This window comes from Marmota flaviventris, chromosome 1 (assembly GCF_047511675.1).
Source record: "Marmota flaviventris isolate mMarFla1 chromosome 1, mMarFla1.hap1, whole genome shotgun sequence".
Classification (NCBI taxonomy): Eukaryota; Metazoa; Chordata; class Mammalia; order Rodentia; family Sciuridae; genus Marmota; species Marmota flaviventris.
Genome location: NC_092498.1, coordinates 82,531,659 through 82,672,962, shown reverse-complemented (window position 1 = coordinate 82,672,962; position 141,304 = coordinate 82,531,659). Strand labels below are relative to the sequence as shown.

The 141,304-nt window shown below is 37.0% G+C and overlaps 2 protein-coding genes and 1 long non-coding RNA gene across 3 annotated transcripts; 1 reads left to right on the top strand and 2 right to left on the bottom strand.

The window, feature by feature from the left end:
• Positions 1 to 37,299: 37,299 nt before the first annotated feature.
• Positions 37,300 to 53,746, bottom strand: Nup42 (nucleoporin 42). The gene is made up of 7 exons (XM_027932742.3): positions 53,541 to 53,746; positions 51,361 to 51,589; positions 50,080 to 50,174; positions 43,828 to 43,904; positions 43,057 to 43,143; positions 40,991 to 41,069; positions 37,300 to 39,830 (listed from the first exon to the last, which is right to left on the bottom strand). Exons 1-7 carry the CDS (start codon positions 53,659 to 53,661, stop codon positions 39,253 to 39,255), a joined length of 1,266 nt encoding a protein of 421 aa, XP_027788543.2. The 5' UTR covers positions 53,662 to 53,746; the 3' UTR covers positions 37,300 to 39,252.
• A 10,137-nt stretch (positions 53,747 to 63,883) lies between these two features.
• Klhl7 (kelch like family member 7) lies at positions 63,884 to 120,684 on the bottom strand. The gene is made up of 11 exons (XM_027932744.3): positions 120,329 to 120,684; positions 108,067 to 108,169; positions 107,039 to 107,132; positions 106,686 to 106,810; positions 97,939 to 98,114; positions 95,036 to 95,210; positions 86,478 to 86,620; positions 70,872 to 71,112; positions 69,114 to 69,315; positions 66,459 to 66,556; positions 63,884 to 65,288 (listed from the first exon to the last, which is right to left on the bottom strand). The coding sequence occupies exons 1-11, from the start codon at positions 120,446 to 120,448 to the stop codon at positions 65,005 to 65,007; spliced, it is 1,761 nt and encodes a 586-aa protein (XP_027788545.1). The 5' UTR covers positions 120,449 to 120,684; the 3' UTR covers positions 63,884 to 65,004.
• Positions 120,685 to 120,712: 28 nt separating this feature from the next.
• On the top strand, positions 120,713 to 132,183 carry LOC114090514 (uncharacterized). The gene is made up of 2 exons (XR_003582365.2): positions 120,713 to 121,065; positions 129,885 to 132,183. It is a non-coding gene; the product is annotated as an uncharacterized lncRNA (long non-coding RNA).
• Positions 132,184 to 141,304: the final 9,121 nt, after the last annotated feature.

The following is a 141,304-nucleotide window of genomic DNA, read 5'->3' as shown; positions in this document are numbered from 1 at the left end:
CATGTGAGGTCCTGGGTTTGACCCTCAGCACCACATAAAAAAATAAACAAAATAAAGGTATTGTGTCCAACTACAGCAAAATAAATAAATAAATATTTTAAAAAAGGCTGGTTATGTGGTTTAGTGGTTAAGCACTCCTGAATTCAATGCCTGGTACAAAAAAAAAAAAAAAAAAGAGTATGAATTGACCTAGTTAAACCATGAGTTTAGTTGATAAGACAAAAGTGCCTGGAGAGCATTCCAGGAATGAATAGAAGAATTCCAGGAATGAATAGAAGAAGAAATATTTTTTAAAAGGAATGAAGGGCTGGGGTTGTGGCTCAGCGGTAGAGCATTTGCCTAGCGTATGCGGGGCCCTGGGTTCGATCCTCAGCACCACATAAAAATGAATAAAGATATTGTGTTCAACTAAAAAATAAATATTAAAAAAAAAGGAATGAAATACTCATAACATGCTGCAATGTGGCTAAATCTCAAAAACATTATGCTGGGGGAAAGAAACAAGACACAAAAGTCCCATGCGGTGTGATTTTAAGAAATGTCCAGAATGGGCAAATTCATAGGAATAGAAAGCAGATTGGTGATTTCCAGGGGCTGTAGGGAGGGAGTATAGAAATGGGGAGTGACTGATTAATGGGTTTTATTTTGGAGTGATAAAAATATTTGAGAACTAGATAGAGGTGGTGGTTACCCATCATTATCAGTGTATAAGATGCCACTGAATTGCTCACTTTAAAATGGCTAATATCAACAATAAAAATAAATAAATAAAATGGCTAATATTATAATATGAATTTCACTTTAACCCCAAAAAAATGAACATGAACAATTAATTCAACAATACACCTTGATCAGGTGAGGCAGAGGTGAGGCTAAAAACCAAGGTACAAAGAATAAGGCTCTGGCTTTAGGGAGCCTACAGCCCAGCAGAGGCAGCAGTCAGGTGGAGAAGCACTTGTCCCTGCTCTGATGGAAACATGTCAGGGTGCACAGCCAGGGCTTGGAGGACAGGGCTGTTCCATTTCACCTCTCAAGCACTAATACAAATATAATGTGAGCCACATGTATAAATTAAAATTCCTTGTAGCCACATAAAAAAGGTAAAAGGAAATAGTTAAAATGATCTGAATAGCGTGCTTTGTTTAATACAATATATCTAAAACACCTTGATAGGTAATCAACACACTACATTATTTATGAGATATTTTACAATCTTTTTTTTTCATGAAACACCTTTGAAATCCAGTGTGTGTTGGACAGCACGTATCAATTTATTTGAATTTGTTGCAGAGCTGGGGATCAAACCCAAGGCCTTGTGCATGCTTCGCAGGTACTCTACCCTCAAGCTACACCCGCGGCCCTTAGGGCACTTGTCAATATACAATCTCACATTGCAGGTGTTCAACAGCTGCACGTGCCAGTGGCTACTATACTGGACAGCACAGTTCTGGAGGAACATGAATGACTTCATGAGGGGCTGTGACTTGGGATTCTCTGAGCAGGGGTAGTCTCAGGAGCTTCAGCCCAAGGGAGTGCATATGCCTGCGAGTTGTAAAAGTGACATGGCTTGCCAGTTAGCCACGTGGAGAGTCCAGCCTGATTTGTGAGGAAAGTGAGTATAACAGGGAGGATGTTTTCATGTACATCAGGTACTTTTTCCCCTGACGGATTTCCCAGGAGTGGAGATAAAGAGGAAACATAGAAGTTGAGTTCCCATTACACATAATTGATTTAATGACTACTTCCCACACCCGACTGTCCGTCTCCAGCATTATTTTCAAAGTAGAAATAAATCTTGCAAAACTTGGTTGTAAACCTTTTTGATCTCAACTTAGTCATCAGCGTCTTGCTCAAGATAATGTTTCAGTGTCAATGCAGAATAAAATCTCTCAGAGTAACTGATTTCAGAAGTGCAGGGTATGAACCCATAACTAAAAATTTTTATTTTGTTTTGAAATAATCTCAAACATATGAAGAGATACAAGAATGATACAAGAACTCTCATGTACCCTCCATATTTACGGATCTGAAAATTTGGTCACACTTACATGATATTTAATTTGCACATACCTGTGGTATATACATGTACATATGCACACTTGCCATTATTATGTTTTTTAAATGAACTGTAAGGTGCAGACATCCTACTCATTTACTTAAAAAATATATATATAGCCAATGTACCTTTATTTTATTTATATGTGATGCTGAGAATGGAGCCCAGTGCCTCACAATGCTAGGCAAGCCCTCTACCACTGAGCCACAACCCCAGCCCTCATTTACTTTTATTTTATTTAGTTGATGTTTCCAAGATCAAGTATATTCTCTTAGCATTGGTGCAGTACAATTATCAAAATCGGAAACTTTAATGTCAACAAACCTATTCAAATTTGCCAAGATATTATCATTGCAATCTTTTAAAAAATATGTTTAGTTGTAGATGGACACAATACTTTTAATTAATTAATTAATTAATTAATTTTTATGGTGCTGATGTTTGAATCCTGTGCCTCACATGTGCTAGGCAAGTACTCTATCACTGAGCTGCCACCCCAAGCCCCCAATCATATCTTTTGGAGCACCACCACCCCTATCTAGGATCCTGAATTGCATTTAGTTGTTCTGTCCCTTTTATCTCTTTTGATCTTGAATGTGTTCCTTCAGCCTACTTTATCTTTCATGATATTAGTATTGGCCTGTTTTTTATAGAATGTTCCTCATTTTGGAGTGGCCTTATGCTTAGATTTAGGTACATTTTGGGCCATAATAACACATATGTGCTATTACTTCCTTTTCAGCGCATCACATCTTCCAATAACTTTTAAACAGTTTTTATTCATTAAATTTGATAAGATTTAAACAGAAATATATTCAAACTCTTAGCAAGGCAAGGTATAGAACAGACTACAGAATATTCTTGTTGACTAAAGTGTGCAGGCCTATGTCAATAAGAGAGGGCCATTCCAATTTTTATTTACAAGATGAAGTTTCATAGACATAAAAAGCAGCAAGTTTGTTCTGACTTCAGTATATATGGGAAAATTCTGAAAAAAAGTTTAAGTGATTTCACAGAAAACATTTACATAAATGTAATGCCATATACCTTAGCTCACATACATGACAACATGCTCTCCCTTGTTACAACAGATCAGTTTTTAAAAGAGGTTGCATTTGAGAAGTTTTCTACCTTACCCTCCATCTTCAGCATTTTCTCAGTTCACTATAACTTTCTCATACATTTATTTACCTTCCTTAGAGCAATCATGTAAATCTAAAACTGATAAATCTATATAGCTAAATGGTATATTTTCATTAGTCTTTTACATGGAATGACTGAAAAATGAAATGGGAGTTTTACCCAATACCTTTCAGTAAAGGCTAAATATGGAAATAGAGACCAAAGAAACTGAGTTTGGTAGAATGTGCCCACCTATACCAAATGAAACGAGAAGTTCTATTACAAGACCAGCATTCCGGACCTTGTCCAGCTTCCACCCAAGGACCTGTAGACTGGCTGGAAGCTGACATGAGTCTCTTGCCTCCCTACTTTCCACCCATTCTTCACGGAATGTAAATTCTACTAAAGTGTGTGTGTGTGTGTGTGTGTGTGTGTGTGTATATGTTGTGGGGAGATGAGTACCCTAAAAATTCAACATTTGGCGTGGAGAGTATACCCTATATATTTGAATTTCTGGGAGAAGAATGGATAGGCTAGGATTCATAGCAGTTGTCTAAGCTCAAAGTTTAACAACTTAGATGTGATTTGTTGTTTTGAGCAACTCTTCACCATCTTCTGACATTAGGGAACATGGACAGAGCCAGAACTGTGCACTCGACTAGTCAAGGCAATTCCCTTTGTAAAAACCAGCATTTTGTTTGCTTCATATAAGTCTGTAATTTCTCACCACAGCCCCTAATTGCTCCAGGTTCCTCTGGGAGAGGACTGTGTGAATTGACTCATCTGTGTTCACACCCGGGTCTTAGAGGCAGCTGGGATGATCAGAACAGGACAGGGAAGAGTGTGGGACAGATCCTGCCCATGCCACAAATGGAAATAATTGAGAATCACTGGTATGGAAATGGAACATCCAAAATTTATTTTATTATTTATATTTTTGCAATGCTGGAGATTGAACCCAGGGCCTCATATATGCTAGGCAAATGCTCTCCACTGAGCCATGCTTCCAGTCCCAGTACAACCAAAATTTTAAGGAGTATATAAATACTGTCATATAAAAACTTTATCAAGTGGATATTTGAAGATTTCTAGTTTTAAAACTTATGCTGCCTTCCTTAATGGTCCTTATTTGTGCTTCCTTTGCACATCTGCTGAGCCCAGCATGCAGAGGTTCATAAACAGAACGTGTAACAGAGTATGGAGAATCAAAAGAGCCATCTGTCAGGGCATGCTCATGGGCTCTGACTCATGGGGGCCAGGGTCACATGCTGAGCTTTGGCTCCCGGTCTCCTTGGAACCTGTGTGTTCACATCCCAGCCTTTCTTTTTTTTGTGCTCCGTGTGCACTTTGGCTATAAACCATTACTCTAGTTCTGTTTGATAGCTTGTGTAACCATTGCAAGAGAGCACTCTTGTGATCTTGACAAGTTAGTCATTATAAATTTAAGAGCTTTGCCTATACAAGCCCTGTGGGATGCTATTCAACTTATGGCCTTGCTCCACGTGACTGTCCAGCAGCTAAAGGGGCCTTACTGTAGAACATTAAATTTCATTAGAAAGGACAAGCGGAACTTATAAAGTGATTCAGCTACCTTTTGTGCTTCTTTGGTTTGGAAAGCACCTGAAATTATCTGAAAGTCATTCATTCTCTTTTAAAATGAGGTACTCATCTTAGAGAAGGCTGGAATTAAACTATTGCTTCATTCAACACATAAAAAAAATAGTTCAAATTTCTGGGTTGCTTTCATCAAGGTCAAAAACTAGCCTCTTGGGCTGGGGCTATAGCTCAGTGGTAGAACACTTACCTGGCATGCGTGTGGCACTGGGTTTGATCTTCAGCACCACATAAAAAACAGATAAACAAAAAATAAAGTTTAAATTCTTAAAAAACAAAAACACAACCCAACCTCAGCCTCCCTATTAGTGAGCTCAGGGGGAGAGTTTTCATTACCTATCTCAGACCTATTCTTTTCTTTCTCATTCCCTGATGCTGTAGGAGTTTTGGTGGAGATGAGATCTCTGGTTCTCAAGGGAAGGGGTCCAGGCCCCACTCTAAGGGAGCTTATGATCCACTTCTGATAATGCAATAGAGGGAAGTCTGCTTTGGGGGCAGCTCCACAGATTATTTTCTTCCCCTATAAGGAGAAATGTGCAGTCAGGTGTTGCTTAATGACAGGATACATTCTGAGAAATGTGTCATTAGACAATTGTAATCGTGTGGGAACATCCTAGAGTGCACTTACACAACCTAGATGGCAGAAGTCAATCATTCTATGTGGCCTTTTGATGCAACCAAGAAATGAGGTAAATACAAAATGAAGGAGTCTGCTGCAGGGGTAGTGTAGTGCACTGTTCTCCAGTAAGCTTTTTTTTTTTTTTTTAATAAGTAGCAGGAGTACATTCTAAAATAACAAAAAGCACAGTAAATACATAAATCAGTAGAATAGTCTTTTGTTATCATTATCAATTATTATGTACCATACACAATTCTTTGTGCTATATACTTCTATATAACTGGCAGTGCCATAGGTTTGTTTATACCAGGGTCACCAAAAACATGTGATTAATGTCACAACAGCTTCGACGTCGTTAGGTGATAAGGCTTCATGCATGCTAGATCAACCACTGAGCTCCATCCTCAGCCTAGCTCCATGAAACCTTGTGGGACCACCATTACATATGCAGACTGTCTTTGACCAAAACATCATTATGCCACATGACAGTATACTAGATTAAGTCCATTGCCTGTGTCTCTGCCAATTTCCTGTCTTGGAACATGCCCACATGAGGAAATGATCCAAGCAGGTGGAGCAGCCAACTTGAAACTGTGAGGGCATAGGAAAGAGACACCAACCCAGGGCTCTGGTCTAATATTATTGAGTTGGAATCAAGACCAGTCTTCTTTCTAGCTTTCTTGTCATACCAGAATTCAAAACCCTTTCAAACAGGTGTTCTATTACTTGAAGCAAAAAAGTAGTTCAAAGAATAGAAATATCATTGATTATCTGCAAGGTCCTATGCTAAACAATCAGGGAAATAAAAGATATATTGGATATGTTCCCCACCTCGAGGGGCACATGTCTTGTGCAGGGTTGGGGATTTTTCTCCTGTAAAGAGCCAGATAGTAAATATTTTTGGCTTTGTGGGCCATATGACCTCTGTCATAATGCTCATCTCTGCAGTCGTAGTGAGAAAGCCACCACTGACAATAGTAAATGAATGATCCTGGCTGTGTTCCAATAAAACTTTATTAATGGACACTGAAAGTTATTTTTATATAATGTTCATGGTCACAAATATTTTAATTTGAGTTTTTTCCCCTTCAACTAAGAGATAAAAGCCTTTATTATCTGTATAAAAATATGTGGTGGGCTGGATTTGGCCTACAGCCATAGTTGGCCAAGCCTGACCTGGGCAAATGAGGAGCCTAGAAAGAAACAAAAGAAAACAAAATGACTCCCTGTTATCAGACAGGACAAAACACAAAGTAGGGAAAAGATAGAGTTTAAAGTTTTTTTTTTTTTTTTTCTGTCTGTCTGTGTCCTTGGAAGATAATCTCTCTGCAGTTGAGAAAGTCTGACTCAGAGGAGACAGAGAACTGAAAAACCAGACAGGATGGAAAAGATGGTGAAGAAATTTTATGCTTATGAAATTTTGTTTAAGAACATCTTTCTCCAGGTCACTGAGATATTCCACTAAATTTTCTTTTGTTAAATGTCACTGTTTTAACTCTCATATTTTGATCTTCATTCCATCTAGAATTCACTTTATGTGTAGTATTAGGTGGAGACCCAGTTTTATTTTTATCCACATAGTAGCAAGATTTCTCAATACTATCTTTTGAGAAATTTCTTTTCCTTCTGGTTTTTTTATACACTGGGGTGACCATCTCCTGGGGGAGGGGATAATCAAATGAAAGGATATGCAGCACAGGACATCAGGCAGCAGTTAGGGGAGTCTAGATGTCCTCAGCAGCCCAGATCTTGATACCAGGGGGTGCTTCACATGTCCTTTAGTAACTTAGAGACTCACGTTTGCCTCAACAACAGCCCCTTTACACAAATACTTTAGAAGCAGAATAGTGACCTGGGAGGATATGAAAATAGGAAAGTGAATAAAAGAATAAATAAAATATAAAGGAAAAAGACTTATATGGATTAATGGCAAAAATGTATCCTGAACTGAAGGATAAAATTAATTCAGCTTTCTTTACCTACCTTCATAACCAACAACCACCATAGGAAAAGTTAAAGAGCACCTTGGAAAATGGCTCTGCTTTATATTATGGCCTGAGGGATTCCTGCTCTTTGCTGCTTCCAAGAGAAGGCTTGGTGGTTTAGCATGCCACAGGGTAATGTCCTCTCATGGGAGTGGCAGACCATGTGACAAGGGCAAATGCAGGAGGTTTGCCAGGTACAGGCAGGTATCAGGGAACAGAAGCCTGAGAAAGGCCTGGAGCAGTAGGTGGGGAAAATCTTTGTGACAGGGTTGTGTGAGGTTGAATCAGAGAGAGCTAACTATCATCCACCTGGGACACAAAGGTGGTGACAGTGAGGGTCACTTCCCCACGTTGGGAACATGCTCACAACAACCCTCTGGGGGTAAGAACTTTTAATTGGTTTTACAGATGAGGAAACCAGGGCACAGAGAGTGAGAGTGAAGTAATCTGCTCAATATCACATAGTTAGTTATCACTGGAACTAGGATTTGAACCCCTGCTGTCTGATTCCAGACTTTTCTATTGAACCCTCCTACTGTGCTGAGGGTTTCATTGGGTGTTTGAAGTATCTGGTGAAGCTATGTCACCTGCAGTCTTAACTTACATTCCTAAAAGTTCAAGCAGGAAGAAAGGTTTGGTCTTTTCTGTTAGATATTAAGCATTCAGAACTACTGGAGACCATATATATTTTTGGTTCTAAATCCCCCCCATCTTTTTTTTTTTTTGGCAGTACTGTGCTCCTCTACCACTGAGTAATCCCCTCAGCCCTTAAATCCTTGTTTTAGGGATATTTTTCCTATGATTTTTACTTCTTAGGCAATTAATATATCACTGACTAATTTTAGTCAAAAACAAGGAGCGCCATGTTCTCTGTTAGTAACACTAAATATTCTGCAGACTGTCCCTCTTGGACCTGAATGTTGAGATTTGCAAAAAAAAAAAAAAGAGCCTAAGGGGTCCATTTTGATGAAGGAAAGTTAATAGGTTAACTGGACCTTTTAATCTCTAATTACATTATTTGTACCTTAATCAGTGGAAAGGATTTTGGCACGTCTTTCTGAGCCTTGGAAATAAAAGATTGCACTTTGCACTACTAAACAGATCAAAATACTACCAGTGAGCAGAATAAAATGAGGAGGAAAGAAAACGATTAGAATAACGACAATGAACTGTTTAAAAAGGAAGGTTAAAGATTTTTGCATTTGGGCCTCTCCAATGTTAAATTGATCTTTCAGGCCAACATTTTGGAGTGTGTTCAAACTAAGAAAAAAGAACGACATTCTTCATTAGCTGGCGGTAACAAGAGGCATTTTCAGAGGATTTAATGGCGGGCAGGGACTGCAGTAAGCATGAAAATAACTGAGGGGGTTGAACTCATTGAACTGATTTGTGCTGTTTACTGATGTTCAAAAATAAAAAGACCCCATTGATTCAAGTTCTCTGCCCCTGAATCCTTTCATCAAGTGTGCAAGGAATTGGCATGATACACAAGGCCAAAAAAAGTGACACCATGAAAAAGAGGATCGTAAAGGAAGTGGACTTTTCTGGCAGGAACACACCAGAGCCTGTGAAAGGGAACACTGGTGGTCTGTGGGGCTGGGCCAGGGGCCACAGCTGTCAGATGGGGCCTGAGCGGAACATGTGGCTTCTGCTGAGGGAATGGGGTTTCTGAGAAAGAAGGAAGGTTGGGCCGATGTGGTGGAGGAGGCTCAGAGTGGTGAGAAAGACAGCTGGGGCTGGCACCAGGAGGGCCCACCAGGGCCCGAATGAGTCATTGTACCATGACATGTCAGCCCCTTGGGCCTCAAGCAGACCCCCTGAGGGGAGATTGCTGTTTTTCTGGATCAGTTCTTACTGATGCTATGACACATAGGGCTGCAGGTTAAAGGCTTAACCCGACTTTTATGAGAAGATTATAAAAGTATGCTTTAACAGGCACATCCTGCAGAAAGACAGCAAGCCGAAAGAGAACACCCTCGTCAGTGAGGTAAAGTGAAATTACCACAGAAGAAATGAGGAGGAGGAGAAGGAGGCTTTGAGAGTGGCCTTTCTTTCTCTCCAGACACACACACACACACACACACACACACACCCAAACACACACATCTTATTTTTTAAATATTTTTTAGTTGTCAATGAACCTTTATTTTATTTTTTTATGAGGTGCTGAGAATTGAACTCAGTGCCTCATATGTGCTAGGCAAGTGCTCTGAACCACAATCACAGCCCCAAATCTTAATTTTATTATAAAAACATTATCATGAAATCACTACTAATATTTGGTCATAATTTATTCCTACATTTTTCATCTATTTATTTCTTTGATATTATTTTTTAAGCAAATCCTGGACCCTAAAAAACCCAAATACAAAATTAAAAAAACATATTTTATAACATGTTAACAAATTACATTTTAACAATAATTCCTTAATATCACTTTGTACTTAATCCTCTCTTCACATCTTAGTTCTTATCTCACATTTTCATGATTTAGGAATCTGAGCAACCTCACTGGATCTTCTGCTCTTCACTGGATCTTCTGCTCAGGGTCACATGGGGTGTGATTAAGATGTCAGCTGGGCTGAGTTCCTTTCTAGATCCCAGGGTCATCTTCCAAGCTCCTGCAGTTGTTAGCAAAATTCAGTTTCTTGTGGTTGTAGGACTGACATTCCTCTTTTCTTCCTGGCTAGCTGCTGTTCCAGATCTCTGCTGCTATTTGTAGCCCAGATCTTCAAAAGAATATCCACATTCTGCCTTCACACCCTCTTCCATACTCTTTTGGTTTAGATATGAGGTGTCCCCTCAAAAGCTCATGCATGAAACAATGGAAGAAAGTTTTGAGGTAAAATTTGGGTTATGAGAGTCTTAATCTAACCTGTGCATTATTTTACTTGAATGGATTAACTGGATGGTAACTGTGGGCAGGTAGGGTATGGCTGGAGGACATAGGTTTTTTTGGGGGTGCACCTTTGGGGTTTATATTTTGTCAAGGTTAGTCTCTGCTTCCCGATTGTCAAGTCCTGAGCTGCTTTCCTCCTCCACACACTTCAGAGATAATGCTCTGTCTCACCTCAGGCTCAGAGCAATGGAGCTGGCTATCTGTGCACTGAGATGTCTGAAACTGTGAGCCCACAAATAAACTTCCTCCTTGAAAAGTGTTCTTGTCAGATTTTTTTGGTAATGGTGGCAAAAAACTGCCTAATGCAGTTTCTCTCCCCACCATTCCTTTGGACAGCATTTGTCAAGGTCATTATGCTCCATGATGTCAGAACTCATGGTTCACGCTCAGTTCTCATCTCACCTAACAGCACCATCAGATATCTGCCTTTTCTTAGATTACAGGACCCACAATGTCCTAGTCTCTTCTGTCAGCCTCTTTGTGACTGGAATAGAGATTTCTGCTTTTTCCCATTGTATAAATTACATATTTTATTTATCCATTCATCATTTGATGGACATTTAGATTGCTTCCACTTTGATTATTATGAATAATGCCACATGAACATTTAAGTTTTGATGTGCATAAAAGTATTATAGAGAGACCATAAAGCCTGTCATCAACAGGCATAGATTGACAGGTGGCTGGAGACACTGAAGAGTATGGTAGGCTCAATCTTCGAAGACTACCTGGAGGAGGAAACTTTTGAGCCACTTTTAAAAGACTTGTTTTGAAGAGCAAGCAGAGTGAAGAAGACTGATGGGTAGGAGGTGATAGATAAGAAGGTCTTCTTGGAGGGCTGAGAAAGATCAGACTCCCTTTCAGAAACTTTATTATAGACTGGACTATCAGGAAGACAGAGAAATAGGAACTTATTTTTGCTATTATGTTTTTGTTTTATTTTATTTTATTTTTTGTAGGACTGGGGATCAAACTGTAACACTGAGCTACAATTCTGGCCTCTAGGAACTTATTTTTGATGAGCAGATTTTGTGTCCCATGTGTGATTCTTGCATGAGCCTCATAAGCTCATTAACCTTATTCCAAAATTAAGCTTTCTGTGGAAAGATCTAATGGCCCTAACTCTTCCACTTAGTGCTATGTGAGTGTCAGTTTCCTCCTAAATAAAATGGAGAATAGAATAGTGACCATCTCAGCAGTGTTCATTTGTTTAATAAATCTGCATCTACTCTATGAGATGCCATGGCTCAATTCACACTTGAAAAACAAACAATACTGGGAAAAAAAGGCCCTCCAATACTCTATTCAGGGATGACTCCAGTTCTCTGGAATACCCATTTCTAAAGAAGATATACAAATGGCTTAAAATCACAAGAAAGATGCTTATTGTCATTTGTTATCAGGGAAATGTAGGTTAAAACCACAGTGAGTTACTGAGGTATCACTCCAAGAAAGAAGAACAGAGAGAATGAAAGAGAGTTGGGGGGTGGGGAGAGAAAGAAGAAAAGAAAAAGGAGGAGAAGGAGGAGGAGAGGAGGGGGAAGGGGAGGAAAGAAAGGGGAGGAGAGAAGGGAGAAGAGTAGAAGGATGAGGAGGAGAGGAAGAAGAAGAGAAGAAGAGGAGGAGGAGGGGACAGGGTGGAGGAAGAGGGGGAGAAGGAAGGGGGAAGGGGGGCAGGAGGAGGAGGAGGAGGAGGAGGAGGAGGAGGAGGAGGAGGAGGAGGAAAGAAATAAGGAAGGAAAAGAAAAAGAACAAGTGTTGATGAGGATGTGGGGGCATCAGAACCCAAGCTCTTTACGGGTGGGAATGTAAAATGGTGCAGCCATAGTAAAAAACAGTTTGGATCCCTAAAAAAGTAAAACATTAAATTGTCATATGACCCAGCAATTCCACCCCTATATCCCAAGAATTGAAACAAAATCTTGTACATTAAAGTTCAAAGGAGCACAATTTACAACAAACAAAAGATAGAAATGATTAATGGATAAACAAAATATGACTTATCCATACAGTGGAATATTTTCCATTCCCAAGAAGGAATGAGGTGCTCATATGTGTTACAACACGGAACCTTGAAAACATGCTGAGTGAAAGGTGTAGGCACACATTGTGACATATATTACCTAACTCTGTTGTATGAAACATCCAGAAGATGCAAGTCTATAGGAGAGTCGATGTCTGCTGGATGCCAGCTTGTCCCTTCCCCAGAGTCTCCCTCCAGCCTCTGTCTTCTGTCTCACACAATGGTGCCAGCCCTCATATTCAAGGCTGGTGACTATTGCAGACACTCCTACTCTTTAGGCTGGAGCAGCTTCAATACCAACACACCTCTTTCTTTCTAATATTGGTCACCTCTTGTTATAGTTTAGATATGAGGTGCCCCATGAAAGCTCATGATTAGGTTATGAGAGCTGTAACCTAACCAGTGGATTAATCCATTTGGTGGATTAATAATTTGAAAGGACTACTGTGTTGGGTGATAACTGGAGGCAGGTAGGGTGTGGGTAGAGGAGGTGGGTCCCTGGGGTGTGACTTTGGGGTATATATTTTGTCCTTTTTTAAAATTTATGTGTGTTAATTTTATTTTTTTTAATTGGTTGTTCAAAACATTACAAAGCTCTTGACATATCATATTTCATACATTTGATTCAAGTGGGTTTTGAACTCCCAATTTTACCCCAAATACAGATTGCAGAATCACATCGGTTACACATCCACATTTTTACATAATGCCCTATTAGTAACTGTTGTATTCTGCTACCTTTCCTATCCTCTACTATCTCCCCTCCCCTCCCCTCCCATCTTCTCTCTCTACCCCATCTACTGTAATTCATTTCTCTCCTTGTTTATTTTCCCATTCCCCTCACAACCTCTTATATGTAATTTTGTATAACCATGCGGGTCTCCCTCCATTACCATTCAATTTCCCTTTTCTCTCCCTTTCCCTCCCACCTCATGTATCTGTTTAATGTTAATCTTTTCTTCCTGCTCTTCCTCCCTGCTTTGTTCTTAGTTGCTCTCATTATATCAAAGAAGACATTTGGTATTTGTTTTTTAGGGATTGGCTAGCTTCACTAAGCATAATCTGCTCTAGTGCCATCCATTTCCCTGCAAATTCCATGATTTTGTCATTTTTTAGTGCTGTATAATACTCCATTGTGTATAAATGCCACATTTTTTTATCCATTCATGTATTGAAGGGAATCTGGGTTGGTTCCACAGTCTAGCAATTGTGAATTGTGCTGCTATGAACATTGATGTAGCAGTATCCCTGTAGTATGCTCTTTTAAGGTCTTCAGGGAATAGTCCGAGAAGGGCAATAGCTGGGTCAAATGGTGGTTCCATTCCCAGCTTTCCCAGGAATCTCCATACTGCTTTCCAAATTGGCCGCACCAGTTTGCAGTCCCACCAGCAATGTACAAGAGTACCCTTTTCCCCACATCCTCTCCAGCACTTGTTGTTGTTTGACTTCATAATGGCTGCCAATCTTACTGGAGTGAGATGGTATCTTAGGGTGGTTTTGATTTGCATTTCTCTGACTGCTAGTGATGGTGAGCATTTTTTCATGTACTTGTTGATTGATTGTATGTCCTCCTCTGAGAAGTGTCTGTTCAGGTCTTTGGCCCATTTGTTGATTGGGTTATTTGTTTTCTTATTGTTTAATTTTTTGAGTTCTTTGTATACTCTGGATTTTAGGGCTCTATCTGAAGTGTGAGGAGTAAAAATTTGTTCCCAGGATGTAGGCTCCCTATTTACCTCTCTTATTGTTTCTCTTGCTGAGAAAAAACTATTCAGTTTAAGTAAGTCCCATTTGTTGATTCTTGTTATTAACTTTTGTGCTATGGGTGTCCTATTAAGGAATTTGGAGCCCGACCCCACAATATGTAGATCGGAGCCAACTTTTTCTTCTATCAGACGCAGAGTCTCTGATTTGATATCTAGCTCCTTGATCCACTTTGAGTTAACTTTTGTGCATGGTGAGAGGAGGGGATTCAGTTTCATTTTGTTGCATATGGATTTCCAGTTTTCCCAACACCATTTGTTGAAGATGCTATCCTTCCTCCATTGCATGCTTTTAGCTCCTTTATCAAATATAAGATAGTTGTAGCTTTGTGGATTAGTCTCTGTGTCCTCTATTCTGTACCATTGGTCCACCCGCCTGTTTTGGTACCAGTACCATGCTGTTTTTGTTACTATTGCTCTGTAATATAGTTTTAAATCCGGTATCGCTATACCACCTGATTCACACTTCCTGCTTAGAATTGCTTTTGCTATTCTGGGTCTTTTATTTTTCCATATGAATTTCATGATTGCTTTATCTATTTCTACAAGAAATGCCATTGGGATTTTGATTGGCATTGCATTAAACCTATAGAGAACTTTTGGTAATATCACCATTTTGATGATGTTAGTTCTGCCTATCCATGAACAGGGTATATTTTTCCATCTTCTAAAATCTTCTTCTACTTCTCTTTTTAGGGTTTTGTAGTTTTCATTGTATAAATCCTTCACCTCTTTTGTTAGGTTTGATTCCCAAGTATTTTATTTTTTTTGAGGATATTGTGAATGGAGTGTTTTTCCTCATTTCCGTTTCAGAAGTTTTGTCGCTGATATACAGAAATGCCTTTGATTTATGCGTCTTGATTTTATATCCTGCCACTTTGCTGAATTCATTTATTAGTACTAGTAGTTTTTTTGTAGACCCTTTTGGGTCTTCTAGGTATAGAATCATGTCATCTGCAAATAGTGATAATTTAAGTTCTTCCTTTCCTATTTTTATGCCTTTAATTTCTTTCGTCTGTCTAATTGCTCTGGCCAGTGTTTCGAGAACTATATTGAATAGAAGTGGTGATAGAGGGCATCCCTGTCTTGTTCCAGATTTTAGGGGGAATGCCTTCAATTTTTCTCCATTGAGAATGATGCTAGCCTGAGGCTTAGCATAGATAGCTTTTACAATGTCGAGGTAAGTTCCTGTTATCCCTAGTTTTTCTAATGTTTTGAACATAAAGGGATGCTGTACTTTGTCGAATGCTTTTTCTGCGTCTATTGAGATGATCATATGGTTCTTATCTTAAGTCTATTGATGTGGTGAATAACATTTATTGATTTCCATATATTGAACCATCCTTGCATCCCAGGGATGAATCCTACTTGATCATGGTACACAATTTTTTGATGTGCCTTTGTATCCGATTCGCCAGAATTTTATTGAGGATTTTTGCATCTAGGTTCATCAGAGATATTGGTCTGTAGTTTTCTTTCTTTGAGGTGTCTTTGTCTGGTTTCGGAATCAGGGTGATGTTGGCCTCATAGAATGAATTTGGCAGAGCTCCCTCTTTTTCTATTTCCTGAAATAGCTTGAAAAGTATTGGTATCAATTCTTCCTTAAAGGTTTTGTAAAACTCTGCTGTATACCCATCCGGTCCTGGGCTTTTCTTGGTTGGAAGTCTTTTGATTGCTTCTTCTATTTCATCTATTGATATTGGTCTGTTTAAGTTGTGAGTATCCTCCTGACTCAGTCTGGGCAAATCATATGACTTAAGGAATTTATCGATGTCTTCACTATCTTCTATTTCATTGGAATATAGGTTTTCAAAATAATTTCTAATTGTCTTCTGTATTTCTGTAGCGTCTGTTGTGATATTGCCTTTTTCATCCCGTATGTTAGTAATTTGAGTTCTCTCTCTTCTTCTCTTCGTTAGCATGGCTAAGGGTTTGTCGATCTTATTTATTTTTTCAAAGAACCAACTTTTAGTTTTGTTAATTTTTTCAATAGTTTCTTTTGTTTCAATTTCGTTGATTTCCGCTCTGATTTTAATTATTTCTTGCCTTCTGCTACATTTGCTGTTGTTTTGCTCTTCCTTTTCTAGGGCTTTGAGATGAAGTGTGAGCTCATTTATTTGTTGGTTTTTCCTTTTTTTGAGGAATGACCTCCAGGCGATGAATTTCCCTCTTAAAACTGCTTTCATTGTGTCCCATAGATTCCGATATGTTGTGTCTGTATTTTCATTTATCTCTAAGAATTTTTTTATTTCCTCCTTTATGTCTTCTGTAACCCATTGATCATTCAGTAACATATTGTTCATTTTCCATGTGATGTAGGATTTTCCCTTCCTTCTTTTATCATTGATTTCCAGTTTCATTCCATTATGATCAGATAAAATGCATGGGATTATCTCCACCCCTGTATATTTACTGAGGGTTGCCCTATGGCATAATATATGGTCTATTTTTGAGAAGGATCCATGTGCTGCTGAGAAAAAAGTATATCCACTTGATGATGGTTGATATATTCTATATATGTCAGTTAAGTCTAGGTTGTTGATTGTGATATTGAGTTCTATAGTTTCTTTATTCAACTTTTGTTTGGAGGATCTGTCAAATGGTGAGAGAGGTGGGTTGAAGTCACCCATAATTATTGTGTTGTGGTCTATTTGATTCTTGAACTTGAGGAGAATTTGTTTTATGAACGTCGCAGCACCATTATTTGGTGCATAAATATTGATAATTGTTATGTCTTGTTGGTGAATGGTTCCTTTTAACAGTATATAATGTCCTTCCTTATCCCTTTTGATTAACTTAGTCTTGAAGTCGATTTTATTCGATATGAGGATGGCCACCCCTGCTTGCTTACAAGGACCGTGTGCGTGGTATATTTTTTCCCAACCTTTCACCTTCAGCCTGTGTATGTCTTTTCCAATCAGATGTGTCTCCTGGAGGCAGCATATTGTTGGATTTGTTTTTTTAATCCATGTTACCAGCCTATGTCGCTTTATTGGAGAGTTTAAGCCATTAACGTTTAGAGTTACTATTGATATATGGTTTGTACTTCCAGCCATGTTTGATTATTTATCTTCTTTTTTTTTTAATTTAATTTAGTTTGTTTCTCCATGGTTAGCTTTCCCCCGCCCTCTGTTTTTATAGAGGCACTTCCCACTGATGGTTTTGGTTATTGTTTTTCATTTCTTCCTCGTGTAGTGTTTTGCTCAAGATGCTTTGCAATGCTGGTTTTCTGGCTGCAAATTCTTTTAGCTTTTGTTTATCATGAAAGATTTTTATTTCGTTGTCGTACCTGAAGCTTAATTTTGCTGGATACAGAATTCTTGGTTGGCATCCATTGTCTTTCAGTGTTTGAAATACGTTGTTCCAGGATCTTCTCGCTTTCAGCGTCTGTGATGAAAAATCCGTTGTTAACCTTATTGGTTTACCCCTGAATGTAATCTGCCTCCTTTCTCTTGTAGCTTTTAATATTTTCTCTTTGTTCTGTATATTGGATATCTTCATAACAATGTGTCTTGGCGTTGGTCTACTGTGATTTTGTGTGCTTGGTGTCCTGTATGCATCTACAATTTGTATATCCGTTTCCTTTTTTATTTCTGGAAAGTTTTCTGTAATTATTTCATTCAGCAGGCTACTCATTCCCTTGGTTTGAATCTCTGTACCTTCTTCTATCCCGATGACTCGTAGGTTTGGTTTTTTTATGTTATCCCATATCTCTTGGATGTTTCTCTCGTGATTTTTAACCAGCCTTTCTGAGTTGGCTAGGCTCTTTTCAAGGTGATATATTTTGTCTTCATTATCTGACATTCTGGCTTCTACTTGCTCCACTCTGTTAGTGATACTCTCAATTGAGTTTTTAATTTGGTTTATCGTTTCCTTCATTTCTAGAATTATTGTTTGATTTTTTTTATAATCTCTATCTCCTGATAAAGATGCTTAACTTCTTCTTTTATCTGTTTATGTAATTCATTTTCAAAGTGTTCTTTCACTGTTTGGATTTGCTGTCTCGTATCCTCTTTAAGGTTCCATTCCATCTGTCTAAGGTATTCCTTGAGTTCTTTATATGACCATTTTTCTGCTGACTCTAGGTCCTCCTGAATATTTAGGCTGTCCTTCATTGTTTGTACTCCGTTTCTTCCTTGCTTTTTTATGCTGCTCATGTTACTTCTTGTTCTGTTTGCTGAGTTACTGTTTACTCTTATAAATTGATGCTTGGGAGGAAAGATATTAGAAGGGAATGGAAGAAGTCACTAAAGAGAATGAGAGTAGGCAGGTAGAATTCAAGGAAGGGGGAATAAGAAAATTGAAAAGAAATGAAAAGACAAAAGAAACAAAAACAAAACACACACAAAAAAGTTAGAAAATACAGAAAGAAAGAAAAGAAAAAAAAATTTTTTTACAAAAATAATAATGATAATAAAAATAATGAAAATTAAAATTAAAAAAATAATAATAAAATAAAAAAATTAAAAACATTAAAAAAAGTTAAAGAACAACAACAACAAAAAAAATTGAAAATGAAAGAAAAAAAAGAAAAAAAGAAAAAAAAATGATAATAATAATAATAATAAATGCCGTTATAGAGTTCGATTAATTTCTCTTCCAGTAGGTGGAGCTGTGCCCACTGGGTCAAGCTTCTCCTCTCAATAGGTGGGAACCTATCATTGTGCAGCAGCTCTTCCTCACAGACTGGGTGGGTCTCCAATCCTGAGTGCCTAGGGCCTTCTCTTGTGTTTCCTCAAGCCAGGCCACGCTCACCTGTGACGCTCACCTCAATACTGGCTACACGCCAGGTCTGCTGCTCCTGGGAGCCCTGTCACGCTGGTTTCAATGCAGTTATCTCCTCCTCCTGTGACGTCAGTTCTCTGCCAAGGTGGTATCCCATGCAAATGGTGACCGTTCGTTCCCTTTGCCGGGTGACCAATGCAACGGGTGGGTCCTGACTGTCTCTCCCAATCCCCGTTTCAATCCTGTGGCCACTGCCTATGAAGCGCGGTTGGTTTTTACCTCTGAAAGTTCATAAGGGCCAACCAGTTATTTCAGCGGGATCGTTAGTGCTGAGTCACGAGAAGCAGGCGAACCGGAGCTTGAATGCAGCCGATCCGGGCTTGGTGTGTGTGTTCTGAGGGGCCCAGACTGTACACCCCAGATCCACGTCAGCTCAGCATTGCCTAGTGATCCTGAACAAACAGCATTTATACAATTTACAGCTCCCTATGCCCGCGCAGTTGAAGAGGTCAGAGACTTGATCTCTCCCCGCCCGCTGCCTTGTTAGATCTCCTCAATGATATTCATGTTGCCCTTACAGCTTCCTGGCATAAGCAAGTTCTTGGGATTATACAAACTGCTGCTTCTGTTTCCAGTCCAGATTTCTAGAAATTAAACCCTGCCGCCGTCGCCTCTTCCCCGGGGCCACGCTCAGGGGCGCCGCGCTCGTCCGCGGCCGTAGCTGCGCCGCCGCCCGGTGCCCGGCCCCCGGGGCCCAAGCGGCTGCCGCCATGGCTCTCAGGCCCCCCTCCTCTAGAGCACAGGTCCCCTCGCAGGGGGATACAGAACGACCCCAGAGCAGGCTCTGCCCGAAAGTGCAGCGGCGAACAGGCGACCCAGGCGCTCAAGGCCGCGGTCCAGCCTTCGGAGGACAGGGCTCTGCTCGCAGCCCAGCTCCAACCTCTAGGTGCGGCTGCCGGACAATGTAGACAGAGCCATCAAGACAGCAAGCAGAGAGCAAATGGCGGCTCCTGTGGAGTGGATTTTCGGCACAGAAACCGCAGCCCAGCCAACAATCCCAATCCACAAACTCTCCCTGTATAAAAAATATTCAAGAAAAAAAAAAAAAAGGGCGGGGCTCACTGAGCTTTCTTTGCCTAGGGTACTTACAATCCACTGCTGATTACACATTCAGCTTCTCTGCCCGGAGCGAAGTGAAAGAGGAAGCAGATGGGAGCAAAGCGCCCGTGGCTCTGTATATTTTGTCCTTGTTGAGCAGAGATCTCTCTGCTTCCAGGTGCCATGTCCTCAGTTGCTTTCCTCTGCTACACACTCCCACCATGATGATCTGCCTCATCCCAGGTCCTATAGAGTTGGCCACCTATAGATTAAGGCCTCTGAAATTATGAGCCCCCAAGTAAATGATTCATCCTCTCATTGTTCTTGTCAGGTGTTTTTGTCACAGCAAGTGAAGAAGCTGCTCTCAGCTGCATTACACTATCTTCTTCTGATTTTTCCACCATGTATTCTTAATGTGACAGCAAGAAGAATCATTTTGAGACCAACACAATAGCAACAAAACAAAACAAAACCTCAAAAGATCATGGCCCTGCTCAAACCCTTCTAAAGACTTTCCATTTAACTCAGAGTAAAAAATCTTGCCATGGCCTGTGCTGTGGCCCCTGTGGCCTCTCTGACCTCATCCCACACCACTTTCCCCAGCCCACCATGCTCACTATGCTGTGGCTCAAACCCACAGGTACCCTTGGACCTCACGGCCTGTGCATTGGCTGTTCCCCCAGGTATTGGCTTGGCTTCCTCCCTTGCCTCTTTTTTATTTTATGTAGGGTTCCCTTCTCAGTGGGACTACTTGGCCACCCTATTTATAATAACTATATCCCTGTTACAGTATAATCTATTTTCTTTTGTATTTTTTACATAGTACTCATCATTTTCCTATATACAGTATAATTTAAAATTTTTCATTTAAGAAAAAATTTCTCCTACAAGTAATATGTAAACTCCTAAGAGTAGAATTTTAGTCTGTTTTGTTCTTGACTGTATTCCAAGTCTCAAGATCGGTGTTTGATCTAGTTAGTATGCATTCAATAAATATGCATTTAATGAATGAAGAATTCAAAATTTTCTTTGGTGGTTCCTGCTCAAGATGTTCCTGACCCAAAGGCCTTGTGACTTCTAGCTAGTGGTGCAGAGCTGGGTCTACTGTCTAGCTCAGGCAGTTCTTCTGGATCTGGTATGGTAGAACAGCATCTAAGGGCACAGGATTCTCCCATCATCACCCTCCTGTCACTCAGAGACCTGCTTACCTCCTCTGTTTTTTGAACAATGAACCCTGAATTTGCACTTTACGCTGAGCCCCACAAATTACAGAGCCAGTCCTGAGCTCACCTCCAGCTCAGCCTCTTAAATTACATGGTCCTCTGGAACAACTGCATTTCTCTGAACTCACAGATGCTAGAGAGTCTGCAGAGCTTGCTGAGAGACAGTGTCTATGGAGCAGTGGATAACAGAGTGGAGACTATCCAGAATTTGCCCACAAATTAAGATAATCAGCTGAAATGTGTTCCCAAAAGGCATAGTCTTGGTTCCCTGTAGAATTGATTGGTGATGCTCACTCTTGAACCCCCATGTCTGCTAAAGGATAATGAATGAAATAGCTGTACTGAGGCACATCCCAGGGAAAGCATTCAGGGCTCTGTTGAAGGTATGTGTACAAGAGAAGCTTCTCTCTAATCTCAGCATGTGGGATTGTTAGCCTTCTGTAAGCAATTGGTTAGTTGTGTTCTCTTTTTTATAAGAAAATGTTAGGGACGCTGTGAGATACATAATTCATTATTGCTTTCATTATCTTGTTGCTAATAAGCTGAGAGCAAACTCTGTCACACCACCAGAAAAGGGAGCCTTTATAGTTCGTATCTGGGGTACACTACTCACTCTTAGTTCCACTGTATCTTTCCTGTTCTCATTTTCCTTTTGCCCCTATTTCCTTATCTACTAGTCTAAATATCTTATCTTATTGAATGCATTTTTAAATTATCTCTTATATTCTTTTTGAAAAAAAAATTTGAATCACTAAGTGACAATGATTGAATCAAATCCTCCAAGATTAAGCACACTCTTTCCATAAAATTCCCAGAAAACAAAAAGATGGCTCAGGATCTATTCACTTAAGCAGTATTACTGACTACCGGATTCTGGCACAAGAGTAACTAGGGCAGTCCCATGGAGTCATGGGATTTCCTCTGTAGGGGCCTGAGCCTTGTGTTGAAATGCCTCCAGCCAGCAAACCCTGTGACATTAAGTCAGCTGCACAGGACTCTGGAGCTGCACAGGACGCTACTATACCTTTCCTCAAAAGCAAAACAAATCAAAATCATAGAAACAGATATGCCAATAATCTTTTCTGATACTCAAATGCAGCACAATTAATCCAGCAGGCAAGTTCTGCCTCAGTGCTCCAGGAAACAGGGGAGAACAAAAAGCCAGTCACTATGTTAGCTTGCTATGCCTATGGCAGAGGAGTTGAATAGAGCAGGAAAAAGGATGGATGAGGACCAGGGCATCACATTATTTAACTCTGATGAAGAACCACAGTGTTTCAAGCACAATGAGAAAGAGCAAAGTTGTCTCCACTTCAGCCACTCTTGAGCCACCTCGTAGTTTTGTCATATTTGGGTACCATTTATCATATTTTTTACTTAATATTTGTTTTTGCATACATTAGCTATCCTTTATCTAAGCAACAGTACCCATAAAATCAGGAATTTGGTAAGTTGTTAGGTATGCTTTTACTTTTTCTTTTCTTTTTCTTTTGGTACTGGTAATTGAACCCAGGGGTGCTTAACCACTGAACCACATCCCCACCCCTTTTTAAATTTTTTATTTTGAGACAGGGTCTTGCTAAATAGCTGAGATTGGCCTGTAATTTGTGATCCTCCTGCTTTAGCCTCCTGAGTTGCTGGGATAACAGGCCTGCACCTCTATGCCTGGCTTAGTTATGCTTTCTCTAATCTTTAATAAAATACACATTTAACTATTAATATAAAACCTTGAAAAGTAATCTCCAGCATTGCAAGTGGTGAATGAGCTATACTCTAGAACATGCCAAAGGAGAAACTTGATCTTGGGCCTCATAATGTGCTCAGAAAGGTGTTGGCTAGGGCTATGGCTGTGGCTCAAGCAGTAGCTCACTTGCCTGGCATGTGCAGGGCACTGGATTCGATCTTCAACACCAGATAAAAATAAAATAAAGATATTGTGTCCGTCTAAGACTAAAAAATAAATATTTTTTTTAAAAAGGTGTTGGCTATAGTGGAATTTGGAAGAGTAGAGAAACCACTTTTTAAAAAGTATATATATAGAGAGAGCTGGGGTTGTTGCTTAGTGGTAGAGCTCTTGCCTAGCACATGTGAGGCACTGGGTTTGATCTCAGCACCACATAAAAAAATAAACAAATAAAATAATTTTTAAAAGTATATATGTATTACATATATACATACACACACACATATATATACATATACACACGCTATTATAGAATGATATATCATTGAATACTATAAATGTAATTGACTAAAAAAAATCAAATTAGCAAACATTTTTATATTGATCCCACCTTAAGTAATAATAGCAGCCCAGTGTTTTTTGCTTCTGCATTAGTAATTTAATTAAAATTTTTGTTTCGAGTGACTTTTTTTTTTTTTGTGTTCTTCTGTTCTAAATCTCATAACTAAATAGAAATTAGGCAACTATGATGAGATAAATAAAGTACTATTTCAAAGGACAAAGGATAGCTGATATATGTAGAGTTAGAAAAATTGTTTTGGAAAATCACGTAATTACAAGGTCACGCTTATAACTTCAATACCATTCCTGTTTCTGATCATAGTTTTCTGTTGATAAAACAGACATTAGCTGGGTGTGGTGGTGCCTACCTATAATCCCAGGAGGACTTCAAGTTTGAGATCAGCCTCAGCAATTTAGTAAGACTCTGTCTCAAAATTAAAATTAAAAGGGCTGGGGAGGTTTAGCTCAGTAGTAAATTGCCCCTTGATTCAATCCTGGTACCTTAAAAAGAAAAAGAAAAAAGAATACCCCAAAACTTAACCTTCAAAACAAATGTTTACTAATACCAACAGTGCAGTATTTGTAAGTCTTTAGAAACAATGCTGACAGCAATATTATGCTATTTTATGAATAGTACTTATTCATTCAGCCTACCAAGTTCCAGTAAAATAAAGTTTTGTTTGGGCTGGGATTGTGGCTCAGCAGTAGAGTGCTCATCTAGCACATGCAAGGCCCTGGGTTATATCCTCAGCACCACATAAAATTAAATAAATAAAATAAAGGTATTGTGTCCAACTACTTGTAAAATATAAAATTTTTTTTTAAAAAGAAATTTTTGTTTATAAACTGTCATCAAATGTTGCAGCCTGAAGGAAACAGTATTGCAAAGTAGGCTGGAAGTTTCATTAGGAACCCTATGCAATTGAGGATACTAATGGAGAGGGGTGGGAATCTTTCAAAGGGAGAAGGTGGAGGAAGAAAACTTCCAATGCAGGAGTTAGAAAATGGGGTTGGTAGCATTGTACAACTGGTGATAGGAAGGCAAAACATAAAAAAATTAAAAAAAAATCTGCAAGATCAAGAAAAAAAGACTATTATGGTTTGTAGTTCAGTTTCAGAGTACTAGTTGAGCATGAATGAGGCCCTGGATTTGATCCCCAGTACTGAGGAAAGAGAGAAAGAGAAGAAAGGAAGGAAGGAAGGAAGGAAGGAAGGATCCATTTTATTAAAAACAAAACAAAGTATAATTGGGCATTAACTGGAGACCTATATGATCTTACAGCTCAACTCTAGGGCTTCAAAAAATGAAGCTAGCCCAGAGAGGTTTGTAAGATGATGATGATGATGGTGGTGGTGGTGTTGGTGGTGGTAGTTTACTCTGGTGTCAGCAACAGAAAGGATGCTCAACATATTTCTGTCAGATGCTGCATTAGTCCAGCTAGAAGTTCAACTTCATGGATTCAGGGTGATGGCTACACATCACAATACAGGATAAGGGCACTATAGGACCGGGAAGACTGTTCATCACAAAGCCATGGAGCTAACACAGAGGCTGAGAAGCCAAGCATGGGTTGGGGGACTGGATCTCAGCCCTGTGGTAATGGAGTTGGAAGGTTGTAGCAGTAGATTTCTTTTAGTTTGGGTTGTAGCCCTTAGACAATGGTGAAAGAAGAAAGGAAATTAGAAATTTCAAGTTTTTTCCCCCAATTTTTGTGAATTGTTAGGGTGGAACAGAGGTTATGATGGTGGAACAGAGGTGATTATGGTTTGGTTATGAAGTATTCCTCATGTGTTGAAGACTTGGTCCCAGTGTACCATTGTTTGGAGGTGAGGCTCTTGGGAGGTGACTGGATCATGAGGGCTCTAACCTTATCACTGGATTAAACCATTGAGAGATTCATAGCCGAATGGATTACTGGGAGGTAGTGGAAACTTTAGGTAGTGCCCTGGAGGGTATGTCTTGTCCCTGTCCTCTCTCTCTCTCTCTTTTCTTCCCCACACAATGCCCTCTTTGCCATGATGTTCTGCCTCATCAAGGGCCTGCAGCAATGCAGCCAGTTGACCATGGACTGAAACCTTGATCCCAAATACATCTTTCTTCTTCTAAGTTCTTTTTCCAGGTATTTTGCCACAGCAACACAAAGCTGACTGACATAAAGGCTAAGAGGTAGAATTAATTTGGAGAGAGAGACCTCCACTCCAGGTAACAAAAAGAGATTAGAAGGCAACTAAGACTTGCATAGAAGTTTGAAAAAAAATTTCCCTAATTTAGAGGATGCTTCAAGGAGCCCCTCTGTTAACAACTGGATTATATTTAGTGAACTGAAGACAGTGAAGAGAAAATCTAAACATTACAGCCTCCAGGGTTCCCTTCCCCTCCTCTTCCTCATAGTGGTCACAGGAACCTAACAATGTGACATGTTGGCGTGATGGAAACTTCCTTAAAAACACAAAAAGCACAACTCAGCAGTCATGTGCTTAAGGAGGTTGGTGAAGAAATAACTGTGTGTACATGTGTGTGTGGTCTAAAAAGGATATCCTGATGCTATTTGTGTTAGTAAACTTCTGGAAAAAACCCAAGATCTATCAATAAAGGAGAGGTTAAATAAATTATGACATGTTCATACAGTGGGATACTATGCAGCTGTTAAAAAAGATGGAGGTAGATCTTTGTATGGGATTTGGTCAGGATATCACAAGAGTGTCCACACATTCCAGGGATGGGGGTTTCACTGAGGGAAAGTATGGAAAGGACTGGGGAAAGGAAGGTCAGGGAAGCTGCAGCTGATGGTCTCAGTCTGAAGGACCAAACTGAACAGTTTCTCCAAGTTGCTTTGAACCTCACATCTCCTACCTGTCTGGGGCAACTGCCTCCCAAGGAAAATGGCCTCTCCTTTTCCTTTTCTTCCTCCTTGTGGATATGAGCAAATATCTCTCATAAGCAAACTTGGAACCTTACAGAGAAGGGGATTCTGGGGAATGTAGGTGTGGATTCTCACCTGTGTGACCCAGGAAGACTACAAGTGGGAAAGCTCTGGTAAAACTAACTATAGACAGGACAGTATGACCTGTGCATGCTGAGAGGAGAAGGGCACCCCTCAAGCCAAACAGTGATTACCTCTGGGGGAAGAAAAAGAGGACACGAGGGAGCACAATCACTTCTTTTCAGTGTTATTTTTAATTGACATGTCATTGTACATTTTTATGGGTACAATGTGATGTTTTGATATATTTATATATTGTTGAATGGATAAGTCTATCCATTCACTCTTGGTGGGAGGCTAAAGTCCCCTCTGACTCTTCCCTCTTCCTCAGCTCCATGGCAGTGTCACCCTTTCAAGTCTTCATCCAGTTGAACACTGCCATTTTTTTCTTCCTGCTTGTCCTGTGGCTGCACAGGAGTCTGGGTCCTTACTCCACTCATTTTGTGGTACCATTGCATTGTGACATCCTCGCTTCTCTCCTCCAATCTACCCTGCACACTTCTGCCAAGATTTAAGAAACCACTCTCGCTTCAAGACCTCACCCCGGGTCCCCACTGCTAATGCAACTGAGAACAAAGCTTCATGTTGGGTGTGGCTAACACCCACTTCACTGCCTCAGTTCCCTGTGTGTACAGGCAGCCCACTACAAACTGGTTGCTACCACCCTACCTCCAAACATGCCCTGTGCTTTCCTGCCTTCACATCTTGGCTCACGCCAGCTTCTTTGCAAAGAAAACTCTCTCCATTTCTCTTTTAGTAAAATCCTTCTTACTGAACACCTGGCTCAAAGCTCACAAAGCCTTCTCTGCTGCATGCCAGGCTCCAGTGATCTGTTAGCTTCAAACAGTTCAAGAGCTTATTGTCTGGGACATTCCTTTTGATCCTTAATAACAAGCTCTGTGATTTCCCTCTGCACTCTCAACTGAATAGCACATTCTTTGAAAGTAGGGGCATGTTTTGTGGTTCTCACTTCTTGCAGACAGTCTTGGTTCATGGATGAAGTCGTTTCTTAGCCTTCTCTGAAAAAGGACATTAATTTCTTTTGTTTCCTGTATTCAAGGTGGTCTTGAGGTGGACAACTCAGACTTGTAAGAGCCAGGAAGCCCAGGCTTTGGAGCAGTGTGATCACATTTCTTAAAAAAGCTATATTGAGATATACTTCACATACTCAGTAATTCACCCTCTTGAAGTGTCCTGTAGAGTGGTGTTTATCATGTTAGAGTTGTGCAACTATCACATGAGCATTTGCTTTTTAAATGTGTGTTTATATTATTTAAATTTATTATCAAAAGCCTACATTATTAAATAAATATGATGAAGCCAGATATATTCAAACTTTGTGATTTTGTTAGAATTATCAAAATAGGATTACCTGAAAAAAATATAGGTCATTCAATTAAATGTGAGTTTCAGATAAATGATGAATACCTTCTCTAGTGTAACTGTGTCTCAAATATTGTATGAGACTTATACTAAAAATCATTCATTGCTTATCTGAGATTCACATTTAATGTGTCCTGTTTTTGTTTTTTGCTTAATCTGGCAATTAAATATTAAGCGTGAAATGGGGAGGGTAAAAAAAAGAGTATTTGGATTTGATCAAGTGCACCCTTGAAACCCATTAATATGTATAATTAATATGTGCTGATAAAAAGATTTCCCCAAAAAGCAAAACTGTTAAGCATACACTGACCATATGACGTAGCCATTCCACTTTTAAGAGTTTACTGGAGAGAAATATCCACACTAAACCTGTACACAAATGTTTACAGCAGTTTTTCTGATAGTCAGTAGTTAAAAAGTAGAAAAGCTTGCCTGTCAACAAGTTAATGGATGAACAAACTGTGATATTCGAACATAAGAATATTACTCATGAATAAAAACGAAGAAACTATTGACTTATTTAATAATGTAATAACACACATAAATCTCAAATATATTATGGTAACTGAAAGAAACCAGATAGAAAATATGAACTTCTAAACAAGCAACGTTGATTTATAGTGGCACAAAGCAGATCAGCTTTGACCAGAAGTGGGGATTGTTTGCAATGAGACAAGACAGAACTTTCTGAAGTGATGAAAAAAGTTCTATGTCTTGAGTACTGTGGTGTTTAAACAGGTATATATAGTTATCAAAAATTATTGAATCCCACTGAGTATGGTAGTGCACATCTGTAAATCCAAGGGTTTGGGAGGTTGAGGCAGGAGGATCGTGGGTTCAAAGCCAGCCTTAGCAATTTGGCTAGGCCCTAAGCAACTCAGGGAAACCCTGTCTCTAAAAAATATATATAACAAAGGGCTGAGAATGTGGCTCAGTGGTTAAGCATCCCTTGGTTCAATCTCCAGTGCCAGTATATATATATATTTAATTCCACTGAAAACACATGTATTTTATTGCATGTAAATTATACCTTGACAATAGGAATTCAAAAACAAAATCACATTTTGCTCAAATAGTAGTGAATAAATTCTGGTCAATATGTGGTTGGTAGTGGATTTGAACATTAGCAGTGTTATTTAATTTAATAAAATAAAGATGTGTTTCTTCTTCCATCTTTCAGATTCAGTCATATTTGTCCAAAGCTGACGGTTTTATAGCCTGGACCTTACTAAATCTACTTGACTGATGATTATCCCTAACAACAAAGGAACAATCTCTTTGTTCAATGAGGAATCTCCCCTCATTCAATAAATTATTAATTATCCTCTCTGGGTTGGGCTTTATGCCTGGATGTGGTCAGACTTACTGGTAATTCATGGGAATGCAGTAGGGGGGCTGATTGCTGAGCATTGTGGGGAGGGGATGAGACAGACATTAAATAAATGGCTACACAAGTAAATATGTAAATTGTCATGAGCATGAAAGATACAATGTTTCATCAGAAGACTAGAATGGCTCTCTTCCTCCTGTTCTCTAAAGAGAATTCTCTTTGGTCACTTAGCTCTGCCTTGGCAGACCATGCCTTACCAAACCCTTACCTTCTGGGGTGGTTGCAACTGACAGCTGCTGTTGTTTATCCTTCTCTTCCTAATAGAACCATATTTTCCTTTGGGGCAGCCAAGCCCACAGCTTAGGGGATGCCTTTCCCATTTGCTACCCAACCTTCTTTGTAGCTTGATATAGTGCTGTCAGTTCTACCAGACAAGAGGTATGGAGAAGTGGCTTTTAGCAAGGCAGTTTCAAGGAGCTGAATGGGCTGAGAAGTGTTCCCTTTTTACCATTGTGCTCTTTCTCCCTCTGGCTGGAAAGTGAATATTAAAAAGACTCTGGTTCTTCAGTAGCCATCTTGAATTATAAGGTATCCTTAAGGATCAATGTCATGTGCAAAGATGGCTGATCAGAAGGTAGAGAGAGCCTGGGTCTCTCTGATGGCCATCATTTCAGTTTTGGACCACTCACCTGTGGACTTTGTGAATGGGGGAAGGAAAGGAGCTTTGTTCCTTGAATTTCTGTTATTTTGGTTTTCATATATAAGCAGCCAAACCTAACTGGTGCAGAAGGTTCAAGTCTGCCTGTTTGGTTGGTCTTATAATGTAAGCTGAAGTTCTAAATGGTGGCGGACAGGTGAAATGAGAGAAGCCAGAAGATATATACTAGAAACAGAGAGCTGCTAATGAAAGAGGAAAGAGACTGGGCATGGTGGTACATGCCTATAATCCTAGTCACTGGGGAGGCTGAGGTAGGAGAATTGCAAGGTCAAGTCCAGCCTGAACAACTTAGCAAGACCCTGTCTCAAAATAAAAATTGAAAAAAGGGATGGGATATAGCTCAGTGGTAAAGTTCCTTGGGTTCAAAAAAAAAGTGGGAGGGGGGGAGGAAGATCAGGCACAAGTCAGGTGTGAGGCAGGCATCAAGGGATGGGTTAGGAGAGGGATATTTGGTGGGGACTTGCAGGGAGGTCTGGATAGCTTTAAGGTGTAAGAAATACTGAAAATAAGAAAAATGGGGCAAGAAGACTTTTAAAAAGTGCTGTTCTCCCCCAGAGTCCCCTGTTGGAGTTCTATAGCAAACAGGACTAAACTTACCCTGTAGCCATAACCTCAGCCATGCCCTAGGACTGGCACAGGATTAGTCAGCATTGTGGTGGCGTTTTCCAAAGTCACATCCTATTATGAAAAGCCAGCAAGACCCCAGCTGCGGCTTCCATGCTTAGGAGCACTTGGCGGGTAGTCAGAGTAAGGACAAGAGGAGAAAGAGGGTCCCAGGGGGCACCCAAAGAGTTTGAGGAGAGCAGGAATTTTTGTAAAAAGCTGGTTTCTTTTTCACTTAGGTGCAAGTTTGTAAAACAGAAAGTCTCTACACAAAGATTTGTACACAAATATCTGTAGCAGCCTTATTAATAATGTCAAAACCTGAAAAGAACCTAATATCCATCTGCAGATAAATAGTTAAACAATTAACTCATAAAACAGCCCACTATACATAAGGATATGAATGACTTTCAAAACAACTATTCCCAGTGAAAGGAGCCAGGCAAAAAGACACACTGCATGATTTGTCCTATATAAAACTCTAGAACATGTCATCTAATCTCTAGTGACAGAAAGTAAACCAGTGGTTGTCCAGGACTGGAGGGAGAGATCCTTGGCCACAGAGGTCCTGAGGACATGTTGGGGGGATGGAAATACCCTGTATCTCAAGTTTGTACATCAAGACTTGGCATACTTCACACACTGTGATTTACTGTATATAAATTATATTTTAGCATAATTTAAAGAACAGAATAAATACATGGGAGGAAATTAATTTATAAATAAGCACTGTACGTGGAGAATGTAGATAAGGGTTAGGAAAAGAAACTATTATTTCTAAAGAACCCAATGGAATTGAGTTCCATTTATTCTGAACAGGTGAAAATAATTGAGAAGCCATTGAACTAAGACTCCAGTTATCTCAAAGCCTCACTAATTCTGCCCAGAAATCTGCCTAAGAAGCAAAGCCCTGTTTCTTCCTGTAGCTAAGAATGGAGTGTATTTGCTGACCTCCATTCCATATAAACCTGACCTTTTCACTAAAAATGTTCTGGAGCATTTAGAAGAGGTATGGAGCACATGTGTGACAATGGTGGCCTAATCCAGTTGATCTGAACTCCAGTAAGGATGAAACAGCCTACCTTGCCTTCTTACCAGCCTTCTTGTTCTCATGTGAAAAGTAGAAAGCCAGGAGTGTTTCAAGGAGGTTCTATTAGGCATAGTTCTTGGGTGTTAAAAACTGAATCCACCTCTTGCCAGTAAAGTAAAAAAGAACATGTTAGAAGATGTCATACCACTCTACCAACTTTGGACACTGGATAAACAGCCGGCACCACTGGGGTGGGCATGGCTGGGTCTGCTGTGTGACAAACTGGAGTAAGTCAATGACTTTGTAAGAGTAATAACACAGGTATCCAAAAATGTGATGCAACAAGAATTTCCTTGCACAGAATAAGGCAACATTAGGCTGCCACTTAGCATGCTGCATACCCCAGTGTGTGATTATAACCCCTGGATTACACAGCAAGGTAGCCTTGAGAGAGATACTTAAGTGCTCATATGGTTTTCTCCCCTCCCTCCCTCCACCAAAATAATATAAAGAGCAGTGATCTTCAAGTTCTGAACATCTCTGGCCTGAAATATTTCTTTCTTAGGGCTCCTGGGCTTCCAAGCTTTTACTGTGAGTGAACAAGCTTTACAAGCTTTTACAGTGAGTGAACAGGGTTCCCCCGTTGCCTCATGGATTCCTTGCAGAATCCATGAGGCAATGGGGGAACCCTGTTCACTCACTGGTGTCCTCTTTCCTGCTTGCTTTCTGATTTGGAAGTAAAATCAAGTGAAAGTAATGAAGCCAAGTACAAGTCTCCATTCTTGCCAGCTTTCAAACCTGGATCAGCCTGTGCTCCCAGCCTCACTTATTCACCCTTGTCAAAGTGAATTCTGCAGCCTGCCTTCATTGTTGCTTCAAGAGCTTCCAATTCAGCCTTTTGCCATTGTATGTCGGTCACGTGCCTGTACTCCATCTGCAAGGGAGGTTGGGGAAAAAATATTTTTAGTTGTAGATGGACATAATACCTTTATTTTATTTAGTTTTATGTGCTGCTGGTGATCAAACCCAGGGCCTCACACATGCTAGGCAAGCACTCTACTACTAAGCTACAACCCAGGCCCCCAAAATTCTAGTTTGCATGTGGTAGATACTCAGATGGAATGGATGTTCAAAAGTACTGGGTGCATAAAAAGAATGGCAGCTGTTCACTAGAGAGATCTCAGTAGATTACTGCTATTTTTGTCAGGTCTCTCTCACCTTTTCCATTCTGGGACTGGATATGGCAATAGTCCTATTCTGGGACTAGATAACCTTTTCCCACTACAAGGGTTAGGCTGGTCACCTGGATTTGCCAATCAGACTCACTTTGGCCACAGTGAAGGACATATGGGAAGGACATATGACCCAAGCTGGTCCAGGTGGCAGCATCTCTGGGACTTTTGTTGGATCTGTTCTATTTTCTCTGGAATTGCTGTCTGTAAAAATGAGACATGGAAAAAGAAAGACATGAACTTTTAGTGCTCATATTTGCCACCACTAGCCTGCTGAAGAAGAAAGACAACCCAGTGATGAGAGAAAAAGAGGAGGGAAGCAGGGAGGGAGAGAGGGAGGAAAGGAGGGAGGGGGGAAGGAGAGAAGGAGAGAGAGAGGGAGAGAGAGAGAGAACTGTATATATTTTATAACCAAATGTTTGAGGCTGGGTATTGCATAAAGTGCTCAAGTTTTGGAGGTTGAAAGTTCAAGATCAGGTGTTTTAACCTCTGGTGAAGGCTCCTCTGGTTGTGGAGAATATGGCAAAGCAGAAAGGGAAATGGTACCTGAAGAAGGGTAAGACCACATGGTGAGACAGGAAATCAGAGAGACTCAGGGCAGACTTACCCTTTTTAACAGCCAGCTCTCAAAGGAACTGACAAGGTCTCCCGAGAATTATATTAATTTCTTCTTAAGATAAGCCCCCATGATCTAATTACCTTGCACTAGGAGCCCACATTTTAAAGCTTCCATCATCTCAACATAGGCACACTGGAGAACAAGCTGCCATCACATAAATCTCTGGGGGACATACTCAAACCATAACCAAAACAAAACATGCTGTATCCAGTTTTGCCAAAGTATACATCAACCCTGAATTTTAATTATGTGACCCATATACCAATAGATAAGTAAACATCACCCACCTCCATCTTTTCTGTGATCAAGCCAGTTGAGTTGGACTCCTTCACTTGTAACAGAGTCCTAATATATTGGGTGTACTTGGCTGCTTCTATGGTTTGGATCTGGAATGTCTCTGAAAAGCTCATGTGTTAAAGGCTTGGTCCCCAGTACAGCCACATCCAGAGGTAGGGCTTTTGGGAAATGATTGGACCATGAGGCTTTTAACCTCATCAGTGGATTAATCTATTTGATTAATTAATAATCTGAAAGAACTACTGGGAGGTGTTAGAAACTGTAAGCACGGCATGGTTGGAGGAAGTAGGTCACTGGAGTCATGCTGTTGGGGACTGTATCTTGTCTCTGGCCTTTCCTCTGTTTCTCCATATTTGCTGGCTGCCATGAGCTGAGAAACTTTACCACTCCCTACCACTTTGGTATTCTGCCTCGCCTCAGGCCCAGAGCAATTGAGCTGATGAACCATGCACTGAAACCTCTGAAATCATAAGGCAAGATAAACCTTTCCTCCTCTACATTATTCTTGTCAGATATTTTGGTTATAGCAATGAACTGACAAACATAGCTGTGTAGAAGACTGTTAAGAGATTGAGATACACAAAGATCAATAAATGTAGGCTGGCATGTAAATGATAGTAAGATATGTGTTATTCTTCTATTGGCTCATCCTTAATTTTTTCTCTCTTTTTAATAGAACCTGGATTTTTTAAGAGACTCTTATTCCACTCTCAGCCCTTCAGGCAGGGCTCTGCAGCCCAAGCCAACCACAGCATCATATTCCCCTAGATACATGATTAATCCACGATGGGCCTCTAGTCCTAATCACAGCCAGTAAGAGGAAGTGGGAATTTCACTGGGAACCCAGAGAAAGAGATTGACTGACTCTGAGTAGATGAAGTAACTGGAGCTGCCACAGGGATATTGTCAGCTTGAAAAGGGATTCTGAAGAGGGCTTGCTGGCATTAAGACCTTAGCAAGAATGGTTCCCATGGGATGAGGGGTGGGAGACAAATTGAAACAGGCTGACAGAGGTATGACTAGGTGGGGGAGGAGAGTGATCAAGCAAAACCAACATATAGTGTGGCCATTAAAGGAAGCAGGGAGCAAGGGTGGTCCAGGCTTTGGAAAATGAGTACAAGAGCATTTGTTTCTTCCTAGCAAGGAGATGCTATAGCCTATGTGAACCCTTGTGGGAGACTTCATGGAGACCAGGGGATGCAGGAAGAGATGGAATACTGTGAGGTAAATCTCTCAAATCTAACAAATATGGAGGGCTGGCTTGGATTGCAGATGACAGTGGCCAGTGTCCCCATTGGTAACATCTATTTTCTCTGTGAAAAAGGAGGTAGGGCCTTTCTAGAGAGAGAAGACAGTGGAAAGGTATGGGATAGCTATAGTGGGGCAGAGGCTGAGCCCATGGGAGGAGCTTGTGGAGTGCTTGGCAGTGCTTCTGAGACTCAGGTCCTGACCTCAGCTTCCTCCAGAGCATTTTACTCCACATGTGTGCTGGCCTAGGAGACAGCCCCCCAGGGCTGTAGCTGGCCAGGCAAGTGCTTGAAAGAAGAGGGGAAAGAGGAATCACAATTAAGATTTCAAAAGAGTAGTTGTAGTGATGGACCACAGAGACTAAAATCAACAAAAAAGTGAAAGGTGAGACAGTGGCTGAAACATTTGGGCATAGTTCCCTCTTCTCTCATTCAGTTTTCTTTTCCCTGTTACAGCTTTTACCCATTTTGTTCTCAAGTTTGGCTTGTTAGAACCTGTTTTCAGTTAGAAAACTGTGTTGTCTTTTAGAGTTACCTCTATCCACTGTTGTGTTTTCTGCCAATAATTTTTCCCCCTTTGAGGAGATTCATCTCTGTGGCAATGACAGATTTGTATGTTCAATACCATTAAACATTACAAAAACTGGCCTGGTGATGTTTTCCAAGCAAAGTCCTGCCTATGTAACTCTCTCTGGTTTTGATGAAAAAAGTGCTCACTATCCAAAGCAATATCCATGTGGTGCTGGTCCAGGGGACTGAAAGGGACTAATGGAAACATTGCTGATCAATCTCTATAGATCTTATTGATACATATACATATATATATATATATATATATATATATATATATATATATTTTTTTTTTTTTTTCAATTACAATAAACCCATTGCCACCTGCTCTCCTTTGAGGACCTACACTATAGGGAGGATGGGAACAATTTAACAAAATATACTAAAACTTAAAATATTCATACTTTTCAACTCAGCATTTTCACTTATAAAACATTCTCACAATAGTAAAAAGATATATGTTCTAGGATGTCCTATTGTAGCATTGTTGGCCCATAACTAGGAATATGGCTAAATTAATTAATGGACATACAATGGAATACTGTGAGGTAAATCTCTCCATGCTGACCGGGAAAATTCTTCAAGATATTGTCAAGATGCAAAATAATATGTTGATAATTATTGCATATAAACACTGGAAAATGTACACCAAAAGGTTAGAGACAATGTGAATTGAGAAGGTAGACTGTAATTTTCATTTAATGCATTTCTATGATTTGAATTCTCTATAAAGTATTATTTTGATCAATGATGAAATTATGGAGCATCTCTCTAAGCACTTTACATTCATTTTTTTTTTTCATTTAATCTTCATATAATCACTGGGCGGTAGATATTAACTTGCCCAATTTCACCCAGCTAATAAAAATTTCTTAAGAAAATTAAAGAGTTTTCAAACTCTTCACCAGCTTATCTTACCTCTATTTAGCTCAATTCCTGGCTGGGGATGTAGCTCAGTGGTAGAGTGCTTGCTTAGCATGTATGAGGTTCTGACTTCCATTCCCAGCACCTTCTGGCTATTTCTCCTTTCCAATATGGTTTTACTTCTCTATCAAAGCTACTAAAATTCATTTCCTCTGTGAAGTTACTACAAGCTGATGGCCCCTCATGACTCCATTAACAACACATCTTGGCACTTTGAAGTACTCCTTTAGATCCCTTTATACATGTTGCTTGAATCTGTACATTTTTTTTTTTTTTGGTTCATCTTCATCTTTGGTGATGAGCTCCTGGAGGAACTTGACCCTTTTGAGACTTCTCATAGGTGCTTAGCAGGACTGAATCCTTAGCATAGTACTTAAGATTTGATGGGTCCTTAATAATTATGAGTAATAATCCAATAAATCAAACATATGCCTGTAATCCCAGCAACTCAGGAGAGGAAGTAGGAGGAGCTCAAGTTTGAAGGCAGCCCCAGAAACTCAGTGAAGCCCTAAGCAAACTAATGAGACTGTGTCAAAATTAAAAAAAAGTGTTGGGGGTATGACTCAGTGGTAAAGCACCCCTGGGTTAAATTGCCAGTACCAATAATAAAGCAAACCATCTGTCTCTTACATAAGACATATGTTGATCTACTGAATTATGTAAAATGTCTCAGTTGAGCAGATTCTGAAATATTAGATAAATCAAGTAAGGATTTTTTTTTTTTTTTGTGGTGGAGGGGAGATGTGAGTCATAGGAGAAACAAATGGTTTCAAATAGGTTTCCAAATGGAAAAAGCTCAAATGTGACAAAGGCATCACCAGCAAAATTACCCTACTCTTCTGCTTCAATGTTGTGGGAAGTGAATGCCATTTAAGTGATCAATGACCAAGGAAACAAGGCTAGATTTCCAGTTGCTTGAGGACATGTGGCTGATAACAGCCTCAAGGTCACACTTATCTTCCTTGTCTGGTGTACTGAAACAAATACAAACCCTTACACAGTTCATCAGATATAATTTTCATTTTGTTCACAAATACTCGAATATGTACTCTAAAATTTCACTGGCTATACTCAAATGTTCTCCAGAGCAGTTTTGCATCTGGGCTTCAGTATTTGAACAAGGTTTATCAGGGTGGCATGTTTAATCCAACAGACTTCAACACAGCCAATGCACAGTGATCACTTTAGGAATCAGAAAGCTACTTAATACACAATTTAGGGTGAAAAAAGGCATTCTTTTGTGTTTTCTAAAATCTTTGAACATTTAAGGACCTATTTCAGGCATATGGAAAAGTACAGGAAATAACAATTGTAACTATGTATTTGTCATCCACTGTTAAATTTTACCATAGTTATATAAAGCTTTGATTTAAGTCACATTTTTAAAACATCACACATAAAGCTTCCTGTCTATACCACTCGGATCCCATTCATTTTCTTACTCTAACCAAGGTAAATACTATTTTGAATTTGGAGCCTATTATCCCCATGTTTCTATTCCTATGTTGTATCCATAACCAATATAACTTGCAATTTTAAATACTACATCACACATATAATTCTCATCTGCCTCATTTTGGTTGTTTATACTTGTCACGAGCTGTGCAGATGCAGCCCACCATCATACCAGTTTATCTGCTATTCTGTGAAGGGACTTCTTGTTGCTTTCATTTCATTTGCTGCTATAAACAATATTATGTACATTTTTATACATGTCCTTGTTTATGTACACAAACTTCTCATACATCCATGTGCATACAAATCACTTCATGAGTCTTTTCAAAAGTGCAGTTTCTGATTCATTGAGTTTGGGGTGAGACCTGGCTTTTTGCATATATGTATTAATTTCCCAGGTGGTGTTGATGCTGCTAGTCCTAGGACCACACTTTGAGGAGGAAGGTCTTGCATAGGAGTGGAACTGCTAAGCTGTAGAGGTTGTGTACCTTCAACATTATTAGATGCTGCCAGACTGCTCTTTTTTAAGTATTTGCAACAATCTACACTTCCATCAATAGCATAAATTTCTACAATATTACACCTTCACCAATATTTGTTATTGTCAGATTTTCATTTTTATCAGGTGGATGAACATGATGTGGCATTTCATTATTTTAATTTGCCCTTCCTGAGTATTAAAGAAGTTTTGGACCTTTTGAGTTTCTTCTGTAATAATTTAATATTTGAAGGGAAAGAAAAAGTCATTATTTTTCTCATACTTTAAAGCATTCTTAAAAAGATTCCCTCACTTTTTGAAGATTTTCAATTATCCCTTTGTTAAAGGAGATAAAAGTGGAAAGGCAAAATTGAAAGAATGGGGCTTGGAGTAAAGAAAGCAGCCACGTCAATCCAGCTGGAACATCCTAGTCTTTTTTCTGAACTCTTTTCTCTTACCCCACTGAGGGTAAGAGAAAAGGAATTGGAAGCCTAGGGAGGGATGAACAGATAAGAGGTCTAGCCTAGCACGAACAGGCCCTGGGTTTGATCCCCAGGAGCGCACGCATGCGCGCACGCACGCACACACAACTTTAAAGGGTAAGAGACAGTAAAGTGAGATAGAATGAGAAGATTATTCAGTACAATATTTTTTTCAGTTCATAATCATGCCCCCACCACTGGCCAAATTCCCTTGTTTGTTGTGTATTTACTTATTTACAGTTTTGGATATGTTTCACTTAGGCTTAAGGAAAAAATGTCAAACTTTACAATCCCTAAAGTATTATTGAAGCTTACATTCCTCAAAAATGTGTGTGTCTCTGTGTGTGTATGTATGCTTTTATGTGAACCACTCAAGACAAGTTCAAAAGCCATTATAAGGCTGGGATTATGGCACAGTGGAAAGTGCTTGCTTAGTACACACAGGCCCCAGGTTCAAATCCAGCACTGCAAAAACAGAAACAAAAACCTCTTATTTAAAAGCTGCTCTTTTCTGTATTTAAAATTGCCCTTTTAAATATTTAGAAGCTCCACAGGTGGTGGCTTTAATGGAATTTTTCCCAGGATAAATTTCTTAGACTGAAATTGTTCTAGTTCTTCTACTGTTAATTGATCCTTGGGTGTGAATAACACATTATCTGTGGTGATGATGACATTTGAGAATGGGACAGAGGTGGATATGTTGCTATCTCCAACGATGTCATTAGATGGCTTGGAAAAGGCAGTGTAAGAATGTGAGCTGGGACTACCAAAACCAGCCATAGAACTGGTGTTTCCAAAGGCTGAGGCCACTGGAGCTCCAACAGGGCCCGCTGCCAAGGAAGCTGGAAATCCTGAAAATCCAGGTGATCCAAAACTGGAAGCTGAAGGACTTTTAAATGAAAATGAAACAGCAGATGTAATTTCAGGCTTCCCAAATCCAAAAGTTGGAGTGGAAGTAGAGGTGGCTGAACTGGCAGAGGGTACAGCTCCAAATGTTAGAGGACTCCCGAACACTGAAGGGCTTCCAGAAGAGGCAGTGACAAATCCAGGGGTTGTTTTAAAACTAAAATTCTGAGCATTATCACTGTTGCTATTATTCACTGGAAAACCTACCAAAAACAGAAAAAGAAAAAAGTGAAAATGAGAGGTTAGGACCAATGCACTGAACCCTATTTTCCCGATATTTTTGCTACTGTGATTTACCTTCACCCTAGAGAAATCTCAGGGACCAGGCAGTGGCCTTTCCACTTTTGGTGTGCCACCCTGTCTTACCTGAATTGTCACTTGACAGCTATGCAGTGACAAAAATGTTCTCAAAGGTACTGCTACCATAGATATGTATTCCTGTGAAACTCTTGAGAAACATTCCTAAAATGAACTAAAGCCTAAGCTGTAGTGTCTTTTCAAAGAACATGCCCATTCTGGCCTCTTTCACAAATGCTTGATGAGCCAAGATCTCTGAGGCTCCATCATGGTAGGTGGCAGAATTGGCAAGGGTGATTTATTTATTTAAAAAAACTTCCAGTTTTTATTTTATAAACAATTACTTAAGAAAAATATTCAACCAAACTTTTAGAAATTAGGATGTATTAATAAAATAATCAACTTAAAGTAGCCCTTTTATTTAGGGCCAAAGTGGCCAATAGTTGAAATTCAAAGAGCAGAATCGCCCAATTGATTTTGTTACCTATATTCGATGGCACAGAAATGTAAGTCATACAACTTTCATTGATAACCACCCTACCATCCAGAGTGGAGTTTAAATACTTGCTTGTCAGGTCAGTATTCAGACTTAAAAATCAGTAATATTTTGAAATATATCTACAATTAATCTGAAGAGAACACTTTAAAAACAATTCTCATAGGGAAAAAAAACTTAAAATAATTTCATGGCACATTAGACTGCTTAAAGAAACAGCAAAGATGAAAAATAATGCACAAGAATTATAGTCCCTTGTTTACAGAAACCACCCAAATAAAATATTTTCCCTAATTATCCTTGCTTCTTATAATTTATTAGCAGAGATGACTTGCAAGAAGCAGAATGCACCAACTTTTGGTTCCAGCTTAAGAATGCATAACTGTGAATACAAAGGAAAATACAATTATGATCAAATATTCTGGAATGTGAAAAAACCAAAATCTCTCTTTGAAGTTTTCCTCTATCTGGCAAGGGTGATTTAAAATGATAATTCAGGCTTTTTCATTTGAAACCTACAAAATTCTACTTTTCTGATTGAGTGAAGTCCAGCATTACTTCATCACTTACCTGGTGATCCAAATGTTCCTGCTGGCCTACTTCCAAATCCAAATGTAGGTGCTGCTTGATTTACTCCATCATCAGAGAGCTTAAAAAGAGTATGCAAACATAAAGTGCTTGATGAATAATTCTCAATTACCTTTTCTATACACTTAACAGTCAAATTAAATTTCTGAAATGTATATTTAAAAGTGTGAAGTTAAATGTTTAACATGTAAAATGCCCATAAAGGGATGTTCAAAAGGGTAAGATGTAATATTATATAAAGTATACTATAAACTAAAAATACAAATATGCATAGAAAAAAAGTACATTAATAAATCAATAATAGGGGCTGAGAATTTAGCTAAATGGCTGAGCATTTGCCTACGAAGTGCAAGGCTCTGGGTTCAATTTCCAGCACACTCAAAACAACAACAACAAAACCCCAAAAAGTTAAGTGACTGTCTCTGGCTGAGAAATTATGATTTAAAAAATTGTATGCTTTTAAATTACTTTCTAGATATCAGCAATGAGCACATATGCCAATCAGAAAATAATGTTTAATAATACATTTTACTCTCTATAAGATTGGATTCTACATTTATCAAGAAATATAGATGTAGATACAAAGAACCTTTAGAGGATATTCAGTCTACTCTATTGCTTGAACTGAATCCACAATTATCTTATTAAAAGATTACCACTAAAATCCACTGAACATTTCCTATTCCCTAAAAATATTTTATGCTCTTTCAACTCCACTGACATCTTTTTTCCCTTTTCTCTTCTCTTTTTCTTTTGTAGAACTGGGGATTAAAATCACAGTTGCTCTACTACTGAGCTACATCCCCAGGTCTTTCTAAAATTTTATTTTCAGACAGGGTCTCAGTAAGTTGCCCAGGCTGGCCTTGAACATGCATTCTTCCTGTCTTAGCCCCCTGAGTTGCTAGGATTACAGGTGTGTGCCACCATGCACAGTTCTAACTGCTAAATAATAATTTCTTAATTTCCTTTTCAAGAAACTTTTCAGACTCCTTCCAAGATGTTCCTAATCAAAGTAAGCAAATATAATTTCTCTCATTTGGAAGCCTCAATAGCATTTTTAAAAATTTAACTTTATTGAGGTCTAATTTACATAAAATAAAATGTACTCATTTTATGTAAATATTTCCATGAGTTCTGACAATCTTATAACCGCTACTATAATCAAAATTCAGAACATTACTGTTACCCCTAAAAGTCCCCTTTTTCCCTTCTCAGTCAACCCCTTCCTAACTCCTGGTTCCAGACAACCACTCATCTGCTTGTCACTATAGAAGAGATGTGTCTTTTTATTTCATAAAAACAAATACTACAGTATGTACTTTTTTGGTCTCTACTACTCATGAGAAAAAGAAGTGATAAACTATTAGGCCAGTTGAGGATGGATTGTAACCAAATCAACTATGAAGGAGCCCTAGGAAGTTAGCAAAGAAAGGGAAACTCCCTACCCTGAGAGAAGTTCTGCAGTTCCTTGGACTGAAGTATCTTTTCTCCATCACTTCTCATCAACAGTGATGGTGGTTCATTCTCACAGACAGAATACTTATTAGAAGTCCCACTAAAATTCAAATGTCACTATAACTGAAAGGTCCAAGAAATTAGCTTGCAACTAAGAGTCCAGTCAGGACCATATACCTTTGGAGAAAAGTGGGTATATATGTTCTAAAGGCCTTTCTGCCTACAAGGAACCTATCTATGATCAAGGTCCTTTAGTCCCAGAAGTATACATTAGTCTGAATATGCATTTATATCATTTCCAATGTAATTTCTTTTAAAACAGATAACCTTAAATACTTAAATTTATGTAATATTTCCCAATTTTCAAAACTAATACTATCAAAAACTACCTAAAATTAGTTTTTTTTAAAAAAAGCATAATTATCCCTGCTTTTCTGAGAAACATAAAAAAAACAATTCTAGCACCCTGACTCTAAATATCATCTTAAGAATGTGTATCATAATTCTTGACATTTTGTTTTGCCTTCCAAATCCAAAGTGAAATATCCTCTACAAAAAAGTGATTTAAGATATTTCTCTAAAGAAATACTCACCAAAGCTACTTTAGTTGAGGAAGTTAGACTTTTCAGTTCATTTATCCTATTACTCCACTGACTTACTAACTGTTGGATGGAATTTAGCTGAGGAGAGAAGACAGAAACATAGTAACTCAAGTGTTTAAATCAATTTCTTCAATAACAACTTCACAAAAGTTTTATGGTGCCTAACTTACAAAATCTGCATTGACTTGCTCCTATTTGCCAAAGATATTCAAACTCTAGTTGCCCCTCCCTGATCTCCAACTCCTTGTGTTACTTGATTAATCACAAGTACCTGGTAACTCAGAGTTAGTTATATTTGGAGATGAGGTGAATAAATGTACTAGATGAAATGCATGATCATAATTGTCAACAATAGAAAAACATACCATTTTCCTTGAGGTTCCCAACTCAGTCTATTCTATTGACCCAACTTAATAGATGGCTTCTTAACTTTGTTCTTCTAACATTCACCATGGTATCTACACCTAACAGATGCTCAACCAATGTATTGTCAATTGATGAAAAGGTCTGATTTCTGAGAATGAATGCTGGGTGACTTATAATAAAAATCATAATATTCTTAATTACTGTATTCAAATATACTATTATCATTTTAGATAACCAACCAATTTCAAAGAAAAAAATTTAGGACGGGGGGAAAAAAGGCTTTCTTATAAAAAACTGGTCTCCATAACTTTGCCAAAACACAAGCCACTACAGACACTGAAAACAGTAATTGACACCAATTTATTATTGAGGTAGATGAATAGGAAACAGACTTACATAACTCTGTAAGTTATTGCTGGTTAAGAAGTTATGGTATTCAAGCCTCAACTCCTCTGGTGAAATGTCTGTAAAACCTGAAGTGAGGAATCAATTTGAATATTTAAAATAAATATCAATAATTTTAATAGTAAAGCTAGAGGTACTAGACAAGAAAATGTTAAAAGTCAATTATCAGAAAATTTTCATAATCATAAGGAAAAGAATTCAGTTTATGTTCTATTTAATGTTTAATAAAGTATAAAATTAGAATATAGTTACTTGACCTTTTGAGTGGAGAGAAATTTTCTAAATATGAATGGAAAGAAAACAAAGATCTGACTATATATACATTCAAACTTTAGTCTAAAAAAATTTTGTTAGTCTACAATAAATAAAACTAAAAGGCAAATGGTAAATAAGAAAACGATATTGTAACATATATGACAGGAGAAGAGCTAACATCCTTAATGTGTAAGTTGATCTTATAAATCAATAAGAAAAGTTAATATGGGCAAAGAAAGAACAAGTAACTCACAAAAAATTCAAATAGCCAGTAAATAAATAGTTAAATTTTAAACTACATGTTAAACTAGAGATAAAATAGTTACTTATAGAACTGGCAAAAATTAAAAATAGAAGATATTTACTGTTATTTAGGATGTGAATATTCTCCCAAAATGCTGTTAAGGGAATTAAAATGGAACAACTTTTCTGGGGGTAAAATTCTCAATAATCATCACAAGCCTTAATAATGTTCACAACCTCTGACATGTAATACAAATATCTAGGATTTAACTTCAGGAAATAGTTTTATATGTAAACAAAAATGTATGTATAAGGATGTTCATTCCAGTGTTTCTAGTAGTAGAGACAAAACAAAAACATAGAATACTTAAGCTCAGGGAGGGGCACTTGTCTAGCATCTAGCATGTGCAAGAGTCTGGGTTCAAAACACAGAAGAAAAAAAAAAAAGTATAGTACAAGACTAGATAATTATGATCCTAAATCACACACATGAAATATATATTTGCATATGTATATGTTTTGAAGAAAATATACTAAAATGTTTCAGTTGTTACCTTTTGTGACATCAGATGATTTTATTTACATATTTTTGTACTTCCCAAGTTTTCTACACCAATAGCTGTAACTTTAATAATTGGGAAAACTTATTAAGAAAGGAAAAAACGTTCAGGATGTTTTCTACAGAAATTTCCTTGCAATCCAGATATCATTAACTCTAACATCATCTACCCAGGCCAAAAAAACCTAGGAATCATTGGATTTCTCTCTTTACCCATATCTAATATTCAACAACCTGCCAGTTGAGGCTCCAAAACAGAACTTGAATTTTATCTCTACTGCTAATAACTCTACTCTTCAGCTGCAATTATCTCCTAATTTGTTTCTCTGCCTCTACTTCTGTCCCCACTCCCAACAAACCATATTTTTCATATAGTAGCCTGAGTGAGCTTTTTCAATTAGACCATACCTGTCTTCTGCTTAAAGGTCTTCATGGCTGTCCATCACCTAGCCTTGGCTACCTGGTTTTATGTTTGTTACTCTTTCCCTTGTTTATTCTCCCATGATTCGGGCCTCATTTAGTGTGCCAATCTTGTTTCCACTCCTGTCTCTGCATTGCCAGGAATGTTTTCCCCCAATCTTCCTATAATGGGTATCTTTTCTTCATTCAGGGCTCAGCCCCAATATTGCACTGGTAAGAATGGATAGCCACTCTATCTAAAGGAACACTCTCCCTGCTATTCTTTCCAGCCATGCTCAACCAGAACCCAGAAATGATCTTAGTAACTATTTTCTTAGTTTTTCAATGGTGGTACAAAAAGAGTATTATTCTAGACACATAGAAAAAGTTCCTTCCTTCCCTTTTGCAGTACTGCAGATTAATCCCAGGAGTACTTTATCACTGAGCTATATCTCCAGCCCTTTTTATTTTTTAAAAATTTTATTTATTTATTTATTTTATTAGTTACACATTACAGTACAATGACATTTCATACATTTGTCCAGACCTTTTTATTTTGAGTCAGGGTCAGTTAAGTTACCCAGGCTGCACTCAAACTTAATGATCCTCCTGCCTCAGTTTCCCAAGTTCCTGTGATAACAAGAATGTGACACTGCACTTAGCTAATTCATTATTTATAATGGATGCCTAAGGACAGCAGAACTCCAATTTTTTTGGTCTCAGGACCCATTTATATTCTTAAAAATCATTAAGGATACCAGAAAGCTCTTGTTTGTTTATATATATATATATATATATATATATATATATATATATATATATATATATATATATATATATCTGGATAATTACACCACATTTGAAATAAAAACTGAGAAACTTAGAAATATTAATTCATTTAAAAATAATTAATCTTGTATCACATACATTTATTTTCCATCAAAGAAAATTAGTGAAACGAATAGCACTGTTTTGTTTGCAAATCTTTTTTTTTTTTTTTAATATTTATTTTTTTTAGTTCTCGGCGGACACATCTTTGTTTGTATGTGGTGCTGAGGATCAAACCCGGGCCGCACGCATGCCAGGCGAGCGCGCCACCGCTTGAGCCACATCCCCAGCCCAATTTGCAAATCTCTTTAATGTTTGGCTTCAGAGATTCTTAAATATGCTTCTACTTCATTCTGTTGCTGGTGATTATGGTCTTAATATGGTTGAAGTATATGAAAAAAATATTCACATGGATTTGTTACTGGAAAAGAAAGACTTGAATGGCTTTTTCAGATAGTTGTGGACATTTTTCTTTGACTTGACACCAAAACTTGGCAAATGGCTGGGTTTTTTTTTTTGTTGTTGTTCTTTAATTTTTTTTTTTGTAGTTGTAGATGGACAGCACACCTTTATTTACTTTTTTATGTGATGCTAAGACTCGAACCCAGTGCCTCACATATGATAGGCAAGTGCTCTGCCACTGAGCTACAGCCCCAGCCCCAAGTGGTTGTTTCTTAAAAGATAGTTGTAATGGGGACTCTGTCCTAATGAGCTTTTTGGACTATCATATTAAAAATCCACTGGTTTATCTTGTTTTTAGAAAAGATTTTTAGTCATACATAATTTTTTTTTAACATTACACATTAGTTATTTGGAAAGTACTGGTATAATGAGTTATGTTCAAATATTGGTACATATCATTATATTTTTAAAAAAATTACATTTGTTAATGCTGCCATCCATTTTACCAGAAGTATTCTGAGTACTAAACAAGCCATTACTGAGGTGACAGAAGAGTTTTCTATAATTCTAATTTTTGCATAAAAAGTTGAATTTTATCACTGATGAAACTGTCAGTTGTTTTCTTTGAAGTTACAGGCTTACTGCATTTACTCACTTTAATCAATTTTTTAGGATATATTTGCCAAATACATATGTCTGAATAACCACAGCTGTCATTCTTTCCAGTAAAAACTGTCTGAAAAAAGTGACTATCTCATCTCACAACTTGATCACACAAATGTCCTCCCCTCAAGATAAATATCACATTTGAGAGCGGGGCAGAAGCATTTTATGTGTTTCCCATTTTGTCATGCAGAATATTTGAAGTGTATACTCAAGTATTAAGAATTAATAAAATGAGTAATTTTTATCTCTTTATTAAGGACATTCTTAAATTAAAATGGCATTTAAAAATTTTCTTTATTGTGATTACTATAGTCAACTAGTAGTTCGTCATCTCTGCCTTGATTCATGCTAAAATATAAGTGTATTGGTTTTACTCATCAGTTTGCACCAACAGTACAAATGTCAACACAGTGAAAATGCCAATTAATCTCTTAGTATTATTATGAAATATTTTGCACTTACACAGCCTATAAAGGGGTCTACAGGATAGGTTGCCTGATTTAACAAATACTTTTTTAGTATGAGTATGTCCCATATATTATATTGTTATAGTGTATATGTGTACACATATAAATATATGATATGTATAAATGATATATAACAAACACATATTATACATGTATAAAAATATTATTGTTTATCTGAAACTTAAATTCAACTGTATGTCTTATATTTTATTCAAGGATCCATGTGCCTCATTTTGAGAACCACTGCTTTTAGGGCATTAGGCACTAGGTTTAATTCTGAATTGATTAAGACTTAATGTACAAGTATTAATATTTAGTCTGATTAAAGGCTTGATTTTATTATTTTCTTTACAGACTATATTCACTATCTGAAATTATGCTACTTATTTGCATTCCTTCTTGTATTCTTTCCTGTTATATGAATATGAGGTGTCCCCAAAAGCTCCTGTTAATGCAGGAATATTCATAGATAAAATAGTCCATCCATCCTATTTTGAATGAACTGATGATTGGGTAATAATTGTAGGCAGGTGGAGCATAGCTAGAGATGGGTCACTGAGGGCGTGCCCTGGAAGGGCTCTTCATCTTCTGGCTCCATCATCCCCCGCTTTTTGGCTGCCAGGAGGAGAGCAGCTTCCCTCCAACACAACCCTCCCCATGATATGCTGCTTCATCTTGGGCCCAGAGAAATCGAGTTGGCCATCTATAGACTGAAATCTTTGAAACCATGAGCCCCAAATAAATGTTTCTTCCTCCAAGTGTTACTGTCACATATTATGGTCACAGTGATGCAAAAGCTGACTAAAACACTTTCTCAAGAATATAAGTTTCATGATGGGTGTGGTAGCACATGCCTATAATTCCAGTGGCTCAGGAGGCTGAGGGAGGAGGATTGCAGGTTTGTAGTCAGCCTCAGTAACTTAGTGAGGCTGCAAGCAACCTAGTGAGACCTGTCTCAAAATTAAAAAATAAAAAGGGCTGGAGATGTGGCTCAATGGCTAAGTGCCCTTGGGTTCAATCCCTGATTTTTTTTATATATATATAAAATTTCATAACTCATTTGCTTTACTTATCACTATATATCAGCTACCCTAGAATAGGGCCTGGCATAAAAGAAATTCAATATTTGCTAAATGAATAATAAGAGAATAAATAAGTAGTGCTGTGATACCAATTCTCACAGAGAAAGAGGAGGCAGACTGAAAGAATGAAGGAAGATCCCATAATTCTGGGGCACTGATTCTAAGGTCTCCTATCTGCTAAGTATCTGCTTCCTCAACAGGCAAAGGCCCAGGACCTTTGGGAAAACCTGGTGGTCTAGGTTTTAAGCCAGAAAGGGCTTAGGGATTGTGGACAAAAGAAAATGGAAAATGGGTAATTTAAAAGAAATGCTAGCCCTGTAGTAGTCTGGGTAAGGCTCCTAATCTTCAAATACTATCTCCAGAATAAGATCTCAAAATGCTTTATGAAAAATAAGTATTCTTAGAAAAATGAGAATAAAGAACAAAGCCAGGCAGCAAAGGCCTTAATGGCAGGTAGAATGTGTGACTTGTGACTATTATTCACTGCAGGCAGCAAGGAGGTTCTGGGGTTTTGCATATGGGAATCAAGAAAGCAAAGCCTTTTTGTAGGTTTATGGTATTGGAATTGTTGTGGGTCCTAATATGATATGTTTCTCATAGGAATTATGTATCTTAAAGGAACTACATTCTCCACTTGCAATCTCTATAAATTATTAATTTAGAATACTTGGATACTTTAGACAAAGTCCAACTCTCCTATAAAGAGCTGTTTGTCATGAATTCATTTAGCATGATCTTTGTTTTAGAAAGTAAGTTTTATTTATTTATTATTTACAGTAATGGGTATAGAACCCAGGAGTACTTCTCCCTGAGCTACATATCCCGAGCCAGCCCTTTTTTTAAAATTTTGAGATAGGGTCTTACTAAGTTGCCTCGACTGGCCTTAAATTTGCCATCCTCCTGCCTCAGTCTCTTGAGTTTCTGGGAGTATAGGAATGTACCATAATGCTCAACTAGAAAATAAGTTTTAGAGTGTATTTTAAAAACACAATTTTGAGCTGGGTGCGGTGGTGCATGCCTGTAATCCCAGCAGCTCAGGAGGCCGAGGCAGGAGGATTATTATGAGTTCAAAGCCAGCCTCAGCAATGGTGAGGCGCTAAGCAACTGAGTGATTGAATACTCAAGTTTAATCCCCAGTACCAAAACAAATAAACAAACAAAAACAACACACACACACAGAGTTTCCGGGCTAAAGGGTGTAAATGAGTGGTAGAGCGCTTGCCTAGCAAGTATGAGGCCCTGGGATCATTCCCCAGCACTGCAAAAAACCAACCAAACAAAAACCCAAACAACAATGAAACAAATAAAACATAAAAACACATAAATACAATGTCTCAGTTACCTGAAATATTAGGTTTCTTTTTCACTGGTGAATAAACTGAAAACATCCACTGTCCTGATGATTTCCAAACTTCCATATCTTTCACAATTCCTTCTCTGGGGAAAAAAAAAAGTAAAGGATTTTTTCAACTATTTGTTAAAATTTATTACTTGTGATTTTCAATAATTGAAATTTTAAATTCTTGTAAAACACATAATTTAGATTTTTCCAGTTATTTCCTGAAGAATTTTCTTTAAAGCACAAGCTGATAGAAATACAAATTATATTTTGTGATTATAAATAATACAGAGAAATTAATAATTTTGTTTTCCAATTAGTAAATAATTAGCCAATATACTTAATTATATATTATAAATGCCACACATTTTTTTTAAAGAACAAAAATATACTAAAATACACAATACTAACTTTAATCTCTGTTTATTATCATAAACATCATTGATCACTTAGCTGGGAACATTAGAAATTACCACTTAACTGATTCAAAGTTTCTCCCCACCCAGAATGCAACAATTAATAAAATGATAGATATCATGGAGAATAGTGTTATAAATTTAGGATTACAACAAATATAAGAGAGTTTTGTTGTTTTTTTTTTAACTTAAAAAACCAAAAAAAACCCCTGATATTTACTTAGCAATGTACGAGGCCTTCTATTTAATCCCTAGCACTGCAAAACAACTGTATAATTTATATGGCTCAAAATATTTACTACTGATTCTAATTTAGTTATGGGAAATGAAAGATTAACCATTATACAGAAATTTTGTCTTAGGAGCCAGGAGCTAAGGAAATGTTATAGACAGCCAAGCACTATTTGGGCAACAGTCATAATTTTACTATATATGTTCTTAAGAAATGTCATGAATATACTACACAAAATGAATGAAGTCAGTCTGAACAGGGTTAACTGAAGTAAAAGTTTTAGAAACAAGAATAAGTAATGCTATCAGTGACTTTCAAAATTACAAGTTGTTCTGAAATACTTTGTAAAACACTCATAATTTACAATGACCTTATGCAGGACTAATCTTAGGTATGCTATGGAAATATATTTTTCAGTAAAATAAAGCACAGAATGTTATAAAACAAATTAATGGTTAGCTCTGAATGACAGAATCATGAAAGATTTTTGTTTTGTTTTTGAGTAATTTAGTAACAGATTACTTTCTTTAAAAAAACAAAACAAAACAAAACCAAAAACAAAAAAAAAAACCCTACAGGTGCTTTGGAAAAAAAATAAGCAAATGGGAAGTGATTTCCCTTAAGGCTTTCACTTACAGAAGTTTCTTTTCATCTGTCTGCTCATCAGAGTTAGGTGAAGCAAATGGGTTCTCAGAAAATCCAAAGCCCCTGTTCCTGCTAGTTGAAGCTTCAGAATCAAAAGAACCAAAAGATGGCTTTTCTTGATCTCTGCTGCCCCCCCATGGTGTGGATTTGGAGAAACTGGATGGCTGGATGACACTGGAATATCTCTGACTGGTGGCATTCCATCCACGCCTATTATTACCTAAAACAAATATAAAAATAAAAGAATAATTTTATTATCAACTTCTCTATTAAATCCTGAAAATCTTCATTATATTTTGTTTTATTATGTCTAGGAATTACACAAAGGTTTAACAAAGTACTACATTTCCACTTGTTTCAAATGATAATCTCTTCATTTCCAATTTGCATAGTTAGGTATAGTAACAAATCACATATGGTCTAATTGCTATTTGACATCTTAAATCATAAGGTCCTTCAGGATAAAAAGCTGTGTTTTTATCATTCTTTGCTCCCCCACTAGGCCTTATACAGAAGAAAAGGCTAAAAAATTGACAATTAAACAGAGCAATGAATAAACTGGACAAAGAATAAAAGATTAAATTCTATGCTCTATCCTTGAATAGATGTTTATTCAATTCAGCCTTCCCTCTGGGAAAATAACACCTTCATATCTATCTTTTATAGACATATTTTATGGGTAACTGACATATGAATAAAGTGCATTGAGTTCATAAGTATCAAAATAAACTAACAAGACTCTCTCCTATCTCTATTTTGTCTTTAATCTTATCACTGGGGCTAAGATCAAGGTAATTCATCTTATTTGATAGAATTCTAAAACGTGCCATTAAATATATTAAGAACCAGAATAACAGGAGGTATATTTCGTTATAAAAGTTCATCCCCAACTTTAAATTAGCTGATAAATCCATAGAGAAAAGGGAGAAGACTGCTGAACAAGATCCCTGAAATAGGAGTTAATGGTATCCAAATCCTTTACAGGAATCACACAACTGTAGAAATTCACTTCCTCTTTTGGTATGTTGCATTTGATCTTCACAATTTTGGGCTTTACAATTCCATAAGTATTGATTAGTTTCTGGGAGCTAAATACACTATTTATCTGTTGAATTTTATTCACATTTTTTCACCTACAAGGTCTATTCATTCAACATTTACTTTCTAATAACAACACTTAACGCAAGCCTCCAGAAACTGCTGAATATCACATTGTCCTTGGAAAATACATTCATGTTTATCAGATTTTGAGACCTGATTTTTGGTTTGGATATTTCACTGGATCCACTACGGATGACACAAAAGGACTGTCTTCTACAAGAGGGCTCAGATGTGAAACCGACAGAAGAATCAGATAAATAACCCTAAAGGAGAGGAGTGAAAAGGAATAGGAACTCCTGATATTTTAAAGCACAAAATTCCAATCTTAAGAAAACAAAACCTCCTTTTCTCCTTATAGACAAATGCTTTGACAAGATCCTAGCCCAGGGAGCAGGTCAATGTGAATTTTAAAGGACAATTAGTCACGTGGAATGGAAAGAAGTGCTTCTCTTCCCTATAACCCAGAGGGTTCTGAACCAGGCATCCCACCCTCCCAACCTCACCCCAAATTTTAAGAGCATGTGCATTTTTCTGTGGTATGGGTCTACAGCTTTATCCGATTTCAAGAGTTAGCAACCTCCGCAAATGAAGTCCTGATTCTGATTCAAGTTGTTTGCCTAGCCCTCAAGGGAGGGAAAATAGCTCATCAAAATTGGATTCACGGTGTCAAGGGAAAAAGACAAGTATACAAAACAGCAGTAAGGAAGAATCTGGCTCAACCCACTTGAATTCTCCCAACCACTGACATTCACCGACAAGGTAGTTTTTATACATACTTCTGATGTAAAAATTCGTTGTCTGGCACTAGCACCCAGGGGCAAACCCCGGTCCTCATCTGCTCAACAAAAACCGACTTGCCCAAGTCGCGGATGAAAACATCAAACAGAACTGTTCGAAGCCAGGTGGGCGGGGTCGGGGCTGCCGCGACGCGGGCACGTCTGGTCACCTGACCGGCGCGGCGCCACGCCCAGCACCGGGACCCACGCGGGACGACGGGTCCCAGCCGCCCGGGCCCCCACGCCAGGCCTTTCTCGGCTCAGCTGGCGGCGGAGGATTGAGGGGAGCGTCACCTGCGGGCTGCTGCTGTGGTGGTTGCCGTCCCCCGCCCGCACCCCGGGCGCCGGGATGTTCGTTCCAGCACCGGTCTCCAAAGCGGCACCGGCCTTGAAGGAAGAACTGACAAATGGTCATTGCTACAGCGTCGCCGACGGAGCGGTCCTCAGTCAACACCAGTCAGCGAGCAGAGAGTGCCAAGCAACGGAAAGCCACTGGTCCCCTACTGTGACGTCAGTGTCTCGCGCCCGGAAAAGGCGCGCCTTTTTTCCTCTTATCCCGCCCCCAGTGCGATGAGAGGCGCGGGTTTTAGCCAATAGGACTTGAAAAGAGCGGTACTGACGCACCTTCGGCGGACCTAGAAAGCGGGACGCTTGAACGTTATTCCGACACTGGGCGCCGAGTTTGCTACGTAGACCTTCTGTCCTCAGGGAAGCTTGACGTCCGAAATGAGAGGAAAGAGATGACAACGAAGGACTTCAACAAGGCGCTGAAGGGAGACCATTAGCTGTGGTTTGAGAAACGGAGTCGTTCTTTTCATTTGTAGCCACTCAGAAAGTAAAAACTCGGGGAGAAAGTGGACCTTAAAGCCAGTTATGACGATAACAGGAAATACTGTTTGTTTTTAGGACAACCGAACTGAGAAGTGTCATAATGTTCTTTGAGTGGGTGCTGCCTTTCCACACACTGAGAAATCTTGCCCGTTAAAATCCACATACTATTTGAAATTATATCAGTAATAATGAAAGAAACATCCCATTTTTTTGCCTTCAGGACTAAATCGCTTTGACACAGAAGCAGCCTCACAGGTACACAGCTTCCAATAAGGGTTTCTGAAAACAAATTTCTTATAGTTTTTGCAATTTCCAAGGAAACATCCCACACCTATTTTCCAGCCCACACTTGATGTTAATGCCTTTGCACATAGTTCTGCTTTGTTTCCAGCCTATCGAAGAAGTTTTATTTAAGCTTCATTTGAACTCAACTCTACCCCAACTCCTATAAATGTCTTGTCTTTGTTTGGTGGGACACCCCATAGTTCCTCTGGTTGCAGTCTCCTTGGTTGCAATGATTTAATGTATATGATTTTGATTAACTGCATGTTTGTCCCTGGTGGTTTTAGGATAGTTGATATAGGGGTAAGCCCTCCCTCTTGCTTGTGTACTTTGGATTTTGAGGACAGTGGGATCTGTAGGAACACTGGGACAAACACAGTACAACTTCCCTGCCCCCATCCATTCAAGACTATGTTCCAGGCCTAATGCCCATCACCCAAATACTTATTGTATATTTCATACAAACATGGGCATTCTTCTACATAACTGTTAACCCAGTCATAAAATTAGGACATTAATATTCATGCATTACTACTATCTATCTAATTCTTAGGCTTCATGTTTTGTCATATGTCCAATTAGGTCCTTATAAAAAACCCCAGAACCCCAGTTCAAAATCATTGTTGCTTGCCTGAGTCAAGTGTTTTTAGTCTCTCAATCTAGAATATTCCTGAATCATAACTTGATTTTCATGTTCTTAACACTTATAGATTATAGATTAGTTGTCTTGTAGAAGTTCATCAATGGACTTCTTTTTTGATGTTTGCTCATGATTACATTCAGATTATACAATTTTGGTAGGATCATCACAAAAGTGACACTGTGGAGCTGGGAGCTATGACACACACCTGTAATCCCAGAGACTGGGGAGGCTGAGGCAGAAGGGTCACAAGTTCAAGGTTATCCTCCGAATCTTGGCAAAACCTTGTATGAAAATAAATAATAAAAAACTGAGGGTGTGCTCAGTGGTTCCTGGGTTCAATCCCCAATACCTTCCCTCCCCCCAGCCCCACCCTTACCAAATGATGCTGTGGTCTTCACATTGCACTTACCAAGTTGTGCACAATTTGTCCCCTTATATATGGTGTTTACTATTACTACTTAATTAAGGTGATGTCTGCCAGAAAGCTCCACCATATACTCTTTTCCTCTTTGGCATTAAAATTTTGTGGGAAGGTACTTTGAAATTATATAAAAATCTGATTCCTCATCAAATAGTTCATTCCTTTATTTACTCCTTTAAATATGGACTTATGATTTCAAATTTTATTCAATGGGTTAGAATCCATTAATATAATTTTAAAAATTTTGATGTTCAAATCATCCTTAATTTGGTCAATGGAAGCCCCTTTAAGCTCCTTTGTCCTTTTAACAAAGGAAAAGAAAAACCTGATTCTTGGAGCACTTCTTTACATTTCAGGTGATTAATTTTACACCACCTCTGCTTTAGTCCTGGAATCACTCATCTCTCCAAAGAGCCCTTTTTGTGGGTAGCAAGATCTGAGCTCTAAGTGTGCTTATTGTTATTGTGATTTCTTTGTTGCCAGGTCCTTTTATGAGCATCACTAGGAAATACATATGTATAGACGTGCATGTACTTTTCGTGTGTGTGTGTGTGTGTGTGTGTGTGTATGTATACAAAACACTTATATAATACAGTAATATCTAATTCCAATCCAAGACCACAGGATTAATTTTATTTTCCTCCTACATTGTAACTTTCTTCTTTCATAGTATGAAACTTGGCTTCTATAATCCTTAATATGTTTGTTATCTCCTTGTATCAACCAGTTTCTCTGTAGCCACTGACTTTTCATCCCTGAAAATGCCAGCATATGTAAGGACTTTGGCTGGGATTGAAGACCTCAAATAATACCAATTGTGGATAAAGCTAAAATAAAGGTGAGCACAATGGCTTGTTGAAAGCGGAGAGGTGGACAAAGCCAAAATTAAGATAGTCTTAAGTGGAGTGTTGTGTGGGACGATGAGAGCCTAAGGCTGAGGCTTGCAGAACTTGGTAATCAGTTTGATGAGGGGTATTGTTGGCATTCAGGAGATTAGGGTTATAGGAAGGAAAATTTTAGTTTCAAGATGGCAGAGTAAAAATACTTCTTTCCTATACTCCTGAAAATCATCTAAAGAAAACAATCAAAAACACCATCTTTGATTATAGTAGGAGATAACCATAATCTCAAACCACACTGTATGAAGACTGAATGTACATGGAAGAAGAAGAATGGATAGTAGATTACTTAGAAGTGAGGAAAAAGGTCAAATTAAAATTCTGCAAGCTGGACACTGAAGTCCCCAGAGAAGACTAAAAAGCCTCAGGAATTAAGAGCTACTGTGGATGCCAGAGAAGGATGGATTTTTTGAAAATCTATATATGGTGTGGTTAGAATTTGGCTACAAAACTCATCTTGCAAGGCAATTGCCTCTGACAGAAGATAAGTTTTATTAATAAATAAATAAAAGGTACAAGAGAGGTTTCAGATTTCAGGATATCAAGTAGAAAGGGTTTAGGGCTTATTGAATGTGAGTTGGAATTCCTTTTGTCTGAGCTCCACAAATTCTAGGCTTAAGATTGCCCTCTTCCAGATTTGTACCCCACCAACCAAGGGGAAGGAGATTATTTTATGGAGTATTTAACACCTCCCCCCACCAAAAAAAAAAAAAAACCTATGGGTTTGTTATGGATTCCCAACAAAAATAGTTGGTCATTTCCTCATCATATATGTTTATTTTTCTTTTTTAGGTACTGGGGATTGAACCCAGGCTTGCTAACTAAGCACATGATCTACCACAGAGCTACACTCCCAGGCCAAGATAGTCACAGATTTTTTTCCCCCAGTGCTTGGAATCAAATCCAGGGCCCTGTGCATATTAGGCAAGTGCTCTACCACTGAGCCACACCCCAGCCCTTCACTGATTATCGTACTCACCCTTGAACACAAAAATTACCATCAATTTTAAATGTCTGTTTTAAATATAAATGCAGTCAGAGAACACATATTTGCAAATATGCAGAAAACAAATCAGAGGAAATAAACACTCCAAGAACATAAAAAAACTAAAGTATCCTCAAAGTACAACATGAAACAAGAACAACATGCTCTATACAGGAGCAATACAAAAGAAAGTGCTCTTGGGATACACAATAGAATATTATTCAGCCTTAAAGAATAATGAAATCATGGCATTTGCAGGTAAATGGATGGAGCTGGAGAATATCATGCTAAGCAAAATAAGAAAATCCCCCAGAACCAAAGGCCGAATGTTTTCTCTGATATGTGGATGCCAATTCACAATAAGAGGATGGGTAGGGAAAAATAGAGGTACTTTGGATTAGGCAGAGGGTACAAAGAAGGGGATGGGGTAGGAATAATAATAGAATGAATTGGACATTATTACCCTGAATACATATATGATTTCATGCCTGGTATGATTCTGCAACAAAGAATGAGAAGTTACACTCCATTTATGTATGATGTATCAAAATTAATTCTACTGCCATGTATAACTAATTAGAATAAAAAAGATTGCATGAGTATAAATAAAAAAGTGTTCTTGGAAATCATATATGGATAGTGGGAATGAATTAAACAGTTGGAAGATAAAGTCAGGAGAATCCTAGTAAGACTCAGATAACCTTGAATCTCATTTTTACATTTTGATTAAGAGGGTGTAAAACTCCTAAAAAGCAAAAAGCTTTCTAGTTAGAATAACAACATTTCCTGGCACAGACTACTTTTTATTTTGTTTTTTCCCAAATCAGTTGCAGACATCTTGGGAAGGAGGAAAATTAGAAAGATGAAAATGAAGCTTTTAAAAATCAGATTTATGTCTTTTATTGTCATAAAAGTCTAAACCCACTGCTGTAGTCAATAATCTCATATTCCTAAGAGCTCCTGTGATTTCATATTTCATTACAAGGAAGAGAGGGTATTTAAAAGATCTGTCAAGTGTTGAATGATGTGTTCTATAAAATATCCTTTCTTATTACCAATTTATTGAGGTTTAGTGAGAAATGGTTTGGTACCATGATGGAGTAGACTGGATTTTGTCTTTGGTATATGTTAATAATATCAACCTTAAAAAGCAAAAATTTCCTCTAAGTATCTCCTTTACCTTGGCATATGCAGCAAATCCAAAATTTTTGTTGCTAACAGCATGTAAGACAAAAGGAATATAGACTTAGTTGAACAACTGTTTAGTAAATGGAACATTTTGATTGTTAATAATAGATCAAGATAATTCATGACTCAAATTGTTCATGAGACTGTCAAGCTTTTGAAAACTAGTCTATAAAAGCCACAATTACTATTTTTTTGAGAGAGAGAATTTAATATTTATTTTTTAGTTTTTGGCGGACACAACATCTTTTGTTTGTATGTGGTGCTGGAGGATCGAACCCAGGCCGCACGCATGCCAGGCGAGGGCGCTACCGCTTGAACCACATCCCCAGCCCACAATTACTATTTTTTTTTTAGCAACATTTAAAAAAATATTTTAATTAGTTGTAGTTGGACACAATACCTTTATTTTATTTTTATGTGGTGCTGAGGATCGAACCCAGGGCCTCACACAGGCCAGGCGAGCGCTCTACCACTGAGCCACAACCCCAGCCCCAGCAACAATTTGTAAGATGCCAAACTTTCATGTGCAAATTGTGATTTTCAGAAGTATAATTTTTTTTAATTTCAGATTTTTTAAGAAGAGTTTTTGTTTCAGTTTAGTACAAGTATGCATATATTTTTGGATTCTAATAAAGGATTTCTTACCATGAGTCTTGGTCATAAAGTCTAAACTCATTGCTGTAGTCAATAATCTTATTCCTATGAGTTGCTGTGATTTCATATTTCATCATTCCTTTGGCCACACTTCTATTATTAATTTAACTCATGTTCCTAAAAAAATGTATTTTTATGTCTTATTCTCTAAACCTGTTAAGAATCTTGATGGTAGGGGCCTTATGTTTACGTGTTTTGGAATCTTCCACAATATTTTTGTACATAAAGTATGTTCCCATAACTTTTTCAATTTAACAAAGCCATTTAGAATGTTCAATTTTGAGTCCACACTTGCCTGCAAAAAGATCCTGTGACTCTTGGTTTTATTCCTCCTGGATCCTTTTTTTTTTGAGCCACTGTTGATGGGAAGAATGGATGCAGTTCTCTTTGGAGACTGAGGCAGGCTCACTACTATGACCTTCAGTGTCAGCATCTACAGCCTTGGGTTCAGACCCCACTGCCCATACTCATGGCCCTCACACTCAGCATCCAGGCTGGGGAAGGTAGCACTAAAGCCACTACCTCTAGATGCCATCTTTCTCTACCCTAAATTGAATTATTGTCATAAAAATTGTGTCACTGCAGAGGATATAACACCAACATATCAAATATCCACTAAAAAGTACAGCACTTTATAGAACAGGAACTTTTTTGGGGAAAAAAGTAATAGAAAATGTACCTGTCAAAACAGTGTATTTTTGCTATTATCCTGGCATTAATAATTGTGTAGAAGGGTTCCAAAGCAGTAAAAGTCACTTGTTAGAAATTATAATGTAGATTGCTAAGGGAAAACAACTTCATAATAACCTACATCAAACTCATCTGTATCTTTACTATAATGTGTTCTAGTTAGTGGACAAAGCCTATAAAGAATGGCTACTGTATTTGAAATAGATTAAACACTGGTACACATTCTAGAAGGGCAATTATCATAGTAAATTAAGCAATATAACCATATTATGATAAATGGATATTCTTTCCTCCAATGGAGTGCAGAATTCAAAAAGCTAATAAGGTTCACAATAGCCAAATCTAGAAATAGAAAAGATTAATGGTTGCCCAAGGATGGAGTATTTGTGGGTGTACTGGATTGAATTGTATTTTCCCCCAAAATGTTTACCTAGAGCTTCAGAATGTGACCTCATTTGGAGATTGGATCTTTGCAGATGTAAATAGTTAAGATAAGGTTCTACTAGATTGGTGGGGAGCTCAACCCAGATGACTATTGTCCTTATAGAAACACTATACAAATGGTATTAGAATCAAATCAAAACAGACACAAAGATCAGTGGAATAGAATTGAAGACACAGAGTCAAACCCACATACTTACAACCATCTGATATTTGACAAAGGTGCCCAAAATAGATGTTGGAGAAAAAAAATAGCCTTTTAAACAAATGGTGCTGGGAAAACTGGATAATCATATGTATAGACTGTAAGTAGATCCCTATTTCTCATCCTGCACAAAAGACAAATCAAAATGAACCAAAGATTTAGAATTAGACCAGAAACTTTGTAACTGCTAGAAGAAAATATAGGGCCAATATGCCATCATATTAGAGTAGTCACCCACTTCTTCACAAAGACCTAAAGCTCAAGAAATAAAACCAAGAATCAGTTAAGTGGGATGCCCTCAAATTAAAAAAAACTTCTGCATAGCAAAGCAAGTGATTAAAAGCATGAAGAGAGAACCTACAGAATGGGAGAAAATCTTTGCCAGTTGCTCCTCTGACAAGGGATTAATGTCCAGAATATATCAAGAACTCAAAAAACTCATCACAAAAAACAAAAAAACAAACCCAACCAATAGGCAAAATAACTAAACAAGTATTTTTCAAAACAAGAAACACAAATAACCAACAAATACATGAAAAAATGTTCACATCTCTAGCAACCAGGGAAAGGCAAATTAAAACTACACTAAGATTTTATCTCACTCCAGTCAGAATGGGCATTATCAATAACACAAATACTAATAAATGCGGGTAAAATTGTTAGGGAAAAAGGTACACTTATACATTGTTGGTGGGACTGCAGACTAATTCAACCACTCTGGAAAGCAGTGTGGAGATCCCTCAAAAAAACCAGGGATGGAACCACTGTATGACCCAGCTATCCCACTGCCTGGTATTTTTCCCCCAAATCTAAAATTGGCATACTACAGCAATATAGTCTCTTCAGTATTGAGACATAAAAGTAGCCAAAATACAGAATCAACCCAAATGCCTGTCAATAGAAGAATGAATCAAGACAATATGGTAGGTATACACAATGGAGTTTTACTTAGCCATAAATACTGGCATTTTCAGGTAAATGGATGGAACTAGAGAACATCATGCTAAGTAAAATAATCCAGACTCAAAAAAATCAAGGGTCAGATGTTTTCTCTCACGTGGAAGCTAGAGTAAAGTAAGTGAAAGAAAGCGGTGGCAGGGGGAAATCAGGTATCATAAATACATAGGGAAGATCAGTGGAGTAGGTGGAGAACCAGAGGGAGAGAGGAAGGATGGGAAAGGGGAAGAAATATAGAACAAATTTAACAAAATCATTTTATATGTATATATAAATGTGACAAAGGCAATTTCACCTTTATGTGTAAGTGGACAGTACCAATTAAAAAGAAAGGAGCGACCAAATTCCTCAATAGGACACCCATAGCACAAAAGTTAATAACTAGAATCAACAAATGGGACTTACTCAAACTAAAAAGTTTTTTCTCAGCAAAAGATACAATAAGAGAGGTAAATAGAGAGCCTACATCCTGGGAACAAATCTTTACTCCTCACACTTCAGATAGAGCCCTAATATCCAGAGTATACAAAGAACTCAAAAAATTAGACAATAAGAGAACAAACAACCCAATCAACAAATGGGCCAAGGACCTGAACAGACACTTCTCAGAGGAGGACATACAATCAATCAACAAGTACATGAAAAAATGCTCACCATCTCTAGCAGTCAGAGAAATGCAAATCAAAACCACCCTAAGATACCATCTCACTCCAGTTAGATTGGCAGCCATTATGAAGTCAAACAACAAGAAGTGCTGGCGAGGATGTGGGGAAAAGGGTACACTTGTACATTGCTGGTGGGACTGCAAATTGGTGCAGCCATTTTGGAAAGCAGTATGGAGATTTCTTGGAAAGCTGGGAATGGAGCCACCATTTGACCCAGCTATTCCCCTTCTCGGTCTATTCCCTAAAGACCTAAAAAGAGCATGCTACAGGGACACTGCTACATCGATGTTCATAGCAGCACAATTCACAATAGCTAGACTGTGGAACCAACCTAGATGCCCTTCAATGGATGAATGGATAAAAAAAATGTGGCATTTATACACAATGGAGTATTACTCTGCATTAAAAAATGACAAAATCATAGAATTTACAGGGAAATGGATGGCATTAGAGCAGATTATGCTAAGTGAAGCTAGCCAATCCCTAAAAAACAAATGCCAAATGTCTTCTTTGATATAAGGAGAGTAACTAAGAACAGAGTAGGGTCGAAGAGCATGAGAAGAAGATTAACATTAAACAGGGATGAGAGGTGGGAGGGAAAGGGAGAGAGAAGGGAAAATGCATGGAAATGGAAGGAGACCCTCAGAGTTATACAAAAGTACATACAAGAGGAAGTGAGGGGAAGGGGAAAAATAATACAAGGGGGACAAACGAATGTCAGTAGAGGGGGCAGAGAGAGAAGAGGGGAGGGGAGGGGAGGGGAGGGGGGATAGTAGAGGATAGGAAAGGCAGCAGAATACAACAGACACTAGTATGGCAATATGTAAATTAATGGATGTGCAACTGATGTGATTCTGCAATCTGTATATGGGGTAAAAATGGGAGCTCATAACCCACTTGAATCAAATTGTGAAATATGATATATCAAGAACTATGTAATGTTTTGAACAGCCAACAATAAAAAATTAAAAAAAAAAAAAAAGAAAGGAGCGAAAGGGAGATCAGTGGAGTAGAGGAAGGAGAATAGAGAGGAAAAAGGGGAAGGAAAGGGGGGGGATAGGTATCAAAATCAAATTTCTTGCATGTGATTTTGATAAAATGAATTCAATTACTATGTATAACTATAATGATGTAACAAAAAAAAAATCATGTGAAGATACAGAGGGAAAAGTCCACGTGAAGACAGAATAAACTGAAGTGATGCAGCTACAAGCCAAGAAATGCCAAGGATTGCTAGCAATCATCAGAAGCTAAGGGGAGGGGACATATGTGTGGGTCCTGCTTCAGAACCTCCAGAAGGAACCAACCCTGAGGACTACTTGATTTAAGATATCTGGCCTTCTGAACTGAGAGAGAATAATTTTTTGTTATTTAAAGCCACCTAATTTGTGGTAATATGTTACAACAGTCCTTGGAAACTGAAATGGGGAGTGATTGCCATGGGGGTGTCTTTTTGGGGTGATGAAAACATTCTGAAATGATGGTGATGACTGCATTAAGTCTATGAATATACTAAAAACCACTGAATAGTACAGTTTAAATGGGTCAATTGATGGGCATATGAATTACATCTCAATTAGCCCGTATATATGTATAAAAATGTATATATGTATAAATAGGTACCTATTATGTTGTTTTGAATTCCCTTTTAACATTCTGAGAGTTTAACACTATAATAATCTCCATATAAATAAAGCAGTGAAAACTAAAATAGAAAAACTGCTTCATAAATTAAAAAAAATACATAACACATTTAAAATAAATAAAACTGAGCAGTCCATTTTAAGTTAAAAAATATTTATTATTATCAGATAAAAACTGATGATAATTTTACCCATGGCTCATTTCACATTCCATACATAGAGAAAAGGGCAAAACATTACTAGAAAAGAAGTTAGTAGTTGGGTTGGTAAACAATTTATTGAGACATAAAAACAACAAATAGAAGATGACATATACTGAACTCAAATTATTACAAAACTTTTAGACACAACTACACTAAATATCTCTTATGTGTTCTGCTAAAGAAAACATAACCCATATTAAGTTCAAAGAAAATACTAATATTGTGGGTACAACTGTCAGTGCTTTTCTAATAATCTAGAAATTTGCTATAAATAGCTTTATCTTTTGCTAGATAACCATTCTTATTATGATTAGATTTTATTTAACAGAACTAAAGATGCAGACTACTGTTTTAATTGCTGGGTAAAACCATATAAATTAATCATAGATACAAAGCTTAGCATTTCATGTTAAAAAGATAAATTACATTTAATTGGATTGAAAGTGTTTAATGAGGTTTTTGGACACACTGTTAAGTTCCCAAATCTGTTTAAGAAGTTTTGTAAGAAAAGTGTGTATATGCCTTGACTCACCTTGCTTACTTCAGAATAAAATACATTTGGTATTAAATGAAATAAATGAAGACAAGCAAAACTACGTGACATTAAGTTGCTCCATCAAAGTTGCCCATCTTGAATTACAATTCATACTATTTCTTAGTTCCTGACTGAACGTGAACAGACCTAACTACTAGCACTTACATGATATATGAAAATAGAATATAGGGCTAAGATGAGGCTGCTTCAGCCTGCCATAACCATAGTTATAAATTTGAAATTTATTCAAGAAATTCATATTTTTAACAAATGCTTATAATTTTCAAGTTTTCTGGCTAGATATGTTTGTGGTTATGTGGCCAGCTAAAATATGGTCTTTTAATTAAATAAGGAACTCCATATAAAAGAAACATTTACTTTACAGAATCTTACTTCACTCATTTAAAATTTCTTTTACCAAAATGCCAAACCAGAACTCTGTAGCCAAACTCTTGGAACAAAGTGCTGGTGGCCACATTTTTGAGTCTCTGATGTGTCTTGAAGTTCACTTGTTTTTCATGTTTCAAGTGTTTCTTCATTTGCTCCACAAGTATCAACAACACAAATTAAACAACTTGTGACTGGAAAAGCACGAACTTTGGAGTTGGCGACCCATTTGTCTGTTTCAGTATTATATTCAAGGATGTGTCCTAATCGGCCCACACCTTGAAAACCAGCCAAGACATAAATGACAGAGCCAACTGCTGCACACTTCACTGTCACACCCTTCCATGGCATTGGAGACACCATCTTCCATTCATTTAATTTAATGTCGTAATATTCCACACTGTCTAGGCCACCTTCAAAAGAATAAAACAACATGAAAAACTATATGAATAATTGATCATTTTTGGATTTTTCTAACATTTAAAAAAATTTCAAAAAAAGAAAGGCTGTAAGAATTTTACAATGAGTACCTACATATCTACCACCAAAATTTTAAAGAATCATAAATATTATTTCTAAAAAATTAAAATGTTATATTCTGGAAAAATCAAAAAGTAAATTAGTGATTTCCCCTTTGATTATAATCCTCTAGTTTTTCCTTCTTCTCTTTTATAGCAATTTATGGAAAATAAAAATGGATGAGCACCGTAGGGGAAAGAATCATTTCTTTGTTATAATTGCATAATGCTTATGTGGTTTCCATAGGCTTAATTTCTTCCAGTTAAACACATTCTAGTTACAAAACAATGTATTGACTAAAATGAAGCTCGTGGACTATCTCTAGATTTAGTTCAGATTTCTCATTATTTAAGAAAACTATTTAAGATACTTGAACACATTATTACTAAAGAAAATAAAAAGATCTAATTTAATAATTTAAAAAATAATATTAATATTTTCATGCCACGTTTAAAAATGTTTAGGAAGCTGGGTGCAGTGGTGCATACCAGTAATCCCAGTGACTTGGGAGGCTAAGGCAGGAGAATTTCAAATTCCAGGCTAGCCTCAGCAAGTTAACAAGACTCCATCTCAAAAAAACGTGGAGGCAGCTAGGGATATAGCTCAGATGATAAAGTGTCCCTGGGTTCAATTCCCAGTTACCTCCTTTCCCCCCCAAAAAAAATAGTTTAGGAAACTTTGCTAAAGTTAGAATCTGGATACAAGAGTTAAAATTTCTAGTTAAAAAGTTTTAGAAGATTTTCTTTTTTAAGGTTCAACTATTTCTATTGTTCAAGTGTTCTAAAGCTGGAGTGATATCATTCCATAGGGAGCATCTGGAAATGTACGGGAATTATTTGAGATTGTCATAGTGACTGGTGGCCCTATTGACATTTCATAGACAGGGATGTTTAACATCATGCAATGTTTCATAAAATGTTAGCTTCCAGAAACTACAGAATAGATGTAATGATGTATGTGGTAGAGAACTGATTTTAAGAAATATTTCAATAAATTAAAATATGAAAGTATCAGCAAACTCATCAGCAAAGTTGAACTAATTAACACTAATTAACATCATATACCTAAACCATTCTGACCACCCACAGCAAATATCTTGTCTTTTACAAATACCAGCCCATGATTCTTCCTGGGTTCAATCATTGGACACAGCTCAGTCCACCTGAAAAAAAAATAAAAGAAAGTTTTTAGTATGCTTATTTACATGCAGTAAGAAGGCTCTTATACTAACAAGAAAGGTCTGTTATCCTAAATAATTACATTTAGAGCACACTGACTTATTCTGAAATATTAATGATCCCTTTTTGTTTTAAAAATTGTTCCACAGCCACCACTGTGGAGCACACTGTGAAGTGAGGTGGGAGAGGCCTCCATTACTGGAAAGGCCTCCACTTGCTCAACGATATAGTGAGCTGTTAGGTGTGTTAAACATGGTATTTAGCTTGGAAAAATTCAATATATATATACCTCTTTCCTTCCTCTTCCCCACTATGTGCATGTTTTATGTATATCTAAATATGTATGTTATATGTATATCTAAATATGTATGTTATATGTATATCTAAATTTCTTGACAGTTAAGAACACAGTTGCATAAATCCTCCCTCCATAATTCACATGCACAGAATATATTTCATTCTTGTTCCCCAAAGTGAAGTTTAGTGTTTAGAAGCTTTTTCTTAAAATTCTTAATTTCAAACTGTGTTTTCTGATTTCCATAGGCTTAATTTCTTAATTTCCAATTAAACACATTCTAGTTACAAAACAAGATGTCAAAGTTAGGATAAAAAAAATTCCTATAAAAATAACTTGGAAATCTGGATCAAATTTTAGGAAGGAGATCATAGCATATAACATTTATTTTGAGAATTGGCTAGTTATATTCACAAAGCTTTTTATTTATGAAAATGTAAAGGCACTAAAGAGATCATAAGAATTCAAATTTAACACAGAAACTCAATATAAAAAAAGAAATGCTAAGTTGTACAGTTTATACAATATTCCTAACACTGAATATTCACCTCAATTTTAAAAATCACAAAATTCCTTTACATTTTTTCTCTTTCTATAAATGAGATTGTATTGACTTACAACAGTATTGCCTGAATAAAGATCTTAAAATTTCGAAGTTCAGAAAACTTTACATGGTTATGAGTTACATTTTAAGGATTTTTAGAAATGTAAAAATTAGAAATCAGTATGAATCAGATTACAGCTTTCCAATTAGTATGCCGTAATACCTGTGGGCATTTTATGGAAGAGGTTCATAAAGGAGGGAGGACTTTTAGTGTTAACACCACTCACCCCATGGTTTGGAACAAAATGATATGAATAAATGGCTGAATTGATGGGTGATAAGATAAGGAGTATCCCCAGGATCCCTGGAAAATACATGGTATATTTTGAAAACATGTGAAAGCAATTCATTTGATGATCTCAAAATTTATATTAGCAAAATATAAATTTCAAGACAAGTTGTTTTTACTTTTGTTCCTTACATTGGTAATCTTGAGCAAAAGATGAGAAAGGAAAAATTTTAACTGCATTTATGTTTGGGTAAGGATTATTGATTATGCAATTATTCTTAAAGCCTTTAAAATATGTGAGAAGCAAAAATAGATGAGTGATCATATTTCATAATTAAACTTCTATCTTTTAGTTTAAAAAAGTAATAGGTGGAGTAAAGACTTTTATGTTTGGTAGTGTGGTTAGTGTGGTAATATTTTCTAAATAGAAAACACAAAGCATAACTCTGGACATTAACAACTCTTGTCATAACATTTAACTTGAACATATTGGGGGACCAATATATTCGAGTAATGGAAGAACAACGGGCAATCTAGGTATAAGCAAGTTACTTTTCTTACCAAAATTCTTTTGATACATCAACTAAAAGTATGACTGAGATGTTACACATTTTATTTCACAATTATCTTATTCAATGATCACCACATTTCCTTTTTTGCTACAAAGTTAGTAAAATTAGATAACTGCTTTTTTCTTTAGCATTTTGCCTTTTTAAAATTGATACTCACTTGATAGAAGAGTAATTTTATTTAATAAATATGAGCCCAAACACAATTTTGGACATATAAGCCCCAAAAGACATTATACCTAGGGGTATGATTTATTAATGCCATGAATCAATATGTAATATTTCTACTTAAGGGCAAAGTTACTTCTAAGTCCTCCATCTCCTACATTTCTTGACATCTCAAATATAAATATTTGATGAATCAATCAGATTTGTCTCATTCATACATATTTACTACACAAATAGGACCAGAGAAGGCTTCCATGGGGTATAAAGTCAAGCCATTTCTAAAGGTACAAAGGAAGGGTTAGGTTATCCGGGTTTATGTACATTCTTCTTTTTTAAAAAATATTTTTTTTGTTGTCAATGGACTTTTATTTTTTTTGGTTACTTATTTATATGTGGTGCTAAGAATCGAACCCAGTGCCTCACACATGCTAGGCAAGCACTCTACCACTGAGCTACGGACCCACCCCTTCTTTAAAAATTTTTTAAAAAAATCTGTTCTAATTAGTTATGCATGACAGTAGAATGCACTTTGACACATCATACATAAATGGAGAATAACTTCTTATTCCATTCTTAATGTAAGAACTAAATTCTTCTGTTGGGGTCCTTTTGCCTTTTCACCTACTGGGCTTATAGAATACAGTAACAATGAAATGAATTTTAAGTTGATACATACGTTTCTGTGGCAGGATCATAAACCTCACAAGAACTGAGGACTCTCCCAGAAACATTGTTCCCTAAGCTTCCACCACAAACATAGATGAGGCCATTGGCTTCCACCATCCCATGGCTGCAGCGCTGAGTCAACATGCTGGGCTTCGTGTGCCAGCTTTCAGTTCTGGTATCATAGCACTCAAACAAATACAGAGCTGAGTTTCCTGTATATATTTAAGAAAAAAAGAGGGGGGTGTGTGTGTGCAATCACACTTAACTGAGTGTATATGTGGGTTGGGAATGAACTGACTGTATAGCTGAATCATAAATTAGGAAAGGAAAGAATTGTAGAGCCATTTTTTATAAACAATAACAAAAATGTAAGAAAATTTAATAAAGCTAATAACTCTGTATAGACCTTGGAAAACATTTAAAAAATGAATTTACTTGAAAGACTTTGTTTTTTGGTTCTGGTACTGTAGGAAGAGAAACTGGTTTGATTTCAAAATAAAACAAGAAATATTATTTATGTCTTGAAGTCCAGTTGTGCATGATGGGAATGACCTAAACTTCAAATATTAATATAGAATGGAAAAAAAAGCTACTCACAGATGGTAGGTATATCAACACCTTAAAACATGAAAAATATTATTTAATAATATTTTAAAGTTTATTTAATGTTAATATGATAGTTACTATTGACTTCTTCACTGGTCTCAGTGAGTAAGTAGATAAGCCCTAAAATCACACCGGTTCATTCTTGACTATATTCTCAAGGTATCAATGTATACATTTTAATGATAAAACATATACATCATGTTTTGCAACTTTTGCATACTATAAGTCGTCAATAATGGTTTGGAAATAATATATTAAAGGTGAAGTGCTTTTTTTTTCTTCTTAATAAAACTATTTCTTATCTTCCACTGTTCTGGGGTAATGCCAAATGATTTAAAGGTAATTACAACACTGCCACCTTTATAATTCTCCATTGCAACCAATGTCTAGGAAAAGTAAAGATCAGAGAATAACAAACAGAAGAAGCAATAGTTATGGCCTAAATAAACTATGATCCTCCTGCCTCAGCTCCTGAATAGCTATGAATTACATCCTTTTAACTTTAAATATTTCTAATTTGGTATAATCAGATTGGTGGACACTAGGGAAAAATATACAGTATATAACATCTATAAAAAAAACTGACAATAAATGCTAAAGAAATGAAGTTTTAAATATTATTTGTTTAGAAAAAACTACTAGATACTAACAAATCAGCCATCAATGAGAAAGGTTTTTATGCCCATACCCACACTCCTGTTATGATCCATAAAAATAAAATATCACTGCCAACATTAGATTAAAACCTTACAGAATACAACAAATGAAAATGATTGTTCTTTTTTATGGTACAAAGAAAGCAACAATAATACATATTTAAAAAGTATGAATGTAGTAAAAATTCTTAAAAGGTCTATAAGTATAACTTTAAAAATATTTAAAGCAAATAATACTAGATGCTAACTAATCTAGAACTAAAATTCAGATAGTGTCAATTAATCATAATAAAAAATGGGCAATTAAAAATCTAGGGAGCTGAAATTCTTATAAATTAATTATTAAGGTAAATCTTGAAGGAAATGGGCTCTAAAATGTGACAAACATGTAATTAAATTACCAAAGACAATCTGGACAAATAATATCAATGTTTATTTTAATATGAAAGCTAATATACTTGGCTTTAAAACATTTCCTTCAAACAAAATTACTAAGAAGTCCTTACCTACTTCTGAACCTCCAGATGTATAAATTTTGCCTTCTGCAGCACAGGCAGCAAGGCTGTCTCGAGGTGTTGGAGGGCCCAGTTTGGAATACCAGCTATCCTTTACTACATTATAGCAGTCCATTCGCTTTATGGGGAAAAGCTGAGAGCCACCCAAAATGTATACTACGTTGTCCCAAAATACACATGCTGCATCTCTCCGTTTTTCAAATGGGCAGCGGATGTCTGTCCAGCTATAATCCTGAAACAGGAAAGGATAGGAAGCTTTTGGTGAGGGAAAAGCATAATTAAAAAGGACAAGCATAGATGTAATTAAGAAAATAAAAAGTAAAGAAATGTGTTAATTTACTAGAATATATACAATTTTGACTTGAGACTGTTATCCAATTTAATCTGTGTAATTTCTCCAGAATGTTGGTTGGTTTGCAGTAGAGGGCAAGAGGAAGATACTCTATTCCTTTGGGTCCTGTCTTTTCTGACTTTTAATTTATACATCTGGATATACTGCTATAACCTTGTTTTCTATTTCTTCTGCTATTGAATACTAGAAAACTCTAAAATAAAGTTGTTTTGTTATTTTTAAAAAGATTGTTTCAAATAAAATATCTCCATGACTTCCTGCCAGATGTATAGACTGATATAAAAAATGTCAATGGACCTTAAGGAGGTCAAATTGCCATTATCCTACTGATACCTAAAGCCAAAAGGTATTTTGTGGGCTTTTGTGAGATATTTTCTATAAATATTGACTCAGTGTTGTCTACCATGCTCTTAAAACTATGCTATTTGTGTGCATTTATAAATATATAACAATTTTCATCATTATGTACAACTATGATATACCAATAAAAATGTGCAAAGAGAAAAAAAGTTATTAAAAAACCCCTATGTTATTTACTTTGAAATATTTAAGTTCTGAGTACTAGGATACTTGCTTTTTCTCCCTGATGATTTGATAAGAGTACACATCAGTACCTCACAGTAAGGGCTGTTCACAATACCACCCTGTTTCCTATGTTTGATGGCATCTGAGGATGCTTCTGCCTATCTTCCATGTATGTGAATGGGGAATGTTGACACTTTTTTTGAGAAAGGATGGGCTGGGGATGTGGCTCAAGCGGTATCGCGCTTGCCTGGCATGCGTGCGGCCCAGGTTCAATCCTCAGCACCACATACAAAGATGTTGTGTCTGCTGAAAACTAAAAAATAAATATTAAAAACTCTTTCTCTCTCTGTGTGTCTTTAAAAAAAAAAAAAGAGAGAGAGAAAGGAGACTAGTGTTTTGGTATTTTCTGAAAAAAATCATGATCAGACAGTAATCCAAACAATTCCCATCTCCCTGAATGTATTGACTATCAACGCTGAGTTCCCTTTGGGAAAATCTGACTGATACCTATTATGCTAGTATCTTATGTGGCAGGTGTTTACTAGATTACAGCAGTTCATCATAAGAATATGAGGGTTGATCTCTTAGGAAAAGAAGAGCCCCTCTATAAGGATTTTAACTCCTGATGATGATGAATATACAGTTTTTCAGGTGACCAGGAAAATAGAGATTTAATCACAATCTCAATCACAGATCTGAAATTAGGATCTTTGTCCTTTCTAAGTTGCCGAGTGGTACATCCATTATTAGTAGGTAAAGACAACTATACACTATACTATAAACATAACTCCTTCCTGAAGCTTCAGTTTTACACAAAGGATACTGAAAAACTAGGGGAAAGTAATTTTATTTATTCTCCTAGAGAAACTGTATCCCACAGAATGAAAGATAAAATAATGATCATATTCTACAGAGAGCAATCCCTCAAAGATAAACTGAATGATTTTCTTTCAAATTCTGGAAAAATTTTCAAATTCCTACCTTGCCAAGTTTGTTTAGCAAATAAATGCAATTTAATCAACTATATTATTAACTCAGTGAATCTAAAGTCATGCCATTCTTATACCAAACTTATACTTATTAAGTTATGTAGGAACCTCTCCAAAATTTTTAAAGATATTCTCAAGAACATTATTTTCCCATGCTCTTAATTTTGGGATGAAAGAGTTGGTCACATATTCTTTTATCTGATCTCCAAGACCTGCGAGTCTTTTTTAATATTATTGTATTTTTATACCTTTTATTTTTATGTGGTGCTGAGGATAGACCCCCAGTGCCTCGCACATGCTAGGCAAGTGCTCTACTACTGAGCTACAACTGCAACCCCGACCTGCTTATCTTCAAATTAAAATAACTACCCACGTGGGACCTAGGATTAAAAAGGAAAAACATGCATTCTTTTCTTTTAGCTGAATTTCCTTAAACAGTTAGATACTATGACATGAAGGTCTAAGGAATGAAGTAATTCTGCAGAGTTTGGTAACAAAATATTCTAATATTATTAAAATATTCTAATATTATTAAGAGAGTAGGGAATACATTGCTGGTTATATGTACCTATCATACAGGTGCTAGTAATGCTTCAAGTCTAAGAACTAAAATAAATTCTTGGAACCATAAATGCCAGGTAAAAAACAATGAGCTTATGTGTGTGCACTTGAGGGAGGGAGAGAGGAATAGGCACATGCCTCTTCCTACCTACAATTTGGACTCCAATGTCTCAAGGAAAAAATTTGTTTTTTTTTTTTTTTTGAGCTGAGGTCTTGCTATATTACCCAGGCTGGTCTTGAACTCCTGCCTGAGCTCCTGAATGCTGGAACTATAGGTGTATTTCACCATGTCTGGCCCTCAATTTTTAATATCTGTCAATGGTTACTGCAGATGTCATACACTAGTATTTGACAAATACTAGCCATATATAATATTGGTGCCCATTAGTTCATCATCTAGGCAGATAAGTGAAATATCCTATGTCAGCATTTCTACCAATAATGCAAAACAGAGTTCAATTTTAGCTAAAATTTAATGTTTTACATTTGGGCTCACTTAAATACACCTTCATTTGTCTGGCTTTCATTTTATGTATGTATGGAGGGAAAGGAGCTTATATATATTTTTTCCATGTATGTATATGGTTAGGTACTCCAACAGTGCTGGGGAAGTCTTCCTAATTCTCCCAATTTATCACCCAAAATAGAGTATTGGGAAGATGATTTGATGTTTTCCCTTTGATAACTGGTTATATTACTTAGGAGATAATACATGTATTAAAGAAACATGTGAAGTTAGGCTTGTCAGCTCAGTGAGTATGAATTTTGGGCCTTGACCTGGTGATAGAACCAGGTCCCTGCATTCCCAGGTTATAAAGGAAGCTAAAAGAATTTGCAGTTTTCAATGTTAAAAACAAGATGGACAAACAGCACTATAGTCACACATGGGGAGGTACCTATGGGTTGTAGGTGGCAGGGAATCATTACATTAAAAATATAATTCAATCCAGTTAAATTTTATGAGTATCTATTCTACACAGAGGTCTGTATTTATGGGCTGAGAAGATAGGAAAATAGGAAAGTCTGGGAAAGATGTAGCAACCTTTCTTAAGTTTTGACATAGTGCCCATATATGCACACATGCAGACATATCTATGAATAAAGACCTGTTTTCCTTGGTCCTAACTTAGCCTTTCTTGCCTTTGCTGATATGCTATATTCTGTACTTTTTTCAAGCTTAAGACTCCTTTCCATTAGGGAGGTTTCCCTGATTTCCTTCTTCTGAATCCCTACCACTTGAAAGGGCAATATCAGTGACTGAGCACTGTTATCTTCCTTGTTCGGTTTTATATCTTAATGCAATAGTTCTTTTTAAATTTTTAAAAATTTATTTATATTATTTACTTGGTACTGGGTACTGAACCCAAGAGTGCTTTACCACTGAGCTATATCCCCAGCCCTTTTTATTTTTTGTTTTGAGATAGGCTATGTGCTACCATATCCAGCTGTAGGGCAATACAGGATGGCAAAAACTTCTTGAGGTGAGGGGCTGTCAGTATTTGTTCTAAATGCTTAAGGCAAAAACATCAGTGTGCTATGTTTCTTCAGAATAATGACTGATTCTATATATATAATTATACATGTATATAAGTATATATAATTTTAGATACATAATAGAGATTTTTAAAATCAAGGGAACCACGATGCAAAATGAAATATACATTTTATTTATTTATTTTAAGACTTGAGAACTTTATTCTGGATCATTTTTGAGAGAAAAATCAATCTAAATTAGAGAGGAGGGTCCAGAAGAAAAAGGAAAGCAAAATTAACAAGATTAAAAAAAAAAAAAAGCTTTAAGATTTCTTAAAGAAACTTTGGGGGAGGGTCAATCCAATTTGAGTTTAGAAAAACAAATTTCAAATTACAAGTTTACTTTCTCTTAAGCCATTATCTGACTTTTCTTAAGTTTCCAAGGGCTGCTAAAATTAACAAACTATGGTGACAATCTATAGAAAGCAGTTCATGCCACATGCCAGAAATTTTCTGGAAGTAGTTTCATGAGAAGTACATAGAAACATTTCTGATTTCATTCATTTTACAAGGTCAGAAAGAATGTGCTCAAAGAAGTTGGGACAAGCTAGGTTCTGTCTGAAGAGCTGTGGATCTCAAGGAGGTCACTTCTTAGGAAGTTTAGTTTCCTTTTCTGTAAAATAAAAGGATTCTACTAGATGATCTCCTCCCTTTCAGCCCTAAAATCTAATGATCTCAGGGTCTGGTTTAGAATGTAACAAAAAAACTACCATTAAGTAATAAATAGTAATTATTAGTTTTTGATTGCTACCTTCTTAGGAAGTATGATGAAATTAACTTATTATCTGAATTTCCTGAAATAATCTTGAAATAATCTCTCATTTACAGATAAGAAAACTAAGTGATGTAAGAACCTTATCAAAAGTCACAGTTGAAAACAGATAATCCAAAATTTAAATCTAAAGCTGTGCTCTTAGCTCCTATGCTGTACCATTTCTCTAAAATCTTCTTTCACCGGCTACTAGATAGAACACTGGACTGGGAGAAAGGCAATCTGGATCTTTCTCACCACTCTTGTGTTCCTAGCTAAGTTACTCTGGGTACTTATGTTGATAATGAACCTCAATAGACTCATCTGTAGAATCATGTGTTAGCAGGATGACTGCTGAGGTCCTGCACCACCTCTACATCTTATCATTTATAAACACAATGCTCAACCAAGCCAAAAAGATGCTTTCATATTCAGCATTCAATGAACTCTACAAATCTTTTCTCTTTCTTCCTCAACAAACTCTACCAATAAATCTCTCAGGAAGCTTCTTCCATGGAGGATTCCTGACTAACAAATCCAACCCAGAGAATTTTCTTCTTTTTATACTACCAATGCTGGCACTGTCTTTAACACTGGGACATATAACTGGTTAAATTCAATTGAATTTCTTATCAACCTCTGCCTCTGTGCAGAGGAAATTTTTATTAGGTGACAGTTTGTATTTACAGAAAAGTATATTTCATACAGCTGGGGTACCTGCATTTTTGACCTTACAACAGTTAGAGTATGCAGGTGCTGCACTCTGTTCCTAGTTTGGACCAGTTAGAAATCTTTTGTCACTGCAGTAGTATCTTTTAATTGTTCCAGCTGGCATCCTGTCACCGAGGATCCTGGCTTTGTGGTTGACTGCACCACTGAGGACTTGGGAGGCCTGTGACAAATCAATAAACAATACTTGGGGTTGGAGAGCAGGCTTTCCTACACTTTTTAAAGTAAAATCTAAACTATTTACATTTTTATCCTTTGTTAGGATAATTCTTTTCTGAAGAATTTATCCAAAGGGAAAAACTGGACAGTATTCAAAGCTGGCATATAAAGGGTATTTCACTGCAGGGATATTTTATTTATTTATTTAAAAGGGGGGGGGGAGGGAGGGGGGGAGAATTTTAATATTTATTTTTTAGTTTTCAGTGGACACAACATCTTTGTTTGTATGTGGTGCTGAGGATCGAACCCGGGCCGCATGCATGCCACACGAGCGCGTTACCACTTGAGCCACAACCCCAGCCCCTGCAGGGATATTTTAATAGGAAAAAACTGACATAGGCCAAATGTGAAAGAAAAGGGCAGGTATACTGTAGCCCGTCATGAGGAAATTTTCACCTCACCATAAGATAAAGTTGGGAGGAAAAAGAATTTTGTAAAATAGTATGTTTGTCGTGACCTCAAAAAAAAAAAAAAAAAGAAATGTGAGAACTGGAGTGATGTTTGCTGAATACTGATATCTGTCTGAATGTTGGGAGCACTTTGAATTTTATATCCTGCTATGTTTCAATTTTTAATAAAGAAAATGTATCTTTTTTTTAAACAGAAAAGGTAAAAATACAACAATCACACAAATGATAGCCAAGAATGGCACAAAAAAAAACCCAACTGCTTCCACATAGAGACCTACAATAGTACTCAACATTTTAACAGAAATGTGAAATTAAAACTAATTTTAAGATACAGGCTTTAAGAATTGAAGAAAACCAAACAGCTCTTTTACTATGTGTTGAATTTCAATTTAGGACAGATTTACAGTATTTGACTTTCTTCTAAATTTCCTTCACCACCTCTACATCTTATCATTTATAAACACAATGCTCAACCAGAGTATAGTGGTTTTCCAGAAGTAAACATGTGTTAAGCAAGTAATTCACAGGCTGTTCCTGTATTTTGAAATGTGTCCATTTTTAATAGGGCCACACAAATATTGGTGGAGATATATTATAAAATTACAGAAAAAAAATTTTTCCCCTTGCCAGGCTGAGGCTTTGTGTACGCATATTATATTCAACAATAGCACTTAGCCACTGAATGGAAATTAAATATTAGGAAGAATGTCTGTATGAGCACCCTGCCAAGTTATTTTCAACAGATTTGCCTTTAAATGAACTATGATGTGTAACTTTTAATCTTGGGCATAGTAAGGCACATTACACTTCACATGATTATCTCAAATTCTGGAATGAACTCATATACTAATTTAATAAAATGTTCTCACCAATGAAGCATCAACTCACTGTGTTCAGACATGAGGAGTACAGGAAATAATGCAGATGGTCAATGTTTGGAAGAGTTAGGGAAGGTAAAGGGAAACCCACAGTGGAGAAGAGGGCAACCTTCTGTACATTTAAACGTAAGAAAATCAGAAAACCCAAGGATGGCAGGGAGACAATAACTGAGGAGTGACAATCCAAGACATGACTAAGGAGTTACAGAAACATAACTCCTATCCACACAAATCTTGAAGTTTAAGCTCTTTTAGTCCACAAAACTAGTTTAGAAAGACTTGGATTTGCCTAAGATCATATACCTAGATTGAAATGCTCTTTCTAAAAAACAGTTACCTTCCTTTAGAGAAAAAAGACCCATGAGTAGGTCTAAGAAAAATGACTAATGACCCACACCTTCAGTTTTTCTATCTACATTAAATTCTTTTTAAAAGTGCAAAGTTAAATTAGATTCTATTCAATTAAATAATTCCCTTGTGATCTTTCATGAAAAATTTTTATAATCATACTTTTTACACAAAATGATGCATTCTCACTCAGCATTCAATATACTTGTAATACTTTTTCTTCTTTCTTCCCAAACTCTACCAATAACTCCCATTCAAGAGAACCTCCATGAAGCTATCACAAAGGGGTCCTGGTTGACAAATCCAACCCAGGAAGCTTTTTTTCATATGACCAAGCCATCATTGTGTATCACACACTGGGATATGTAACTGGTTAAATTCAGTCAAGCATCTCATTGACCTTGTTATGGTTTCATCAGGTGTCCCCAAAAAGCTCATGTGTGAGACAACACAAGAAAGTTTAAACATGAAATAATTGCTGCTTTCCTCCACCACACTCTCCACCATGATGATCCGCTTTTTTTCAAGCCCTAAGGAATGGAGCTGGCTGTCAAAGGACTAAGACCTCTGAAACCATGAGCCCCAAATAAACTTTTCCTCCTTTATTTTTGGTAGATCTTTTAGTCATAGCAGGGAAATAACTGACCTCCCAAAACAGACCCCCACCTCTGTGCTCTCTCACTGCCCTCTATTTCTGAATGTTTCATGAACTTTGAATTTGAGGACAGGACTGTGTTACATGTGTCTTTCATAGGCCATCAATGCCCAACCAATAAACTTCAAATTCTAGGTGAACTATGCTAACAGGAATATATGTTAAAATATTTGTTTAAACTATATATTTTTACAATTAGCTAAAGATACAATACTCTCTGTTCTTTGTATGAGCTGAGGACAATTGTCTTTTACACCCGGATCATCAATTTTCAAAGGAAAAACCCCTCACCACTCCTAACTGAATGGATTCAATATTTATGAGAATGATAGGTTTTACTGTGCTTCTGGGTCATCATATGAACAAGCACCAAAGGTAGCCAATGTAATTATCAGGTGACATAATATAGTAAGTAGTGAGAATGTATCTCCTTCCCAGTTACTCTCAGCCTCTTATTCCTCTAGTGGTCACGTGCTTACTATTTTCTTGCCATTTCCCAAAGGGTAGAATCCCTTAACACACCACCACAGAGATACTATTTCTATTTTTGTCTTTTCTTCCCACTTAACCCCCTTCAAATACCTACAGTTCTGTTTCCACTATCTCCAAACCTTTGAAGGGACTCTTTATTAATTTATGATAATTAAGGCTGGCTGTGGTTTATGAAGAATGAGTCTGACATCATCCCTCCTGGGGTTACTCACATTTTCACTGAAGATTTTTTGAAGGTACAGTGACAATACAAAAAAATAAACTGCAATGGACCAAGGTGGGATGGAATGGGCTATGAGGTTAATTTTTACAACAAAACTACAAATCAGTGTGTTATGAAGATGCTTGAAAAAAAATGGACTGAGACTCACTATTCCTATTTTGGAAGATATTCAATGAAGGCAGAACACTTAGAATTTCCCTCAACATGTGCTCCAATACCTTCTTTACATAAATGTGAAGTCAACCTGTACAACCAAACTGCATACGAAGACTCAGGCAGAATACTTCTTGTTCATAAGTTGCAGTTAACACTGATTTTGCCACTGGAAGCCTATTATGTTGATAACAAAGGAAGCCTAGGGGATTCCCAGGATGATCCACACTTGAATTACAACAATATCAGTGGCTGGATGACTGCTACCCATTTGGATTTTGAAAAGAAATAACTTTTTTAAAAAATTCAATTATTTTAATCTGGGATTTATCCCCAATCTCCATACACACCCTCCACCATCAAAATTCATCACATAGAACAGGGGCCAGAAATGATAGTCTCGCCTCCATCACCTCATCTACAGAACACACTGTATAAGGTCATTGGTTGGAAAACTCTAAACATGTTTGAACTGCAAACATGTTTAGAGGCATAACTCTTTTCACATCAGAAAGCATGATAACTAAACCAAATAGGTTGTCAAGCAGTTTAAACCTACGCAAAATTTGGTTATCTCCCTGGAGCCCCAAAGTTCCCTAGAGCAGCCAGAAATGCCTGTTTCAGAGCTGTTCTCTCCAGTCATTGGAAACTGCCCATAGAACCAGTCCCTTCTTCTTGAACTGTGCGCACCAAGATTTCACATAATGAATGAACGCTTCTACCTATCGAAATTCAGAAAATTCCAGTCCAGGGAATAAAGCCCTTATTAAAGATGTATTAGCAAAACAAAAATGTCCATCATACTTATGGAAGCTCTTAACTAGGCAGAAAAGTGAAATCAGTCCTGGTCCAAGCCATATAGTCAAACACATGCTCATCACCAAAGCAGAAAGTGAAACCAAGGGCTGGTGGGAGCATTATATTCAGCATGTATGCAAGTACACAGGTCCCAGCGCCTGTCACACCCAACACAAGCCAATGAGGACTCACTGTAGGGCAGAGCTGTAGGTGCTTCTGACCATTTTAGCAGTGTTCATGCTTCTACCTCAGTGCAGTGCTTCTAGAAACACTCTTTGTTGGTGGCAAAGACTACTGGTATATTTTTATAAAATTCTCACTTTTTAAAATAACACCATTTCCTTTAAGTTTATGCTTATTTTATGCAAGTGATCTTTTAAAGTCATACACAATAAGTAACTGTAATTTCCACCTTGATCGCAGGGTGGGACTGCTTTCTCTTTTGGGAAGACCTGTTTAAGAGGGAAGGTGGCTATAAAACTAAGATAAAGTGATTTAAAGGCACTGTATTTTTAGACATTGAACTCAGAGATGCTTAACTACTGAGCCACATCACTCCACCCCCCACCCCCCTTTTTTTTGAGACAGGGTCTTGTTGAGTTGCTTAGGACCTTGCTAAGTTGCTGAGGCTAAGGCTGGCTTTGAACTTGTGATCCTCCTGCCTCAGCCTTCCAAGTTGCTAGGATTACAGGCATCCACCACAGTGCCCAGTAAGGTACTGTGATACCTCTAATAAATATTTCCAATAGAAAAATGTATTCTGATTTGAAGATAACTACTTCTTGTTTCTGAAATTAAAAAAAAATTAGGGCCCATTCATATTTTAGATCCAGTCCCATAAAACCAACTGATAAAAATTTCTCTGAAGTGCTATATAATGGTTCATTCATCCTCACAGACTTGAGTACTCACATTAGGCCAGGCACTAACCTCAGTAATGAATCTACTTTAGAGTCCTGAGAGAATGCAGGTAGAGCAAGCCTGATCCTGGTGGTACCACAAAATACTGTTTTCTGCCTTTGTAATTTACAGACTCTAGTCCTCACTCTGCTGGTTTCACTTCTTGTTTGTTTTTGTCAGGGAACATGCAGAGTCCCTTTTTTTGTCTAGGGCATAGACAGTCTCCTATTTCTTCACCATACAAAAATAATAAGCCAAGATCCTTACAAAGTTTCAATTCTTCAGCCCATCATTTCACTAGTAGGAGTCCAAATAAAAACTGGTCAAGTAAGTCAACTTTTATTTAGACATCAATTACATAAGACATTAACCATGCTACAATTTGTGAATAACAGAACTAAAATACTCACAACAATCTTTTAGCAATCACTAAGCACTTAGAAATTTAAAAACAGGTATGAGATGCAGAAAAGTGGACTCAGTTGGCTTTACAAAAGAACCATAGGAGAGAAATAACATTTCAGTTCAATATAGTAATCCAAGACTTCTTTTTCTGCTAACATTCAGGGGAAAAAAAAATAAGATTCTTTGTTATCAAAATAATTTAACTGATATTTAAGCCATTCATTAATACAAATATTTTCCATTGATGCCAATAATAATCCAAGAAATAGTTCACTACAATATTGACTTAATTCTGGATAAGTTAAGTAACACTGCCTAAAATGTCCCCTTTGAAGGAGATCAATGCATTGAAAGTGGTCCCCATTTTGGCTAGTGTAAGATCCAAACAAATGGACTCTATTTAGTGATAGTGAAACCCATTTTAACATTTCTGAACTACTAAATTCAAGAATTTTAAAGTTTACCAATTCCTACACAGTATTTCTTACTTAACAGTCTACTTGAATTGAATAATGAAACAATAACCCTTTTGGGAGAGCCAAGATTAATAATTATTTGTTAATTAAATCAGCTTCCCTAATTATTTTAGCATTAGAAACAATAAAGGCTAACAGACATGCTAAAATGTTATAGACAAATAGTAAATGGCAAAATTTTTTCAAGATGGACTTTATAGCTAAAAGTAGGGAGGGGGCTGACATTTTTAATAGAATTATTTAATGAATATTATAATTGTATTAGTTTCCAGGAATAAGAGATAATTGATAGAATGAAGATTTTGTTGTTTTTTTAACAGTTAATTCCTCAATTATTTGAAGTTTTCCCCTGGAAGTCTAAAAATTTGTGGTTAAGTATACAAAAAAAAAAGCAATTAAGTATGATTTATTGGTAAAAGCAGAAAGCAAGATACAAAATGAGAATTCTGAAGCTACATTCTCACTGCCAGGCTTGTGTAGAATATGGATCTCTTTTCAACTGTCCAATTAAAAAAAAAAATCAAGGAAAGCATTAGAACTATGGACTAAAAGTGAGTCACCTTTCATTTGCATTATTCTAGAAATAATGCTCCCTGCCCTCTAAATGAAATCAAGTTTCTTACGGCCTATTTGTACATCAAAATAGCCACTCTACTCTAAAATACTTTCTACCAAAATTTGGTTTAATTGCTTCTTCACTGCCCAAATCAACACCACCACAGTTAGGCTGTATGGATGTAACTTATTAACAGTTAAAGTTGTAGTGTGTAGCCTTTTAATTTAAAGTGCTATGATTTCAGTTTTTGCTTAAAAAAAAAAAAATATCATCATTTGCCCTGTTATTGGCTCAAAAGGATCCTGAAACAACAACAACAACAAAAATTGTCACTTAAATACCAACAGTATGACACAGGTGGGTAGGTATATCAACCTTTTAAGCACATTGAGGAAACGGTGCCTTTGGAGTGTGTTGCCAGGCCATGAATTCTCATGGTACCTGTCATCCACTCAGTTTTCTACTGAGGAAGGAAGCCAGATGTCAGCCTATATTCTGAGAATGAAGGCATGGATCAGTAATAGATCCATTTGGCTGCTGAGTTGACAACAGCCAAAAATGGAGATACAAATAGGATGGTGATTCACTTTAACTGATCCTCTTTGGGGAAGTATTTCTGATATCTGGCAGCATATCATTTACTCTATGGATTATGGTGTTAAGTGTTATGGTGAGAAAGAGAAGCTGTCGGAGGTCTTCTCTACTGGAGGAAGAACTGTCAAGACTGGTGATTCAGAGTTGTAATAGGGCCAGACACAGTCTTACTGGACCAGATTATCACAAGAACTAAAACTTGGTATATAGCTAACACTTGGCTAATGTTTATTTCTGTTACTGTCTAGCCAGATTATTAGAGGAATTTTCTTATCTTCTGGTAGGGTAAATAATGTGTGGTCTCTGACTTGACCTCAGAGATCTCTTGACTCTGGCACAACATCATAATCTAAACTTCAGAGAACCTGGACCAGCTCACCTTCCCCAAAGGAAGTCACAGGCTGGTTTACTTTGTTGATGCTCATGATACTGAACAGTTCTAGAGACAAGAACATGAAAAGGATCCTATGTATCTTGGTAGAAATAGAAGAGAAGCTAGTCTAGAATACAGTGTTGATCACTTTAAAATCCATAGGTCTAGAGTAGAGGCTGGCAAACTATGGCCTGAAGGTAATCCAGACTTTTACTTGTTTTTATAAATAAAGTTTTATTTGAACACAGCCATGCCAATTTTTTATGTACTATTTGTGACTGCTTTCCTTGTATGGCATCAGAACTGAATACTTGTGGCACAGATCAATGGTCTATAAAGCTGGAATATTTACTCTAGACTATTAAGAAAATGTGTGCCAAGTCCTGATTTATGGCATGTTGGTCTTACCCCTTGGAAATGAAGAACAGCTTGCTGCCTCAATCACCTTCTATATATTGGAGATGGGACATATCCTATAACTGGGTGTTTTATCCCCCTAACCACCACCCCCCAAACCAGTTTTACCATATAAAACAAAAAGCTCTCAGTACAAGTATATTTCAGAGCAGGAGAAAGCCTTTTCAGTGGGATAGGCTGTAGTAATATGGCTCGGCTGCTCAGGTTGCCCTATGATCCCAGGGCACCAGGATGGTGTACATTGCTTGAGACAAATATACCAATATGATCACAGAGTACACTCCTAGGATTCTGGAGCACAGTCAACCTCCTTTAAGCAAGTGCCATTCTTTGAGTAGACACTTCCTGGTTGGCCACTAGATTTGGACAGAAAGCAAATAAATGTCCGATGCCAAGGGAAACCAGGTGACCATATTAATCCATCTAGAACAGTTTTACCTGATCTATCTAACCACAAAAATAGCACGCCTTCAATCAATTATGTGGTATGTAGGAATAAGATTGGGCTTATTTCAGTTTCAAAGGCACAAAATACCAAACAAGCTAATTATAATCCTTACCCAGTAGCCTTTCCCTTCATTCACAGTTTTCTCCCTCAACCAAGACAATGTCTTCATGGAGGTATTTCCTATATAATCACTGACAAATTTGAGATACCTGAGCTTGGTCCATTTTTTAAAGTACTAGCCAATAATGAACTGATAAAGCAGTGCAACCCTTTTAGGAATTGTACTAAAGGACAGCACAGAAGGACAGTATTCTGATTTGGCAGAATTTCAAGCAGTTCATTTTGCTATCCATTATATCTTTAGAAGGAAAAGCCTAAGGTCAGGTTTATCAATGCTTGGGCATCATTAATTGTTTATTCCGATGGATACAGACTTGAAATAAGAATGCAAGACTGTTGACAAGATTTGAAGAAAGGCAATGTAGGTGGGCCTCCAGGAAGGACACACAAATTTATGTTCCACATGAATTCTTATCAGAATGTCCACAACTGTAAAAAAAAGTATCTTGTGTACGGAACCACATCTATGTCTTCCCTCCCCCATTTGCTGATTGCTCAATGGGTTGATGAGTGATCAGTGGCACTGACAGAGGCGGGTATAAGCTAGGAGTTATAGTAGCCAAAGGACTTTTCCTCTCTAAGGTCAATGTGGACCAATGCTGACACTGTCAGTAACACTGACCAATCCTAAGCCCTTAATTTGCTACCATACTGCAAGGAAGCAAGTTAATTTACCTCATAATAGGCTTTCTCCATTGGGACTCTCTCATTGTTGAAGGAGCAATGCTTTGCCTTCACTGGAATTGATACTTAATATGGATTTGGACTGGTCTTTCGTCCTTCCCCCTTGTGAATCACTACATTACAACATAGAATACCTCCAAGGACCTACTTCACACAGAAATAAGCAACAGATGAGTATCCTAATGTCAACAGGATGCTCTGGTCTCATTGGGTATTTATCATCAATCAAAACTGTGCCTACAGAATTATGAAAGAGACCATTATGTGCTAGAATTCAGCATGTGTTATGGATACTACTAAATTTTGGATGTTATCTTTTAGGCTTGTGATATTTGCTCTGCCCCAGCAATAGATGCAGTACAAGCAAAATATGGTATTTTTCCTTAACAACCAAAACACATAGGACTAAGAAATAAGAAGCAGAAATGTGAGTGGACTCTTTCAAGGGATAACTACTTGTAAAAGATTATGTTCCTAGACCTATGACTCAGAATCTGCTAGCCCAATTGGCATAATATGTACTGGAAAGCACACTAAAACTGGAGACTGTTTCTAAATGATCAGAGTAAAAGTAATTTTATTTTTTTCTTAACAATTTTTTAGGTTTTCCAAATTGCTTAGAGTGACTATTTTTTATATTAAAATATTAATAACTAAAGAAAAAAGCAAATCTAGCTTCAGAAGCAGGTTTTCATTAAAAATAGCACAGAATGAAGGCAAAAAGAATGGATGCAGGGACTTGCTAACAAAAAAAGACAGGAGAACTAGTTTTTTTTGTTTGTTTGTTTTCTTTGGTTATGATTGCTATAAAGAACATCAGAGCAATTATGAGAACATTTGAAATCTAAATCTCAATTTCCTTATCTGTAAAACAAAAAGGGTAACTATGTATCCTAAAAGGTATGTGAAAGAATGCCGTAAAGTGACATATTTAAAGAAAAATTTACTACTTGGGTGAGCGTATATTTGCACAGTGCTTTCAAAATCAAAAGAATAAAAATTAGTTACCTTTGGGTTAAAATATCTACAGGATTGTGGTTGGGAGCCACCAAATAGGGCTATGCGGTAATCATGTTTCTTTCTTCTAGGTCTTGTGCCATCTGCAAGTTCTTCTCTATCCTCTGGAGATAGCAGATGGTACCTCATTCCACCTGTAGAAAAATACACAGCAACTATTCAAGAACTTCAGGCACTAAATGCAGTGTTTTGAAAAATAAATGCCCAGACACAATAAAGCATTTATTTCTATAATTTTATTTTTATCACCCCTTATAGCATTCAAAGAAAGAGAGAGAAAACATGGTAGGAGAAATATATAATGATCTGAATCCTAACCAATTTATTATTCTCAACAATCACCATTGTTCTAAGATTGTGCCAGGCACTTACTTACTACATTCCAGTGAATTTCCTGGCTTCATGAGCAATAGCTACCAAAACAATAATTACTGAAATCCACACCTCCTAAAACCCAGTGGTTCTGTAACAACATATTGGAATTACCTAGGAAATCTCTGAAACTCTTTATAACCATGTCCTATCACAGACCAATTAAAATCTCTGGTGATAGGGCCTAGGCATTCATATTTTAAAGGGCTTCTTGTCACTTAAAATGTGGTTTAAAGAGCAGCAGTTTTAGCATGTGGGAGTTTGTTAGAAATGCTGGATACTAGGCCCCACCGCAGATCTGCCCAATTAGCATCTGCACACTTAACAAAACCCCAAAATAATTCAGATGTACATAAAACTTTGAGAAGCACTGTTTTTGATGACTCTCAAGTGCAATGAAAATTCAGAACTAACATGCTCTTTTTCTTTCAGTACTTCCTCAGTTTGGTTAAGGGCCACTTATTCAAACTTTTGGTTAAGGGCCACTTATTAAGGTGCCATTTTACATCAGTGTGGGGGTAAAAAAAAGGGTTCTCACCAATGTTAGATAATAATATGGGGGGAAAACTATCCCCACCTCATATTTTACTTTAAACTCCAAATCAATACAAACTGGAATATGCAAAAATATCTCAAATATCTCAAAGAAAAATAGTGTGGTTAAAATAAAAATGCCCCAGAATAAGGAACCCTAAAAACGATAAAAACATGGAGCCACAAAATAATGTTCAGACTTAACTACAGAAAATTTTAAGATAAATTACCATGTGATGAAAAGAAATGACAAAATCAAAAGACAATGACAAACTAGGGATATATTTAAATTTTTTATAAAGACAGTTATAAAAACACATCCTAGTAATAAGATTAAGACCAACAACTTGAAATACCTGAATACAGTTCACAGAAAAAGAAGTATGGACAAATATTAGACATATGAAAACATGCTCAACCTGTTCTATCTAAGAGAAATACAAATTAAAGCCATAGTTTTTCACTTATCAAATTGGTCAAGATAAAACTGTCTGGAACACAGGGCAAAAGGGTGTATGTATCTGGTAAGGCAGAGGGTCACATAGTGAGGTTCACAAAAATCACAAATATACATATCCTTTAACGCAGTAATCCCCCCGTAGGAGTTATGAACCTAAAATTCATTGATAGGGAAGTGGTTAGAAAATTAGAAATCCATTAAATGGAATATTATAAGTGACTGTTAAGAATGGAAAAAGTTAATATGAACATATGGAATGATCTTTAAGAAATAGTGTTGTGTGAAACAAAACAAGATATAGCTGCGCATGGTGACACACATCTGTAATCCCAGAGACTGAGGAGGGAGGATTGCAAGTTTGAAGTTAGCCTGGCACCTAGCAAGATTCTGTCTCAAAATAAAAAATACAAAAAGGCTGGGGTTGTGACTCAGAAGTAGAGTGCTCACCTAGCATGCATGAGGCACTGGGTTCGATGCTCAGCACCACATAAAAATAAAATATTGTGTACACCTACAACTAAAAACTGAATGAATGAATGAATGAATAAATAAATATATTTTAAAAAAAGATAAAAGGGGATGGGGTATAGGAGGGTGTAGCTCAGTGGTACAGCACCCTTGGATTCCATCCACAGTACCATACACACAAACACATACACAAAAAACCCAAGATGTAGGACAGAACACAGAGTGCAATACCATTTGTGTTAAAAAATTGTATTTTAGGCTGGGCGTGGTGGCACATACCTGTAATCCCAGCTACTAAGGAGGCTGAGGCAGGAGGATCACAAGTTCAACCTCAGCAACTTAGTAAGACCCTGTCTTAAAATAAAAAATAAAAAGGGCTGGAGATGTGGCTCAGGGATTAAATGCCTCTAGGTTCAATTTCCAATACCAAAAAAGCAGGGGGGAGGGCTTAAACATATATACCCATTTTATATATAATTTATATATGTATAAATAAGCAAATGACTATATATTATATATACAGTCCCAAGACTACCTCTGGAAGAATAGTTAGCATTATCCAGCATAAGAGATTGATAGGCTAGGAAAAAGGGCTATCAGTGAGACTTGCTTTTCACTATGTACCCCTTTTACATCTATTTGTGTTATTTATGATGTATAATATTATTGATTATTGAATTTTCTATTCAACAGTGCAAAAAATTCTTAACTCATGCAAGCCACTTTTGTACATGAGGCTAGGTAGGGTCTTTAGAAAAGGGATCAAGAAAAAGTTTGCAGAAAAGTTTGTGAGTGAATGAAAATCAATATTTAGCATTCCCTTTCATTTTAGAGTTTGAGTAGAGACATTTTTGCATAAGAAGAGCTAGAAACCTCAGACACCAAAGCTCTGGCTTTAGGTCTGGGGTCAATACCCTAGGGCAGAGGCTGGCAAACTTTTTCTGTAAAGGGAAGACAGTAAATACCTTAGGCTTTCTCAGACACATTTGGTTTCTGTGAAATAGTTTTTTGTTTTTGTTTTTTTAATATTTCTTTCACAAATGTAAAAACCACCAAAGCTCAAAGCTGGATTTAGCCTGGGACAGTTCTTGGAATGTTGGTCTGGTGACCCACACTATCAGCATCACCTGGTAACATGTTAGAAATTCAAATGATTGGACACTAGCCCAGATCTTCTGAATCTAAAACTCTGGGGTTTGAGAACATTGCTCCAAGAGGGTTCCATACATGATGATCATCTGAATAGTGTATGAATCTAATATACCCAGCAAGAGAAAGGTAGGGGAGAGTGAGGAGGAAACTGTATCCAGTCAACAGGCTGCTGGATGACAGTAGCTGACCCAGAGAAAACATGAACTAAGTTCCTTCTCTGATAGATTTTTAAATTTATTTATTTTTTCTGTCTCCAAGCAGAGGTCTGGGAACACTTGGCACCTGTCCTTGAGAAGTTCATTACTCCTAAGGCATATTTCTTTGGGAGCTATTCCTTTCAGTATTATTATCATTTGAAAAATTTTAGTAAAAACTTTATACTGGCCCTTTGGGCCTTTAACTATGTACTTTACTTTGTAACACATTCTTTTTATATATACATTCTTTTGGTTTAGCTTTATTCTACTTTTTAGATTATCTTTTCTGTTTTTCTTCCTCTATGAAAAGGCAACATAAATTAGATGGCAGGAAGACAACTTGTGATCTGAAGAATGGAGGCTGGAGGCTTTCTTTCCCCTACATAGCTCTGCCTAGTCCCCCACACTTGAGGTCTTGGCTGCTTGTACTTAGTTAATAAGTTATGGAATAACTCACTGTTCTTCATTAAGTGGGGAAAAAAAGGAAAAGGAAAGCTGCAATAAGCCTGGTAAGCTAAAGAAATTTAAACAAAGCTTCTAATTTAAGAGCCTTATCTCCATACTTGAATTTCTCAAATAATGCTACTATCCTGATTCTAAATCAATTCAGAATTCACGTAAGAACTAAATGGTAGACTCTGAGCCTGGCTAGTTTCTTTAATAACTCATGCATGAAGAAATAGTGCAGCCTTCTACCTTGTGAAACTGTAAGGCCAGAAAATATCAGAATTTGCAAATGGAGGACTAATGAAAAAACTGATATTAACATGTATGTAATCCAAAAGATGGAACCCTAATCAAAAATCTTTTATGGTGCTGATTTTCTTTTCTCTCTTTGTATTTAAAGGGACTAGTGGTCACCTGTGCTCTCCTTAACATATCTTGGTCTTCAAGATACACTAGGCTTTGGTTTTAGCAGTTCTGTGAATTCACCTTCCCACCCCCTTCAACCCCTAAATGTAAATATTCACAAGGATGTGTCCTTCACTCATATCCTCTTTTTCTTTTTCCCTTGAAAACCTTACCTGGGTTCAAACACTCCTGGTCTTTAAATTTTTTTTTTCATTAACCATAGAACATTTCATTATATGAATATACCACAATATTTTTCCAGATTAGGGTTAGCTTACCTAACTACTGGTCCAAGATTACCTATTTTCCACGTTACTCTAAAGCTGTAGCTATGTGACAAGTCTAATAGAATTTTCCATTAGACTTCCAAATCAAGGGCAAGTGATTTAATAATTCAAAAACTCCAACTTATTACCAATCTTGATATCATCTTAGGAAGAATAAAAGTGCTCATTTTTCTTTCATCAGTTTTCTTAACTTTGTGCCAGAACCAGTCATACCTTAAATGAATCACCCAAATGAGGTAGCAAAAACAAGTGTTCAAAATGGGTTACAACTACCACTTTGAACACCTATTATTTTTGCTACCTCATTTAGGTGTTTTTTTTTTTTTTCCTTATCACATATAAATTGAAATCTACCTTGCTGCCCCATGTGGTTTCTGGTTTAAAATGAAAGGGAACTCAAGAGCTAACAGTATACTTGGTGTATCATAGTCATTATTTAGAAAACTATATATTTCACACCTGTTGAAATAATCTGATTTTCCACTTATAGGAAATTGACAGATTTATAAAAAAAACTTTCTTGTAACAAAATACACATAAATGTTGAAAAGAATAAAATAAATATCTCTTTGAAAGCACAGCTAAGATCCCAACAGAGTAGACATAGAGGGCCAAAATTAAGAAAAAGCTAAACACCAGAATAGTAACCATTAAGAGACTCTTAGAGATGTTCTGAAATCTTTTGGTAATACTGTAAACTAGAAATTGTTTTTATTGGCTTTATGAGGGAGAAAAGATAAAGTCTTGAACCTGCTCAAGATAAGGAGTTGGAACTGAGATATCTGTTTAAAGTTGGATCGCTTGAACCAGTAGTTATACTTTCAGTGAAAAACAGGCTAAGAAACATCTGTCTGAGGGCAAAGTGAGAAACAGTAATATGCCTGTTTCAATTTCAGGTCCAGGTGGAGGCAGTCTCTCTCCTTTGAGAATTTACAATGACAGTCCTGCTTGTAGGTAGGTTTCAAGTTTGAATTTACCCTACCTGCCAATCTAGGAAACCAACAGGCAAGGAAAATTCAAACTTTGCTAGGGAACCTGGCAAAAGCAAAACTATTCTCCTTTTAAGGAAAGAGAAGACCTCCAGGGACAAACCAAGTCCCCCAATATTCCTAGAGATTAAGATCAATCAAATGTTAAACACACAATCCCAAATTACAAAACACACAAAGAATTAAACCACCAGGAAGAAGTCAACAGAAAAAAACAGCAGCATTTGATCTTCAGACACTTCAGATACTGGTATTACCAAACACAAAACATAAAATATATTTAAGGTATTTAAAAAAATGAAAGAACTGAAAACAAAAGGAAAAAAACACCAAAAAAAAAAAAAAAAAAAAGATCAAGTTGATAATAAATAAAAGAAAAAGGACACTATTCACAGTTGCAACAATAAAAATGTCTAAAATAAAAGCAGAAACTAAGAAAATTATAAATTCTCCAAAAACATATGACAACTTAAATGAAATACAAAAATAACTAAAGAAAGGTACTTGAATGAAAGAGAAATTGTGTGTATATGAGTATAGATTTATGCATATTTGTTTTTAAATCAGTGGGATAGATGAATTATTCAATGACATTGGACCATCTTATCAGACATTTAGAAACAAATTACTTGGCACCAAATAAATGTCAGTAGGATGAAGTCTTACAGGAGAAAAGAAATCCATCAGTGGACAAAAAGAAAATTTAGGTAATTAAAAAAAAAATCTTGGAATAGGTAAGACTTTTCTAACCACCTCACTATAAAGCCATCATAAAGAAAGACTATTCAGATTTAATATAAAAACAACATGATACTGGACTTGCCATTTCAAGAACTTTTTTTCTTAAAAACCACTCTAAATATCAAGAAAATAAGAAGCAATCAAAACTAACAATACTATGAAAATTATAATTCCAAAACACTATTAATGAAGCCAGCCAGATGTATATCATACCTAAATGATTATGCAAGGAGACACAAATGAAAAGCAAGCCAAATTACCCTGCAGAATCTTGGAAACAATCCCAAAAGGAGATACCAAGTATGCCAGAAGACGGGTGGGTGAACATAAAAACAACGGAACTCTAGAATGCTGAATTACACAACAGTTAAACTCCCAGGTCTCCTTCCCCTGCTGTAGTCAGGTACTGGCCATACCTGGACAGGTCTTCTGCAGGACACAAGGACTGGTTTTTGGAAATACTGACAGATGATCCAAACTTCGGGAAAAACACAGAGAAGAGTGCAGAACTGAAACCAGGGATTAAGTGAAAAAATATCTTCTTAACCCAGGCTCCTAAATGTCTGTACCCAGCTTATAACTCCCTAAGAAAATATTGACATTTGGGGGCTACCAATTAAAAATTTACTGGCTACGCTGATTACCCTACAGTTTAGCCCAAGAACTGAGAAACACTCTGATATGCACAGCATAATCTATCAGTTTTATAAAAACTTACTCTTAAATAATTGACAGATGAAGTATTTAAGAAAAGCTTCCAACAAACACAGGAAAATTCAAAGGTAATAGGAAAATACAACATAAGAAAATTCCAAAGGCACTATAATGACTACTTTAGAGTGATAAGATATTGCAGTCATGAAATAAGTAGAAACTCATAGAAATTAAAAATAGCTGAAAAAGGTTTAATAGAAAAATGAAGGCAATCTCTTTGAAGAGAACCAAGAGAAAAAGATGGAAATAGGAGACAAAAAAGAGTCAATGTCTGAAGAATCACAGTGTCATTCATTAATAAAGAATTGAGACATCTTTGGCTGAAAAGAGAATACCCAACATGACTTTAAAAAACAAGGTATACATCAAGGTATATTATTGTAAACTTTTGAAACATCAGAGTTGAGAGAAAAAAGATACATATATCTATATTTCCACTCCTGCCCCCATACTGGGGATTGAACCCAGGGGCACTTCACCACTGAACTTCACCTCCAGCCCTTTTTATTTTTTGAGACATGGTCTCATTAATTTACCTAGGGCCCCTTTAAATTACTGAGGTTGGCCTTGAACTTGTGATCCTCCTGTCTCAGCCTCCTGAATTGTTGGGAAACAGGTGTGTGCCACTGAGCATAGCTAAGAAAAAAGATAGTACTTACGAGAGAGGAATAAATAAACAAACAAACAAATAGGAAAAAATGATTGTCTCTCAAAAGTTAAAAGAGTAGAAGCCTGAAGATTATTCTAACTTAAAATGATTTTCAACATAATTTTATGTCCAGTTTAATTATCATTCAATGTTTTATGGTAAAATACACATGAGACTTGTTAAGTCTCCAAGTATTTACCAATCATGTGTTCTTTATCAGGAAACTTTTTTTTTTGGAGGTGGCAGTACCAGGCATTGAACCCAAGGGTGCTTAATTACTGAGCCACATTCCCAGCCCTTTTTTTCATATTCTATTTAGAGACAGTGTTTTGCTGAGTTGCTTAGGGCCTTGCTAAATTGCTGAGGCTGGCTTTGAACTCGTGATCCTCCTGCCTCAGCCTCCTGAGCTGCTGGGATTACAGGCATGTACTACCTTGCCTGGTTTACCAGGAATCTTTTAGAAGATATGTTCCTTTTAGAAGATATGTTATGAAAGGGGTAAACCTGGGATCCAGCAGATAATGGACACACAGAAGTAAAGGATTTCCCAGGATGGTGACAGGAAGCTCCAGCACAAGGACTGTGCATCAGGCCTAGAGAACAAACATCCCATATTGGAATGGGTAGAAGGCTCTAAAAGGGATATTTCCAACAACAACAAAAAAGCAACAGATTGTTTAATTGTACAGATAATTTTATTAAGTGGCATTTGAAAAGGGTACTAAGGGCTTGAGACAGCCTACAAGAAAATAAAAACAAATGAAAAACATTCAGTAATAATTGGCTCCAAGGGAAAAAAAAGAAAAGCTATTTAGGAAGAAAAATGTGATGAAAGTATACTGTTTGGCCAAATAAAATAAAGAAGGAAACACTAGAAACAAAGTGCATGAAAGCTATTGTATAAAAAGTAAGAAAGCCTAAGTAATTTCTACCTTCCATCATGTAAATCCCTATAAAATAAGGCTGAGGCTGTCTTCTCCAGGGGACATCAAGAACCCTGAGGGACTGACTGTCTGGCAGGGCAAAGTCTTCAATGTTTCCCCTTGGCTATTGAGTCTGATCCATTCTAATGGGTTAAGCCCATGGGAAACTGGCCACATGATCAGGTTATAAATGGATATTAAGGCAACTTACTTATCACCATCTTAAGGCATTCAGGATTGTCTTGAATAAGTGGTTCAGCTTGTACTGTTTTACTTAAGAAATTCTTTGATATAAGAGGAAACCTGACTTTAGCAAGGATGTCAACCATAAATGGCTGGCGATTAGGTTCATCATATTTCAACCACCTGACTGCAGCATCATAAACCTAAGGGGGAAAAACAGCATAGTGAAGTTTTTAGATGGCAGAATCATTCCAATTATCTATGGTTACATTGAAGGGGGAGAACCTCATAAGAGGACCACCACTTATTCCCAGTATTTATTAAAATATTTGTTTTTAATCCCAAAATCGTGCCTATACTTCATAATAGTTTACATACTGATCTAGTGAATCTTGTCAATGATGTGTTTTCAAGAAGTAACTATTACTATATAATGTAATCACAAGGAAGATGTTTCATGTATAATTTTTTTAAAAACAAAATAAATTTCCTTTTTGGAATGAGATACAGCATATTAAAAAAAATCTATTGATTAATGATAGTTCCAATATATGCTTATATAGTTCCCACGAGGTCTTCCATCTCAGGAGATAAGAAGGTCACCCATGATTTTACTTCAATTTTATATTCCTATATTATGAACTGAGAGACTTATCTGCTTTCTAGAAACTTAGATACAAAAGTTCCACACTTTATGACTTATAGGATATTTATATAATAATTATTTTTCAAAAATAATGCCATAGCATTCATTTAACTGTACTAAACAAGTCCAAATTCTTTTGTATTGGATTTATAAATTATTTAAAATGCACTGAAAGCAAATTAATCATTTCATATACACACATATCTACCACACACACACACATACATACACACACACACATTTGAGCTTGTTAAATTAGTTAATTTTGGGGTGATGTTAATAACCCAAGATCTGATCTTCTATGAGCTAATTAATTTTTAAGTCAATTGGTCTTTTTAAAAAAAATAGATCTTTTTATTTTAGAATAGTTTTAGATTTACAGAAAAGTTGCCAAGATCGTGTAGAGTTCCCACATACTCTGAATGTAGATGTTAAGATGTTATATTAGTATGATACATTTATCACAACTAATGAACCAATAGTGATAACATTAAGTAAGGTTTGTACTTTTTTTTGGATTTGTTTAGTTTTTATCAACTGTTCTTTTTCTGTGTCACAATCCCATAAAGGGCCACATTACACTTAGTCATCAAATCACCTTAGGCTTTTCTAGACTGTGACAGTTGTTCAGACTTTTCTTGTTTTTGACGATATTGATAAACCAATATTTGTTATATGACAAGAATGCATTTCAATTCATAGAACACATATACAGCACAATTTTTCATGTCTCTGGTTGTACACAAAGTACTGTCACACCATTCGTGTCTTCATATTTGTACTTGAGGGTAATGATGTCCATCTCATTCCACTGGTTGGGTCTTTTCTAATGACCCTGAATTTGAGTTTGTCTGATGTTTTGCTCGTTGGTCTGGTGTTATATTTTACGGGGAAGATGACCAGAGGAGATGTGCCATCCTCATTATGTTAAATGTGCATGTAATCAACATGACTTATCACCAATGATGTTAACCTTGACCAACTGTAGGCAGTGTCTGTCAGGTTTCTCCAGTGTAAAGTAATTTTTCTTCCTTTGCATATGTCAGTTAATTTTGATCACAGAACTGAAGTATGTTTTATGTTGTTTGTTTTTTACAGTAATGGGCATTGAACCCAGGGTCGCTTTACCACTGAGCTAGATCCCCGCCCCTTTTCATTATATTTTGAGATGGGGTTTTGCTAAATTGCCCAGACTGGCCTTAAACTTGCAATCCTCTTCCCTCAGTCTCCTGAGTTGCTGGGATTACAGGTCTGAGTTGCACACCCAGCTGTTTATTTGTTTGTTTTCTCCCTGAGATGGGAGTCTCACTATGTTGCTCCAGACTGGCCTTCTTGGTCACTGGGACTTCAGGCTACTGCACCTGGTATTAAAGAACTGTGCTTTTTTCTTTTTTGTCTAGTCAATCCTCCAGTTTAATCTGTCAACTTGCAAATTGATACTCTAAGCCATGATGAAAATAGGGCAAAAGAATAAGGCTTAGTAAAAAAAAAAAAAGTTTATAGAACAAAAGCAACTCAAAGCATATGATCTTTCAGTATATTACCACCCTATTTACTACTGCTGCTGTTTACAAATTACTGCAAATTTAGTCTCTTAAAATACAGAGAAGGATATGGGGCTAAAAATAAGGATTAAGCGAGCCTGAATATCAAAGTGTTCTCCCACCCACCTCCCAAATGCCTGCAATTAGCTTATACTTCTGATAGTTCATCTCACTATTCTATAGGTCAGAGTGTAAAATGGTTCATACCTGGGGTAAAATCATGCTGGCAGGGTTATCTGGAGGTTTTTATAAGATACCATTTCCTTGTCTTTTTTAGAACATAATAGCTGCCTGCATTCCTTGGTGTGTGGCCCCCTCCACCTTCAAAGCTGGCAATGATAAGTCAATTCTTTCTTACACTGCACCCCTCTTTTACTTTTAAGGACCCTTATGATTACATGGGACCCACCTGAATATATCATACACCTCAAAGTCCCCTGAGCCATTTAATGTAACATATTAAGTTTCTGGTGATTCAAATGTGGACATCTTGTTCTGGCTATCATGTAGTTTTATCTCTACTAAGTGGCTTCTCAAACAGCTGGCCCCTGTAAGCACCCAAGACTTACTTTTCCTATGAAATAGACTTTGGAATACTGTGTTTATTGTAAAAAAAAAAAAAAAAAAACCAAACATATTCTCTCCTAATATGACTCTTTCCTTTATGTATCCAAACATCAGGTATAAGAAATCAATAAAGAAGTTTTTACTAAGAAAAATTTAAGAAGACACTTTAGTCACCTGATCCTCTGCTCTCACAGTTAGTGTGTCCTGGTTGAGAAGATGTGTTACTCGTTTGACATCAAGTTGAAGAAATTCATCAGTTTTGTAAACTTCAGTAAAATGCTGATGAATAAAGTCATCTGCTGTTGCTTTCAATTCAGGACAGTCCAGACACTCTGCAAGCACACTTATACCTAAACATGGAAAGAAAATATATGAACAGAAAATCAAAGCATTCGACAAAATACAGCACCCCTTCATGTTCAAAACACTAGAAAAACTAGGGATAACAGGAACATATCTCAACATCCTAAAAGCTATCTATGCTATGCTAAGCCCCAGGCCAACATCATTCTAAATGGAGAAAAATGGAAAGAACTCCCTCTAAAAACTGAACAAGACAGGGATGCCCTCTTTCACCACTTCTTTTTAACATAGTTCTTGAAACACTGGTCAGAGCAATTAGACAGATGAAAGAAATGAAAGGGATACAGATAGGGAAAAAAAGAACTCAAATTAGCACTGTTTGTAGATGATGATTCTATACCTTGAAGACCCAAACAGTGCCACCAGAAAACTTCTATAACTAGTAAATGAATTCAGCAAAGTAGCAGGATACAAAATCAACGCCTATAGATCAAAGGCATTTCTGTACATCAGTGAAAAATCCTCTGAAAGGGAAATGAGGAAAACTACCCCATTTATAATAGCATCAAAAAAATAAAATATTTGGGAATCAACTTAATGAAAGAGGTGAAAGACCTCTACAATGAAAACTACAGAATGCTAAAAAAGAAATTAAAGAAGATCTTAGAAAATGCAAAGATCTACCCTGTTCTTGGATAGGCAGAATTAATATTGTCAAAATGACCATACTACTAAAAGCACTATACAGATTTTATGCAATTCCAATCAAAATCCCAATGACATTCCTCAAATAGAAAAAACAGTCATGAAAAATAAGAGACCCAGAACAGCTAAAGCAACCCTTATCAAGAAGAGTGAAGCAGGTTACATCCCTATACCAAACCTTAAACTATACTACAGAGCAATAGTAACAAAAACAGCATGGCATTGGCACCAAAATAGACTGTAGACCAATGGTACAGAATAGAGGACACAGAAACTACCCTACATAATTACTGTTAATTTATATTTGACAAAGGTGCCAAAAATGTACATTGGTGAAAATATAGCCTCTTCAACAAATAATGGGAAAATTGGAAATCCATATGCAACAAAATGAAATTAAACCCCTATCTCTCACCATGTACAAAACTCAACTCAAAGTGTATCAAGGACATAGGAATTAAACCAGAGGCACTGCATCTATTAGAAGAAAAAGGAGGCCCTAATCTTCATCATGTGGGATTAGGCCCCAACTTCTTCAATAAGATTCCTATAGCACAAAAATTAATATCAGGAATCAATAAACAGGATAGATTCAAACTAAAAAGCTTCTTCTCAGCAAAAGAAATAATCAGTGAGGTGAATAGAGCACCTACTAATTGGGAACAAATTCTTACCAGATACACAACAGAGCACCAATCTCTAGAATATATAAAGAACTCAAAAATCTTAACACCAAAAACAAAACAAACAAACAAAAAAACCCAAATAACCCCATCAATAAATGGGCCAAGGAACTGAACAGACATTTCTCAGAAGAGGATATACAATCAATCAACAAATATATGAAAAAATGTTCAACATCTCTAGCAATTAGAGAAATGCAAATCAAAACTACTCTAAGATTTCATCTCACTCCACTCAGAATGGCAGCTATTAAGAATACAAACAACAATAAGTGTTGGCAAGAATGTGGGGGAAAAGGCACACTCATATATTACTGGTGGGACTGCATATTGGTGCAGCCAATATGGAAAGCAGTATAGAGAATCCTTGGAAAACTGGGAACAGAACCACCATTTGATCCAGCTATCCCACTCCTCAGTCTACACCCAAAGGACTTAAAAACAGTATACTACAAGGACACAGTCACATTAATGTTTATAGCAGCACAATTCACAATAGCTAAACTGTGGAACCAACCTAGATGCCCTTCAGTAGATGAATGAATAAAGAAACTGTGGTATATAAGGAATGGAATATTATTCAGCATTAAAAGAGAATAAAATCATGGCATTTGTAGGTAAATGGATGAAGCTGGAGAATATAATGCTACGTTAAATTAGTCAATCCCCAAAAACCAAATGCCAAATCATTTCTCTGATTTAAGGATGTTGATCCATAATATGCTGGGGGTGGGGGGATGGGGATAGGGCAAAGGAGAAAAGGGGAGGAAGGAGAAGGAAGGGGACATCAGGGTAGGAAAGATGGTGGAAAGCAATGGTCATCATTACCTTAAGAACATGTAAGAGGACATGAAGGATGTGACTCTACTTTGTGTACAACCAGAGATATGAAAAATTGTGCTCTGTATGTGTAATATGAATTATAATACATTCTCTTGTCATATATAACCAATCAAAATTTTAAAAAAGAAAAATCAAATTGCATTAAAGATAAAGCATGACTTCAGGAAGATATGACTAAATTTCATAAATCTGAATCCTTCTTTGTTCCTTTGTCTACGCTTTGTACCAATATTACTGTCTATGTTTGGCTAATTTAATATTTTGTAGGAAAAGCCTCCTTCATTGTTTTTCACACTTTTCTTGGTTATTGTTAAATATTTTCTTGCAAATCAATTTAAAAATAAATTAACATACTCTACTTTTTAAAAATCCTGATATAATCAATTAGGATGGTTCAGAACTTGTGAATTACTTTGGGGATGATGGACTTCTGTAACATGGAGAAATTCCACTTAAGAACATGACATATATCAAATTACATTCTGACAAATATATTCATAATGTTTATTTAAATTTTATGATCTCTTATGTAAATACACAATTTTATTCAAATAGGCCTTATGTATTTCCTCTTCAGCCTTTCCCTAGCTATCTTAATCTTCATTTAGCAGGGAGTTTCCCTGTTAATTGGATACTTATGTTCCATATCAGGACTCTGCAAAGTATTGTCCATGGACCAAATCTAGACACAAGAGCTTGGTTTTTATCCTATGGTCAGCACATAAGAATGAAAAAAAAAAAGCAAAATTAAGCATCATTCTTAAATGGCTATTGAAAAAAATATATAGGAAGAAGGGAAGAAGAGTAGAATGAAGGTGAAAGAGGAGGATGGGAACAACATATGGCTCATAAAGCCTAAAATATTTATTATTTATTTTCTGGCCCTTTACAGAAAAAGTTTAACAACTCCTCTTCTGTATAAAACCACTGGTTATTTATTTATTTATTTTTTGTATGTCCTTTTTTGTGGCAGACCTCCCAATGATTTTTCTTTCATATTTCAAGCTCATGTTGTCTTCAGATAATGAGTTTTGATGCTTTCATATTTACACCTTAAAAGTTCTTATCACTGATATCTGCTAACCAACTTGTTGGATCTGGTGGCATTTTCTATTTCCTTTTTAGAAATGGGCTGACTTATGCCATGGCATGCTGAATGCTCATAATGAAAAGTCTGCTTTATCTATACACTTCTGCTCCCACCAGGGAGATGATATTTCACTAAGAACTATTTTTAGTTTAAGAATTTATTTATTATTATTTTTTGGTTACTGGGGATTGAACTTAAGGGTACTCAACCACTGAGCAACACTGCCAGCCTATTTTGTATTTTAGTTAGAGACAGGGTCTTAGTGAGTTGCTTAGAGCCTTGCTTTTGCGGAGGCTGGCTTTGAACTCGTGATCCTCCTGTCTCAGCCTCCCAAGCTGCTGAGATTACAGGTATGCACCATGGTGCCTGGCAAGAGTTTATTGTTTTAAACATCAGGAATAGGTACTGAAATCACAAAAGTACTATCAGCATCTGTTGCTAAGATTTGAGGTATTTATTTCTCTTATAGGTTGTTAGTAAATTAAGAGGTTTCTTCACGCTAAAGAAAAAGTGTCATTTCTAAGTAAATATCTAGTCACAAAGCATTATTACTATTATTTTAATTAATAAACTATTTTTTTAGAGTAGTTTTAGGTGCACAGCAAAACTAGGGAAAGTACAAAGTTCCCTATACTCCCTTGTCCCCCCCCACACATAACTTTATAGTCATCCTGCACCAGAGCCAGAAAGGATTTTCTAAAGAACATTCATAGCCAGGAGCTGTGGCATGTGAATACTGTATCTATTCATGAGGCTGAGGCAAGAGGAATTAACAAACAAACAAACAACAACAAAAATAATGCTTCTAAATGAAACTGAAGTTTTATGTATGTTTGTACATGCACATCTTACATAGGTTTGTTGTTTGATGTTGGCATTATGGTGATCTTATCCTAATAGAGTAAATGAACTGGGACATTTTCTATCCTTTCCATGATTTAGAACACTTTAAATAATATGACCATCATTCCATGGAAGCTTGAAAGATTTAACCCATAAAATCACAAGGCATGGAGCATTAATTGAGAACAGTGTTTTACTTTTTCAACTGTTTGAGGTTATCAGTTTCAGATTTTCTGCTTTTGAAATCAATTTTAGTTACTGACTTTGCTTTCTTATCTACAGTTCCAATTCTTGATATTGTCCTTTGATACTTTCTTCTTGATCAGAGTTATTAAGGTTATTTAATATTGTTTTAAAAAATTAGTTTTTGTCTTTCTAATCAAGTCCAATCTATAGTTTTATTTTCTATATCATTAATTTATATTTTAAAGAATCTTATTTTCATCTCTTTGAGAAGGACGCTTATATTATGAACGATCAAAATTTAATGCATTTTTTTGGAAAACATATTTATTTATTTTAGTTTTAGTTAGACACAATATCTTTATTTTATTTATTTATTTTTATGTGATGCCAGGCAAGTGCTCTACCGCTGAGCCACAACCCCAGCCCAGGAAAACATTTTGAGATTATTAATTTTCTTCCAAGAAATACTTCAGTTACATTCCAAGGTCCTGATTTTATTATGTCCTTATCATATGTTTCTATATCACCTCTACATTAATTTTAAATACCTCCTTTTAAAGTACTTTTCTAAATAATTCTTCAGTTAAATTTTCAAGTGCTGAGAATGGGGTTGAAGAAAACAGATATCCCTTGTGTTTAATTTCTAGTTTTACTGCACTATACTTAGGGAGTGGGAGTTGTATTTCTTCTCTTTGAGGTACTGCAGAATCTATTTCTGGTGATCAATATTTGTAAATACTTCAAGGAAATCCTAAAACAATCTGTGTTCTCTGATCCACTGAGTAAAACACTTTGTGCTGTTTCACTAGGTTTGTATTATCCTTATATTTTTTTTAACTTATTTTTGTGATTTCTAGGGAATTCTTTGAGTTACCCATTAGTCTTTCCAACAAATTTACCCTTTAAACCAGCAAAAATCAGTTTATTTTGCTTGCAGCTAAGATAATCAGCATATCCCTATTAGAGCTATAGACCTCTCTCACTTGGCTTCAGTAGTTCCTCTGATAAATTTTCAGAAACATAGGTGATTATTTACTATTTCTTTATAATCTCCCAAATGAATAATGTCTTAGAACACAACTCTTTCTTTTCCCCCTCTCATTTGCAAACTTTATGCAATTATTATTTTATTTTTTCGTACTAGGGATTTAACCTAGGGGCACTTAACCACTGAGCTACCCTTTTTTATATTTTTATTTAGAGACAGAGTCTCCCCGAGTTGCTTAAGACCTCACTAAGTTGCTGAGGCTGTCTTTGAACTCTCAGTCCTCCTGCCAAAGCCTCTCCAATTGCTTGGATTACGGGCGTGTGCCACCACACCTGGCTATTATCTTCTAACTTTAGGGTTAGAAAAAAAAATCTATTATTTATTGTAATTGTATGGGGTCAATGATGGTTCTTCTGATCTGGACTACTTGCCTTATCTCTGCTGTCAGCTGGTTGTTTGGCAGAGGCTGAATGGTTTAAACTGATCTCATCCACATATTTGGTAACAGCAGGCTAGTTGGTCTTGTGACTATCAGGTAGAAGAGCTCAACTCTGTTCCAAATAGTTTCTTTTTGTGGCAGAAGAGTTCCCAGCAGAAAAGGGCAAGTTCTAATGTACAAGCATTTTTCAAGACTTTGCTCACATCAAATATGTTAATGCCTCACAGCCTGAAGCAAGTCATATAGCCACATCCAGATTACACAGACGGAAAACAAGCTCTACCTCTTGATGAGAGAAACTTCAGAGTCATATTGCAAAGGGATGGGTATATATGTACAGGGATGGAAATAATTTTGCCCTTTTCTGATAATCCATCATACTGTCTCTCTCTGAAAGTTGGTAATTTTTTTTTTCTTATTGTGGTAAAATACAAATAACATAAAATCTACCACAGGTTACCATCACTACTATCAAGTTTCAGAATATTTTCATCATCCCAAATGTAAGGTCTCAATCTTTGAAGATTAAAAAAAAAAAAAAAAAAATCACTAGGATATATCTAAGGGAGGATTATCTTAGAGGCTATTTATAAATGATCAGCTTGGTACATCATAAAACTTAGTCAAAGTAATGTTTTTAAAGTCCAAATAAGTTTTTTCTAGATTTTTCTTTGATTCTTGCTTTTCCTCCATCTGTTCCTTCTAAAATTCCTACTTCACATTAGTGTTTCTACATCTTCCTATCCTTTCACTAATGGCTTTCTTTGAATTTTTATTTTGTACTATAAGGCAGTTTCCTATTTGATCTTCTTTTCAATTTGATTGGATGGCAAAAACTGGAAAACAACTCCCTTTGAATATAATCCTAAATTCCCTTTCATTTCTTCATTAAATTTGCCTGTAGGAACTACTCATTCTGGCTGTTTAGCTTGATTTATATCCTTTAAAACTACTGGGTTTCCTTAAACTTTATATGAGTTTTGCCCAATTCAATCTGCTGCCATGGGTTCCATTAGTACTTGTGAAAATCAGATTGTTGGGATCTTATGGGAAGCAGGGAATTGATAGATGGTAAAAACTAGGTCAGGAGTTTTCCATTGGGTTGGCAGTGTCAACCATACTCAGAGCCACAAAGAAGGCAGGTAGAAGCAGTTCCTCTAGTTACTTGGTATTATGCTTGGCTCAGCTGTATTTGTCCTAGGCTTAGAAGAAGATCAGTCCTGTTTCTGGGTGCTGGGCTATCCTTCCTCCCAGCTTTGTAAAACAATGACGACCAAAGGCATCCAGAGGCAGAATACCTAAATGGTCTCCTCAGGAGCCCAAAAGCCTAAGATGTGTTTAGCATGAACTCACTACAGGTTCAAAACCTTACTTGGCGCTATCACATCTATTACCAGTGTTTCAGCCATTTTTCTTTAGAGTGCTAGGGATTTAGGGAAATATACCTAAGCCATCATCTTCCCAAAACATTTTAAAAGCAATTCCCTTCTTTAAATACTTTGTATTAGAATGTATATTTATTTAAGGGAAAATAAACATCAGGAATTTAAGGTTTATTGATGAATAAAGCCCCAAAACTATGGCAAAGAATGAGTCTCATCCCAGAGTGTGTCTATTGCATAGATTTATTTCCTAACACAAGGGCATTTTTCACTATGCTGACCCATGACTACCTTTTTAAAAAATTCTATCAGTATGTTCACCTGCATAACTGTTTCCCCTTCTGCTCTATCAAGTTCAATTCCTTTTCTAGATACTAGGCTGAATCTCATTTTTATTCACTTTTCCTGGCTTTTATTCTTCTCTGAAATTACTCTGCTTACTTTTCATCTATGTTCCAAGTTTTCTCTCTGTGCTCACAGTAAGGGTCTGTGAAGGAAGGAGTACCAAAGTGCCCAGGAGGAAGGAAGACTAGAAAAAAGAGGGGCAGAGGAGGCTTGCAAAAATTCTGAGGCATCTCTCCAGGAGGCCTCCACCCTGGCTGTTGATTCTTGACATCAGCATTCATTATCTTTTTTTCTGGGTCAAAATCTTAGCACTGACTAATTTCCAGAGGCTCTATTTCCTTGATTTCAGTTTTCTTTCTTCCTTGTTTTCCTAGCACTCCTACCTTCTTCCCTTTCCTTAAAGGTTCTGAATTACATTAAGGGTAAGAAAATGTAATTACAAATATATGGTTTCATTCACTGCCTCTTGGGATCATTTCAAAGTGGAAAACTGACAGATTTTCTCTTATCAAATATAAAAGGCTCCCTTTATTGACGTTTCCTAATGGAGAATGCCAGTTCCTCAATTAGCACCTTAATTTATAATGTTTATGTGTTTTAGTATAAACCAGCATATTTGCCACTGTGGAAGGGCAGCATGGTGTAGCAGCTAAGAATTAGATTACTTGAATTCCAATCCTAGCTCCTTCATGTATTGGCTATGTGGCCACAGTCAATTTTTACCTCTAATTTTTAATCTGTGACAGACTTTGGCATACCCATAAGTACTTAAATAAAAGTAAACATTCATGTTTATCATATGCCATACTACCCATAGATACAATCATTATTCCTTGTTCTTGATATATGAAAACTCATTATAAAAACTATTTTACATTTTGGGAGATGCTGATACAACTAAGCCATAAATGCTGATACAACTCAGCCACAACTGAGCTGTGGATACCCAGGCTAATAGGTATCTTACTAAGCTCCTCTTAAAATGTGATCACTAGAAAACATTCTAGTGGATAAAGGTTAAATAAGGAACTTGCAATCATTTTTTTCTTCTTCTTCTTTAATAAAATACACAATCAAGATTTTTTTTTCAAAACAGGAATCTGGCATTTCTTACCAAGACAATTTGAAGCATCAACTTGTTCTTTCAAAAAATCAACACACATTTTCTTCACAGGTTCAATCTGGTACTGGTTTGCTGCATCTAACAAAGACTGAACATTGTTGCTGTTCACAGAAATTCTGCAAATAAATAAGTTAAGGTGAACACTAATTTCCCCCAAATTTTAAATATTTAAATAATATTACTGTAAATTGTACCCTCATATGGCATGGGACCTTCAAACTCCACCATGCTTACAGTTTTTCATTCTGAAGAATCTAGAGCACACTAATTTGTTACAACAATGCTTTGCTATGGTAGATCTCAATGCTGTTCCCTTAACATAGAAATGATTCTTCTTGACTCACCTAGCTGTATAAGCGAATTCCACAAGTTGTTCAATAATGTCAGGTTCAGCATCTTTGAGTTCTACTTCAAAGGATTTTGATTCAAGCATGTTAGCTAAAATGAAAAGGAGAAATGTAAATGGCCCCAGTACCATCACAAATTTAATTGAAGAAAGAGACAGTATTCGGGTCATATTAAATATGTAGAAGAAGAATAGCAGGACAGATCTACTGGAAGAAAATACCTCAGGCAAGCCATCGTTCCTATAATAAATACAAAATAACTTTCAACAGTTGAGGTATACCATAAATTAATCTAAGAACTTGCTAAAGTCAAGTGAACAGACATAAAATTAGATTTAATTTTCCCCCAACTCCTCAAGTAACTCAAGAGCACTCTGAGGAACAAAACAGCTCTAACATAGCTGGAACAAACATATATGAACAATGATAACTACAGTCATCTATCACTTGCCAAACTCTCATTCCTCCTAAAAACCCTGGGAGCTAGAACCTAGGTAGCTAGAACACCATTATTTCTGATTAAGATTATAAAACAGTATTAAATAGAGAAATCAGGAGTTGGACCCAGTTCTCAACTTCAAATTCAAGTTTCTTTACAATATACTGTATCTCATTTTTCTTTTCTTTAACTTGCTAGATTAAATGTCACTGAAAAAGTGCTGCTCATTTGCCTCTCCACGTGAAGTTAAGAAGAAAACTGGGGATGTGGGGATGCAAGCTCAGTGCAGAGCACCTGCTAAGCATTATGAGGACCTGGATTCAATACCTAGTACTTCAAACAAACAAATAACAAAGAAAACCCTGGGCCTTCAAGTTGAAGCCTATCTTTATCACCAAACGCATCTGAAAGGCCATTTTTCCTTTGCTCAATCATCACATAACCACTTTTCAGTCTCCTCACTGCTCTATAGCTCTAAATCTGAAGTGCTTTAAAAACTAACTAGGAAAAACGACATATTTTCTCTTAGGGTCCCATCTAATTCTCATAGAAGAAATAACGGCATGATTTACCTTTAGATACTTACTTGTGAACATTAAGTTAAAAAAATGACTGGCAGCAGCAAGGACAACTCGATGAGCAGGTATCTTTCTTTCCTGGACCATGAGGATCACATCACACAATGTTTTCTAATCCAAAAAAAAAAAAAAAAAGTATAAAATTAAAAGGGGCTCACTGAGCCTAGTTTAGTAATGCATATAAAACATGGGCTTACCATATGCATTATCTCTATTTTCTACTTAAATCCAATCTTTTTACAGCACAGAATTTGTTTGTAAGACATACTGAGGAAGGATTTACAGAGTTGCTGCAATGTGGTATCAAAATTTGGTGCTGAGGTTCCCATGAGAAGAAAATGTTCCTCATAACCAGAAAAAAGAAGTCTACTAATCTTTCAGGGAAGCAATTTTTTTCTTTTTCTTATTCTGACACAAACCCAAAGTGTTTCTCTTGGTGAGCTTTTCTGGGAGAAATTAAATGACACACTAGCAATGCCCTGACAATTTTTCAAATATAGCAATCTGTTTTTATGTTTTTTTCCTCAAATATGTATTCATGATAAAATCCAGAGCAAACATGGTATTTCCCAAGAAAATAGCCTTCACAGCTCTAACTTGAAACAGAAACAGTGCAGAATACACAGAGTAGATGAACCAAATGTCCTTTGAGCAATCTTTCCTTAAATAACTCTTCTCTCAAACTCACTTCTGATAGAAGCTGGAGAGCAGCCAGTTTTAAATTATGATTTCTGACAAGGGCCAAAACAGTATCAACTCTAGCCTGATGAAAGAAGGAATATTCAGAGTAAATATTTGATTAAAACATTGGGAAAATGGACTTATGAATTAAGGTTAGTTATAAATAAGTGAGTTTTAAGGAAAAAATGTCCTTTTTGTTAAATAAAATTTCAATTTTTTAATGAAGCTAAAGATATAATGTATAGGTTAGGCTCATAGAAAATTTGGTGTCTACATGTGTCTAGGTGTCTACATGTCTTCTAGGCACTAGGAATGAGGCAAAAATATATTTAGAACAAAAATAACTTATCATAAAACTAAAAATGGCTTAGTAGCTCAGAAGATTTGGCGTTTGCAAATTTTAAGTACTTAACTAAAATTATTAATATAGTTTCTTAGAAACTATATTACTCTTTGCTATTTCCTTCTTTTTGTTGTGAATAAAAATCCAAATAAGATGCTAATGCTTATAATGAGAGAGAAAACAGGCCCCAAAGTAAATCAGATCATATTAGATCACAGAGACCTCATACAGGAGGAATCTATGGCTACTAAGGGGAACTTCCAGAAAATACTAGGCTAAACCAAAATATAGCAAAAAACATTTCCAAGGCATACTGAGAAAGAGAGGCTTATTGGTCAAATTTATAGGCACTTTGGGCAGTTGGAGCAATGGAGATCTCTGCATGGCAACTGAGTTAAGTAATCTACAGCTGTATGCATGAAGGTGAAGTGGAAGGGGTCATTTGTGTCCAAATGGTACATTTAATTGACTATGCTATAACAGACCCAAAGGTTTCAATAAGAGATGGGACTGACCTAGAAAGAGAGGTACTGTTAGAGGACAGATAGGTGTGAATGGTGGGAACATGAGGTCAGGAGAATAATTCTATAAAAGGACAGCCCACTGTGCTGACCCCCCACATGCTTTCTTTTCCAAAGGCAATTTATCTGCAGCCCTGCTTGGCCTAAGTGGATAGGATATGTCACATTCCTTAGCAAACCACCTGTTAACTGCAGGGAAAATGCAGGCCCCAAAATAATGTCTATGGTAGGAACCCAGGAGATGTTTGTGACCAAATCATGAAACTCTGGGAGATAAGGATAGTTCCTCCTAACTATAAAGTATGTTAGAATATATGGTTAAGAATCCAATTAGAACCAATCGGCATGAGCCAAGGTGACCTAGAGTTACCTGATAGTAGAGACTACAAAGTCTGTTGTCACCCTGCAGTCAAAAGTCAAGAGGTGGAATTCTATATTTAGAAGATTAAAAAAATCCACCAGAAAACTTTTAGAATTCAAATGAATTTAGCAAAGTAGCAGGTTATAAAATCAACACCCATAAATCAAACGTGTTCCTATATATCAGTGATGAAAGAGAAATTAGGAAAATTATCCCATTCACAATCGCCTCAAAAAACAAACACAAACAAAAAAACACTTGGGAATCAATCTAACAAAAGAGGTGAAAGACCTCTACAATGAAAACTACAGAACACTAAAGAAGAAAATTGAAGATGACCTTAGAAGAAGGAAAGATCTCCCATGCTCTTAGATAGGTAGAGTTAATATTGTCAAAATGGCTATACTACCAAAACTGTTATACAGATTTAATGCAATTCCTATTAAAATCCCAATGACATTTTTCATAGAACTAGAAAAAGCAATCATGAAATTCATTTGGAAAAATAAGAGACCCAGAATAGCCAAAGCAATCCTTAGCAAGAAGAATGAAGCAGGAGGCATCACAATACTACCAGACCTTAAACTATACTATAGAGCCATAGTTAACAAAAACAGCATGGCACCAAACACACAAGTAGACAGAATAGAAGACACAGAGAGATTGGCTCCACTTGTCTCACCAGTTGAAGTTTGAGGTTTTAGTCTCAGGGCTACAGTTTTTTTTTTTCCCCCCTCCCAAGCAATAGTGGGAGCAACTTTTTTGAGGGTTCTGCTCACCTCCCAATGGACCCATTGCAAAAATTTAACCCAACCTTAATGTCTGGAAATGAAGAAAATTCAGTGGACTCTCATCCGATCAGTTCAGAAATGCTAGTAAAGCAACTCCATGACTTAACTCTGAATCCTTACGCTAAATGCCTGTCCCCTCTGCCAGAAGGTCCACCCCAACCACAGGACAGGAGTGAGAGGGTCTTATGGGAGGTCAAAAGGCGCTTTCCCAACAGGCAGTGAGGAGTCTGGACATTGTTATCTGCATGGAAAGAACATGTGGCAAATAGAGATATCTCCTAAGTCTTCAAAGAGAACAACAAAGAGGCAACAATCTTAAAGGAGTTCAGAGTGAATCACGAAGTGAACCACTCAAATATACCTGCAGTTTTTGCATCATGGATGGGATCCTTCTGAGAATGCTAGAATAGGGTATGATTGTGACACAGAGTCAATATAGGCGTAAATTGTACTTGTTCTTCATGATGGTAATTTTAGGCACACTTTTCTATGCTTAGATTGCATACCAATGATTTTTGAATAGCTTATGTATGAGTTCTGTGATGTCTTTATTCTTTTGCATTTTTTTTTTTTTTTTGGTGTTGGGGATCCCTTCATGCCTTAATGCCAGTAATTTATAAGGAATCTAAGTAGTTAAAATGTGCATAAATGGTTTTACCTTTCTGTTTGACTCAAAGAAGTACCAATAGGTCTCAAGTCTTCTGTGGATATTAAGAGCTCATTCAAGTACTTGGTTACCAGGAACACAGGGTTCAAAAAATAAATTAAAATGAAGCTTTACACGCACAGGATGAACAGAGAAAGAAAGAAAACTGTACGGAATCTGGTGGCTGAGCCTTTCATCCTGGCAAATTTTAACATTTTGTCCAAGAAAAAGAATGTGTCATATGCCAGAGACATCATTATGCATAGATGAAATCTCTTCTATCAATGGTCAATAGTCCCCTATTAGCCTTGGGACAGATGATTCCTTCCAGGTGAGTTTAGTCTGACAATCTGAAAAGCCTAAAGCTGAGATTTTTTCTCGTGTTTTCTTGGAAACCCCTCATTCTCCAGAAATAAGTTTTGGTTCTGATTTTGGACGGGAACAATAGTGTGAGCCAGACAGTGTGCTACTGGGCCCAGCTATTCCTTCTACTTGCTCTTGTATTTACGTAAGTTTTAACTAATTTCCTTTTCTCTCTACAATCACATAAAGCACCTATTTTTAGTCTTTAGGATCTTGAAATGGCTACAGAAGGAATGGATATCAGCAAATGAACTCAACTTGGAATTAGATTGGTGACGTTTTAAGTATAGAAATGAGAAAGAACATGTATGTTTTACTGCACAGGGTAAGGAGTATAGTGAACTTTATTTGTGGACTTATCTAGTCTAATTCCCTCTTCTTATAAGAACCCCTAGCCCCTACTTCTAAAAAAATTTCCTCATAATAAACTATCTGAGTGAGAGAATCCTAGAGCCCAAAATCAGATACTTCATTTACTTCTTGCAGAGACATGCTCTGGTGTTTTAGTCAGCTTTTTTGCTGTTGTGCCCAAAAGACGTGACAGGAATAATTTTAAAGGAGGAACAGTTCATTTGGGGCTCATGGTTTGAGAGGAGGTCTCGGTTCATAGGTGGCTAATGCCATTACTCTCTTCCTGAGGTATGTCAGAACATCACGGTAGAAAAGTGTGGTGGAGGAAAGTGGCTCAGGACATGGCACCAAGAAGCAGAGATCGAGTGCTCAACAAGGACAAAATGTATACTCTGAAGGCACACTCCAAGGACGGACCTCCTATAGTCACACTCTGTCTGCCTACAGTTACAATCCACTTAATCCCAGTCAGTGGATTAATACACTGATTAGATTAATGCTCTCATAACCCAATCATTTCCCTTCTAAACTTTCTAGTATTGTCTCACACATGAGGTTTTGTAGGACACCTAATATCTAAACCATAATGGCTGGGCAAAAGGTCTAAAGTTAGTCATTTAGATACCTACTTTCATGATTTGAATCTTGAATAATAGGAAAAGGGAAAAAAAATCATCTTTATGGCTACATCACTCAGTGGTCAAGACTGTTCCTTCACTGCAAACTTGATACCCAGGTTTCTTTCTGTCCCAGCATGAGAGAACCATTGGTTCTTGCTTGACAAACCTGCTCATGCTCTAGCTATTGTTTAAGGCTGTTAGCTCTAGATATCGTTGAGAAGTTATTACTTAAGAAAGAATAAAAACCTACTGCTTATAATCCAAAAATCCCATCAGACTCACTGTAATAACAATACCAACAATATTTGTATGGCATTGAATAATTTCACATTCTTTATCTCACTTATTTCAAACATTATTAGATAGGTTAGGAGAGTATTATGACTGTTATACCAATTAGGCTGAGAAATTGTGGCTTGCCCAATGTCACCCAATTAATAAGACTGAGCTAGGATTCAAACCTAAATCTATTTGATTCCAAAGTTCACTATAGTATGCTGCTTCCCAAAGTAATAGGTGGCAAAAGACATCACAAAAACAAGGTTTTCTTTTGTACCAGTGATTGAACTCAGGGGCACTTGACCACTGAGCCACATCCCCATCCCTATTTTGTATTTTATTTAGAGACAGGGTCTCACTGAGTTGCTTAGTGTCTTGCTTTTGCTGAGTCTGGTTTTGAGCTCATGACCCTCCTGCCTCAGCCTCCCCCGCTGCTGGGATTATAGGCGTGCGCCACTGTGCCTGGCTAAAATGAGTCTTATAAAGGACACACACAAAAATGCTTTTAATTTTTCTGAATAAAAGTTTCCAGTATAACATTTAATCAAATTCAATTGAATTTTTTTAATAAAAGGTCTGAAGAACTAATTTAATTCTACTATGCCATTTACTAGTTAGCTAACCTTATATAGAATTCATGAGAATTAGTATAGATGGCATATCCTTAAGAGTGTCTTTCTTAATTATACCAACTGAATTTTTGACAAGGGTTCAACAGAATATAAGTAAATTATATTCTGTATCATTACATACTAAAATATATAATATACCAGCTATTTCTCTGATGAAATTCATTATAGTGGACACTAAGTGGAGTAGCTTACTGACTTACTTATTTCCTCCTTCTGAAGTAGTGGCCTCATTACCTAAGATGGTTCCTTTACATGGCTCTGCTCTCCTTACCATAAATAACTGATTCACAGATTCAATGAAAACTATAATTATCGGGTCCTCTTTCTCCAGGATCTGAAACCGTGAAAGAGCAGGATACTGTAGGCAGTCATGAGTTGCAATGAATGCAGTGGCCTAGAGAAAGGCCAGGGGCTACCCTGGTTCTTATACTTTCCATCTTGATTATCTCTCTTCTCCTTAGAAGGAAATTTTAATACAATTGTATCTCTTCTCAAGATAAGCTTTTGTACTCATTCATTCAACCAACACGTAGTGTCAAAATGTTAGCATGCACTAAATACTACTGGAGTTTAAAGGAAGAACATTAGTCCCATTCTGGAAAGTCTGGGCATCACAGGAGACAGCTCTTGTCTATATACTTACCCTCTCTATATACTTACAAATTCTCTAAAATTTGTGCCTCCAGTCCCCAGGATTCCATTAAAACTCATTTTCTAAGTTTATCAATTTCAAATCCAGCCAATACTTTCTTTTTTGGCCTCCCTATAACATTTCATATTCCTATCTCCTCTTTTTTGTAATTTATGTCTTGGTCTCAAATATACTATTCCAATCTTTCATTTCTAATGCATTTTACTTCCTATCTTTTTAATATGCTATTTCCCAGCATTTCATTCTGACTACTTTTCTTCTTACTGTGATCTCAACCTCTAGATATACCCATACACCAACTTTCATTTATTAAATACTTGAGCACCTATGTGGTAGATGTTGGGACTCTGACACTGAACAAGACACAGTCACAGTCAGTCCTTGCTTAGATTTAGTAGCAAAGACACTTTTTAAACAAAAAAGTGCCAACTATATTTTTAGAGAGATGATAAGCGTATGAAAGAAAGGAACAGAAGGTGTTGACATATCTAGACCAAGAGAAAAGTGATATCAGATATGATTGGTGAAATAAGGTGGGATCAGACAAGACAGGGCTTTGAAGACCACGTAAGGGTAGTATTCATTATAAAGTCATAATAATCTCAAAAGAACCTTCAAAAACATTGTCATCTACCATACCATTTACAAACACTGCTTTCCTCAACTTCTAGCTTTACCTTCTTCTTCCTCCAATTTTGCAGATCATCTCATCTCCTATGATTCAGAGAAAAGAGAAGTCTCTGGATAGAAATTCCTACATTCTTCTAATTCTAAACACACCTAACTACCAATCCTGTCCTCCTGCCCATTTCTTAATTAAAGGAATTGCTACCCCACTCCCCAAGATTAATCGCATTTACTTTGATCTCATCTCAGGAATTATCAACTACTCATTCTATTCCTTATACATTCAACCTCTTCATCTTAAATGAATTCTTTCTACTAGTTTTTAAACAGATTTATATCCCTCCCATTTAAATAAATAAAACAAGCAACTTCATTTGAGCCCCTTGCTCCCTTCAGGGAAAATTTCTCAAAAGCTGCTTCAATTTCTTAATTTCTTCCTCATGTCAGCTCACATCAATCTGATTCCCATCTGTCTCTCCAACAATATAACTCTCAATAGTCAACAAACCCCTCTGTGTTGCTCTGTGAATATATATTTTTAGTTCTGCTTTTACTGATCTCTCATTAGCTTCAAAATTTGCAATCTTCCCTTTTAAACAATCTTTTCTGATTTTCAAAACTCGTCTTTTTCTCCTACTCTTCTGTCCATTATTTTTCCATCTCTTTTACAGGCTCATTCATTAGCCTTTATCCTAGACACTTGACTCTCCATGGTTTCAATGAAGAATTTGTTTTCTACATGCAGATAATTCACAAATTTACACTTTTAACCCACCACCCTTCAGACCTGCTGACTGAATGACATCCCAAATTGAACATACGTCTAAAACACAAATTACAATCCTTTCTATCAATAAGAATCTTGCCTTTTCTAGTACCTTCTCACTGAATAGTGTCATTATCCATCTAGTTATGTAGTCCAGAATCCTAAAGGTTGTGACACCTTGTTTTGAATCTCCCTCATCCAATCAACCACCAGCAACACAACAGCAACAAACTAATATTAATATTTATCATTTTCAGGTTCTGTTCCAATTTATCTTAAATTGGTTATCTAATTTAATTGTCAAAACCACATATGATAGTGATCACCAAGTGATGATAAATATTTTAAGTATATATTTTTCCATTGATATTTCTGTTGCTGTCATCACCACCTCAGTGCAAAGGATTATCATGTCTCACTGAAATACTACAACTCATGTTTGATATGCTGGCAACCATTCTGAGAGCTCTATATTTCATTCACCACAGAGCAGAGAGCCATCTTTTTCAAAGAAACTGATATAACCCACCCATCCCTACACACACACACCCCTTTCAGAATATGGAAGAACCCACTAATATGACTTTTGAAGTGATACATGGGCAAGTCCCAAGCTTTTTTGTCAGCTTCATCTTGCATAATCTTCCCCCTTATGTTCTGGGCTTCAGTCATACAGGTCTTTAATTGATGTATTATACTTTCCAGGAAGGTCTCCAGCCTCTGCACATGTTGTTCCCTTTACCTGAGAGGTTCCTCCCTCTGCCCAGCTAACACCTATTCTTATGTCAGCTTCCAGTTATAACTTCTTTAGAAAAACTTCCTGAGAGTCAAATCATCCATCTCCATATGCCCTCATGGTACCATGTTTTCTTCTTAATAATCCACCACTATTATAATTTTGTATGTATTTGTGATTTCCTGACAAATGCATCACTCTCCTACTAGACTATAAACTGCATAAGGATTAGGACTCCTTTAAGTTTTGGTTATCATTGTAACACTGGAATCTAGCAAAATGACTAATGCACAGTGATCTGAATGAATGATTTGAGAACCCAACTGAAATAGAGCCATAAATAAATGATGAGTAAAGAAAGATAGTGAACCTACCCAACTTTTGAGTTTAACAGGGGGACAAGAGTTATTATTTAGAGGGAAATGTTAAGATTAGAATGCCTGGAAAGACTTGTTGGTTAGCTCAAAAACTGGAGAAGCTAAAATATGCTTAATACTGATAACATGGGTCCAGCAGAGAAAGAAATTAAAGATGCCCAACAATTAAAGATGCGTAACTTTTCTGGGAAGGTTAGCATCAAGGAAGCCAAAGTCTAGAAAGAAGCATTGGCCTGAGAGAAAAAAAGATGCAGTTTCTCCATTGCAGCAAAATGAGAAAGTATTAAAATAGGTTCATAGATTTGGTGATGGAAAGTAAGTTAGAAAGTAAGTTAGTTAAGTTAGTAAAACAAATCTGAAGGGTTGGGGTTTTGACTTAGTGGTAGAGTGCTCGGCCACAACGTGCAAGGTGCTGGGTTAGATCCTTAGCACCACATAAAAATAAATAAAATAAAGGTATTGAGTCCAACTACAACTAAAAAAGTATATTTAAAAGAAATCAAAAAACAAATCTATGATGATAGAATAATGCTTACCATTCTGGGGGTGGGAAGGTTTCCTGAAAGGGATATAATGGGGGTCCCTCTATGTTTAGACATGTTTTAGTCCTTTTGGTGGAAGTGTGTTCACTTTGTATTAATTCATTCAGCTTCATGTTTATGATTTGTGCCCTCTTATGGGTATCCTACACTTTTTTAATATTTATTTTTTAGTTGTAGTTGGACACAATATTTTTATTTTATTTATTTATTTTTATGTGGTGCTGGGGATTGAACCCATGGCCTTGTACCTGCTAGGCAAGTGCTCTACTGCTGAACCACACCCCCAGCCCCATGGAAAGTTTACTTAAAATCAAAAGGCTAGAAATGACAAAAAGGATATAGAAAAAGGCTCCATGAGAAGTTAAAGTTACAGAACTCTCTTTTATCTCTATGTACAGAATTGGCCACTAGGCTACTGCTATGGTTTGGATGTGGTTTTTCCCCACTAAAAACTCACACTGAAATGCATGTATACTAGCTAGTAAAATAGGCCCTTTAAGAGCTAATTAGGTCATGGTGGCTCCACTCTTATGAAAGGATTACTGTTCTCACAAGAGTGGCTCAGTTATTGTGACAGTGATTGTTATAAAGCAAGCTTAATACCTTCTCTCAGTCTTGATTGTTCTCTTACACACATGCTTCTCTTCCATACACTTGATTCCCTTCTGGTTTTCATGGTGCAGCATATGGCCTTCATAAGAAGCTGAACAGATGCTGGCCAATCTCTTGGATTTCCAAAATTTTGAACTAAATAAACTTATTTTCTTTATAAATTTCTCAGTCTCAATTATTTTGTTATAGTGTTAGACTAATACAGCTACAGAGAGATGAAATGATATAAATCAGGACTCTCAGGTTTTGGTTATCATTGTAATACTGGAATCTAGCAAAATGCCTAATGCATCTTTTAAGATCACAAAAAATATTAATGTGGGGCAGGAATTTTAATTGAAATATGTTAATTTCAGAGTAGTCTCAAATTCTTGAAGAATGATTCTGAGTATACACAGAGGGTTCTTGTCATCCAGGTATTTATCATCCTCATCCTCTATGCAATATGTTAAAAGGGAAAGCAAAAAAACAAAGTCATAACAAAAATATTTACTACAGAATTAAGAATACTTATAAAATTGGACCTCAAATATTTCTTCTCTAGTTCAAACCAGCTTCTGTTTCTGCCAATTCTCATCAACTCCTTATCAGTCATTCTTGGTGAAGTCTTTCTTGTGTTATAATGTCAAATAGAACAATATAAACACTGTAAATCAACTACAAAGTAAAACTGCACATCTTACAAAAGATGCAGGATCCCATGGAGTTGATAAAAAGTACTCTTAGAAAATTGACTGAATTACATTTGAAACCAATGACAAAAGAAGACTCACCCAGGTCAAGAGTCCTTAACTACTATAGACGAGATCCCTGGTTGCTCACTAAGTATCTGTTTCTCTCTTCCTACTCAGTAACAAAAACTTGATTTTTCAGTAAGTGTAAGTTAGTAACTGTTTCTATTTTACCAGTAAATAAACAGATGTTACTACAGTCTAAAGCTAGGTCTAAGAAATGTACTTGAATCAACTTTTAAATCCAAAGAACTAAACATACAGTCTCAGACAATTCCTCTCCTCAAGTAAACATCTGATGCTGCACCCCATCTACTTAAGGAGTGAGGCAATGCTTCACAATGCTAGTCAACAGATGAAAGCACTTATGTCTGAGGGTGTGGGAGGGTACCATATTGAGTCCTCAACAAATTTCACAGCCCTTATGAATTGAGTTCAATTACAATTATAGGCAGACACCAGTGAAATGTACAAGCAATTTGAAATTAGTGATATTAAAAATAAAAATGGTCACATGATAAGAGATATATGAAAATTACACAAAAGAATGAATTCAGCTATTCACAGATGGTTCAGTACAAAGATCAGTTAAGATTTAAAGACATTCCCGTAGATGGCACAGTGCACCAGAGCAATAGCTAGGAACTGGTAAACAAAGACAAGATCCTTGTGGATAGTGTTTGCTGAATGAAACCAGGTGTTAATATCCTCATAAAAATTCTGAATTTCCTCTACTATTGTCCATACTACCAAGAGAACTACCAGAAAAGCAGTAGGGTTTGTAGTTATATTTACATCCTGCTTTGCCCTCTTGAAAAACAGTACCAGTCAACAAATCCGAAACATTCCATGTCTCCTTACATGTATATTTTCTACTAAGTAAAGCCTAAGAATCGAAAAGTATCCAAGCGACCTTTTAAAGCTCATTGATAAATTAGAACGATATGGAAATTTTTTAAATGAAAAATAAACCTTTCTATCTTCTCTTTCCAGCGTTAAAATCCCTTCTTTTCATAACCCACCTTTCGCCGACGTGCTGCAGACTTTCATGAATGCACCACACATCAAAGACAGAACAAAGAGCTCCTCTTAATAACAGGGGCGTACAGTGTCCTTAGAAGATGGCATGGTATTTATCGATGACTGTTTCTGCTCTAAATTAACACGTTCAGGAGGATCTGTCTTCACTAGCTCCACCTGGGTAACACAGGAGGTGGGGGGGATCTTTATTCAAGAGAGGCTTATTTCAAGCCAGCAACACTTCTCCCTTTGGGGGCTTCAGAATGGGCCGTGCCAAAGGGCTTCTTTACACCAGATCTCACGACACCTTAAAACGGCTAGCCAAAAGAAGGCTCCTCGCCTCACAAAGAGATAACTAGGGCACAGCTGTTACACAATTAATACCCGACGCCGAAAGCCTGCCCGAGTCCCCCAGGAGTCTGACCTGGAAGTCACATCTTGGCGGACAAGGAGGCACTTCTGCTCGAGAACTATTTAACGAGACCCTCCACTAACTGCAGATTCAGAGCATGCGGAAAAAGGAAGGGCGGATGAGGACACAAGAAGAGGGTCTTCAGCACCAGGGCCCCGAACACCCCCCCACACCCCACGCCGTCCGGCCCTCCCACAGAGGCGGTACCTGTTTCCGCATATTATTCATGACGCCCATGAAACCCGCCAACAGTTTAGCTTCCTCTCGAGCGGCAAGTTTCTTCTCGGTCTTCTTCTTACTGCCCTTCTCCACCCCGGAGGCTGCCATCCTCCCTCGGCCGGCCACTTGACGCCCGGGGCTTGCCGGGCGGGTTGACGGGTCGCACTCTCCCGGCCCTCTGGGGATTCTGCTGACCAAACACTGCGGTCACGACTGCAGCCGCAGCGCGTAGCACACAGCTTTGGAGCGGCTGGACTGCGGCGTTGGTTGGACCACAGAGGGAGGACAAGGCCTACGGCGGGCTCCAGAACTCTGAGGAGGGAGACGTTGGGAGCCTGGCTGCGCGAATCCGGCTGAGGAGCCTGCGTACTGCGCCCAAGGCGGCGAGGCGCAACGGAGGGAGTGGGGCGTGGCCTGTGTGCGTCACAGCTGTGCGCCGCTCTCTTGCAGGTGCCCCTGGTGGATTTGTTGGCGTCTGCCGCTGACTGGTTGTTGCCTCTCGCATGCCTTTACATCGGCCAAAGGCAGATTTCTCGGTTTAGATTACGGGATTATCTATTTTGGATCATTGGAAGACTAAAATTGTTATGCTGAATTCAGGACCCCTAAAGGCCACCAGAGACCCAAGATGGATGTAAGCAGCAAAGAGGTGTTTATTGCGAGCTAGCTTGGTCCTCCTCGCACACACACAGCAACTGGTGACGCTGAGAGGCCCCAAACCCAAGGTTTGCAGCATTTTTATACATTCTTTGGAGAGGGCAGGGACTTCACATACATCATAGCCACTTTTAGCAAATCATCACACACCGCGGGAAAGTCAAGTAACAACTCTAAAACATGATTAGCACATTCACTGGCGGGAACAAGTTGTGTAGGGGTGATTGATCAGTACAAAAGGGGTATTCGTTTGAACTGATTGGTTTAAGCCAAGAGGGGTGTATGTGCTGAACTACATGGTTTTCCAACACCATAAACTACTGGGAGGGTCATCTGGCATCCCAGGTATTTCCCTGTCTCATGCTGATTGGTGGCTGCTAGGGGGCTGCTATGGGTCCCCACCTAGCCTGAGTCAGGGACACCTGGCGCAGCAGATCTCTCCTGTTATTTGTAGATAAACAACTTAGCAGGGTGGGAATGTGCCTAGGAGTGCTCTGTGGGTTTTTCCAAGGACAAAGGCCATGTCCCTTCCTTGGACAGGCTTTGCTATGAGATAGAGGCTGGTTTTTCAAAATGTCTCCCCCGGGTGTAAACTCCGTGGGAACAGGGTTGGCCTTTCTTCCCTGCAGTATCAGAGCGTGGCATATTGTGGGCGCTCACTAAATATTAAATGATTAATAGGTGGCATGCACTGCTAGTTAAAGACTTATTATACGGAGCACAAAATTTGTTTGCTTGAAATTCATAAAGCAAGAATACACCGTCCCATTGATGTCTCCTTGGGGGACTCCTGCTTACTAGGCTGGCTTACTGTTTAAAACCGATCAGGTTTTAATCATCCCCAAGTGTCTTCGGGATCTCAGAACTCAATCCTAGCACTCACAGACGTGCTTTTTGTAACTATTTACTCTTTTTCGTGTTTAGTAATGTACGGGATTATTGCAACTGTATGCTATTTTTCATTCTGGACATTTTCTACATATTCTCTAAATTTTCTACTTAGATATATTTAGGACTATGTGGAAACATTTTTTTATATGAAATAACTTACACTATTGAAGCAATTTACTTTTTATGAGGACAAGCAACAGAGTGAAAGCAAGCAAGAGGCTTATAAACCTCAAATTTTACAAAAGGACACTTGTGTCTCTGTAAACTTTTATTATTTTTTTTAATCTAGAGGTTCTCAGATATGCTTCTGTTTTAACTATTGATAATTTGAAGATTTACAATGGGTCCTAGCAATAGGACCCATTTATTCTTAATGAAATTAGAAATGAGAAAAAAATCATTTATTAAATGATCCAGGATACTGAAGAATAAAAGAATATTTTTTTTTAATTGAAAGGAAGTAGAAACCTGTCTGATCCTAATTCTAAGGCCTTGGAAACACTAAGGCTGCGTGAAAAGCAGAAATGTAGGTAATATTAGAATGTTATTCTATAACAATGTTAAAAGAAACAAGGAATAGCACCCTTAGTACTTGATGTTGGAACATTCACATATTGAAGAATATGAAATATCAAAGCTCATAAGGGCCATAGAACTCAGAACTCAAAATAAACCTTGGAGATTAAATGGCACAGAAGTTATGCATGATTTTGCCTTGATGCAAAATCAAACACCCCTACTTTTTTTTCTTTCCTTTTTTTTTGGTTGGGGATGCAGGGGATTGAACTCAGGGGCACTCAACTACTGAGCCACATCCCCAGCCCTATTTTGTATTTTATTAGAGACAGGGCCTCAGGGAGTTTCTTAGCACCTTCCTAAATTGCTGAGGCTGGCTTTGGAACTCTCCATCCTCCTGACTCCACCTCTGGAGCCACTGCAATTACAGGCATGCACCACCACACCTGGCCTCTCAAACACCTCAACTTTCTAGTCATGCAATTTTGAGAAGATTGTTTAACTTCTCTTATGTCTCAATCTCCTCATCTGTAAGAATAAACCTTACTACATAAAACTGGCAAAAGTATTACAAAAATTCATAGACTGGTGCCAGCACAAGGTGCTCAGTATTAAGATACTGAGTTAATAATACTGGCTATTATTATTTAATACAGAATTTCCCAAAATATGTTCCTCAGCATACTAATGAATCAAATCTTGCTCCCCCTCTACCCTTCCTGAATTGGTTCCCTGAGAATATACTTGCGGTAGAACAGGTCCCTGAATGACCTTGGAAACCCAGATCTCCCCTCTCTTGCTTATAGTTCTCAGAATAAGTATAGAATACAACATTCTGAGATAGAGAGGAAATGCCCAGAACAATCCAGCTTGTATCCTTGTTCCTCCCAGAACAGGATGTACTACAGTGCTTGGTTTCAGTGATTCAGTGATGCCTAGAGTATAAAGCCCAGAGAGATATGTTCTCAGGGTTTCTAAACTACAGTGGAGTATGGGGCATGCTGAGATGAGATTTCCCATTTGCTCTGGGTAGCTTTCCTGAGCTTTGGAATACTGGATTGCTGTGGTTCCTAGGCTTCTGTTTATTTTATTTTGATTGAAAAAAAGTTTTTTTTCTCAGTGCTGGGAAACAAATTGAAGGCCTTACACATGCTAGGCAAATGCTGTATCACTGAGCTACAACCTCAGCCTGGAGTTATTTGTTCTGACTTGTCTGTGAGAAATAAACCTGCTTTTCCAGGCTTGTTGCATGAAAGTTCTGTTTCATTGGATTTGTGTGAATGATAGAGAACTTTTGTAACAGCTTTGGGAAATATGTAAAACATATCCTTTTTGAAAGAAGTCCCAAAATATATTTGAAGAGGAAAAAAAAATAATGAAGCAGAAACCTAGAAAGAAATCAGAAGAACAGGTGATATGTGTGAGATGAAGTTTACCATGAAGTTAACTAAGTTTAAAATTCAGGGTCTCTAACTTAAGCAGGTAATTTTCAAGACTGGGGACCACATGTGTTCATGACTTCACATGTTTTGTTAAACTAATAAGTAAAATATTGGGGGTCTGAGAATGTGGTATAGTTGTGGAGCATTCACCTAGCATGAGCAAGGTCCTGAGTTTGATTTTATCAGGTATTGTTGAAATAGCCACGGGTGTTTTGGGAAACTAAGGATAAATCAAATTGGGAATACATTTTGTGGGTGTTTAATGGGATGTATTTTTGTAGATCACAATTACTTTCATATAGTAAGCTATTTGCAGTCTTTCTAATGTAGGAATGACATCCAGGAATTAGTTCCTATACACTACACCAACCCTGTCTTGTAAGATGCAGCCAGCAATCTTATTACAATATGTTGTACAGTGCCTAGATTGGAGGTATGTAAGAAGTAGTGAAAGTTTGAAACAAGTTTGGTTGACCAAGCAATAAGATGGTCTGTGGAGAATTCTTTCAATCATATATGTAAGATGATAAGCAGAAGATTTGGTATATCCTTAAAATCTTGTCAAAAATCAAAGAAATATAGTTGTTATGCCTACATTTTATAAGATAGCATATGAATTCTTAAGTGTGACCTCAACTTTCAGAATTACAGAGTAAGGACTTCTGCAAATCCATTTCTCTGTAAAAGCAGCAATAGTATGTGAAAGTTGTCAAAATCAAATCCCTCCACTTCCAAAAGCTCGGAATTAATCAAAGGCTTATAACAATTCAAGGGTATTTATTCCAGAAATATGGCTGAATCTCAGTAAAAGCAATGAAATTTGTGGTATTTTAACTTTTCCTAATCCGTTTCCTGGTCCCTGGATTTGTGGGTCTTGAAAGCCAATACCTTTACAACAATGGTAACTGTGAAAACTACTAGCACTGGAGGAGGCCACATAAGTTGGATATCCCTCACTCCCACCAAAGTCCCATTTCCAAAGAATCTTTAGTATTTGACCTGTCCAACAGCTTGCTGAATTGTCAAATAAAGACAATACCAAGAATGGGATTGTCTCTATTTGACCTGACTCAGAGCTTCCTTTGTGAAAATAACCTTACCAGCAAAAATTGTTCTGACAAAAACAATAAGTGGCATGTGCTTGAGGCAGCTTTACCAGTTGGGTTTAGCAAAAGTCCACCCTAAATATTTAAAGGGAAAAACTGGGTATATGGATTAAGGTTCTCTAGAAAAACAGAATCAATTGGATGGATAGACAGAGAGAAAGGAGAGAGAGAGAGAGAGAGAGAGAGAGAGAGAGAGAGAGAGAGAGAGAGAGAGAGAGAAGAGGGGATTTATTATGAGAATTCACACAATTATGGAGATTGAGATGTCCCATGATATGTTATCTAAAAGCTTTTCTGGGTGCAATGGTGCACGCCTGTAATCTCAATGATTTGGGAGGATGAGGATCACAGGTTCAAAGCCAGCCTCAGCAATTTAATGAGGCCCTAGGCAACTTAGTGAGACTCTGTCTCAAAATAAAAAACAAAAAGGACTGGGGATGTGACTCAGTAGTAAAGCACCTCTGGGCTCAATTCTCAGTATCAAAACAAAAACAACTAAAATCTGGACAATCAGGAAAGCTGGTGGTATAATTTAGTCCAAAGGTCTCAGAACCAGAGAGACCAGTGTAATTCTCAATCCAAGTCTGAAGGCCTGATAAGTCCCGGAGTCTAAAGGCCTGAGAATCTGGAGTTCTGATACTGAAGGTAGGAGACATGAGTTTCCCAGCTCCAGAGCAAAGAGTGACTTTACCCTTCCTCCACCATTTTGTTCTGTTTGGGCCCTCAACCAATTTTGTATGATGCCCACACTCCTTCATGAAGGGTGAATCTTTTCTATTCAGTATACTGATTTAAATACTTACTTCTTCTGGGAAAAACCCTCACAAATTTATTCAGAAATGTTTTACCAGCTCTCTAGGTGTCCCTTAACCCAGTAAACTTGAAACCTAAAATTAATCATTATATTGCATAATGAAATACTGTGCTTGAAAATGAAGAATTCCTGGGAATCCGGAAGGCCATGTTCATGCTCAAGCTATTTGCATGCCTAAGAAAAAACTGACAAAGACTTGAACTCTCACTTGTGGTTGACTTTTGAGGCTCTGTAAAAGCAGCAAGTGACGGGTAAGGCAGAGTTATAAATGACAGTTGGAGTATTGAAGGCACAACTCAACACAAACATAGAGGCAGAGTGGGAGAATTATTGGCTTAAAACATTTAAGGAAATCTGGGGCTGAGGCTATGACTCAGTGGTAGGGCACTTACTTAGCATGTGAGAGGCACTAGATTTGATCCTCAGCACCACATAAAAATAAATAAATAAATAAAATAAAGATATATTAAAAAACATTTAAGGAAATCTATGTGAAAACATTAGCTGATGATCAGCAGGTTGACTGAGCAGAGATACATGGCAAAGAATCTAGACTACACAGAATAGTCTAGGAAATGAACTAGACAACAGCAATAACAATAAAAACAAATAGCTACAAAAACTTTGTGGAGAGGAATTAATTTGATTCCTAGAGTTGACATATTAAAGTGGCTACACGTTAGTCTTCGACAAATGAATTATTACACACAAAGAAATAGAAAAGTGTGATACCAAAACAGAAAAAAAAAATCAGTCAATAGAAACCATCTCCCAAAATTCAATAGGAGGAAAACAAGCCAACCAATTTTTTTTTTTGTTGGGGGGGGGGGAGTTCTAAGCAGACGCTTCTCCAAAAAATATACATATATATTAAATAAGACTATGAAAATATCCTTAACATCATTGGTTATCAGGGAATTACAAATTAAAATCACTGTGATACCACTTCACACCTAAAAAGAAAACCTTATTAGATGGTGGTGAGGATATGGGAAAACTGAAGCTTTCATATACTGCTAGTAAAATGTACAACCATTTTGGAAAACAGTTTAGCAGTTTCTTAAAGTTGAATATCTATGCACTATATGAATCGGCCATTCCGCTTCTAGGTATTTACCCAAAAGAAATGAAAGTATATGTCCTATCAAAGACTTGTACAAAAATAATAAAACAGATTTATTTGTAATGGCCTAAAACTGAAAACAACCCAATGTCCATCAATAGTGATTAAAAAGTGATTAAAAAGGTGATATATACATACAGTAAATCACTGGTTGAGCTTCCTTAATCTGAAAATTTAAAATCCAAATTGCTCCAAAATCCAAAACTTTTTGAGCATTGATATGATACTACAAGTTCATAAAACTTTGTTTCATGCACTACAGTATTTAAAATATTTTATAAAATTACTTTCATTCTATATGTATAAGATGTATATAAAACATAAAAAGAATTTCATGTTTAGACTCAGATCTCATGCCTCAGATATCTTATTATGTATAATGAAAATATTCCAAAATTTTTAAAAAATCCAAATCCAAAATACTTCTGGTCCCAAACATGTCAGAAAAGGGATACTCAACTTGTACTATGCAGCAATAAAAGGAATTAGTTATTGATATTGTAAAAAAGTGAAGATCAAAATCATTATGGCAAGAAGAATATAGAAAAAATATTACATATTATATCATTCTATTTATGTAAATTTCTAGACATTGTGAGCTAATTTATAGTGACAGAAAGCAAATCAGTGATTTCTTGGAACATGGGTTGGGGACAAGGAGGGGGAAGTGGGGGAAAAATTCAAAAGGGGCATAAGAAAACATTTTGGATGATGGATATTTCATTATCGTGATTGTGGTAATGGTTACATGGGTGCAAAATCAAGCAGATTGTATGTTTCAAATATGTCCATTATACTTCAATTAGATTAAAAACAAACTATGAGTTCATGGAGAATTTGGATATATGAAACATAACACTTCATTATTTAAACCTCTTAATATTTTTAAAAAGTACATGAAGATTTAGTGGATGAGAGTTGATAACAAGTTTGGAAACATTGTATTTACCTTTTTTAAAAGAGCTTTAAATGTAAATTATGACAGTGGAACCCTTGCTTTTTTAAATCTTTAACAGTATGACAGGCAAATTATTTTCAGCATTACTTAAAAATTCTTAATGAGATTAAACATCTTTTTATATGTTTATCATTTATAATTTTTTCTTTTGCAAGTTGCCTGTTTGTTCATTTCTCTTTTGGAATTTTTCTTATTGATTTGTAAGCATTTTTTATTGAGTTAGGTTTTAGATATATTGAATTTGAGATCATGTACATGTAAAAATATCTAAGAAATCACTGAAGATTCAGGATAAGTTCTCCAAGGGAGAGAGGGGGAATGAGCTAAAGTGGATTACCAAATTAGAGTTCAAGTAAAAAAAGGATCCAGGGAAGCAAAGAGTGACTTGGAAAAACATGTCCTCATATGACCCTAACTAAACACATTTCCTGTTACTATCCAATATAATGTGGCATGTGTGATTATGGGAAGTCCAGTCTTTTTTAGAGTTCCCCTGTCTAAGTATGTCCAAGAAATCCCAAAGATGCTGATTCATGTTTCATGTCCACATATCTGTCCTTTGAGCTGTTTTTTTGTTTTTCTTTAGCAAACTCAAAACTCAATGTGCCCCCTTGAGGCTTTAGGATTCCATAGAGCCCTGTTGCTGGAACCCAGAATGTGCTGCTGATGTAGCATTGACAGTGACTCCTGGTGCACTGTGTTCTGAAACCTGAGTAGTCTCAAGACTGCCCTAACCAGGCTGTGCTCCAGTTGCTCAGTGACTATCAGTGCTGTTGCCACTGTTGCTACTGCTGAATCTGAACCTCAGGGTTGCTGTCAAATAGGGCAAGCAAAAAAGTTATGGCTCAAGATGGGCCATCTGCTCTACAGGTTTCCACCAGGGATATTGCAGATCCCAGCTCCAGGGTATGATCATTCCTCATTGTGCAGAGAAAATATGTGCATTTTGTAGTCAAATGGGGTCTGTATCCAAAACAGCCCAGCCTCATCACATTCAAACTTTCGTGATTCAAATAGATATTGTCTAGGCCCTGATCCTATCTTCAGGATGACTGTGTCAAAGGCAGGTTCACTAATGGATCACATTTTCTAGTTGATCTTTTAGCCTGTCTTTTCCCATCTTTATGGTAAATGATCTCACAATGATCTTGTTGCTCTTTCTTGTTCCTAATTTGGCATGCCACCCAAGTCTATCAAACAATTTTGATTCATTTGAACTTGAGATGGAAAGAGACAAGTTCTCACTTAATTTCTCCCAGGAGTACTTCTATGTGTTGGAATCTCTAACCAACATGCCCTCATTCCAAGTAGCCTTGAAGTTTTCTACAATAACGATTATTTTGGGGTATAGAAGGAGGTGTCTGGTGCCATTGAAATATAATTGCATCAAAAGAGCACCTTCTCCTACTTTCTTAACCAGGTAAAGGAAAATTGAAGGGTTGAATCCCCAGGAGTGGTGGATTTTCCATGACATTAATGAAGCTTAAGTATCACTTGCTCCATTTCTATCTAAGTGACAGGGGAGGGTCCTTATAAGGTGTTCACAATGTCATGTATTTTCATAAAACTTACCAAATAATATATTTTTGTTTGCTTTCTTAAAGATGATATCTCTCCCAAATTATATAAACTTAAGCTTCACGAAACTTGAGTCCATCTCTGATTCCAGGCAAAAATCATGAGAAGGTTTTTTGATATAACAGGAGGCCAAGTGGCATGATAGAATCAAGCTGGTCTGATTCCATCCCTTCTCCATTTCTTAGTATCTGTGTAATGCAAGGTGTGTTGCTTAACGTCTCTGAACCTGAGGTTCCCAGTAGAAAATAGAGATAATAATGCATGTCTTACTGTACTCGTGTGGGAAACTATTACCTAATGGAATAACTAATGGTGTTTAGCATATAGTAGGCAATCAAAAATGTAGTGTGTTATTATGGTTATCATCACATTGCTAACTGTAAAAAGATCTATCCTGGAGGAATGGGAACTTATTTCCTATGTTTCTTACATATCTATTTATTCTTATCTCTTACCTAGACCCTGATCAAACAAAGCCTTAAACATGAAGGAAGAGGAATTCAGAAGAACTGGACCTGACTCTGAACTTATTTATCCTTGCATATCTCAAAATTTAGGTTTCCTGCATTATTAGGTTTCCTTGCATTTCTCAGTATTATATTTCTAGAAATTCACATAAAGGCAAAAAGATCAGAAAATGTCCTTCACAATCACACACTTTTGGTATAAATATAAAAGGGAATTCTGACTTTGAAAATATAATATAAGGAAATAACACTCTTTCAAACATAATTGCAAAGGGAAAGGTCGGTGGACTTCAGACCATAAGCCAATATGTCAATCCAAGTAGGCCCCCCCAGGGATATGGTAGTTCTTTTTCTTTTTCCCAATTAAAGTGCCAAACATTTCGTTTTCATCTGATTCTAAAGTTGAGAAAAAGTATTATAATTAGTCACATTCTCATTTTAAAAGGTATGAGTTACATTTATAAGTGCCTTAATGAAAAAGAGTCAAAAATGAAATGCAATATCTCAAATATCCTCAAGTAATTGAAACCCAATGAGCATGATACATTTCTTATAATTACTTAATTGGCTGTTTGCCTGTGGGTCAGACACTAATTCACTGTAACCACAGCTTATAATTGAAATTCTATTTTAGTTAAAGAACACACATGCCAATAAATCATCCAAAGAAAGGATTCTGCCACAGATTTGCTAAATGAACTTAAGTGTTGACTCTGGATCTCCTGTACTTAAAATAGATAAGGAGAATCTCACAACCATCTTGATTCAAGTATCTAAATATTTATGCAAAATACTAAGCTAGACAAGACACTATAGTAGGTTGCAAATTGAATCTTTTCTCTTTACGTTAGTAAACAGTTTCACTTCCTTCTATTAACTTACCTGCTTGAAGTCACTTATTAGTAATTCACTTAATAAAAATAATTAATGTCTACTGCCATAAACTAGTTAACATAGTAGGAACTTAAATGTTGATTTTACCAAACAACTAAGTACCAAAGGGAATTTTGAATGTAGAAGCAGTCTTTGCCCTTAGTACTTTCCAAAGTTGATGGCAGAAGTCCAGTTGAGTTAATAGGACAGTATGTTCCCCCAAAGGACATAGACTGCCTCCCCATGCAGACTAAAAATTGTGGCCAGAGTCATAAAATAGATATCGGATACTGAATACTCACTATGTGCTGTGCACCGCAAACAATCCACCTTCATTATCTCACTTAATGGGAACGATAAAATATGCTACAGGGTATTCTACCACCCTCACTTTACAGATGAGGAAATGGAGGTTTTTAAGACATTAACAATTTGCCTTAGGATGCAGAGATAGAACATGGCAGGCAATCTGACACCACAAGCCCACAATCCTGTTACACTAACATTGAATAGAGAAGTAAGTATTTCTCCAGTAGTGTCAGGTATCCATCCACTGAGTGAGCCTGGGTCCCTCCGTGTCCACTCTGTGTTGTAGTTTCCCTGGCCCCTACCCCAGCCGTCCCTGCCTGTTTGTCCGGCCAGCATTGGCTTGTCTGCATAGTTGTGACTTCCTTTCTTGCATATGCCTGGGTGAGAGGTCTGTTCCACAGCATAGTTCAACTCTTGCCTACTTGTTTGCTACTCTTGCCTGCCTAGTCCAATGCTGATTCAGGTCATTTAGGCAACAGTGATTATATATGTGCTATGTACTGGGTAATAAGCAAGATATTTGGAATGGGTTGAAAAAAATGTGGAGAAAATGTCATAGAAATAAAAATATGATAAGGGTTTAGTATGAGTATGTCCAAAGTGATCCAGGAACCTGGAAGAGGAGGCCATTTAATTTGCCTGTGACTATGGAGAAAGTCTATGTGGAAAGATCTGGGTTTTCAAGCATGAATAGCAGTTTTCGTGTCAGAGATTGTATAATAAGAGTAAGAAAGAATAGCTTCCTGGGCCAGATGTTCTTCGCTGAGGGTTGCTGTGGTTTCCTGCTTCAGTAGTGCTTGGACAGAACCTGGCACTCAAATCCCCTTTCTTCTGGGTGGGTGACTCAGAACCAGCTTCTTGCCACTCCTCTCAGTGTGCTCATACACCCAAGGTTCCCACCGTCAGTCCAGCCAGCACCTCTCCTCAGACACTGCCATGATGACAACAACTCCAGAACTCCCATGGGAAATTGGAGGCCATCAGCTGCCAGATAACCTGGAGCTCTGCCTTCCTACATCTACCGTCCATGAGCTACTACTTTAACTGCAATGAAGTTGGATTTTGTTTTGTTTTGTTTTGTTTGCAATGAAGTAGCTTTGACAAATTTTGCCAAATACTTTCTTCTCCAATTTCACACACAAAAAAGATGTGCTGAGAAATAGATGAAGGGCAGAATTAAACAGTGAGGCCAAATCTTCCTTCAGGATATCAAGAAACCAGACCATGACCTCTGGGAGAGCAGGGTCATTACTGCAACTGACCAAACTGACCACTGACAAAAGGGACCCCTCACTTCTGTGACTTCATTGAGACTCCATTACTTCAATGAACTGGTAAAATCCATCAAAGAAGTGGGGTACAGTGGTGAATGCCTGTAATCCCATTAGCTCAGGAGGCTGAGGCAGGAGGATTGTGAACTTAGTGAAGCTCTAAGCAACTCAGTGAGACCCTGTCTAAATAAAATAGAGAAAAGGGCTGGAGATGTGGCTAATGGTTAAGCACCCCTGGGTTTAATCCCTGCAAAAAAAAAAAAAAATCCATCAAAGAATTAGGTGACCAGTAACCAATTTGCACAAGACAGGAGCCCCCAATTTGGCATAGCAGAATATCTCTAGGACAAGCACGTCCTGGGAGACAGTGATGACAAGACATAGCCATATGGTGCCGGGAGAACTGGAAATCCATATGCAGCAAAATGAAAATAAACCTCTATCTCTAACCATGCACAAAACTCAACTCAAAATGGATCAAGGACCTAGGAATTAGTTCAGAGACCCTACACATAATAGAGGAAAAAGTAGGTACAAATCTTCATCATGTCAGATTAGGCCCCGACTTCTTTAACAAGGCTCCTAAAGTGCAAGACATAAAATCAAGAGTTAATAAATGGGATTGAGAAGCTTCTTCTCAGTAAAAGAAACAGTCAATGAGGTGAACAGAGAGCTTACATTTTGGGAACAAGTTTTTTCCACACATACATCTGATACAGCACTAATCTCCAGGATATATAAAGAACTCAAAAAACTTAACATCAAAAACAAAACAAACAAAAAACCATAAACAACCCAATCAATAATTGGGCTAAGGAGCTGAACAGACACTTCTCAGAAGAAAATACACATTCAATCAACAAATATATAAAAAAGTATTCAACATCTCTCTCTCTAGTAATTAGAGAAATGAAAATCAAAACTAAGATTTCATCTCATACCAATCAGAATGGCAGTTATCAAGAATACAGACAACAATAAATGTTGGTGAGGATGTGGGGGAAAAGGCACACTCATACATTGCTGGTGGGACTGCAAATTGGTGCAACCAATCTGGAAAGCAGTATGGAGATTCCTTAGAAAACTTGAAATGGAACCACTATTTGACCCAACTATCCCACCCCTTGGTCTATATCAAAAGGACTTAAAACCAGCATACTATAGTAATGCAGCCACATCAATGTTCATAGCAGCTCAATTCACAATAGCTAAACTACGGAAGCAAACTAGATGCCCTTCAGTAGATGAATGGATAAAGAAACTGTGGTATAAATACACAATGGAATATTACTGAGCATTAAAAGAGAATAAAATTATGGTATTTGCAGGTAAATGGATAGAGCTGGAGAATATCATGCTAAGTGAAGTAAGCCAATCCCCTAAAATCAAAAGCCAAATGTTCTCTCTGATAAGAAGATGATGATCCATAATGGGGAGAGGGGAGGCATGGGAAAAATGAAGGAACTTTGATTGGGCAAAGGGGAGGGAGGGTAGGGATATCAAGATACATGTATAGGGGGAGGAAAGATGGTAGAATGAGATGGACATCATTACCCTAGGTACATATATGACTGCACATATGGTGTGATGATATGTCATGTACAACCATAGAAATCTAAAATTGTGCTGCAATTGTGTACAATGAATCAAAATGCATTCTTCTGTCATATATACCCAATTAAAATAAATAAATTTTAAAAAAGACATAGCCATGGAGTGACTTCCCTGGTCACAAAGGCAGTGCATATGCAGGCTAAAGATACCTTCACCTTTCCTTGCAGTCATACCAAACATCCATTTAAATTCTCTAATTTATACCATTCTTTCAAATAAAGAAATTTGCTACCCGTCCCTGCAAGAGGAGAAGGAATAACAGTATGTATCTTTAGCCATATCCCTAGGTCAATGTCTCTCATTTTCCTGATGTTCAGTTCAGGATGTGAAGCAGTTTCTCATAAGCCTCCCTGGCAAATGATCTCTTACTTGAGGATCCACGACATTGAAGGGCTCAGTAAGCAAGGGTGGGTGGGGACCATCAGCCTCTGCCCACACAAGAGAAAACTTTCAGAGTGTTAATTCATCAGTTGAAGTAAGGCAGCTTGGGTGATTGGCATTTTCCAGAGAAGTCCTGCAAATAGGGTCCATTTACCTTACTATTAATTTATATATCCCACCAACCCATCTTCTTCCTCCATTTCCCTCCTTTTCCACCTCCTCTCCTCTGCCTCAAGGAGATGTTGACTCTAAGGGACTTATTATCAACCCAATCCTTTGGGAAGTCAGAGTCTTAACCTACTTTGTGTCAACCTCTGCCACTCCATGCCCTGGGATCTTCTGGGACTGGGAATGAGGCTCCTTTCTATCAGCTTTTTCTCTCACATGCTTAAAGAACAAGACTGTAAGCTTCTAGGTTTGCTTTTCAAAGAATGAATAAGGGAGCTGTAATCCATCTTACAGTTAGCCTTAACATCAGCCATCCTAATATAGCCAACAGTAAATCTACTTGCAGCATAAATAAGAAGAATCCACTTTCTTCTCTTGCCTTCTTTTCTCATCACTGCCTGGGTCTCTGTCTTTTGCCCTCAGTGCTCCAGACAATTGAAATATCATCTCTAGACCCCCTCACCCATGGTGCTATTACAACTTCTGGATCTTGTTATCTGCTTTGTTCTTGTCGGGTCTCAGATGTTTCATGCAGCCTGGAGTGGATCAGCACGGTTTAGTAAGACTTAGAACAAGTCTTCCTTGATTCTGCCCTCATGCAAAAACAAGCAAACAAATAACAACAAAAACCCCAAGTCATATGTCATTCCTCTGTCTCTATCTGAACATTTAAAACACTACTTGAGTAAATTAAATAGTGTTTTACTTGTCTGTTCACATATCGGTCTCTTCCCGGGGGGCAGTCTTGTTAGCTGTGAGATCTGTAATTCTAACACTGAGTACAGTGCCCAGCAGACTAGATGACGGATGCATATCTTTTGCAGTGAACTAGTTTATTAATCTATTTACTTCATAGGTCAAGTTGGCTGAAGGAAGCGAGTCCTTTTTCCAAATTCATTTCCACTGAGCTTTACCATCCTTATCCAGCTCCCTTAAATATTGTCTGTTTCACCTCTACTACCCACCTCCACCTTTTTAGGATGATTGTGTTCTCCTGTGCTTATGTTTGCTTATGTTTATCGTCATCCTTCCCCATTATTATCCCTCTACCCTGCAAACACACACATCAGAGTGATCCTGTAAAGTTGGTAGAAATTCTGCTTCTCCATTCCCTTCTCACTGTGGACTTGTGGACCAGACTTTCTAGGCAATTCCTTTGAGCATCTCTAGATTTACTGTCTAACCTCTTCCATTCCATGTTTCCACCCACTTTTACTCAACAAGCATTTCCAACAATAGAAAAAACAAAAAACAATAGTTCCTACCTCCCCAGATAGGTTGAGCACAATTCCTAAGTAGTCCATGGCTATTCCAATATTCAAAATCTTTTGGGAGAATCTTTCAAAATTATGAGGAAAGGATTAAAAAAGAAATCATTTTGACATGAAAAGTTGGCAGGAACATATTAAAAATACATAGAAAAATTATAAAACAATTGCTAATATTGGTTTTATATAGGGGATAGGAAATATAAGAAATAAAAAAGGGTCTGGGGGTGCAGCTTAGTGGTAGAGTGCTTGCTTAGCAAGTGTAAAGCCCTGGGTTTAATCCCCAGCACACACATACACACAAAATCTCATAACCCCCTCTCCTCAGACATAGGCTCTTCTTATGTTGAGTTTTACTACTTATTTTAGGAGAATAAATAAGGAATAACAGATATAGCAAAAATTAGGAAGTTACAAATATCGTAAAGTTCTTTCAGAAAGGGCCCCAGGGCTCACTTCTCTTGGCACAGAGCTTTGGTATTTTAGCATAGTAATTGTTTGGCATTTTATCATAGTAAGATGGTTATACTTATGTATCCCAAAGGTCTGGGCCCATTTATTTGCTGTGTCAATCCTTCCCAGTGGCAATCAACCAAGGGGAGGCTAAGAAGGAGAGGCCTGGCAAGTTTCTATGAACAAAAGTCTCTTCCTTTTTGGAGCAGGGGTTGTAGTAACTCAGTGGTGAACACTTGCCTAGCATGGTGAGTTACTGGATTTGATTCTCAGCACCACATAAAAATAAATAAATAAAGGTATTATTTTTTTATAACTAAAAGTAGTAAAGTCTCTCCCTTTTGATTCTGACCACACAGGCACCAAAATGATCAAGAAAGCAATATTCTTAGGTGGATGTTAGGATGGCTCCCTCCTGCTGCAGACACGCTAGGAGCACGGAGGAGCCTAGCCCCTGTGCACTTGTGAGCATTTAAAGACTGAGGGCAGGTGTCATCTCAGATCTATGGATCAGACAGAGCTTTAAGAGCAAAATTTCTGAACAAAATTATTTGTTAGACTGTGTCAAAGCATTATTTAAACCATTAGTGTGGAAACTGGAAATCAGACAATTAGGTAAAATGATTGATTTCCTTAAGTGCTTCACACACACACAAACACACACACACACACACACACACACAGTTAGCCTAAGGAAACATTGCTAGTTTGGATACAAAACTGGCTAATGTTCTACAGGGCAGTAAAACCATAGCATGTTTGAAGGCGATTTCTCTAAAGGTTATGCAACATACTTCCTGAGCAAATCCTTCAGGGTAACCTTTAACTTTACAATGCTCTAGCACCGTTTGCTATTTTATCAATTGTGGGTTGTTAGTTAAATATACTTTGGAAACCATGTAATAATGCCCAGTAGAAGACAAGGAGGGCAAATCAGGACTGCACAGCTTGACTCCCTTGAGCATTGGAAGTTCTCAAAATTTCTCTTTGTAAAGGAGCCAGTATTCTCCTGCACCACAATTGCTAGACTTGTGTACAAAATTGGAATACGTGGTCTCTCAGAGTCATATGTAAGGTCTCTACTCATGAATTTTAGTGTTTGAAATGTGTGAAATCCATTTTGGCTGCTGCGAAATGTCTTTTGTTTATCAGCTAATTTCATAACAAGTTCTATTTAAGCGAAATGACAATTCTCTTTTCAGATGCCTTTATAACTAATGCTGCTTCTCTTAAGTACAAGAGCCAGAGATCTGTTTTAAAATCAGGCCTGAGAAGAATCTTGGCAGCAGGGTCAGGGCAACTCTTTACTATTGAGTCTCTGGTCCTAACATGGGACCTGGCTCACTGTAGGCATACAGTAAATGAAGTCAGCATACGAATTTAGCTAGATTATAAATTCTTCTCACTGACGAAGCTTACCTAGTGCTGGAATGTGATGGAGTTGGATAAATGAAGCTTGTGAATTGCCTATTAAAACCCAGTATCTTTTCAGAAAGTAGGGCAACTGGGTATTATGGTATCTTCATCCTCATGTCTTTGATTTTTCACAATCTCTTCTCAATTTCTTCATTTCCCTGTATTTGGGAGGATAAGTTTCCCAAATTTTGTCCTTAATAAATGCTTCAAAAGAAATAGTAATGTAAATGTGTTCCGAAATTTGGCTCACTTTTTATTTAAAAAGGATAATCTCCTTTTCTGAGGCCATATTAACTTCTCAGTGTCCAGAAATGAATGGAACACTTCATTGTTAATGTTAAGTTAATGCTCAGTTGGCATTAACTGCTACTGGCTTTAGACTAGTAATGGGGAACTGTTTTCAAGACTGAAATATAATATTCTCAGTTAGATGCTTAGTATTTTCACGAAGTATCTAAAAGTATTTGAGTATATCCTGTAATCTTTGATAGAGTCTCAGGAAAAATCTTATTGTAGCACAGCAGCCTTTAACTATTTGAGCTCACAGTTAGAGAGAGAAAAAGAGGAGAGAGGAGAGAGGAGGGGGGTTGGGGGGAAGAGAGAGGGAGAGAGAGAGAGAGGAGAGAGAGAGAGAGAGAATTTTAAATGTTTAATTGTTTTGGTTAGAAAAACAATCTAGATTTCTTGAGAGAATCCCAGGTCATGTGAGCTCTATGCTAAGACACCATCCATCAGATAGGACCACCCGGCTCTGCCCTCTGGCTGTCTATCTGACAAAGGGGCCTGGGAGGATGCCTGAGCCCTCTGCTCGTATGTGGCTGCTTTTAACACTGACTGGAACAGCTTGTAGATCCAAAAATCTGGCATTAGTCATTGTTTGAACCCTCCAGGTGAGGCAGGGTACAGTCTTGTCTGACAAAAACTACAATTAAGGGGAGAAAGAAAACTCTTTAGAATCAAGTGAGTGATATCTGATTTTCATAGGCAAAGAGAACGGAAACACAGTAGAAAAAATTGCATTTTCTGCTTTAGAGAAAACTCCAGAGGATTGTACACATAGTTCCAGTGTCCTTGGAGACCCTGGAGCTCTCGGTCACTGCCAGCTGGAAGGTTAAAATGAATATTTTACTTCTCTTAGCAAACGTGAAAACCAGTTTGAAGCCAAGAGGAATGAAGATTGAGATTGTTTGAGACAGAATATTTGTTTTTGTTTTTTTGATGATGGTTCATATATTGTTCCCATTTTGTCTCTAAAGTGATTTCCCCAACTCCTTTAATTTTATACTACTGGAGAAAGTAGATTTCTATATTCTCCAGTAGTGTGAAAATATATACACAGGATTAAAATGAAGAAATAAATTAGAATTCAATATAAATTTTATTTTATAGTCCTGCCCCCAAGCCCTTCCTCTTTGCATCTGGAAATCTATGTGTGTGGTTTGTTTTGTTTTGTTTTTTAAAAATAGGTCAAACATATTTTCTTTAGGGAATAAGTAGTAAAAACTCTTAGAGGTTGGTGAAACCCAGACTGTATGAAAAGTAGGGCACAGCAACTTAACATATTTGGGAAAATCAGTATGAACTCAAGATTTGAAAAAGACGTGTTTTCCAGCTCTGCCACTTCTCAAATGGCCCAGCAGCAGTGGTGGCACCAGCGTTCACCATGGCCTTGAACTGGGTGTTCACAACACCCAAAAAAGTTAAAGTTCCAGAACACCTAGTCTGGAGTCTGGGAGGCTTTTCTCCACCCAAAGGGGCCTGGACTCCTTAGATGATTGCAGTTTCGAGGACTTGAGATAGGAAAAGAGTTTTGTTTTTTTGTGGTGCTGGGAATTGAACCCAGGGCCTTGTACATGTGAGGCAAGCACTCTACCAATTGAGCTATATCCCCAGCCTTCAAGAGTTTTTTTAAATACATCACTATCATTCTATCACTAGAAAATAAGTATTCATAAAAATGTATTATGGTGTATTTAATTTTCCAAAGAAGCCAAATTAAAGGGGAGGCAGCTTTTTAAAGTTAAGGATCAAATAATGATTTACATTAAGTTCCTAATAATACTTAAAAGAAAAAAGTTAAAATGTCAAAATAGGTGGGATTTAAGACAAGAGAATGGTGAAGATGAATGCTTTGTTCAATTTTTACTTATTAATGAAAGTAATTACTAAATAAGACAGTAGTAGGGTTTTTCCAACTAACTATAAGTCTGGCTAAAGGACAATTTTTGACAGTAGGTGTTGTATTCACATGACTCTCATGTTGATATAAAATCAGTTCATGTGAGAGACTTTATTTAATTCATGAATTAATGAGGGAACGAACATTATGTTATCACTTGGTCAAAGAAGACCTCAGAGAAATATGTACACATATACACACACATACATAGAGGCAGTCGGGAATCCTGAAATGAATTTACAAATAGATGGAAAAGAGATTGATCAACAGGTTAATAACAAATTGCATTCCCCAGCAACTTGCATTTCTATGAAAAAACATCCTTGTATAGAAACATCTTCATTTTATTGTGCGTATGCAAGAAAAAATAAACACAAGGAACAGAAGAAATAGATATTGTCCCAGGAAGAGAAAAACTGATCACCACACATAATAACCATGCAGAAAGATAATGTGTTCCAAGAAAAAAAAAAAAAAAAGGAGTCGGATGTCCAAAAGTAGAGAATTAACTACACAGACTCAATCCCTCATCATCCATGAAGAAATAGTTCTTATATCTTTGCTATTCAATGTATGGTTAACTACCAGTATCATTAGCATCACGGTAAGTTTGTTAGCCATGCAGAATCTCAGGCCCTGCTCCAGCTCTGTTAAACCAGAATCTGTAGTTTATTAAGATTCTCAGATGATTTGCATGCACCCTTAAACTTTGTAAAGCTCTAATCTAGGTATTCTACTAATTATAATGAGATATTAATGAGATGGAAGTTTCCAATTATGCCTTTAGGCTACTCCATTATATCAGTGTTAAGACCATTGGTTAGGTACTTAGTGTAGAAAACATGAAAGAATGAATCATTTTGTAGCAAGAAACTATGGATCAAAAAATTTATATCTATAGGAAAGGTAATTAAAAGCAAAGATGAGTTTCACTTATAAAAGGATTTCAATTTAATAACCAGTGGTTTGAGTTAAATAATTTTGAACTGTGTGATCAGATTCCAGATCCAGTTGAGAAGCAATTATTTAATTGCCCTAATCCTTCAGTGCTAGTAATCAATATAATATTGGGTATGTGCTTTGTTCTATAGTCTGTTGTTTAATATATTTATGAGAACTTGATATATTGTTGTAATCATTTAAGTAAGTTTATAACCAATGTTTGGGAAATTTTAAAGCATTATATCTGTGATTTGGTTTATTGGTTATATGAATAGTATATAAATGTTTAGGATGATTGTTTACAATTTAAAGAAATGTTAATTTCTTAATATACAAGTCATGTTTTTGCTGCATTATGGGTATATGAAAAGTAATTTCCAAATCACCACTTTCATATTCATGGGTCTGCAGTTGGGCTGGGGAGGTTGCCCTGCAGGCTGTGAGCTGGGTTTGGGTATGTTTCACATGTTCCTACTTTGGGCCCAGTAGTGATCTCTCCAGACTTTTCTCAAGGCAGATTTTAAGAGAATGCAAACAT

Bases quoted from the DNA above. Each gene is read 5' to 3' on its own strand.
- Nup42 (XM_027932742.3), bottom strand. From the start codon at position 53,661: ATGACCATTTGTCAGTTCTTCCTTCAAGGCCGGTGCCGCTTTGGAGAC. The intron at 51,590-53,540 runs GTGACGCTCCCC...TATTTGTTTTAG, and splicing joins ACCACAGCAGCAGCCCGCAG to GTAATAATAGGCGTGGATGG. The intron at 43,905-50,079 runs GTAACTGAGACA...TCCTCACTTCAG, and splicing joins AAAGAAACCTAATATTTCAG to GTTTTACAGACATTTCACCA.
- Klhl7 (XM_027932744.3), bottom strand. From the start codon at position 120,448: ATGGCAGCCTCCGGGGTGGAGAAGGGCAGTAAGAAGAAGACCGAGAAG. The intron at 106,811-107,038 runs GTGAGTCAAGAA...ATTTATTTGCAG, and splicing joins GAATTCGCTTATACAGCTAG to AATTTCTGTGAACAGCAACA. The intron at 95,211-97,938 runs GTGACTAAAGTG...TTTCCCCCTTAG, and splicing joins CTGTGAGAGCAGAGGATCAG to GTTTATGATGCTGCAGTCAG.